This window comes from Bos javanicus, chromosome X, assembly GCF_032452875.1.
Source record: "Bos javanicus breed banteng chromosome X, ARS-OSU_banteng_1.0, whole genome shotgun sequence".
Classification (NCBI taxonomy): Eukaryota; Metazoa; Chordata; class Mammalia; order Artiodactyla; family Bovidae; genus Bos; species Bos javanicus.
The window spans coordinates 58,317,302-58,461,480 of record NC_083897.1 but is presented as its reverse complement, the minus strand read 5'-3'; the positions used below and the strand labels follow the sequence as shown (position 1 = coordinate 58,461,480).

Genomic DNA, 144,179 nt, shown 5'->3' with positions numbered 1-144,179 from the left:
GCCTAGGCCAGTGTTCAATATGCAATACTCAATAAATCCTTATTGTGTTGACTGACAAACAGTATGAAAAGCAAAGATAATTCATTTTATTTATTGACAATGCTAGAAATGATCATGTGCCTGAATACTTGAAATAAACAAGAAGGCCGATCATTTCTGTAGGCCAAGACACTGGTGAAAAGATTGTAATATACTCACTTATTAAGTGTCAGTGTTGGTGGCATGAACGCTGAGGCTCAACCTTCCTATTCAAATCCAAGTAGGTGCTGACACTTCAGAGACACTGACAAGTGACTATGACTGCTTTTCACACTGAATGACATAGCCAGAATGTCCATTTTTTATACATAGGTTGAAGCAATATAATTGACCTTAAATCATTAATTATCCTTTTTGCATATTCTTCTTCTTGAGTGTCATACAAACAGTGAAACAAGTCCATTGGCTCAATCTGTAACCTATAAGGTTTATCTTTTATTTCTTTCTCAGTCCACTTCAGTAACTCTTCTTGAAGTCCTGGAGACACTTTTTTCCCAAAAGTTGTTAGCACAGCCTTTTCCTTTCCTTTATGTAAGAGGCCAAATAAGAACTGTATTGTTAATGATGAAAATCCTTTTTCATACTGTTGGAAGATTTCTTGCCATGTTTTCCCCACTTGATCAAAAAACATCCAGCTGCTGTCATTCTTCAGGGTGTAGAACACAGCAGTCAGGAACTCTTGGAAACTGAAGTGAAGGAAAGTGTAGACACCGACAACTTCAACTTTTTTCAAAAAGTGATTGAGAAAAGTGCAATTGGTATCATATACTCCTATCCCATGTCTTCTGAGGTCACTGACTTCAAATAGAACCTGCTGGTTCTGTAGTGCTTCCACAGCCAAAGAGCAAAGGCCCCACCGGCAAATTTGTCCCTTCCACACCAAGATTCTTGTAAGGGTGTTGAGACAGTTGGAAAAGTAAAACAAGATACGTATCAGTCATGGTCTGACGTGACCTCGTAAGAGTCCTGCCTCCATCTTCCTGTGACTCATCCAGGAGGTGATGGGAAGAGAAGACGTAATGTCAAGGCCTTCATTTTCTCGCAGATCATAAAGGACTCTCATTGCTACATTAGCACCTGAAAACTGACTCAAGAAATATGCTCTTTTTTCAACATCTGTAAACCACAGGATCTCTGGATAGGTTGCTTTAACAGAGAGTGAAGCTTCTTCATGGTCATAGGCTGGGCAGTTATCAGGAGGGAGGATTCAAGAAACAGTTTTGTCTTCATGAAACTGTGTAACAGAGTCTCTACTGGCTTTCTTTCCAGGGGATTGGTACTAAGATCCTCTTCCTGGTCACTGACAGAGTACTGAAGCTCAGGAAATCCATCAAGAATGAACAGAAGCTTCTCTGGATATACAAGAATAATGTCCATGATTGGTCCACCTGTATCTTGAAAAGTGTTATTGATCAGGTCAGCACCACTAAGGTTAGCAAAACGGCCATCTCTCTGCAGTTGATATAAATGACATAGTCAAATCTGCCTGGAGTAACCACTCCTGCTGCCCAGTCAAACATGAACTTATGTACCACAGCTGTTTTCCCAATCCCAGCACATCCCTGAAGCACCACAGTTTGGGATGAGATAGAACCCTCTTCATCAGGATCAAACACATGTTCCATCTCAATAAACTTATCTTGTTGAGGAATTCCGCATGGTGGCTTTTCTGATATACAGTGTTCTTTTTTACAACAAGCAGTCCTGTCTCTATGTTTACCACAATGATACCATCTATTGACTCTTATTTTTAGGTATTTTTCCTTTAGATGTTTTCTAAATACTTCCCAGTATCTAATAAGGTGACACCAAGAGTTAGTAATCACAGAATCCTAGACAACAGTACAAATAACTATAACGAATACTACCATCACCTCCATCTCTACTCAGATGTTTCAAAGGCTCCTCAAACTTCATGCATCTGAGCTCTTGATTTCTATTCCACTTCCCACTACCCTCTCCCCAGAAAAAAAAAAAAAAAAAAAACCCTCCTCAGACATCTCATCTTGGTTAAATGGTGCCACCCAGTTTCTCACAAAAATGTCAGGAGTCATTATTTCTTTTTCCCCCTTGAATCCTCCATATCCAATAAGCAAGGCTTAGCATTCATATCTCCAAAACAAGCCTCCAACCCATTATTTATCACCACATCCTCAAATACCACCCAAGTACAAGGCACTATATCAACTCTTTTCTAAACTGGTGAAACAGCCTCCTACTCATCTACTCTTGCCATCAAGAGCTCCTCTCCACACAAGCAGCCAACATGATCTAAAAATATCAATCACATCATGTCATTGCCCTGGCCCAAAACTTTTTAAGAGCTTTTCATTGCACTTGACATTAAATCCAAAATCCTTACCTTATACGACAACTTGGGCCCTATCTACTTTGCTCCCGAGCCTTGTTTTATATCACTCTCATTCTCAGTTTCTATACTAAAGCCATACTGGCTTACTTTTGAGTGAAGTGAAGTTGCTCAGTCATGTCCAACTCTTTGCGACCCCATGGACTATAGCCTACCAGGCTCCTCTGTCCATGGAATTTTCCAGGCAAGAATACTTGAGTGGCTTGCCATTTCCTTCTCCAGGGGATCTTCCCAACCCAGGGATAGAACCCGGGTCTCCCTCACTGCAGGCAGATGCTTTACCATCTGAGCCACCAGGGAAGGAAGCCCTGATGGCTCAGAGGGTTAAGCGTCTGTCTACAATGCAGGAGACCCGGGTCTCCTGGCTTACTTTTAGTTTCTCACAAATGCCATGTTCTTTCCCACTTCAGAGCCTTTCTACCAGCTATTCTCTCTGCCTGGAAAATACTTTTTTCTGCTCTTCCCATGGAGATCCTCTTCTCATCCTTCAGATCTTAAACATTACTTGCTAAGAGAGGACTTCTCTGACCACCCAATTTAAAGCAAATCCTCTCTACTATACCCTTTCCCAGGACTCTGTTTTCCCTTTGTAGCACTTATCACAATTTATAATTGTTTTGTTTCCTTTTTTAACTGTCCTTCCCACTAATCTACATGAAAACAGGGATCTTATCTGTCTTCTTCATCAGAGTATCCTAAGTACCTAGCTGGTGCCTGGAACGTGGTAGACACTAAATAAATATTTATCGAAAATGGCTATAAAAAATAAAAAAAAAAAAAAAGAAAATGGCTATAAATGCTTGCTTTTGAATTACAAAACAAGCCGATTATTATGCCTATTCTGTGTCAGATACTATGCTGCTGCTGCTAAGTCGCTTCAGTCATGTCCGACTCTGTGTGACCCCATAGACAGCAGCCTACCAGGCTCCCCATCCCTGGGATTCTCCAGGCAAGAACACTGGAGTGGGTTGCCATTTCCTTCTCCAATGCATGAAAGTGAAAAGTGAAGTCGCTCAGGCGTGTCCGAGTCTTCGCAACCCCATGGACTGCAGACTACTAGGCTCTCCCCATGGGATTTTCCAGGCAAGAGTACTGGAGTGGGGTGCCACTGCCTTCTCCAGTCAGATACTATACTAGGCCCTTTACATATATTTTAAATTTAATTATCATAATAATCCCATGAAGTAGATATTATCCACATTTTACAGTTGAGGAAACTGAAAACTTATAACCAGGGTTATACGTTCATGGGTATGCAGTCTGTGCTTAGGCCTCGTGCTCAGAGGATCCATACTTTCTCTAATGCACTGCTGTTCCTATCTTGAATTTTTTAATAATTTTTGAACAAGGAATCCTGCCTTTTCATTTTGCACCATACCCCACAAATACGTATCCAGTTCTGCTTATAGCACTGGGTAACTTGTCCAAGATTCATAAGCAAGTAAATGGCAGAGACTTAAATTAAGACTCAGGTTTGTCTGAGGCCATGGCCTATGTGCTTAAATATTATACCACATAGCTTTTAACTTTCTGCAACTAAAATAAATAATCCAAGGAGTCAGTTATCAAGCTCTAACTTCTGTTAAGTGAATATCCAAGCTAGAATTTTCCAAATAAGTTTTTCATGGAACATTTGCAAGATATTAATAGGAGAGCTATGAAAAAGTTGTCCTGTGGTCAAATAAGGTAAGGCAAATGCACCTTCTATTCCATTTTTTAGTTTCTCAATGCATATTAGCATATGAAAGGCTCTGAGCAAATCAATGGTTTAAAAAAGTAGGCTGTTTGACTTTTGTTTAATCCATATTTTCTAGACTTAAATGATTAAGGAACCCTTTTTTAAAAGCAAAATTATTAACTTCTGGAGAATAGTGTTCTGTAGAATTCAGGTTGGGGAATGCTGATCTCAAGTGTTCTCAAACTTTTCCTATAAAATTTCATAAATAGATTAGGCTTTTAGGTCTCTGCTGCAATTACAAGCATACCTTGGAGATATTGTGGGTTTAATTCCAGACCACTGCAGTAAAGTACATATTGCAATAAAGCAAGTCACACAAATTTTTTGGTTTCCCAGTGCATATAAAAGTTATACTAACTATACTGTAGTCTACTAGGTGTGCAATAGCATTATATCTAAAAAACAATGTATATACCTTAATTAAAAAATACCTTATTGTAAAAAAATGCTAATCGTCATCTGACAATACAGGGTTGCCACAAATCTTAAATTTGTAAAGAACCATAATATCTGTGAAGTACAAAAAAGTGAAATGCAATAAAACCAAGTATGCCTTTATTCAACTCTGGCATTCTAGTATGAAAGCAGCCATAGACAATATGTAAATGAATGAGCATGGCTGGTTCCAGTAAAACTTTACTTATAAAAACAGGAAGCGAGCTGGATTTGGCCCACTAGTTGTAATTTGTTGACTCTATCTAGATCATTTCAGAAGCAGACTGGTTTATTGTATCCATAAAGTCCCGTATATTTGTTGCTTTGACCATCATCAGAGGTCCTCCTAGGATTTGAATACTTATTCTAAAGGATATAAAAGTCCTATTTGCTATGACAGTTTGGGACTTCATGAACATTATCAAAAAAAAAAAAAAAAACATTGTTTGTTGCCCAGTGAATATGGGGGAAGATATGGGGGAGAAGTTAGGATGAGTAGGGTTCACAGGAGGCACTATTCCCAAAACAGAAAAAAGTAAAACAGAATAGACATCTGCCTGTAAGCTCCTTCCATGAAAATGAAGCCAGAGAACTTGAAGCAGCTGTGGGAGGAAGAGTTGGGGTTAACAGTATCCCAAATACACCTTCATACCAAAACATGAAATACACACAAATTTAGCCACACTGTTATAGCCATTCATGTTTTTCCCAACTAGAAATACAACAAAGAAAGCCACCTCATGTCTATTCTAACTGATTAAAAAGGTATTTTATAGCTAATGTCCAACATAAAGTAAACCTAAGATCTTTCCACACAATTATGAATATACTTAGGGTGTAAACATTACTATTTATATGATAAATAAGGAAATTTTTAGGCGTGAACTTAAAGGGGCATTCATTATTTGAAGTAACTGTTTCTGGTGTTTTGTTTTCCATTGAACATTAACTTATTGCTTCTGTTGGAGCTCTTGTTGAGCTTAACTTAACAAGAAAGAATAAGGCATTGCTGATATTAGTTCAACAGAAATATACAATAACCTACATTCAAATGCATGTACACACACATACACACATGCATACACATCCACATTCCTATAGGCTTTTAGTATTTGCACACCTTTGTAGGTAAGGGTGAGACATAGATGGGAGGTGTGACTAGGTGGGTGGGAGGAAGCAGAGTCTGGAGAGGCAGATATTAGAATGTCACAGAAGTGGGCAGCAGGTGAGTGGTCTGTTGAAGATAACAAGTTTCTATTCCCCATAACTAAACATTTCTTGGAGTTCAGGAATCAGCCACAATGGGAAGGAGTTCAGCAATCTTCACTCTTGCCTCTTTTGTGCTGTCTCCTGTGAAAATCTGTGATTACAGTAAAAGGAGAGACTTAGAGTCTTTTATGATTATAAATGCTTTGGGGACTATGGAAAACAGTATAAACAACAAAACTTTCTGGTTTTTTTTCCCCCTCATTTTGGGAAACACAAAAATTACAGAGAAATTATAATGGGTAAATTCTATATCCATGTAATACCTTAAATACACATACCTCTACACATACAACACAACTTTAAAGATTCAGAAAAATCTCAAAGTCCATGAGAAGAAGTAGGAGGAAGAGAATGAAGATTATACCCTCTCTTACCTCATTCAGTTATTCACCTTTCTGTTCATACAATAAACTCCAGGTGCAAGCAGGTCCCATATCTTTTCATTTCTTTCAATAGTACATCCTGGCAAATCAAGAAAATTGTAACCCAAAACAGAAATGATTACTGTAAGGCCTGGTGGAAGCCCAGAGTACAAAAGCAACTCAAGAAAGACTACTCAAAGCATTGCAGAGCTGGGGAAATGAGAAGGCCTAATAAACAAGTAGAGAGCTAGGGTGGTATTAGGAGATCACAGGAAGACAGACCAAAATTAACAGTCTTCAATTTGAAGACAAAAAAAAACTAAACAGAAGATAGACTGTCTACACACTTTTGAAGAGTACAAATATGAGGAATGTCAAATTGAGCTCTAAAATACATTACCAAGGGAAGGATAGGGTTTAGGGAGTATACCTCTGATGTCTGTAGTCAAGATAAGAATGACTGTGTCCTTCTACAACATAGCCAACTTGGTACCATTGGTAAAGGGAGAATTCTAAGACCACAGATTAGAATACTGTGATATAAGAGAAACACTCTAGAGAGTTAGGAGATCCAAGCCCTAGTTCTACTTCTATAACTATCTACCTCTATGTTCCTTAAGATTCTTCTACTTTCTGAATCTGTTTTATTATTTTCAATACGGTGGAGAGAATGTTAGCCCAGGTTTCTTTCCGGGTTGAACACTGCAAGATCAGTCGTCTAAATCCCAGTTGCACATTAGAATTACCTTCACACCACCTTCCTGAAATTTTTTGTTGCAATGTTACTTACCCATTTCTAATTCACATAATGATTTTCTCATGTATTTGGCTTATTCCCCCTTTAATTGAATTATTGCCCCCAATTCTCAGCCTTTGGCATGAATTTGGCAGGTCCGCACAAAAGAAATGAAACATTTTCCCATCTCTTATCTTTGAGCTCAGCTCTGAAACTTGATTTGGGTAATAGCTTGTACACAGATGTGACTCAAGTAGGGGCTTGGAATATGCTTGCACAGCTATACATGTGATTCTGCCACTGGCATGACACAAGCCATGAGAGAAACAAACCATTGGTCTAAGAATGAGAAATACATGCAGTACAGCCACCCTAGTTTACTCACAGTCCTGCAGCAAGAAAGACAGTTAGCTCAGCCCAAATCAGAGATGCCCAACAGAACTCTGCCTAATCAGCTAAATTCCAGCTGACCTCCAAAACAGTAAGAATAAATGCTTAATAAATTCTTAGCTTTTCATGCCACAGAGATTTTGTGGTTGCTGTTATATATTGCTGTGGCAATAGCTGACTGATATACATCTTGTTAGAAAGTAAATGCCTAGAAACTGTTTGGCATACAGAAGACATCCATTACATGTTTACTGAATAAATGAGTAAAATCTTAAAAAAAAAAAAAAAAACAAGCACACAGGTACTGTGCTTACCTGATCAATTAAATCAGAATCTTTGATGGTGAGGTTTGGCACCAATTTTTTAAGTTCCCAAGGTGATTCTAACACATAGCCAGGGAAGAGAGCCACTGTTTTAAGATTTAGGTATTTTTGATAGAGTGTATTTGTGAAACACATAGGCTTTGGAATCAAATAGATGTGTTCAGGCCCTGACTCTACCACCTACTATGTGACAACCATGGAATTAACATTTCTAAATCCCAGATTCTCAACTATTAAACAGGGATAATGACAGTTTATAACAACAGGTGATCACAACCTTTCTTAAAAGGCTATTATGAGGATTAAATGAAGTTTGTATATGAAGTATTCAGTACACGACATGGTACATAGTAAGGGCTCAATAATCCTAAACTATAGCTAATGATGGTAGTGCGGTATCATTTGATAGTAAAAATGTCTGAACTCTGACAGGCTTTACTTAAATTCCATTTCCATTGCTTTCTAGCAACATGATTTTGAGTAAAATTACTTAAATGCCTGAGACTACAGTAACCTATCTGTAAAATGGTGGTGGTTTAGTTGCTAAGTCATGTCTGACTCTTGTGACCCCATGGACTGTAGCCTGCCAGGCTCCTCTGTCTGTGGGATTTTCCAGGCAAGAATACTGGAGTGGGTTGCCATTTTCTTCTCCCGGGGGATCTTCCCAACCCAGGGATCGAACCCAGGCCTCCTGTGCTGCAGGTGGTCTTCTGCATGTCAGGCAGATTCTTTACTGATTGAGCCACCAGGGAAGCCATCTATAAAACATGGTGATAATAATAACTACTTCATTGTTTTGTTGTGAGAATTAAATAAGGTGACACACATAATATTCTTAGAATAGGACCAAGTGCAACATAAATGATAAATGTTAGAGAAAGGATAACTGACATAAAGAAGTTACACTCTATTAAAATCTCCACATAACTACTTCTTATGAGACAGAATGTTTCCAGCACAGTTACATTCCCACATTCTGGATTCAGTTCCCAGTCACTGGGAATACCATGTCCTCTAAAAAGCAGGAAAAAATTCTCTAGTTAAAATTACTCCAGTAAGCACCCCTGCCCTCAGATAATGGAACTGGAGAGGTACATGGTCACTCACTTTCATTCTAGGCAATCTCTAAGATGCCCATGACTTCAATTATCCTTACAACTCCTAATTTGTTTATCCCAGTCCAGCTTTCTTCTCTCAGATCCAGATTTATTCATCTTTAAAGGCCTAATCAAGCCACTTGGATGTTGACACCTCTCTTTGTCTTATCTCTTTTGGTAACTACTTCTTGGTTTGTCCAGCATTCTTTCACTGACCTTGTTTTTGAAAAGATATCCCATATTTCTTAATGGAATAATCATATTCTCTGTGCCTGAATTTTAAAACCTGAATGGGGACTATACAGATTGAGTTTCCATTACCCAAATGCCCCAAGCTTCCTCAGTTCCTGACACTCCTGAGGCATCATTTTGGAGCACTTCATGTATTTTGAAGCAACTCCAGTATTTTTCCAAAAATCCCTATTTTTGCTCAAGTTAAGTTATTCAGAATCAATTTCTGTTGCCTGCAACTGAAGAACTCTGACATAGAAATTATACCAGAGACATAAACAACAAAAGATCAGAAAGAGAAATTAAGAAAACAATCTCATTCACAGTTGCATCAAAAAGAATAAAATGCCTGGGAATGAGTCTACCTAAGGACAGAAAAGACCTGTACTCAGAAAATTATATACACTAATGAAAGAAACTGAAGATGATACAAAGAGATGGAAAGACACACTGTGCTCACTGATTGGAAGAATTTATATTGTTAAAATGACCATATTATCCAAGGCAATCTACAGATTCAGTGCAATCTCTATCAAAATACCAATGGCATTTTCACAGAAAAAAATTCTAAAATTTGTATGGAAACACAAAAGATCTCAAATAACTAAAATAATCTTGAGGAAGAAGAACAAAACATAAAATATCATGCTCCTTGATCTGAAATTATACTACAAAGCCACAGTAATGGTATAGTACTGGCACAAAAACAGACATATACATCAATGGAACAACATAGAGTACTTAGAAATGAACCCACATTTATATGGGGAATATACAACACAAGGAGGCTGCCAGGAGCCGCATTAGGCATTACTGACAAAATGGAGGCACGGCCCCAACTCCCTCTCTTTGTCCTGCAGGCATGGACCCGGGATGAAGGAGTTAGGCCTTGTGATTCTGACTTGTTTTTTCCTCTCCTTGGCTGAGTTGACTGAAATGAATATTAAGGTGCTTATTGTTCTTGAGAGAAGCATGAGAAAGCATAGAGCCTTCTGCATTTGTGCCCAGAAAATAATCTATAAAGTAACCATTGACATTTGTTCAAGGATCTTTACAAAGAATGTTACGGAATGAGCATGTAGGCTGCAGCTTGAGGCCATGGGAAAGATTGTTATCTGAAACCTATTTGTAAGAGAAATGTTTATGGCAAAGAGGTTTGCTGAACTTAGGGCTTAGGAATAATTAAAAATAGTCAGAAGTTAAAGATTTAAAGAATGTTGTAATGTTGCTGCTGCTGCTAAGTCACTTCAGTCGTGTCCAACTCTGTGCAACCCCAGATGGCAGCCCACCGGGCTCCCTCATCCCTGGGATTCTCCAGGAAAGAACACTGGAGTGGGTTGCCATTTCCTTCTCCAATGCATGAAAGTGAAAAGTGAAGGTGAAGTCGCTCAGTTGTGTCTGACTCCTAGCGACCCCATGGACTGCAGCCTACCAGGCTCCTCCGTCCACGGGATTTTCCAGGCAAGAGTACTGGAGTGGGTTGCCATTGCCTTCTCTGGTATAATGTTACCATATTTTACTATAATGTTACCATATTTTACTATAGCTTATAGAAATTAAGAACTTTAGAGATATTAATAGCTAGAAGCCTTTTTAAGAGAAAGTGAGCTCAGGACACTAAGAGCAAACAGGATTTAGAGAGATAAGAAATAAACTGAGCAATGTGGTATGCAGCCCAGACATTAGCATAAGTTATAACATATTCACAAGGACACATGAGAAGAAGTAGATAAGAGAATCACTGAGGCAGGAACTCCTTTTGAGGGGCAACAATGATTTATGGAGACAACAAATCTGGGTCAGGGGGAACTGAAAATGTCAAACCTCTGACCTAATGCTTTTGTAAAAGTATAAAAGAGAATCTTAAGCTTGAATAAATATGCAGTCCAAAAAAGTAAATGAGAAGCTGCATCGTTACTCGCCGACACCGCCCATCCCTTTGGGTTGATTCCCCAGCTGCTGGAGCTGGACTCCGGCAGGAGGCAAGAATATACAATGGGGCAAAGATAGCCTCTTTGATAAATGGTGTTGGGAAAACTGGACAATTAATGCAAAAGAATAAAACTGGACTATTTCCTCATATTATATTAAAAAATGACTCAAAATGGATTGAAGACTTAAATGTAAGACCTGAAGCCATAAAATTTCTAGAAGAACACATAAGCAGTACACTCTTTGACACCAGTCTTAGCAATATTTTTTTGGATATGTCTAGTAAGGCAAAAGAAATAACAGCAAGAATAAACAAATGGGACTACATCAAACTAAAAAGCTTTTGCACAGCAAAGGAAGCTATCAAGAAAAAGAAAAGGCCACCTGATGAATGGGAGAATCTATCTGCAAATGGTATATCTTATAGGGGGTTAATATTCAAAATATACAAAGAACTCATACAATTCAACATCAAAAAACAAACAACCCAGTTAAAAAATTGGCAGAAGACCTGAATATACATTTTTCCAAAGAAGACATATGGATGGCCACTAGGAACATGAAAAGATGATCAGAATTGCTAATCATCAGAGAAATGCAAATAAAAGCCACAATGAGATACCACCTCACACCTGTCAGAATGGTTATTATCAAAAAGAGGAACAAGTGTTGGCAAGAATATGGAGAAAAGGGAAATGTATAGAAACATCAAATCATTCTGTTGTATACAAGGAATTGACATAGTGCCGTAGGTTAATTATATTTCAAAAACAAACAAACTCCTAGAAAAGAGATCAGATTTATGACCAGATTTGTGGGGAGAGGGTATTAGATGAAGGCAGTCAAAATGTACAAACTCCCAGTTATAAATTAAGTACTAGGGATGTAATACACAGCATGGTGAAGATAATTAATACTGCTGTATAAAAGTTGTTAAGAGTAAATCATAAGAGTTCTCATTACCAAGAAAAAAAAATTTTTCTATTTCTTTTATGTTGTACTGATATGAGACAATGTATTCATTTCATGATGTATGTAAGTCAAATCACTATGATATGTCAATTATATTGCAATGAAACTGGAAAAAACAAAATTGAAAAAAGAGAAATTATACCAGAGAGTGAGTTACAGTCAACAGTCCTGTAGGGAACTATGGGGGTGTTTTATAACTGGTTATTAGATTCAGTTAGAGTAAAAGACTGTGAGATGGCCCAAATTCCATGATCAGTGGAACAGAATGGAAAGTAGTATCCATTGCACTAGGGGCTCCACAAGAATATATGGAATCTTTATTCCAAGTACCAAAAGCTGCCCTCTTCAAGAAGAGAAATCAAAGTAAGATGTCTCCTTCAGGCAACTGAATTACAAAATGGGAAAATGGTGCTGCTTTCTTTGAGCTGGAGGAGCACCAAGCTAGGGAACAAAAGTTAGATAGCAGGGTATGGACTAATTTCAGTCCCCCACCACACCCTTGGCTGTGTGCCTTTCCAGTCAACAAACTAAAGCTTTTCATGGTGATTTGACATGTTATGCATGCTGCCAAAAAATAGGGGAAAGAAATGCTACAAATTTAAATCTCACCTCCAGGCCTAAAATGAGTCTCTGTGGTTTTCTTTTATTGAGATAGAATTCATATAGCATAAAATTCACCCTTTTAAAGTATACAATTCAATGCTTTGCAGTATATTCATAAAGTTTTATAACCACCACCACTATCCAATTCCAGAAAATTTTCATGTACCCATTAAGCAGACACTTCCCATTCTCCCTTCTCCCTGGCAACCACAATTCTATTTTATGTCTCTAAGGATTTGCCTATGATGGACATCTCATATAAATGGAATCATACAATACATGACCTTTTGTGTCTGGGTTCTTTTACTTAGCATAATGTTTTCAAGGTTCATCCATGTTGCAACATGTATCAGTCCTTCATTCCTTTTTTTATGACTTAATCTATTTCACATCCACTGGAATGGCTATACTTTAAAAAAAATGAAAAATGGCAAGGATGTGGAAAAAATTAGAACCCTCTTACATCACCAGTGGGAATATAAAATGGTGCAGCCACTATGGAAAAGTTAAGCAGTTCCTCAATAAGTTAAAGATAGCATTACCATGTGACCCAGCAATTCTACTCCTGTGTGTGCTAAGTTGCTTCAGTCATGTCTGAGTCTTTGCAGTCCTACAGACTGCAGCCTGCCAGGCTTCTCTGTCCATGGGATTCTCCAGGCAAGAATACTGGAACAGGTTGCCATGCCCACCTCCAGGGGATCTTCCTGACCCAGGGATCGAACCCACATCTCTTATGTCTCCTGCATTGGCAGGCAGATTCTTTAGTACTAGCACCACCTGGGAATTAATACATAACCAAAACAACTGAAAACAGGTATTTAAACAAAAAGTTCTACAAGAATATTCACAACACCACCATACGTAATAGCAAAAAGATGGAAGCAACACCAGTGCCCATCAACTGATTAACTGAATGAACAAAATGTGATACAATGGAATACTATCTAGTCATAAAAAGGAACAAAGTACTGATATGTGCTACAACATGGATGAGTTTTGAAAACATCATGCTATGTGAAGGAAGTCAGACACAAAATGCCACATATTTCATGACACCATTTATAAGAAATGTACGTAATAGGCAAATTCACAGAGACAAATTAGTGGTTGCCAAGGGTTCAGGGAAAAGAGGAAGCAGTAAGGGTTAGGAATTTCTGTCTGAGGTGTTGGAAACATTCTGCAATTAGATAGTGGTGATGGTTACAGAGCTTTGTGAGTATACCAAAAATAACTAAATTGTACACTTTAAAAGAGTGGATTTTACGATATGTGGATAAAATCAATATCAATTTAATAAAATCAATAAACTAAACATGTGGTAATCATTTTTTAATACAGCCATTATGTTGTACACCTAAAACTAAAAGTGTTATATTAAAATAGAAAAAAACAAATATAAAAGTAGGAAAAGTTATTTAAAAATGCAATTATAGAAGAAAAATGAGAAAGTAGAAAAACACAAATGTCCATCAAAGGATGAGTGGATAAACAAAATGTGAAATATATATACAACAGATTATTCAGCCTTTAAAGGGAAGGAAATTCTGAAACATGCTACATGCATAAAACCTGAATACATTATGCAAAGTGAAATAAGCCACACACAAAAGAGAAAATATTGTATGATTCTATTTATATGAAGCACATAAAACAGTCAAATTCATAGAGTCAGAAAGTATAATAGTGGTGACCGGGGTCTGGGGGGAGAGGGAATGGGGAGTTATTATTTAATGGGTATAGAGTTTCAGTTTAGGAAGATGAAAAAATTTTGAAGATGGCTAGTGGTGATGGTTGGATAACAATGTAATGTACTTAATACCACTGAATTGCACTTAAAAGTGACTAAAGTGACAAATTCTATGTTATGTATACTTTACCACAATAAAAAAAAGAAAATGGGCAAAATATTTAACAGAGCTTTCACAAAGGAAGATATACAAATGATCAATAGCACATGAAAAGATGCTCAATATCATTAGTCATTAAGGAAATACAAATAAAAACTACAATGAGGTACCGCTTCATACTCACCATAATGGTTAGTATTTAAAAAAACTGACACTACCAAATGCTACTGAGGATGTTGGTAGGAGAGGAAAATGGTAAAAACAAATGGCAGTTTCACATAAAACAAAACATATCCCTATTTTCAGTCATAAAAAAACATGAAATCTTGCCACTTGTGGCAACACACATGGACCTGGAGGGCATTATGTTAACTGAAATGTCAGACAGAGAAAGACAAATACCATATGACTCATTTATACACGGAGTCTTAAAAAAGAAAACCAACTCAAAGACACAGAGAACAGATGGGTGGTTTCCAGAGGCTGGAGGTGGGGAGTGGGCAAAGTGGGTGAAGAGAGTGAAAAGATACATACTGCTAGTTATAAAACAGCTAAGTCACTGGAATCATGGGAAGGTACTAACAGCATGGTGACTATAGTTAGTATTAAATGTTTAAAAGTTGCCAAGAGAGTAGATCTTAAAAGTTCTCATCACAAGAAAAAACATTCTGTAACCATGTAGGGTGACGGATATTAACTACACTTATTGTGATAATCAATTAACAATATACACAAATATCAAACAGTTGCTTTGTATGTCTGAAATTAATATAATATTGTATATCAGTTATACTGCAATTTAAAAATCAATAATTATTGAAACAGAAAGCAAATAATAACAATAGAGTAGATCAATAAAAGGAAATGATAGTTCTTTGAAAAAAACAAGAGTGAACAAATTTTTAGCAAGTGTGATTTCAAAAATAAAGCCATTATAAATTAACATAAAAAATGAAAGAGAACCAAACTACAGAAACAAAAGATTAAAAAATTATCCAAAAAGTACTATGTATAATCTTTATAGCAATTCTAAAAATCTAGGTTAAATGGATAATTTACAGGAAAATAAACAACCAAAATTGGCCTAAGAAATAGAAAACTTAGAAAGGCCAATCGATCATGGAAGAACATGAAATGATGATACTATACCTCAAAAGTCACTGGCTCCAACAAGTTTTGTGAGAGAGTTTGACCACACCAGCCTGGAATAGATTTATCACAGTTTATACAAAATTTTCCATAGCAAAGTAAAAGAAGGGAAATGACACCATGCAGCTATCAATTCAGTTCAGTGGCTCAGTCGTGTCAGACTCTTTGTGACCCCATGAATTGCAGCATGCAATTCATATCCTCCCTGTCCATCACCAACTCCCAGAGTTCACTCAGACTCACGTCCATCGAGTTGGTGATGTCATCCAGACATCTCAACCTCTGTCGTCCCCTTCTCCTCCTGCCCCCAATCCCTCCCAGCATCAGTCTTTTCCAATGAGTCAACTCTTCGCATGAGGTGGCCAAAGTATTGGAGTTTCACCTTTAGCATCAGTCCTTCCAGTGAACACCCAGGACTGACCTCCTTTAGAATGGACTGGTTGGATCTCCTTGCAGTCCAAGGGACTCTCAAGAGTCTTCTCCAACACCACAGTTCAAAAGCATCAATTTTTCGGCGTTCAGCTTTCTTCACAGTCCAACTCTCACATCCATACAGGACTACTGGAAAAACCATAGCCTTGACTAGGTGGACCTTTGTTGGCAAAGTAATGTCTCTGCTTTTCAATATGCTATCTAGGTTGGTCATAACTTTCCTTCCAAGGAGTAAGTCTTTTAATTTCATGGCTGCAATCACCATCTGCAGTGATTTTGGAGCCCCCCAAAATAAAGTCTGACACTGTTTCCCCTGTTTCCCCATCTATTTCCCATGAAGTGATGGGACCACATGCCATGATCCTCGTTTTCTTAATGTTGAGTTTTAAGCCAACTATTTCACTCTCCTCTTTCACTTTTTTTTTTTAATTTAAATTTATTTCTTTTAATTAGAGGCTAATTACAATATTGTATTGGTTTTGCCATACATCAACATGAATCTGCCATGGGTGTACACATGTTCGCAATCCTGAACCCCCCTCCCACCTCCCTCCCCATACCATCCCCCTGGGTTATCCCAGTGCACCAGCCCCAAGCTTCCTATATCCTGCACTGAAACTAGACTGGCGATTCGTTTCTTATATATTATGCATGTTTCAATGCCATTCTCCTAAATCATCCCCCCTCCCTCTCCCACAGAGTCCAAAAGACTGTCCTATACATCTGTGTCTCTTTTGCTGTCTCACATACAGGGTTATCGTTACCATCTTTCTAAATTCCATATATATGCATTAGTATACTGTATTGGTGTTTTTCTTTCTGGCTTACTTCACTCTGTATAATCAGCTCCAGTTTCTTTCACATTCATCAAGAGGCTTTTTAGTTCCTCTTCACTTTCTGCCATAAGGGTGGCATATCTCAGGATACTGATATTTCTCCCGGAAATCTTGATTCCAGCTTGTGCTTCTTCCAGCCCAGCATTTCTCATGATGTACTCTGCATAGAAGTTAAATAAGCAGGGTGACAATATGGAGCCTTGACTTACTCCTTTTCCTATTTGGAACCAGTCTGTAGTTCCATGTCCAGTTCTAACTGTTGCTTCCTGAACTGCATATAGGTTTCTTAAGAGGCAGGTCAGGTGGTCTGGTATTCCCATCTCCTTCAGAATTTTCCACAGTTTATTGTGATCCACACGGTCAAAGGCTTTGGCATAGTCAATAAAGCAGAAGTAGATGTTTTTCTGGAACTCTCTTCCTTTTTCCCTGATCCAGAAGATGTTGGCAATTTGATCTCTGGTTCCTCTGCCTTTTCTAAAACCAGCTTAAACATCTGGAAGTTCACAGTTCACGTATTGCTGAAGCCTGGCTTAGAGAATTTTGAGCATTACTTCACTAGCGTGTGAGATGAGTGCAATTGTGCAGTAGTTTGAGCATTCTTTGGCATTGCCTTTCTTTGGGATTGGAATGAAAATTGACTTTTTCCAATCCTGTGGCCACTGCTGAGTTTTCCAAATTTGCTGGCATATTGAGTGCAGCACTTTCACAGCATCATCTTTTGGATTTGAAATAGCTCAATTGGAATTCCATCACCTCCACTAGCTTTGTAGTGATACTTTCTATGGCCCACTTGACTTCACATTCCAGGATGTCTGGCTCTAGGTGAGTGATCACACCATCGTGATTATCTTGGTCATGAAGATCTTTTTTGTACAGTTCTTCTGTGTATTCTTGCCACCTCTTCTTAATATCTTCTTCTTCTGTTAGGTCCATATTGACAGCCTTTATTGAGCCCATCTTTGCATGAAATGTTCCCTTGGTATCTCTAATTTTCTTGAGGAGATCTCTAGTTTTTCCTATTCTGTTGTTTTCCTCTATTTCTTTGCATTGATCGCTGAGGAAGGCTTTCTTATCTCTTCTTGCTGTTCTTTGGAACTCTGCATTCAGATGCTTATATCTTTCTTTTTCTCCTTTGCTTGTCGCGTCTTTTCTTTTCACAGCTATTTGTAAGGCCTCCCCAGAAAGCCATTTTTGCCTTTTTCCATTTCTTTTCCATGGGGATGGTCTTGATCCCTGTCTCCTGTACAATGTCAGGAACCTCCGTCCATAGTTCATCAGGCACTCTATCAGATCTAGGCCCTTAAATCTATTTCTCACTTCCACTGTATAATCATAAGGGATTTGATTTAGGTCATACCTGAATGGCCTAGTGGCTTTCCCTACTTTCTTCAATTTAAGTCTGAATTTGGCAATAAGAATTCATGATCTGAGCCACAGTCAGCTTCTGGTCTTGTTTTTGCTGACTGTATAGAGCTTCTCCATCTTTGGCTGCAAAAATATAATCAATCTGATTTCGGTTTGACCATCTGGTGATGTCCATGTGTAGAGTCTTCTCTTGTGCTGTTGGAAGAGGATGTTTACTATGACCAGTGCATTCTTTTGGCAAAACTCTATTAGCCTTTGCCCTGCTTCATTTCATACTCCAAGGCCAAATTTGCCTGTTACTCCAGGTGTTTCTTGACTTCCTACTTTTGCATTCCAGTCCCCTATAAGGAAAAGGACATATTTTTTGGGTGTTAGTTCTAAAAGTTCTGTAGGTCTTCATAGAACCGTTCAACTTCAGCTTCTTGAGCATTACTGGTTGGGGCATAGACTTGGATTACTGTGATATTGAATGGTTTGCCTTGGAAACGAACAGAGATCATTCTGTCATTTTTGAGATTGCATCTAAGTACTGCATTTTGGACTCTTTTGTTGACCATGATGGCTACTCCATTTCTTCGAAGGGATTCCTGCCCACAGTAGTGGATATAATGATCATCTGACTTAAATTCACCCATTCCAGTCCATTTTACTTCGCTGATTCCTAGAAAGTCGACGTTCACTCTTGCCATTTCCTGTTTGACCACTTCCAATTTGCCTGGATTCATGGACCTGACATTACAGGTTCCTATGCAATATTGCTCTTTACAGCATCAAACCTTGCTTCTATCACCAGTCACATCCACAACTGGGTGTTGTTTTTGCTTTGGCTCCATCCCTTCATTCTTTCTGGAGTTCTTTCTCCACTGATCTCCAGTAGCATATTGGGCACCTACCGACCTGGGGAGTTCCTCTTTCAGTATCCTATCATTTTGCCTTTTCATAATGTTCATGGGGTTCTCAAGGCAAGAATACTGAAGTGGTTTGCCATTCCCTTCTCCAGTGGACCACATTCTGTCAGACCTGTCCACCATGACCCGCCCATCTTGGGTGGCCCTACAGGGCATGGCTTAGTTTCACTGAGTTAGACAAGGCTGTGTGGTCCGTGTGATTAGATTGACTAGTTTTCTGTAATTATGGTTTCAGTGTGTCTGCCCTCTGGCAACACCTACCATCTTACTTGGGTTTCTCTTACCTTGGACGTGGGGTATCTCTTGACGGCTGCTACAGCAAAGTGCAGCCGCTGCTCCTTACCTTTGAGAGGGGTATCTCATCACTGCCATCCCTCCTGACCTTGATCGTGGAGTAGCTCCTCTCCGCCCTCCTGCGCCCACACAGCCACCACTCCTTGGACGTGCGGTAGTTCCTCCCAGCCGCCCCTGACCTCCGGCGTTGGGTAGCTCCTCCTGGCCGCTGCCCCAGACTTTGGGCGTTGGGTAGCTCCTCCCCGTCTCGGCCCCTGACCTCGGGTATAGGGTAGCTCCTCCTGGCTGCAGCCCCTGGCCTCCGGCGGGGGATAGCTCCTCCAGGCCGCTGCCCCTGGCCTCAGGCGTGGGGGTAGCTCCTCCTGGCCTCTGCCCCTGGCCTGGGACGTGGGGTAGATCCTTCCGGCTGCCCCTGGCCTCGGGCGTGGGTTAGCTCTTCTCAGCTGCAGCCCTTGACCTCGGGTGTGGGTTACCTCCTCCCGGCCACCGCCCCTGACCTCGGACATGGGGTAGCTCCTCCCGGCCGCTGCCCCTGGCCTCGGGCCGGGGGAGCTCCTCCCAGCTGCCGCCCCGACCTCGAGCGGGAGGTAGCTCCTCCCGGCCACCCTTGACTTCCGGCGTGGGGTAACTCCTCCCAGCCGATCTTCACTTACGGTGTGGGTTGGCTCCTCCCGGCCACCGCCCCTGGCCTCAGGCATGGTTCAGCTCCTCCCAGCTGCCGCCTCTGACCTTGGGCGTGGGGGAGCTCCTCCTGGCCTCCGCCCCTGACCTCGAGCGTAATTTAGCTCCTCCTGGCCGCCACCCCTGACCTCCGGCGTGGGGTAGCTCCTCCCGGCCGCCACCCCTGACCTCCGGCGTGGTGTAGCTCCTCCCGGCCGCTGCCCCTGACCTTGAGCGAGGGGTAGCTCCTCTCGGCCATGCTTCTGCGCCGTCCATCACAGCCGCCCATACGGCTATAGGCTAATATAATCTTGACACCAAAAACTGACAAAGGTAAGGGAAAGAAATAACAAGGTAAGGGAAAGAAATTATAGGCCCATCTCACTTATGAACCTAAATATAAAAATGCATAACCTTAATACTATAATCAAACAGTAAAACTACAGGTCATTATTTTTCACAGAGATACTGATGGCATTTTTGGTAGAACAGTTCTTCATTTAGTATCCCTGATCCCTATTGACTAAATGCCAGCAGGACTCCTCACACACACACATTAAAGTGAAAGTGCAATCACTCAGTCATGTCGGACTCTTTGCGACCCCATGGACTGTAGCCTACCAGGCTCCTCCGTCCATGGGATTTTCCACGAAATAGTACTGGAGTGCATTGCCATTTCCTTCTCCAACTGCTGCTGCTACTGCTAAGTCGCTTCATTCGTGTCCGACTCTGTGCGACCCCATAGACCACAGCCCACCAGGCTCCCCCGTCCCTGGGATTCTCCAGGCAAGAACACTGGAGTGGGTTGCCATTTCCTTCTCCAATGCATGAAAGTGAAAAGGGAAAGTGAAGTCACTCAGTTGTGTCTGACTCTTGGCGACCCCATGGACTGCAGCCCACCAGGCTCCTCCGTCCATGGATCTTCCAGGAAAGAGTACTGGAGTGGGGTGCCATTGCCTTCTCTGCCTTCTCCAACACACACATTAACAAACTGTAAAAACCAGAAGCACTTATAGATATTTCCAAATGTACCCTAGAGCAGTGGTTCAGCTTCAGGCTGAGGATCAATACTATAGGCAATCTCACTTATGAACACAGATACAAAACCACTAATAAAAGATTAGTCCCTCAAACCCCACAGTACATTAAAAAGAAAAAAAACACACATCATGCTCTCATCTGATAAGTTAATATTAGGAAACCAGGAAGTTTAACCTTTATAGATCTGTCACTGTGGAACAGGACACCAACTCCTTACTTGGAAAATTGGCAATTACAGGGAGAATTAAGCATTTATCTTGTCTTTCATATAGGAACTGTATTTTAGGCTCACCAAATAGCCCCAGTAGAGAAGGGATAGTTCTTCTTACAGAGGTATACTAGCTAATACATTCAGAAAGAATAATAGAAATAGAAAATCATTATTATGAAATCTTTAACAAAATAATTGACTTTGATAGCAGTTATCACATGGATGGTAAAACCATTAGGTAAAAGGATGGTGGAGAACTTTACAATGACAGGATCATATTAACACCACTTCAATTTACCGTCCGAGTTATCTTATATACCCTTAATTAGCTCAACAGTAAAGAATCCGCCTGCAATGCAAGAGACCCAGGTTCAATCCCTGGATTGGGCAGATCCCCTGGAGGAGGGCATGACAACCCACTCCAGTATTCTTGCCTTGAGAATTCCCTGGACAGAGGAGCCTATTGGGCTATAGTCCATAGGGTTGCACAGAGTCGGACACAACTGAAGAGACTTAGCACAGCACACATACCCTTAATTACAAAATGAAAGAAGAAAATTCTATTAATAGTAGTAACAAAAGCTATAAAGTATCTAGAAATAGCACAAACAAGATATGTTCCAGACATTTATGGAGAAAATGATGTTATTAAAGAATTTAAAAATCTGAATAAACAGAGAGCCATGCCATATTTATTCATATCTCATTAATGTAAAGATGCCAATTCTCCCCAGCTAAAGCTGGAAATTCAATAAATGCCAATAAAATTCTTTATGGGAATGATAATCTGACTCTAAAACTCATATTAAAATGTAAATATGCAAGAATAACACAAAATTGGAGAACAAAGATGACTTTCCATGTCAGACGTCAAACATTATAAAACTACAGAAATTTAAACTGTGACATGAACGCAAGTATAAATAAATGGATCAGCAGAATCAAATAAAGAATCCTGAAAGAAACCTAAATATGCATAACAATCTAGTATTGATTAAAGGTAGCATTTAAAAGTAAGTAGAGAAAGAAGAGGGAGGCAGGTGGAAGGATACAGACTGCAGCACATTTTGTATTAGCACAAAACTTGGAAATAACCATGTCAATGGGGAAATGGCTACAGGAATTATAGCATATCTATTCTGTAGAATACTCTGCAACTGTAAAAAAGAACAAGTTAGATTTACATGTACTAAAATGAAAAGTTCTCGCACATAATGGTGGGTGAAAAGTAGCAAGTAGCAGAACAATACATATAAGCATGATGTAATTTATATTTTTAAATAATAACACTAAATAATATTATGTATTCTGTGTGTGTGTGTGTGTGTGTGGCAGAGAGACAGAAAAAGAGGTCTGGAAGAAGTTAAGTCAAACAGTAAATAGGGAGAGGGAGAATCAGGGAGGAAATCAAAGATGACCAAAGAAGGCTTTAGCCTTCCCTATAACATTCTAATCCGCTAATAGAAAAAATGTGTTTGTGTGTTGTGTAATTAAGTCAATAAATAAGAGATTTAAAAGCTATATATATGATATCAATGAATTATATATGGTATAAGGACTTATTTATTCATATGATTGCATAGAAAGGTGATTGTAAGGATACTCACCAAACTGTTGACAGTTTTTTCTTTGTTTCATTTTTTATGGGGGGGGGGGATGACAGCTATAAAGGGAGCAGAAAAAGCAAGTTTCAAGATTTACTATCTCTATACTTGTGTACTGTTTTAATCTTTTACCTTGAAAATAAATATTGAATAATTAAAAACTAAAGACGTGGAAAAAATTAAAGATACACTCTTAAGTGGGAAAAGCTAATTGCTATATTATATATATATATATATATAATTTTATATATGGAATAATGTATACTTCTATTGTATTATATATGTACACATGTATGCTAAGTCAATTCAGTCACGTCCAACTCTTTGCAACCCTATGAACTGTAGCCCACGAGACTCCCCTGCCGTGGGATTCTCCAGGCAAGAATACTGGATTGGGTTGCCATGCCCTCTTCCAGGGGATCTTCCTGTTCTAGGGATCAAATCCATATCTCTTATGTCTCCTGCATTGGAAAGTGGGTTCTTTACCTTTACACCACCTGGCAAGCCCATAAATGTGTACCTATATATTCTAATGCACAAAAACAAAAATACAAATTGCACTTTTAAAATTTATATAATTATGCTGTTTATTTTATTACAATGAGCATATGGTTATGCATTATTTAAGAAATACTATGGTAATCATTTCTCAAAATATGCATATATCAAATTAATATGTTGTACATCTTAAACTGTACAATGTTACATATTAATTATATCTCAGTAAAACTGAAGGGTGAAAGAAACAGAAATATAGATAAATCTAACCATGCCATTAACCTAATCAAAACTCTTTAAGTAGGAGTATTCCCACTGTTCCTAGGATAAAGCTCAAAGTAATTAAGGGAGCCTGTCATTCAGCCTCAGTTCCCAGTACTCTCCCCCTTGCTTAATATGCTCTAATCACAGGAGACACCATTCAGTACTTCAAGTCCCTTGTACACGTTCTAGTTTCAGGTCTCTGCACATGTTGTTTCTTCTACATGGAACACTTCCTCCATTCATCCCTCCTCTATCTCCTTCTACTTTGTCTGATCCTTTAGTTCTCATCACTTCTTCAGGAGAACCTTCTCTGACATTCAAGTCAGAGTTAGGTCCTCCTGTTATAATTATTTATAGATCCCTTACTTTTCCTTCCCAGCTCTTATCTTAATTTGCAGTTTTCTATTTATAGATGAGATTATTAATGTCCGTTATCACTACTAGACTGAAGCTCCATGATAGCAGGACTCTTGTCTGTCTTGTTGTATCTTGACATTTAGTAAGAGCTCAGTAAATATTTGTGAAATAAATGACTCTTCCCTGTTAATCAAGGTGGACTTTAGCTTGGTATTAGTTCCATTTTCCTCTCCATTCCAAAGTAAGTCATCAGATAAGCAACTTCAGTGACTATAGATGACTCACCCAACACCCTGGCCTCACTGTCCATCAATCTTCTCTACTTCTGCAACCTCTGACCACATGCCACTTCACCTGACATTTCTAGCCATTACTGTCTTGCTGCTGCTACTGCTGCTAAGTCGCTTCAGTCGTGTCCAACTCTGTGTGACCCCTGAGACGGCAGCCCACCCGGCTCCCCCGTCCTTGGGATTCTCCAGGCAAGAACACTGGAGTGGGTTGCCATTTCCTTCTCCAACGCATAAAAGTGAAAAGTGAAATCGAAGTCGTTCAGTCGTGTCCGACTCCTAGCCACCCCATGGACTGCAGCCTACCAGGCTCCTCCATCCATGGGATTTTCCAGGCAAGAGTACTGGAGTGGGGTGCCATTGCCTTTTCCATTACTGCCTTAGACCACCTAAAAAACATGGAGCTGCCCCACTTCAGAATTCCTGAACTCCACTAACCCAATCTCTAGCTACAAACCCTTACCCCTATTACTTCTTGGTTCTCAAAATATTTAATCCTCATTCTCATCAAGATCTCCCATCCTTTGATTTCTCCTGTTCTTCAGCCCATTTCCACCTCATTGCTTAACTCCCTATCCAAACTAGATGCCATGGTACATCACTTTAAACACTCTTCTTAGCAGCCTTACTGCTCTAATCTTTTAATCTGCCATTTCCCAAGCTACTGAGTTACTAAGGGCCACTCTACATACATTACTTCTGGAACTTCTCAAAACATCAGTATGAGGTAGAGACCACAATTACCAGTGTATCCTCGTCGCACCCCTAGCGGTCTCCACAGCCTAGGTGTCCTGTGGGGAGTATGACTCTAAGGTTGGCCCTTGGTTGGGTAAGTGACTAGGAGAGCAGCAGATTTGGGTTCTGATTCCATGTTTGAAAGTGAAAGTCGCTCAGTCCTGTCAAACTCTTTGTGACCCCCACAGTCGATACAGTCCTGGAATTCTCCAGGCCAGAATACTGGAGTGGGTAGCCTTTCCCTTCTCCAGGGGATCTTCCCAACCCAGGGATCCAATCCAGGTCTCCTGCATTGCAGGCGGATTCTTTACCAGTGGAGCTACCAGGGAAGCTGTGAATCAATTTCTCTAATCTTTTTGTGCCTTGCTTTCCTCATTAGTAAAATGGGAGAGTGGCTCACACCGTGGTTGGAAGTATAAATAATACTGTAACAAATTCCCAGCATTTAAGGTATGATGCCATTCATTAAATGCTTCCGTGTGCTGAGAATTTATTATAGTAGTCTTATTTACACTTCTAACCACAGTGTGAGCTACTCTCCCATTTTGCAAATACGGAAAGTGAGGCACAGAAAGATTACAGAAATTGACTCACAGCCCAGTTAGTTGATGGTAAAGAAGGAATTATAACCCATATCCGCTGCCCTCCTTGTCACTTACCCAACCAAGGGCCAGCCTTAGAATTGCACTCCCCAGGCCGTGGAGACCGCTGGGAGTGCGAGGATGCGACAAGGACGCACTGCTAAGCCCCATGTTCTGACCTGAGCAAGACCAGGGAGCTGACCAGCATGTCAGCGGCCGGAGCCTGGATCTGGGCTCTCCTGGGGCTGGTTGCGAGGCAGCGTAAGCCAGCTGGATAGTGAACACCATGGGCCCCGGAGCGGCCGTACCCCAGGGAGCGACCTCCGTCTCATAAACTTACTCTGAGGGTGCCACATCCCAGAGGCACAGTGATCTGGTCTCGAAGCCACCCAGCCTAGGACTGGCCCACAGAGAAAGGAGGCAACAGCTCGGTCACCTATTCCATTGCTAAGCCACACAATCACAAGCCCCAGTGGTGAATACCTAAGTCACCTATTTGGATTTTCTTCCAGCTTTCAGCTATAGTGTGGGGTCCAGGGTCCGTAGGCCCAGGAAGCACCACGTGCTTTTGTTTGTTTTCGTTACTTTTTTCCTTTTGAGGAGAGGGTCAATAATTTTCCTCAGATTTCCAAACAGGTCATGTCCACCCTCCCCGCCCCGCCAAACCCAACTCACTTCAAAAAACAAAAAAGAATGCTGGTTGGAAGCTGCCAGCCAGAGCTCCTCTGCTATCTTTAACCTCAGTCCCGCATGCTGGAGGTGTGGATTTCCATCCCCTGCGTCCCTCCACACTCCTTTTCTTTCTGCCCGCCTCCCCACACACGCCTACATTCACGCACCCCACACGCACGCACCTCCGCAACCCAGGCCCCCCCCATGCACTCACCCCCCTACACGTGCCTCCTCACACACGCACCGCATGCACGCGTTACAGTTCTCCAAACACACCCCTCCAAAAATTGCCACATGCACGCGTTTCCCCCCGAGTCCCTCCGCACACAGGCGCATTCCACTCCTGCGCCTCAGAACCTCGTCTCCACACACACCGCCTAGGGAGCCTCTCCCCTCTCTCCTTTCTAGGGCAGGCCTGGAGAGACTGGCGGCCCGACCCTCCCCGCTCCTCAGCTTCTCCGGCAGCGAGGTCCCTCCCAGGCGCGCTGAGCTCACCCCGCCTGAGCACGTGGCCGGCCAGTCCGACTGGGCTGTTGCATCTCTGCTCACATTCCAGGAAACACCGGGCGGGGTGTGGCACCTCCCAAGCTCTGCCACGGGAGCCTTCGGACAGCGGAGAAAGCGGCCGCTCGGTCGAAGGGAACCCCCTCGATTTCCCGTCCTTCCGAACGGAGTGGGCGGCAGAGGGTACTGGGTGCGGCCGGAGGCGTTGCCCGTCCCCACTGAGAAAAATGCTCACCTAGTTCCCAAAGCTAGTTTGCGCTTCTCGTTCAAGGGCAAGGTCTTTGGGTCGGAGAGGGAGAAATGACTCAGAGAGGAGGCGGCTCAGAGGGTGGGGCCGGTCTGGGAAAAGGGGAGCATTGGGGAGCCGGAGGGAAAGGGGAGGGGAAAAAAAAGGATGGAAAACTGTGGTAATGGGCGGTGTTTATGGGGTCTAGCGCAGTCCTGAGAATCCTGCCTGGTCAACCCTGAATCCAGGAGCTACTCGGCTGGATCTTTTCCTATGTGCTAACTCCTTTACCCTGCGCCAAAGGCATCCAGAGCCAAGACCCTTGCTAGCAACTACCGGGCTCCACGGAATCTGCTGTGGGTCTGGGCAAGGGCAGAGGTATTAATTCTTCGTGTCCTTCAGAGCCGGTACTAGTCTTTAGCTCATAGTGTTACTGGGAGAATGTAAATGAGTTACTACATCTCAAGTGCTTAGAATATTGTCAGGGACACTGTAAGCAATCAGTGATGGCTCCTGTTATTAACAAAGGTGTTCATTTGTTGGTGGTTTGTCTCACCTTTATATTGTAAGCCTCATTAGGGCAAAAAACCGTATTTTCTTCATCACTGAACTCCAGCATCTGACACAAAGAAGCTATCAATAAATTATTTCTTGAGTTAATAAAAGAGTGATTGAATGATAACTTGGACTAGTGAGTATGCCAAGACCCTCTTCCTGCCATGTCAGAGGTACATAGTGGAAGTTTGAGGAAGAAGGGTTATGATTGGGAAAGGTGGCACATAGAACCCCTGTTGGTTACTCTATCAAGTGACCTGCTCTGCCCTTGGAAATGGAACTGTCTTTGGCAGTTTCCTACATGGACAACTGAATGACTGTCAGAAAGCTGACCTGAAATTTGAAACAGAGCTGTGCCTTGCTAGAGCAGTATTCGCAACTTGTACAGTTAGTAAAGAAGGAAGGGGGAGAGGGCCGACATGGAAAGCTCAAAAATAATGGTGGTAAATGTTAAGTGAGGGAGTTTGGCAGGGGAGCGCTGAATGAAGTGACAGAGACCCCCCCCCCCATACTCTATACAGAGTTCAGAGCAGATGGTGGTCCTAAAGGAACAGTAATGTTATCCACCTTTCTGTTCTAGTCATAGGGTTCCTGATGATCTGACCTCATGTCCCAATATTTTGGGGGGTATGCCATGAACTTCCTGATATTCAAGCTGGTTTTAGAAAAAGCAGAGGAACCAGAGATCAAATTGCCAACATCCGCTGGATCATAGAAAAAGCAAGAGAGTTCCAGAAAAACATCTATTTCTGCTTTATTGACTATGCCAAAGTCTTTGACTGTGTGGATCACAATAAACTGTGGAAAATTCTGAAAGAGATGGGAATACCAGACCACCTGATCTGCCTCTTGAGAAATTTGTATGCAGGTCAGGAAGCAACAGTTAGAACTGGACATGGAACAACAGACTGGTTCCAAATAGGAAAAGGAGTTTGTCAAGGCTGTATATTGTCACCCTGCTTATTTAACTTCTATGCAGAGTACATCATGAGAAATGCTGGACTGGAAGAAACACAAACTGGAATCAAGATTGCCGGGAGAAATATCAATAACCTCAGATATGCAGATGACACCACCCTTATGGCAGAAAGTTAAGAGGAACTAAAAAGCCTCTTGATGAAAGTGAAAGTGGAGAGTGAAAAAGTTGGCTTAAAGCTCAACATTCAGAAAACGAAGATCATGGCATCCGGTCCCACCACTTCATGGCAAATAGATGGGGAAACAGTGGAAACAGTGTCAGACTTTATTTTTTGGGGCTCCAAAATCACTACAGATGGTGACTGCAGCCATGAAATTAAAAGACGCTTACTCCTTGGAAGGAAAGTTATGACCAACCTAGATAGCATATTCAAAAGCAGAGACATTATTTTGCCAACAAAGTTTTGTCTAGTCAAGGCTATGGTTTTTCCTGTGGTCATGTATGGATGTGAGAGTTGGACTGTGAAGAAGGCTGAGCACTGAAGAATTGATGCTTTTGAACTGTGGTGTTGGAGAAGACTCTTGAGAGTCCCTTGGACTGCAAGGAGATCCAACCAGTCCATTCTGAAGGAGATCAGCCCTGGGATTACTTTGGAAGGAATGATGCTGAAGCTGAAACTCCAGTACTTTGGCCACCTCATGCGAAGAGTTGACTCATTGGAAAAGACTCTGATGCTGGGAGGGATTGGGTGCAGGAGGAGAAGGGGACGACAGATGATGAGATGGCTGGATGGCATCACTGACTCAATGGACGTGAGTCTGAGTGAACTCCGGGAGTTGGTGATGGACAGGGAGGCCTGGCGTGCTGCGATTCATGGGGTCACAAAGAGTCGGACACGACTGAGCGACTGATCTGATCTGATGCAGATTAGGCTCCTCCACTGCATTCATTAAACTTGCATTTATGGAAATTAATCCTGTTAAAACTAGTGTGCATGTGTGAAGGGACCTTAGACATTACTCATACATTTAACAGTTGAAAAACTAAGAGCCAGAAATAGATAGCAAAGGACTTGGGCTTTGGGATTCTCTGGCCTTGGTACTGAATCTTTCAGGGCCTGAATTTGCTGTGTATCCCATTATTCCTTTAACTCCTCCCCCCATGCCATCCCAAATCCCAAAGAGACTGAATGAAAGGACATAAATTGGAGGTCAGCAGAAAGGAGGGATAAAGGAAGCTTATCAACAGACTCTGAATTTACTTCCTTTTGTTCCCACCGGGGAAGGTACCTGAACCTTCAGCCAACTACTGTAGAACAGCTCCACCCTGGAAACTGTTATCCACATAAACCCAGCAAGCAAAGGTTTGAACCATAGCTAATCTGAGTCTTGGCAAAATGCCTGTGATCCTTCCAGAGCATTGGAAGCTTGCAGGAAGATGCTTCAGGGCCATCTACCACTCACCTCTGTATCTCTTCTCTTCCCTGGAATGATAAGAGACAGTTTTTCATCACCTACCACCTGCTGGAAAAACCATAGCCTTGAGTAGATGGACCTTTGTTGGCAAAGTAATATCTCTGCTTTTGAATATGCTATCTAGGTTGGTCATAACTTTGCTTCCAAGGAGTAAGTGTCTTTTAATTTCATGGCTGCAGTCACCATCTGTAGTGATTTTGGAGCCCCAAAAATAAAGTCTGACACTGTTTCCACTGTTTCCCCATCTATTTCCCATGAAGTGTTGGGCCAGATGCCATGATCTTAGTTTTCTGAATGTTGAGGTTTTTTTTTTTAATTTTTTTATTTTATTTTTAAACTTTACAATATTGTATTAGTTTTGCCAAATATCGAAATGAATCCGCCACAGGTATACATGTGTTCCCCATCCTGAACCCTCCTCCCTGAATGTTGAGTTTTAAGCCAACTTTTTCACTCTCCTCTTTCACTTTCATCAAGAGGCCTTTTAGTTCCTCTTCACTTTCTGCCATAAGGGTGGTGTCATCTGCATATCTGAGGTTACTGATATTTCTCCCGGCAATCTTGATTCCAGCTTGTGCTTCTTCCAGCCCAGCGTTTCTCATGATGTACTCTGCATAGAAGTTAAATAAGCAGGGTGACAATATACAGCCTTGACATACTCCTTTTCCTATTTGGAACCAGTCTGTTGTTCCATGTCCAGTTCTAACCGTTGCTTCCTGACCTGCATATAGGTTTCATAAGAGGCAGGTCAGGTGGTCTGGTATTCCCATCTCTTTCAGAATTTTCCACAGTTTTTTGTGATCCACACAGTCAAAGGCTTTGGCATAGTCAATAAAGCAGAAATAGATGTTTTTCTGGAACTCTCTTGCTTTGAAGAAAGCTAAGCGCCAAAGAATTGATGCTTTTGAACTGTGGTGTAGGGGAAGACTCTTGCGAGTCCCTTGGACTGCAAGGAGATCCAACCAGTCCATCCTAAATGGGACCAGTCCTGGGTGTTCATTGGAAGGACTGATGCTGAGTCTGAAACTCCAATATTTTGGCTGCCTCATGCAAAGAGTTGACTCATTGGAAAAGACCTTGATGCTGGGAAGGATTGGGGGCAGGAGGAGAAGGGGATGACAGAGGATGAGATGGCTGGATCTCGGCATCACCGACTCAATGCACATGAGTTTGGGTGAACTCCGGGAGTTGGTGATGGACAAGGAGGCCTAGCGTGCTGTGATTCATGGGGTTGCAAAGAGTCAGACACGACTGAGTGACAACTGAACTGAACCACCTGCTGAGATCTGATGAAATGAATCTGTCTGACTCATCTCTCTCAGATGAGAGCTACAGACTATAAAGCAAGTTAGTTGCAGTCTAGAATTGGCTTCCTAGCAAGAGGATATCCAACAGCTACCCGTTGCAGTCCTCTGGCCCCTTTTGTTTCATTGTCTTTTTGCTGTGTGGGATAAGGGCCACTAAGAGCAGGAGTCTTTGACTACTTTTTCTTTCACTAGCAAGGTAAAAAACAGAGTTTAAACATGATTTATTGTAATGGAGTTTAAACGTGATTCATTGTAATGGAGTTTAAACATGATTCATTGTAATTTTATCTGCTAAGTGCCTCAGGTCTTGGACTCCCTTTGTGTACTTGCTACTTGCTGTGTTCTGGTATATTACAGCACGCTCCCTTATCACCAAGGAAGTTGAGCTGAACAAAAAGATACATACATCCTAAAGGCTTTTTCCCACCACTGCATGCAGAAAATCAGCCCAAGTTCCCTTTTTCTGCATCTTCCAATCTGGTGGGAGTAGTCACAGATCCTTTTTGCCTTCTGTATGCAAAAAGAGTGGGCATTTGTATTCTGTTATTTAAGACTCCCCTTGGCTCAAATTATGTTTCCAACAGGCTTGCCAGAGTATTATTGGCTGATCCTTTCCAAACCCGAAAATCTGAAGCTTGCCCCACCCAACTTACCTCAGGTTAGACAACAAAACATTGCCTCTAGAAGATCCTCATTAACATTTTCTTGTTTTCTGAGCAGGAAGGAAGAGGTAGAGTGAGAAGCTGGTAGAGATGTGGGATTTTGCCCATACCCTTCCATTCACACGTTACTGATGGCTAATATTTTAAATCTCATTGTTCCCTCTGAAAGAGACTGGCCATAAAGAACAATAGCCTGTTAACCAAGAGGCAGTTGTCCTAGACCAGAGATAGATGTCTGAGAGGTGGTATGGTGTTCACCTAAAACAAAATTCACAATATAGGAGGTGGCGCATTTGTCACTCTGCTTATCAGGTTCTAATTCTATTCAACCAGCACTTACTAAGTATCTCCTATGTATAAGTCTGGTAAGAGCTTCCACTCTCATACCTGTGTCTCCAGGAAAGGCTTCCTTTTACAGCTACCACTGCTGCTAAGTCACTTTAGTCGTGTCTGACTCTGTGCGACCCCATAGACCGCAGCCCACCAGGCTCCCCCGTCCCTGGGATTCTCCAGGCAAGAACACCGGAGTGGGTTGCCATTTCCTTCTCCAATGCATGAAAGTGAAAAGTGAAAGTGAAGTCGCTCAGTCGTGTCCGACTCTTAGCGACCCCATGGACTGCAGCCTACCAGACTCCTCCATCCATGGGATTTTCCAGGCAAGAGTACTGGAGTGGGTTGTCATTGCCTTCTCCAACAGCTACCACTAGTAACTCTAATTCATAGATCAATCATTATTTAGGAAGAATTATTGAGTTGGATGGGCTTCCCAGGTGGTGCTAGTGGTAAAGAACCCGCTTGCCATTGCAGGAGACATGAGAAACACGGATTCAACCCCCAGGTCAGGAAGATCCCCCCCGAGGTGGGCATGGCAACCCACTCCAATATTCTTGCCTGGAGAATCCCAGGGACACAGGAGCCTAGTGGGCTACAGTCCATAGGGTAGCAAAGAGTCAGACACGACTGAAGCAAGTTAGTGCATGTGCACACACATGCACACCACACATGCTACCCCAGCTCTGGGAGATCTCCTAACTCTCCCAGGCTCCTCCTACAGGCCAGGTGTTTAACAGCAAGTTGACTCACATCTGGCTCTATCCTGACCTTAACCACTAGGTTCTAGTCCTGGAGAAGGGAAAGGCTACCCACTCCAGTACTCTGGCCTGGAAAATTACATGGATACAGTCCATGGGGTCGCAAAGAATCGGACACGACTGAGCGACTTTCACTTTCCAGCACTGGGGTTTTCTTTGTTCCCTAATTCCCAGCTTCTGGCCCAATCACTGAAACATGAACGTGCCATGTTTATATTGGGCCTTATACCTTCATTTCTTTAGTCTTTCTGACTGTATCCTGCTCCTGAAACCAAAGTCTTCATGATTGGATCTCAATATCCAGATGTTCCAGATCCTCCCTGCCTGAATCTTTACCTATTAATACGGTAATCAATCCCCCCTGTCATTTCAGTAACTCTGGACCTTCTTCCTTTCAATCTTCCCCCAATTCAAACTTCAGCGAGAGACAATCAAGAACTCATGAATACATATATATTTATTTAATTCATAATATAGCATTTTTGGATGGGCTGGGATATTTTAGAGGGATGAGGCTGTGTAATCCGCAGATGCTCAGGTTTTTGTCACTAGGAGAGACACTATTGGTCCAAAGCTCCCAGGGCAAACAAGCCTGGGATAAAATATTTGATAAAAAATAGTCCAACAATAGTCCAATAAATATTCTAGCCAACAACAACGACATAGCATATGTCTGAAGCTGGCAGATCAGACTGTAGAAGGCAGTTTCACCTGACCTGATGGCAGTCAACCTGGCCAACCTGAAATACACAGCCAAGTATAGCCCAATGGCTGTGAGGCTGCAGTTGGCTTCAGGAATTGAAATAAGTGTGGGAGAGGTTCTCATCTGTCAGCCTCACATTCTCCATTCTGTAGAAGAAATGGTATCAAATATTTGCGCTTATCAAAAAGTCCATTCGTGGATTGCTCCATCCAGGTAGTCATATATAAATATGTAAACCATGGAAGCTTAGAAAATTCACCTAGTGTATTTTAGCTGAGAAGAACATGGACATGATTTTGCTGCAATTTGAAAGTCACTGCATCCAGAGTTTACACAACAGAATCACATGATAAAAACACATACAGATGCAGTTACTCTTACATACAAGTAGCCAGAACTCCAATGTGGCATTAAAATTTCTTTCATATGTCAAAACATGTTTAACTTTATTGTTATTTTTGTGCTTTTTTCAATAAGACAATATAAAAAGTAAAAATAAGCATAAATTGCAGACAAAAGAATAATTTGCTAGGAGAAAGCATTGTAGGAGAACAGACTGAGGAGAGCAACAATGAAAACTTATGCAGTCACCTTCCATGAAGATGTTAAATAAAGGTCTTACTTCCTTTGTCCAACTGGGTTTAGCTAGAGGTAGTCAATGACTTCTCCTAAGGTACCTGGAATTGCCAGAATTCTATGAAAGTCCTTAAGTTTACTAAAGTATCTGGGATTCACCACATCCCCACCATTTTTTTTTTTTTTTTGGAACGTACTTTTCATTATTTGGCTCAGAAACTTCATTGCTTACCCCAAACCCAGTTTAATTTCCTACTTTATTCAGTAGGCTTAGCTCTGAGTGATTTTTGGCAATAATCAAAACATAAATCCACATTCAAAGAACAGAGTTTGAAGAGACTGAAAAATTATTGAAAACAATTGTGCCACATGCTCCAAACAATTCCAAACAATTCCCCAAGAGCTTTTGAGGAAGACAATACTCATTTATATGTATGAGTTCTAGGACATTTGCAAAATAATATCAGTACAGCTCAAATGGAGTAGCCAAGCTTTTCTGCCCAGAAAACACCAATATGGATACCAGAGTACAACAGGGAAACTTTGATTATTCATTCATTCATACATTCACGCAATTAACATTAGCCAGGCAACTACTCTGTTCCACACACTATGTCAGGTGTTAAGAATACCACCACAACAAAAAAGACACAACCCCTGCCCTCAAGGTATTCACAGTCTAGGAAGGAGGATGATTCTTAAATATCAAACCTTGGTATGCATCAGAATTACCTGGGGGAGCTTGTTAAAAATGCTAAATTCCACTTATGTGCCCAGACATTTTAATTAAGTAGATCTAGGTTGGAGGTCTACTTTAAAAATCAACTGTTTTAACAAACACCAAAAATAGTTCTAACAGGTGGTCTGAGGCTCACACTTTGAAAAACACTGTTATACAATGTGATTATTGCTGAGAAGGGGGCATGATCATGGTGCCATGGGAGCTCCCAAGAGGAGAACATAACCCAACCTAGGGGTTCAGGAATTAAATCTATTGTGGGGCAGAAGTAGGGAAAGGTAGCCCAGGCTAGAGTCAAAAGTAGGGTGGAGACAATGAAGCTTTGTCCTGGGGCACTACAATATAAAGGCACAAAAAATGAATGGCATCGGAGACCCGAGGTTAAGTTAAAGAAAATTGGAACTGGAATGGAGGTGGAGTGTTCTGCATTGACAGCATTTTCACACTATTCCCTTAATTTAAGAACAATTCTTGCTGTTTACTCTAGACATCAAAAAAGTTACTAATGTCTCTATTCCAGGCCCAGAGAACAACTTGTGTAAATAGTTAAGCTTGGCTAGAACGATCAATGTGAGGGGGAAGGTGGCAAAAGATGAAGCTGTGAAAGCAAATAGGGACTTGAAAAGCCAAACTGTAAGTAAGTAACTGGGACTTTCTATTGAATGCCAGTGAAATGTTTTATGAAGGGGTTGAAATCATCTGTTTTGTTTAAGAATTTGGGCATAGGCCCTAGAGGAGAGAGAGACCCAGAGTTAACTTGGAAATGAAAGACATCCATTTAAAAGCACTGCTACACTGTATTGGGGCTGAGGCTGAGCAAAGGAGAGTAATATTTGTTGCATACTTAGCAAAATGCCATGCTTCATAGTTAAGTATGCCATACTAATGCCATCCTTAACTAAATGCCAGGTGCTGTGCTAAGCAGTTTACATGTGCTATCTTTTTTCATCTTTGCAAACAGCCTTGTGAGGTAGGTATTACTGTACAGAAGAGGAAACAGCGGCTCAAAGAAGTGAAGTACTTGCCCTGGGTCACACAGCTAGTAAATGGCAGAGGAAATAGATTATTTTAATTCAAAGGCTATGATGAGCTTTCCCACACAGCAAACTATTTCCCAGCACTGCTGAATCTTACTGAGGTTGCTTGTTTCCTGATTAGCACTAAGTATGTAGGGTTTTTAAAACCCCAAATACTGACTTTGCCACTAGATAGGTAAGTTTGAGCCTGCCATCTGTATCTGAATCAGTCTTGCTTTCCGTGTTGGGTGTAAAAACAGTACAAAACTGTAATTTAGGGGATTTTTATAGATATTTTGTCTCTCCTGCAGAATACGAAGTCATTTGACAGCAGGAACTGTGGATTATCAATATGTCAGCTCTAGTGTGGTACCTGGCATCTAATAACTTGTTGAATGAATGAAGGAATGAACACCCACCAAGGTGGTGGAAAGGAAGAAGGGGAGAAGTTTTGGCATTGTTTCAAGGTTCCAATCTGGGGGCTTGTTACAACTACCATGTTGTATGACAGTAATATTTTCACAACTCCCAAGAAGTAGACTCTTTGAAGCCGACTTAGCTCCTGAAAGGAGAAAGCTCTGGTGCTGACACTCCAAATTACAGAAGAGGAACTGACAGAAGCATCAACCATAAAGCTTAATTCCCTTCAATGATTGCAATAAGGACTGGGTTGAAGTTTACATCTGCATTTGCCATGAAGGGTTGGCTAAGCAAATGAATAGTGTAAACAAGATCAGGAGAAGAATGATTATTCAACCTGTTTAAGAAAACAGACTATTCTCAGGCATTCTTAAGCACTTCAGAAGTGTTTTATCTGAAAATATAAGTCCATTTATATGGAAATAGTTGTTGCATCTACAACACTCCATTCTTATTAAGTAAAGAAAGCCGGTTCCTAAAGAACCTCCATTATGCAACTCTTGTTTTTTTAAGCCTAATTCTAGCAACTGTATGCTACTTGAGACTAGTAAAACTGTCTTTGAAATATTCTGTGACAGAATTTTTAACAGTTCAGACAAACTTTCTCCATTAGGTAGCACCAATGAAAGTGTGCTACACATAACACAACTACCTGGATCAATTTTCTACCCAGCAAGAGCGTCTCTTGTGCAGTCTTGTCTCCCCAAGTCTCCTAATCCAGTCTAGAGCTCTTCCCACCATCTGTGTCACTATTGCATGTGCATGTGTGTGTGAGCAGAGGGACGAATGGAGGGATGAATGGGGGAGGGGAGAAATGATTTTGATGTTCCCTTTAGGGGACAAAAATGGATGGTATAATTTATTTTCCCTTCCAATATATTTCTCACTCAAATGAGTAAATTAAAAAGCTCATTATGTATATATAATTATAAAATGAATATATAATATATATTATTTATTCATTTTATATATATATATATTATATATACACATACATGTTTTCTTTATAATAAATCCTTGATTGTAGGTTTTCATAAAAAGCTACATATAATATGGGATCATTTGACATTTCAAAATTCTACTTGACCAAATCAGCCAGTACTAGAAAGGCTGACACATCCCTGCTTTCTGGCTGGCTAGCCCCTTGTTCAGAGCATCTTTATACATTATTTACCTAGAATTCCTTCCAATATCATTTATACTCCTAAATCACTGGGAATTTTGAATTCTTCAATGACAAGAGAAGAATTCTCCAAATTTGTTCTCCAGTGGCTTGAACCCAGACTACTCATAATTTGTTCTGAGAAACTCAATACATTAATTCAAATATAAGCTTTAATGCACAAAAATTAAATCTATAATATCTAGTTCTTTTGGATGCTTCAAATGAACTTCATTTTTGTATCGTGTATATTGGACACTAACTGAGGTTTAGGAGGGGAAGCACTGCTGAACTGGAGAGCCAGTGAATTATTACATGCTCTCTTGAAACTTAATGGCAAGCTTTCATCCCAGAAACATAAGGGGATTCTTGAGGCCTGCAGTTGCATTCCTGCCGCTCAGGGTAATCAATAAAATCTGGGGCAGGCAAGCCAGACAGGATCATTAGGGATTTGCTCCAAATTGTGAATGTTGGACAAACGGGAAGAATGAAGGTCACATCAAAAGTATGAAGATGGAGAGAGTTAGCTGGGTCATAGAAAGACAGCATGTTGTTGTCATAATCCAGAAGGACACCCAGGCGCTTCAACTGTGGAGGCACGTCCACCAGCATTTCCTTGTTGTTATGTCTCACTACGAAGTTACTATTGCATCGCGAGAAGACCCACGAGGAGGCGTTCTTGCCAATCCATTCATTCTTGGGAGCTGATTTATAGGCAACGCCAACTGCATACCTGTGAGACAATGGAAAGGAGATTACATCTATTCATGATCTGAGTTATGCTAGACACCATTGGGCTTCCCTGTGGCCCAGATGGTAAAGAATCTGCCTGCAATGCAGGAGACCTGGGTTTGATCCCTAAGTTGGGAAGATCCCCTGGAGGAGGAAATGGGAACCTATCCCAGTATTCTTGCCTGGAGAAGCCCATGGACAGAAGAGCCTGGCAGGCTACAGTACATGGGTTCGCAAAGAGTTGGACATGACTGAGCGACTAAGCACAGCACAGCACAGACATCATACAGGACATCTAAGCAATAGAAGACACGTTTCTTCCTTAAATAGTTTATATTTAGATCCATAACAATGATAGCACTAGAGCTTTAAAAAAAATTAGCAATTAGAGTGCTGTAATTTTCAACTCCTAGCTCAGTATATTTTCCATGATTTGATTTTTTTTATTTTTACCAGTATTACTTTATTTATTATTATTATTTTTTTTTACTTTACAATATTGTATTGGTTTTGCCATACATCAACATGAATCCACCACAGGCGTACATGTGTTCCCCAATCCTGAACCCCCCTCCCACCTCCCTCCCCATACCATCCCTCTGGGTCATCCTAGTGCACCAGCCCCAAGCTTCCTGTATCCTGCATCGAACCTGGACTGGGGATTCATGGGATGATTTGGGAGAATGGCATACATGATTTGATTTTTTAAAAACTGGAACGTTTTTCTAAGAGTGGTTTCCATCACTTGCCTTTTAACCTTGACTTACTGGTATTATACTTATACTATCAAACTGAATCTCCCAGGAACCTAACAACAGGGGGAAAGAAAAGTTGGATCCACTCACCATGTGGAGGACCCCATGACCACCTCCCAGTAGTGGCAACCACTGTCAATGAATATATTTCCTGCTGCCCCATAGCACCCAGTGCCACTAAATCTCTCTGGAGTATGGCTCTTCTTCAGAGAGCTTTCTTCCTTCTCCATCTGCAATCCATCATTGGAAATCTTCAACTTCTTGTGAGTCATTTTGGGATCCAGTTTAAAGGGTTGGCCTGAAACATAAAGTAGAAAAAAAAAAAAGAAAATGCATGAGAAAGTATGTAAGAATTCTCTCCTGTTTCTGCAGGACCATCACTATCAGAGGAACCTCGACATAATGATCATTCTTGAGTCAGTGAAAGCTGACTGGTGTTTGGATTATATGAAAGAAGCAGGACAGAAGCCACTGTTTTCTACAAAATAAAAATAAGCTGTCCCCCCTTCATAGACTATCAAGTTAAAAGGGGCTCTCAAGGTCTCCTATTCTCAAATAACTTTTGTACTTTGCTTTATTTCAGTGGATGGTTTGGGATTTGAACAGATTTTAGGGGAAGGAGTATTTCAGGTAAGGCAAAGTGAGGGGATAGATGAGATAATTGCTGCTTGGTGGCAGAACAAAACACCTGAGAATAACTCAACTACAGGACAAATTGTTTTGCCCTGTAATTACTGGGATGTAAATAACATCTAATAGCTCACTTTGTTAGAGTGATTGTTGCATCATCAATAATTAGAGAAAATATCTGTTGTGTAGGATCATTCCCAACAAAGAATTCCTTAAAGTCATATGACAAAAGTAGTTAGTTACTAGGAGCCAACAGCTGGGTATGGCAAGAGCTGTATAATACAAAACACATCTGACAGACACCGTTGGTCAATGTAACACCCACCCACTACTTTTTTTTCTCTTACCTGCTTTTACTGTAGAGGCAAGAAAAGCTAAATACTCAAGCTCCTAGCCTCCCTTGCTGCTAGGGGTGACTAAGAAGATAGAAGCAGAAGTCAGATGGGGTGGAGGAAACTTCTGGGAAAATGCCTACATTCTTGGTAAAAGGGATAGTCATTGAATGTACCAGTGTTTTCCCCCTTATTTCTATCTTGAAAAGAAATGTCATTTGGAGGTTGCAGTGGGGAGGTTGGGACCATGTAGCAATAAGCCAACACATAAAAGGAGGCGGGGTCTTGGTCTTTTATGACATGCACCAGCCCTGAACTGCCTACCTTTGAGCTTCTTGCTATATGAAAGAGAGAAAAAAACACTATTTGTTTAAGCTGCTCACAAATAATATTTGACAAGCTAAATTAGATGGATTTTCCTGTCAAAAAGCATTCCTAACAGGTTTGGCTTCTCTGAAGGAGAATTTTACCAGAATATTACAAACAGTACTCTTTTACTCAGTTGCACCCCAAGTATGAAGGCAGAATGCAGAGAAAAATCTTCACTGGACTTTCCTGGTGGGCCAGTGATTAAGAATCTGCCTGCCAAGGCAGGGGACATGGGTTCGATCCCTGGTCTGGGAAGATTCCACATACCGTGGGGCAGCTAAGCCTGCGAGCCACAACTACTGAGCCTGCATGTTGCAACCAGTGAAGCCCACACGCCTAGAGCCTGTACTCTGCAACTAGAGAAGCCACTACGACGAGAAGCCCGTGCATGGCAACTAGAGAGTAGCCCCAGCTTGCCACAACTAGAGAAAGCCCACATGCAGCAATGAACACCCAGCACAGTCAAAAATAAACAGACAAAAAAAACTCTTCACTAATATCCTCCCAAGCCATCAGCTGTTTTCTGTATATCTCTGTGTCCACATACCTCCCAGGGGCACAAACAACCCCCCTGGCCCAAAGCACAGACTCCAACAGCAAAGCTTCTCTACTTGGTGCCTCTGCCCTCTTACACTGCTGTAGGAGGTGCCAGCGTCAGGCTAAGAGTACTCGCTGCTTAGGAGGGCAAAGCTACTGTCTCCTTTTGCGATCACCACAACGTACTGTTTGTTTTGAGTCGGGTAGGTTCACTGTTCCGGCTGCCTGCTTGGTTTATGGCTTTAACAATGAAGATGTAGCGTGTTCCACTCTGCAGTCCGTGGACTGTGTAATGGTTCTGTTTGATGTTGGGCACGATCATCCAGCTATCCACAGAATTATACAGGCCTGTAATGTGGGGAAAGCAAGGATGTTAATGTAAAAAAGGCAGGATGAGAAGCATACTGAGTATTCATCACAAGCCCCCCAAAGCGAATTTCATTTTGTTTTGAGTCGTGGAAGACATAGGGAGATGAATCCCCTCTGCTTCTTTTCTCCCACAGAGCTAAGCTTATGCCAGGCTTCTTGCCTCTGGTAATTGAATGTAACCACTAGTGAAAAGTTACTTCAATTTTCTGCCAAAGAATACAGGGGAAACTTCTACACAAAATCACAGAATCACATCTTTCATAGCATCTCTAGATCTTCACCCCAAAGGTTCAATCCTCTGAGATCTGAGTCTGACCCTTGAATGGGTAGAGCAGAACAGAATAACAAGGAATCTCAGAGCCAAAAGGCCAACTAGACACCATATTTCCCTCATTGTACAAATAGGAAACTAAGAGAGAAGGAAAGTGACTTGCCCAAGGCCACAGAGAGCTGAGAGTGGCACTGAGAGTAGAACCCTGGTCTCTTTAACCTAGTCCAGTGTTCTCTCCACTACACTGCTCCACAATTCATGGAGCAAACAATGTTCCTTTGTCACTGCAAGGCAGCAAATCTTTCAAGGCTTATGATTCAGCTCTCCCACACCATTCTCACCCTTGCTTCTAATCTTGGTGGGCTCCAAGGTGTCATAGGGAAGCCAAGGAGATGACATGATAGTCAAAGTAAAATAGCATCTCCTTACTTCACAGTACTTGTTTTACCCCTCCCTGTTTCTGATTCCAATACTCTTTTGAGGTTGGGCAGTCCAGGAACAAATTTGTTTTCTGGAACCTTCTTCCCTCCCAAGTAGGGAAAGGGACCAGAGATCTAGGTTTCTGCTTTTGAAACTCTTTAGACCATAAACATTGACTTAAACAGAGAAAAATATACATAATTAAAAACATGTATTTAGCTAAATTTTGATAAAAGAGGGATCGACATTCCAGTCTGTGAATTTACACTTATCTCTTCTGTTATCTGCTTTTCACTTTAACACTTTTTAACCATAATTCTACCAGAGGATGGAAAAGAAAGGGCAGAGAAAATGGCTGGTGGATTTAGTTATTTCTATGCAGCTTTAGTAAAGATTAAAAATGAAATAATGATAATCGATTTGAGAAAGATATGATCAGGAAGGTTTTGTAATTAACTTTGGGGGAAGTAGAAGTCTAAATTAAAACTAGAAAAAGAAGCATAATGGAGTACAAACAGATATGCTATAGAAAGAAGAATAATTGGTGGCAATGTTCATTGATTCTCATGAAATGCCAATAAGGATGAGGGCCAGAAAGAAAATGTTGGAGGGCTTGACTGCCAGTGTATCAATGCACAGTATGAGTCATAAAATACATATTAAATTTTAACAGTAGGAGGGAAATATATGATCTTTCAGGTATACTTATACCAATACAAAACAAGAAATCAAAAGAGAAAACAATCTTCACAATGAAGTATCATGCAGCTATGAAGCAAGAAGGTGGGAGATTTCTATGAACTGATAATGGAATGATTTCCAAGATATACTGCTAATTTTAAAAATAAAATTACAAAAGAGTATAAGTAGTATGCTACCTTTTTCATGCAAGAAAGAAAGGCAAATTAGAAAACCTACATCATTTGCTTAGATTTACAAAGCAATAATAACAACAGGAAAGAAAAATCAGAAAATAATGAAGCTGGTTACGTACAAGGGATGGGGGTAGGGGAAGAGGATTAAAAGAATGCAAGAGAGAATGACACTTCTCTGAGTATACCTTTTTTTTTTTTTTCATACCTTTCCCTTTCAGAAATAATGTTTTAGAAATTTAAAACATTTAAATGACACCAATATGAATGGTAAGAGCGGGGTCTAAAACTGAAAGCAAACAAACCAAATGAAGCCACCTGCATTTCAAATGTCAACAATCACAGAAAAGGGCAAGAAGAGAACTGTCAACAGATGCTCCAGTATTGTTTGTTTTTGTAGCGGTATGGGCAACACCATTCTGAAACTATTTCAGATATGCTATGGGATTGAGTAAATGAGTATATGTGTTGATGCTATTGGGAGCCAGGGTTCTCACTGTGGAAGTAGGAACATCCAAGTGTGAAATGGGGGGGCGGCAAGAAAGAACCTGTGGGGATGGGCTGGAGATATTGGTATGAACTTGTTATTTCTAAAATGTGTATGAGTATGTGCATACACGTGTATGCATACACGTGTATGCACATACACAGGTGGGTACATGTGTATGTGGGTACGTATATTATGTGTGAATATGTATATGTACATGGGTGTATTGTGTGTGTATTTTCTAGTACCCAGGTCTTGGTCTCTAATAACATCCTGGGATGTAAATGGACCAGGGTTCCTTGGAAAAATGGCTGATTTCAAGGCTGGAGCAGGGTATGGTCTAAAATGAGCCAATAACCTTTTGTTATGTTGCAAAGTAAGGAAGTGCTCAAGAAAATGATGGGAGAATATAAGGACTCAGGAGTCAGCTTAAAAAGCTCCAACTGGCTAAATTTGGGCGATCTGAGCACCAAAATAAGTAAGGGCAATAAAGAATTATAAACGAATGAAAAAATAGAATTCATGAGTCCATACTGAGAAGTAAAAATATAAACAAATGAAGGATGAGACTTTGCTTACAGTAAAATGCAGAGTGGCAACTTGTAAATGTGGGATGGGATGCTCACTTGGAAAAATCATTATTTTGCCATCATCAGAGTAAAGTTTGGATCAGGCGAGAATTATTGATTGATGCTAAAAGAGGGATGGAAGTAGGATGGATTTGATGAGGAAGCAGGATATTTTTATGGCCTTAAAGTATCACTGCACAGATTGATTATTAGTTGCAAAGGGAAAACTAGTAACTATGCAGAGAAGAAATCAGATAACACCTTTGATCAGGTGATCAAAATCAGCATCACCAGTGAAGGGCATGTACACATTGTCTCCTGATGTGATATCCTAAGGAGAACACATCACTTACGTGATGGAAGCCAAAAATGCATAATCTGAATACAATCATGAGGAAACATCAGATACACTCAAGGAACAGCATAATAAACAAACAAAAGGGAACTTTAAAAAAGAATAACAATGTCATTAAAGACAAAGAAAGGCCGAAGAAATGCTCCAAGTTAAAGGATGCTACAAATATGACAATTAAGTCCAGTACCTGATTCTAGACTATATAGGACAATATCGGGTTCTATATGTCATAAAATATATTATTGGGTCAATGGTCAAGACTGGAATATGAATGGTGGATTAGTTAAAAGCACTGCATCAACATCATATCTGTTAAAGTTAATAACTGTACTGTGGATACATAAGAGAATTTCTTTATTCTTAGGAAACACATACTGAAGAATTTAGGAGTGAAAAGCTATGATGTATGTAATTTACTCTTAAATGGTTCAGAAAAAAACATAGTAATAGAGAATGTTAGCAAATGATAAAGGAAATGGGATAAAGTATTAACAATAGGTGAATCTGGGTGAAGAGTGTATGGGTGTTCTTTGTGCTAGTCTTGCACACTTTTCAGTAATTTTGAAATCATTTCTAACTTTTAAAAAGGTAAATATATTATCCTCTGGGTATCACTGAGACTTAGTGAGATGGGATTTATCACTTATTTATGGTAATGGAAGTATACACCTTGTTCAAAAGGAAAAGACCACAATATGGAAATCCATGAACCTGTGTGTAAATGGGCATAGAGAGCATTTACATGAGAACAAGACTGAGGGGATATAGAAGTTAATCTTTGTGACTGTATGTTACAGACTGCCTGGCAGCCAGAAGCTTTAGCCAGTTGCTTTTATAATACAAAATGCAAAATTGAAACAGAGGAAAGAAATACAGTAATGGGGAAGACTATTATCCAAACATCTGTTGGAATTTTCATTCAGCCAACAGTATCATCTGAAACACTATTGGCCTATGTCCATTTCAAATCTTACATAAAGTGGGAAGAAAGTTCAAAATAAAGGAGAAAAGCTGAAAAAAATAAAGAGAACTATTTCTCCAGACAAAATTCTAACCAACAAGGAAGAAATTTCTGGTTAAAGAAAATGTGGAGTTTTACTATTTTAAGATTCTTCATATAAATGGTATCATGTAGTATTTGTCCTTCTGTGTCTGGCTTATTTCACTTAGCACAATGCCCTCCAGGTTCATCCATGGACCTGCATGTGGCAGGATTTCCTTCTTTTTAAAGGCTTAATAATATTCCATTTTATGTATATACCACATTTTCTTTATCCATTCATCTGTTGATGGACAACTTTTTATATGTCAATCACACCTTAATAAAGTGGTTTTTAAAAGAGAAAATGTAGGAAAACCTCAAGGGAAAGTGGCTCTCACAAATAGAGTTCAGTCAACAGTGGCAGGCCAGACCAGCATGTAGGACTGGAATCTTCATGAATATTTATTCTGAGTAAAATAGTTTCAACTTATCTGCCCATTGCCATCCAAAATTTTGCTTCAGGGTTCTGCCTTTGTCCCTGTCTTATTCCACTTTTCTATCAATGATCAAAGGAGGAAGATATAGAAGGCAGGCTGGGAGGGAAGGTAAATATATTGGGAGGCAGGAACTCCCCCCAAAAAATTTAGCTGGCTGGGTAAGGAGTCAGAACTAATCAGATAAAAATGTCCCTAGGAATAAATTCAAGATGTTGTATTTCAGTGTAAACACTCAGTTGTATAGGAATGGGATTTTGAGTGCCTAGGGATTTCAGCTTACTATATGTTGAGTCAACACAATAGTCAGTGTGGCTACTAGAAAAAAGGTATAGGGTAAGGGGATATCAGCTAATACACAAAAGCAATAATTCAGCTATCCTCTGTGGACTAGGACTAATTGGTAGCTAGTTTAATTCAAGGGGCATTAAGCTTGAAGTCCGAAAAGCTTGGGTTCAAATCATGATTCCCTCAGTTTGTAGCTCTGTGATCTTGGACAACCCATTCAACTTGAGCCTCGATTTCTATGTCTATAATTTTATAATTATAAAATAATTAATATCATCTATTTCATAAGGCTAAGGGAGAAGTCATGAGGACCAAATGAGATAACATATATGGGAGTGTCTGTAAATGGAAACACATACATATGTAAATTACTATTATTATTATTCACTAGGAGGAAGTCTTGGGCCTTTTATAAGGAAGCACTGACAATTATTTATAGCTGCACAACTGAATGGGCTATTTTGCTAGAATTTGGCTATCCATTACTGGAAATGTTTGAGCAGAGACAGAACAACCACCTACAAGGTATCTGGTATAAGGGAAGAAGATTTGACTAGATGACTTCTTAGGTCCCTTCTAATTCTAAAATGCTATGATCTTATCACTATTAAGAATTATCCTTTAAGCTTTTCTTTACAAAGGACTATCTATCCTTGAAAATAGAGGTAACAGCGTTTTGGTCTTTGTCACTTCTTAGACTTTTTCTCAACTCCCAGGAGACCACTGCTCTCCCCATATCAGGAAAGAAAGAAAAGCACAGTTACTGGCTTTAAGACTTTCCAGAGCAGGAGAAGCCACTGTAAATGTGTGTTGGGGAGGCCTTAGCGTTTTGCAGCTTCACAACCTGAACAAACACCCAGGAATGCAGCTACCAGGGCCAAGTGGCTTAGGTTGGAGCTGCACGAGGCAAGTGTTTTTTTTAGAGTTGGACCCCAAATGTCCTCTCACCTCCCCACCCCGCCATGTGGCCCTAAATTGTCACAAGATGGGAAAAGGAAGCCTTTCAGGAGGGTTTCATCAGAAAAAAACTCCTTCACACAGGTCTGTGAAGTCAGACACAGAAGCACAAACACAAGATAAAAAGAAAATACTAATTTGCAGCTATGCAGATGCAACCTTAGTGTGTAAGTTGGTTCCAATCTTGAATTCAGCTTTAATTTTGCTTTCACTTCCATTTTCTCCAGCAGGTTGAGGGGAACTTGCAGCTTGAGTTAAGGTCCTATGTCTTGTTCCAATTCATCAGAAGATAAAACCATAACATGTGAGCTAAATGACTGCTTTCAGAACATCTTTCATTTGGTGGCTCACTGATGCATTTTTATATTTGGTGTAATTTTTGGAGGAAACGGAGAAGGGATAGAGGGAAGAGTGACAGAGGCAGGAGGCTTGTCACTTATTCAGTGATAAAAATGGGTACAGTAAAGGAAGCAGTAGTCTTTGAATGTAATGTTTTTTACCATGATAATGAAGTGGAAGAACAGTCAAGAAGAGAGATGTTCACACACATAGAATCAGCAATGATTGTGACTTAACTACTCAGGAACGAATTCTGAGCTGTGTTCTGATTTCAGAGAGTGGAGTGACATGGATTAACTCAAGAAAGGCTAAGGATTACATAAACAAATGGGAGTGGCCCCAGTGACTGCATAGCAAGGAAATACACAACTTGCTTGTTACCCATCAGTAAGGTCTTTGCAATGTGCTGGGGGAGATTGCACTGTCTACACAACACTATACTACACAACCTAGCATGTCTTACAAACACTTGCCTCGTGGCGCCCCGGCCAATCTTGAGCAGCTTACTGCTTCCTTACATTTCCTTATCTCTGGCCACAGGCCCCAACTACACCATGACTTACTGATGAAGTTAGCCTGGCCAGTGAATATGGTGTACTGAAGCTCATAGGAGCTGATGCTGAACTCATCATCCGAGATCCAGTGGACCGTAATGGTGTCATGGGAGGCAGTACAGAGTTCCTCTCGGATAGATGGTGGGTTGGGGGCTGTAACGAAAGGTGGAAAAGAAGGTAAGGAAAACATACTCTCTGTTCTAGCATTTTAAAATTGTTACTCTTGCTAACCAATCCAACATCTCCTGGAAAGGAGGTTTTCTTAAAAAGAAGCTTTAGATTGCACATACCACACAACCTGAAGTCAAGTGCTGAGACCTCAAGTTCCCCTAACCACTTTTGTTTTAATGATATAGGGATATTAGGCAAAGATCTAAGCCTAAGTTACTCAGTAGACCCACTGGCTACTCGGCCTGCACTAACACATACGTAGCTATTAGAGCAACGTAGTCATGTGTTTCCTTATTATGTGGCCTTCAATCTATTTCTTTTTATTTCAAAATAAGTTGTATTATATATTGGCAGTATTAATAGGGATTTTGTGCAAATTAATATGAGTTTCCTCTTCTGTAAAATGATGATAATTAATGATAATTACCTCACAGATTCCTTGTAAGGAACATGATGTAAAATTAATATATAGTGTCTGGCTTAAAGGAGATGCTCCATCAATGACACCTATTTTAATATAGAAACAGATAACTACAAACACAAAGCTATTGTGTGTGTACATTTCCTCATGAAATGATCATTCAAACATCCTGAAGGCAGTCAGTATTTTTAACAGACAGGTTGTTGCCCTCATTTTCTAAAATTCTCTCTGCAAGTCAGATATTTCTTACATTTTTCTTTCTATTCTGCTAATTCTTAAATTTTCTTACAAGCATTTGGGTTGTACCTGTACCCATGTGAGAAATTCTCTAATATTCTTTAATTACTACCCAAGTTCTACCCCTATAACAGGCGACGTTATATTACTGACAGGCTCGTAAGGAGAAAACCATCAGCAACTTTTTGTTTTTTACCTTTAAGTAGGGATGATGTGTATACTTATTCTGTCCTTGGAAATATTTGACAAATAATTTCTATTTTATGTTACATGAATTAAAATATATTCTATCTAAAAAGATATATGTATCATTTTAAAGATTATAAAGGCATTTTTATAATATTGTCCTTTTCAGATTATTTTAAAGTAAAAGCCTACCAAAAGAAAAGGACTAAAATGGAAGGGAAAGCACAGTATTTTCACACCTGTTAAATAATCTAGCCCCTCCAGCAGTTTCTTTTCTCTGGAAAAATCTAAAGCAAAGTTTTCAAAGGCATCATTAAAATTGATGTCTGGAATCAGAACTTGAGAAGATGCAGTTGCCATAGCGACCCTGAAAGAGAGAAAAGTGCGTCAATATATATCAAAATAGATTTGTAACCTTTATCCAATGTTTGACTTCTGGTTTAACAAGGTGAAGATAAATGACTGGTAGGATTTGATTAAAATGAAAAATATCATATCTGTCCTTTTCCAATGGAAAGCATTTAAATTTTAATAATCAGGAACCAATTAAGGGTTATACCATATTTATTCACATATGTTCACTCCTCAAACACACTCCCCCATCCTGTCTTAATTTGAAGAAGTAAATACAGGATTTTTTTCCCTCTGCATCATTTTCCATCTGGCAGGCAGCATCAAAACTAGACCTCTGAAAGCTTGGTTACAGCAGTTTGAGAGATTTTTTTTCTCCCCCTCTATTTTTTTTCAATGTTAATCAACAACCCAGCATGCTAGGGCTTGGTTAAAATCTTCCCCTAAATACTATATTTTGTTTGATCTTTTATAACATTTACATTTAATTTTATTGCTCTCTAGTTATATAATGCTATGCTAGTTTTATCTCCCTAACTAATTGTAAGAGTCTCAAAAGCAGGATCCGCATTTTATACCATGGTCCCTAACACAGTGTTGGACACATAGTGAATAAGTAATTGTTGAATGACTAACAACACCACCACAAATGGTAACTTTCACTGGGCATTCAGTATGTATAAGACACCATGCATGCACTTTACACACATTATCTAAGTTACTCCTTACCATAACCCTGTGTAGCAAATGTTATTTCTATTTTGTAAATGAGACATAGTAAGGTTAAGGAACTTGCTCAAGGTCACACAACGGTCAGAAAAAAAGAAATATAACTGAACCCATGTTCATTGGATTCTAAACTCTATACTTAACCATGTAGACAGTTACTTTTAAAAAAAAAATTAAGGTATATTTTTACATACCTCAGCAATTCTCAAAAATTTTTCCACATCAGAATTATCTCTGAGCTTTGATTGAAACATACATATTTAGGCCCTGTGCCTGACCTGAATCAGAGCCAGTGAGAATTCTTGAGCATGCAAATAACAGTATGGAAAGAAACATTAACTTGGCAACAATATGCACCTTAGAGTGGAGAGAAGAGACACTGAATGTAGGACGACCAGAGAGGAAACTTGTATGGTGAACTAGTTTTAAGGGGATGAGGAGTTAAACAAATACATCTCCTCATGCACGGATACCCTGTTACACATCTACGACAATAGCTTTTGGCTGTTTCTGAAAATAGAGATGTTGCGGGAATAAATTTCAGGCCAGGATAAACAAGTGAAAGACTAATGTAATGAGAGCCCCTGAAGCATTTTAGGCAGAGGAGTGATGAGTGCAAATTTATATTTCAAGAACAATACTCCAGCTGCAGTGGATGGGCTGGAGGGGGTCAAAACCAGAGGCAGATCAGGTTTTTCTTTTTTTTTTTTTTTTTTTGTGTTGGCAATATCAATCTTAAAATAATGTTGAAAAGTTAACTCTTTCCAAATATGGGTATTTTGGGTTATGGTGAAATAGCAGTAGCTTTAAAACAGTATAGTAGCTAGATCCTACCTATCTTTTCCTGGAATGCCCACTTCAACACCAAGCTGTCAGATACATTCCTGAACTTTTGAAGACATTATAATGATGGTAATGTCAGGCCAGGATAAAGAAAAACAGAAATGATCAGAAGACTGAGATGGAAAAAGACATGAGATGGAAAAAAAAAAAATAGTTCGTATTGTCGACACCATCCAGTCTAGCAATTTTTACAGATGCTTTCTGTTTGCTCGAGACAGTTTATTGCTTATGTTATTTCTTCTGTTCCTTTTTTTTTTTTTTAATTTTTCAGCACTTTATTTATTTATTTATTTTTATTTGATAAATTTAACGCCTTTTATTGCCATACCTCATTTTACTGTGCTTTGCTTTAGTGAACTTGTTAGATACATGTTTTTTTTTTTTTCCTTGTTAATTTTCTGTTTAGTTGATCTATCCATAAGTGTGAGTGGGGTATTAAAGTCTCCCACTATTATTGTGTTATTGTTAATTTCTCCTTTCATACTTGTTAGAATTTGTCTTACATACTGCAGGTTTTTCAGTTGTCTGGGAATGAGCAGAAAGTAAAGTGGTGACAGAAGAAGTATAGACAAATAAAACAGAAAGTTAATTCATAAACATGAAAATGAATAGCCAACAAATATATTTAAAATCCCAACTACATGAGAAATCAAAGAAATGTAAAGTAAAATGAGATAGCATTTATAATTATAAATAAATGCATCATAGCAGCTTTTCATGTCTCTATTAAATAAGCCTACATATTTTTATTAGGACTGAAAATGATTCAGATTTTGGAGGCCAAATTTAGCATTACATGTGAAAATAGGTTCAAATGTAAATATTCTTTGATATTACAGTTCTAATTCATAAAAAATTTTTCAGTCTATGAGTTTGGTTTTAATTCTTAAGCCTTATGATCACATAATTTACAAAGTTTGTGCTGCTGGTATATCTCCTCTAATTTAATCCTTCTAACTGAATTGGCTAAAGCACCATTACTAATCACACATATACAGCAGTTCTACAGTTGTATGTTGTTTTTGGATAGCTGTTTAAAAGACAATTCTGAATTACAACTTGGTCTGACTTAGTAAAGCAAAGTTTGCTACTGTATCTTGTCACGCTGAATTTTAAAAACAACTGACCTTATAGATTATCTATAAAAATGGATAATCTATAAAGAGCTTAAATATTCTTTATTTAGCATTATATATAAACCACACTAAAATGCCTTTCATTAACTAAAGGGCAACATTTTAGATACACAGAATTTTAATTAAATTGGCATGTACTGTGCTTAGTCACTCAGTCGTGTCCAACTCTTTGCGACCCCATAAACTGGAGCCTGCCAGGCTTCTCTGTTCATGGGATTCTCCAGGCAAGAATACTGGAGAGGTTTGCCATGTCCTCCTCCAGGGGATCTTCCTAGCCCAGGGATAGAACCCAGGTCTCCCACATTGCAGGCAGATTCTTTACCATCTGAGCCACCAGGGAAGCCCAAGAATACTGGAGTGGGTAGCCTATCCCTTCTCCAGGGGAATCTTCCTGACCCAGGAATCAACCTGAGGTTTCCTGCATTGCAGGCAGATTCTTTACCAACTGAGCTGTCAGTCATTAGTAAGGGGGAAGGAAAAGCTCTCTCAGTTAAAATTTTATTTTAACTGAAGTCCTGGTTCTTAATACATAACAATGATTAATTGTGAGGAAGAATTTCAGACCCTGTGAGAGAGACCAGTGAGAAAGATATTTAGGTTATGTAGATTATTCTCAAGCCATACCAGAGTTAGCTATCTATTCCACCTACCACAGAGGCTATACTTGAGCCCATGAAAATAAGATTTAGATATAGAGAGCTAGGAATCATCAACAGCTAGATGGTAACCAAAACCCTAGGAACTACAAGTCTGCAACAGGGAGAATATGCAATAAGAAAAGAAAACAGCTTAAGACAGAAACACAAAGAACAACAGCATTAAGGGGATAGGTCAAGGAAGAGTTGCTCACAAAGGCAAATGAAACCAGATATGTAGAGGGAAACCCAGGAGTGTTCTCAAGCTAAGGGCAGAGAAATTTCAAATAAAAATGGTCAGTAGGGACAAATGCTAAGAGACCAAGCAAGATGAAACAGTAAGATAAAACAAAGAAATGTCTATTACAATTCAGCAACAAGTTATTCATCAGGTGACCCTGAAAAGAATACTTTCAATAGTGTGGTAGTGGCAGAAGACATTTCAGGGAGTTGAAGACTGAGTGGGCATGATAACATATAGTGGTCTCAATATGTTTTATCTCTGCTCTCATGAAATTCCACTTAAATGACAGTCAAAGGGGAAAAAAAAAAAAAAAAAAACACCGTGAACCCACAAAGACAAAGGGAATGGAAAAAGAGATGCAAGTAAGATATTGTCAACAAATGTTTGGAAACTAGAAAGGGAATGGATGAGTGGTAACCAACAACAGAGCAGAGAAAGCTGGATCAAGAAGGCAACAAGATGAAGCTGATTTAATGTCACAGACAGTTGAAGGTTTGCATGAGAAACAGCTACACTGTCAGATCCACTCAACCAGAGACTATGCCTCTCTCATCCTGATGCCAAACTAAAAGCAGTCTTAAAACCCTTTCCCTGTTGGGCTCCTGGAATAGTGGCAGTCAGACTTGTACCCTTCATTGCTCCCCTCACTCCCAGAAGCAGGAGATTGGTGGGTTCCTTCCAGGGCTAACTAAGCCAAGAGAAAACACCTACAGAACTAACACATACGGGGTCCACTCAATAAAAATCTAACATCCCGCCTTAAAATCCTATAGCAAAGCTCACCAAGCAACAAAATGTTCTCATTCTCTCAGATATTCCAATCACCTTTTAGTGCTTAAATTCAAAAAGGCAGCGAAAAGCTCCCCAAACATTTAGGGAAAGACAGAAACTGACAGAGAAATGGAACATGGAGGAAACCAAGACAATGCAGTTTAGAAGACATTTTTAATGATCATTAATATCATCAGGAAGATAATACAGTAAGTCCCCTATACAAACCTTCAAGTTGCGAACTTTCAAACATGTGAATGTAAGTTCCATCAGCGTCAGGTGTGAGTGAAACTGTAGCTTGCCCTCCATCTCTATTGCTGACAATCCTTCAGCCCTAACATCTCCCACCTCCTCTCCCTCTTCCAGTCAGTAACTCTTACCTGTTCACTTGATGCCAGCCCCTGTATGCCAGCTGTTGTACTGTTCTACTGTACTTCTCAAGGTACTGTACTGTAAGATTAAAAATTCTTTGTTTTTTGTTTGTTTCTATGTATTATTTATGTGGAAAGTATCACAAACCTACTACAGTATAGTACTGTGTAGCCAATTATGTCGGAGAAGGCAATGGCACCCCACTCCAATACTCTTGCCTGGAAAATCCCATGGACGGAAGAGCCTGGTAGGCTGCAGTCTATGGATTCGCTCAGAGTCGGACACGACTGGGCAACTTCACTTTCACTTTTCACTTTCATGCATTGGAGAAGGAAATGGCAACCCACTCCAGTGTTCTTGCCTGGAGAATCCCAGGGACAGGGGAGCCTGGTGGGCTGCCGTCTCAGGGGTCGCACAGAGTCGGATACGACTGAAGTGACTTAGCAGCAGCAGCAGCAACAGCCAATTATGTTAGTTGGGTACCTAGGCTAACTTTGTTGGATGTACAATTTGGACTTATGAACATGCTCTCAGATTGGAACTCATTCGTATGTAGAGGACTTATTGAAGTTTGTATACATAAAGCAAGGACAGAATGCTAAAAAAGAAGCAAGGATCAAGAAAGAGGTCTTATTAATAAAAATATGAATCCTTAAATTAAAAATGTAATAGAAGCATTGAATGAAAAATAAAGGAAACATCTTAGACCTAGAAGATAAAGTCATGGAAAGTAGTGAAGAACAAAAGTTAAAATTTTACATAACCTCCTGCTCATTCTGCCTCTGTAACTCAGCTTGCTCCTTGCAAAGTCTGGATCACTTAGGTCATGTAGTCTCAGAAAGTGGGGAACTGGAGCTTATCTCACTCACCCTTGTCCAGATCTTTGCAATTGCTCAGCCCCTGAAAACCTGCTTAATCATGCCTGTCTGTGGAAAGGTCAGGCATCCCCCTCCCCATCTTGACTCCTGTTCCCAGGCACAGGAAACCCCTTAGTTTAAACCAGCCTATTAGCAGCTAGTGTTGCCCACTAGTCTGTCTATAAAAACTCTGGAACCCATTTGTTCAGGGCTCAGAGCTTGGCAATGGCAACCCACTCCAGTGTTCTTGCCTGGAGAATCCCAGGGACAGAGGAGCCTAGTGGGCTGCCGTCTGTGGGGTCGCACAGAGTCAGACACGACTGAAGTGACTTAGCAGCAGCAGCAGCAGCAGAGCTTGGACTGTTAACTCCTCTGGGCCCGCTGATGTAATAAACCTGAATTCTCCAGCTCTCTGAGTGTGGTGCTTGGTTTCTTGATTACTGGTTTCTGCCACATTTCTGGAGGCCCCAGTGAGATTCCAACCACACCAGCTGCCAGACTGGTGGCTTGGTCGGGCTGGAGTGAAGGAAGCCACTTCAAGTGGAATTGAGTGGAGAGACAAACAAGGAGGTGCACCACCTGACGGTATTTTGGGTTCTCTTTTGCACAGGCGTTCTGACTCTCCAGATGGCCAAGCCCTGACTGGACTCATTGGCGGGACAGACCAACACACCAGGAATGGCCATAGGATCAGGTAAGGCCCTGGGGCCAGTCCCCATGCAGGTACTACCCCAACAGGTAGAAGAGGAGACTGATCACCTCCTTGGAGCTCCCAGGAAGGGAGCATCAGATAGGGAACTCAGGAGAAGAGAGGCATTGTGATAGCCTCTGGATGATTGCGAGTGCATGATTGCTGATTAAATGGAGTGAGAGAAATTTTTCATTTTGGAAACTGCAAAACCAATTCTTTTTGCATATGTAATTAAAAACAACTAGCTTGTTAAAAGGCCTGCCTAGGAAAAAACTTAAAGTTAACACTTTCCATGTCCTTGAAATACACAGCCCACTCACTTTGCCTGAGATCTCAGCCTTGGGCAAACTAGAACTTCAAGCAAAGAAAAAAAAAGGGGGGGTCAAAGAGATATTTTAAATCTCAAACAGAAAACTATAAGATCTCTGTCAGTCTGTCTGTCTGGATTTATGTATGTCTCAGTGTATGTCTTTGTTTTCTTCTGATATTGCTGAAGTTGTAAATGAGTTCTAATTTAATTGGCCTAAAGAAAAGTAAGTGCTTACAAATCAAACAATTATAAATACAAGAAAAATTAACCTAGATAAATGTCAGATTCATGAAAACCGGGAAATATTCAATATTAAATATCTAGTATTAAGTCTGTTTGCTAATCTAATAAGGAAGATGTATGTTTTTAATAAAGAAGATATAAAAAATAAAATTACATTTTATAAAGGAAAAAGAAAGTAGATCTGACTTACAGGTGGCTGTTACAGAAAGTTTGTGGAAAGTGGACCCTGAAAAAAAGTTTTGTGCAAGTTTAAAATAAATTTAATTAAGTTTACCTAAATGAGTTTAAAGTAAGCTGGTGCAAAAACTTGAATTTTGCCTTTCTCTCTGATAAGAGGACATACTTTCTTCAGATGGTAAACTGCTTTTAATGATAGATTTATGTTTCTTTACCTCTTAATTGATCTGTTTTACATTTACCTTTGAAATCTTTTGTTAACTTTGGCTAAGTGAATAACCATTATTTCACAGTAACTTATATGATCCTACCTGACTGAGTGTTATAAACCCTTTTGACATTTATTGACAAAACTTCCTAAATAACTTGACTTCTAGCTAACTTTGGGATGCTTCAGAGGGCCCCTGAGACATCCCAAAGAGCTACTAAGCTACCTTGGTTTACTGGACATGTTAAATTACATGGGAAGTACTTTAAAGGGATGAGAAATCTTTTCAGGTTAAAATGTATGGTTGATGTTACAAATATCGATATCCTAAAATTGTGTAAAATTCATATAGATCTGATATGCCCTGATAAAATATGGTCAATTATAATTCTAGTTATCATATTAAAGTGTTACATATCACAACAATGACCAGGTTTCTTGGTCAATTGCAATTGGTCAGATTTAAAACATGCCTTCTATGGTTTTACTCTCATGCCTTTAGAAGAATACTGCTAGTTCTTCAAAATTTATGGAAAAGACTTTCTAAGATTAAGCAGATAAACAAATTTTGTTATTAACAGTAAGCTGGTACCAGACTAGAATTTGGTCTTCTCTCTGTTTAGAGAAGTTTTCTTAGAATGCAGCTTTTGATAACAGATTATGATTGTCTTTGCCTTTAAGTGATTTATATTTGTTCTTAAAATCTTTTTGTTACTTTGGTGAAGTAAAAAAACATTATTTACGATTATGGTACATGTAGACAAAGTTCATTCTGCTTCTACAAAAAAGTAACCCCTCACAGTTAGACTTTTGCTATCTTGATGTCCTTAAAACATGGCAATAGTCTGCTCCTAAATCAGGGAATTAAAAATGGATAAACAACAGCTAAAAATCCAAGAGCCAGGGCTATGGGAAAACCAAGATGGCCACTTGGCTTTTCCCGGCTCCCTGACAGACCTCATTTTTATTTGATGGGCTAAAGCCTTCCCTGGCTACAGTGTTATGTCCTCACAATGAGTTCTCCAAAAAAAAATATGTTTCACTGAATATTAAGTTCTAGTTTTGTTAATTAAGGTCTGTGCTTACTAAGACTCACTTCTGAGATAGTTCCTTGTTATGTTATAGTGCTATGTTATATTGTTAATATGTTATATGTTAATGTTTTATATGATAATGTTATATGTTAATATATTATATATAGTATATATATGTAATATGTTATATTGTTATGTTATGTAATGTTATATAAAGATGATGCTGTGAAGGTGCTGCACTCAATATGCCAGCAAATTTGGAAAACTCAGCAGTGGCCACAGGACTGGAAAAGGTCAGTTTTCATTCCAATCCCTAAGAAAGGCGATGCCAAAGAATGCTCAAACTACCGCACAATTGCACTTATCTCACACACTAGCAAAGTAATGTTCAAAATTCTCTAAGCCAGGCTTCAACAATACGTGAACCATTAATTTCCAGATGCTCAATCTGGTTTTAGAAAAGGCAGAGGAACCAGAAATCAAATTGCCAACATCTGCTGGATCATCAAAAAAGCAAGAGAGTTCCAGAAAACATCTATTTCTGCTTTAATGACTATCCCAAAGCCTTTGACTGTGTGGATCACAATAAACTGTGGAAAATTCTTAAAGAGATGGGAATACCAGACCACCTGACCTGCCTCTTGAGAAATCTGTGTGCAGGTCAAGAAGCAACAGTCAGAACTGGACATGGAACAACAGACTGGTTCCAAATAGGAAAATATGTCAAGGCTGAATATTGTCCCCCTGTTTATTTAACTTATATGCAGAGTACATCATGAGAAATGCTAGGCTGGATGAAGCACAAGCTGGAATCAAGATTGCTGGAATATCAATAACCTCAGATATGCAGATGACACCACCCTTAAGGCAGAAAGTGAAGAACTAAAGAGCCTCTTCCAAGTATAAGAGGAGAGTGAAAAAGTTGGCTTAAAGCTCAACATTCAGAAAACAAAGATCATGGCATCTGGTCCCATCACTTCATGGCAAATAGATGGAGAAACAGTGGCTGATTTTATTTTGGGGGCTCCAAAATCACTGCAGATGGTGATTGCAGCCATGAAATTAAAAGATGCTTACTCCTTGGAAGGAAAGTTATGACCAACCTAGACAACATATTAAAAAGCAGAGATATTACTTTGCCAACAAAGGTCTGTCTAGTCAAGGCTATGGTTTTTCCAGTGGTCATGTATGGATGTGAGAGTTGGACTGTGAAGAAAGCTGAGCGCCAAAGAATTGATGCTTTTGAACTGTGGTGTTGGAGAAGACTCTTGAGAGTCCCTTGGACTGCAAGGAGATCCAACCAGTCCATTCTAAAGGAGATCAGTCCTGGGTGTTCATTGGAAGGAATGATGCTGAAGCTGAAACTCCAATACTTTGGCCACCTCATGCAAAGAGTTGACTCATTTGAAAAGACCCTGATGCTGGGAAAGATTCAGGGCAGGAGGAGAAGGGGACGACAGAGGATGAGATGGTTGGATGGCATCACTGACTCAGTGAGCACGAGTTTGAGTGAACTCTGGGAGTTGGTGATGGACAGGGAGTTGGTGATGGACAGGGAGTTGATGATGGACAGGGAGTTGGCGATGGACAGGGAGTTGGTGATGGACAGGGAGGTGATGGACTGCATGCTGCAGTCCATGGAGTCCCAAAGAGTTGGACACAACTGAGCGACTGAACTGAACTGATGTTATATTGCTAAAAGGTTTAATTAAGTTATTTAAAAAGATACTCTAAGATTGTTTCTAAAGCTTATCTCAGTAACCAATCTTTGGATAAAGGTCAGATGCTCCATGATGTACAACCAGGAGATGAACACTTGGCTATAATCATTTAACTGACTCAGATGACCTGGGATATACCGGGCTATACCCAATGAAAGTTCTTGACTTAAATTCTTGTTTGCAACCTTACTAATAACCGCTAGCTATATTATTTTCTATGTAGCCTGCTTCAGAAGATTATTTCTTACATTACCAAATGTATGACTGAGCCTGTGATAAAATGCTGATATGCAGTTCCATATGAGATCAAGAATTGTAATAGTAATAGTGTAATTGTAATTGTAATAGTGTAACTCTAGATATGGGAAGAAGCAACAAGAGGAAATATTTTCCTGGACCAAGAGGCTAGTAAGACAGGTATGGTCCAGAGACTTTCACTACTTACAAGGCCTGGATAGTGACAACACACATTGAGTGGCCTCTCAATGGAATCCTTGTTAGACCTGGGAATGAGCCCTCCCAGCACCGTGGGACACAATGACCATGAAATGCCCCCAAAACATGGTCAAATATATGGCTATGAAGGGGCCCTGCTGACTGAAAGTTGGCCCGTGCCAGCTGCCTCTACAAAGATTAAATCATGACCACTCTAAGATGTTGACCTTCAACACCACCTTAAAAGGAGTTCAGGGTGGAGACAAAAAATAAGACACTCTGTGCTCTGGGAAAAACAAAAACAAAACAAAACAAAACAGGCCTTCAGATAGTCAGATGTTTTCAGTAAAGATTTTTATGAGTCCAAATTCTTGCATCTTCTCATACTTAGAGAAACACTAATGTCACGAATCAATGCCTGGACCTGGTTCTCCTGGCTAGCCCCCCAGCAGCTTTTCTACATCTATTAATCTTTGGGCCATATATCTTTAATTTTCTTGTTAGGTTTGTTTCTCCAAGTAGTAGTACAACAAGAATATCCCCTGGCCAACACCCAGACAGTGCTAGAATGCTGCCTTATCATTCTGTGGACTCTCATCTCCCTCTGTAAATGCACCCTGAGGTCCTCAGGCTATTCTCCCTTTGAGATCTTATATGGGAGACCACCCCCAGTGATAAAAATAAAAGCTCAAGGGAGACCACCAACAACTAGCTGACCTGGAGATGTCCTGACACCTTTCAGCCCTGGAAAAGTCTTCTGCCATATTGCCCGAGAAACCTTAGAAAGGACACCCATTCCTTTGGGCAAGTGGGTTCATCCCTATCAGCCAGGAGATGATGTATGGGTTAAAGATTAGATTAAAAAAAAAAAAAAAAACACTTCAGCCAGTTTGGACAGGCCCTCACACAGTTATCCTGGCAACTCCTACTGCTGTTAGTTATACGTGTCATCCCTTGGATCCACCACACCAGAGTCAAGAAGGCAGCTACTTCCTGTGATGAGAACACCTGCAAAGCAGTTTAGGACCCCAAAAACCTCCTCAAGGTCCAGTTCCAAAGACAACGGCCCTCACCCATGAAGGACACTGAGCCCTGCTCTAGTTACTCTGGAAGCTGACTAGCCAACACACAGCAGAAGTATGGCAAAACCAATACAATATTGTAAAGGAAAAAAAAAAAAGAAGCTTGAAGATTCTTCATCCTTGCTCCAGCCACACTCCAGCAGCTGACTGGTCAACGCACGGCAGAAGCTTGAGGATTCGGCTATCAAAATATCGATGGATTTTCATTGTCAATGCTGGCCTCTATCCCTAATTGGTATTATTGCTGTGCTCTTTGCTACAGGACCTACTAGTTACAGGACCAACTAGACTCCTTGGCTGAGGTGGTTTTACAGAATAGGAGAGGGCTAGACCTACTGACAGCTGAAAAGGGAGGACTCTTCCTCTTCTTGAATGAAGAATGCTGCTTTTATGTAAACCAATCAGAAATAGTCAGGGACATGGCCCAACAGCTAAGGGAACAAATCATGAAAAGGAGAGAGAAACTAGCTAATTCCTGGGATGATTGAAACAATATCTGGATGTCACGAGCTGGGCATCGTGGTTTCTCCCTTTAATAGGTCCTCTCTTCATGCTCTTTGCAGTGCTCTTGTTTGGCCCTTGTATTCCCAATGCAATTACCCAGTTCATAACCTCATGGATTGAATCCATAATGTTATAAGTGGTAATAGCTCAATATAGCTCCCTAAATGATAGGGAGCTCTGAATGTCTTACCAAAACATGAGATGATGCTTTCTACAAGTGATAGAAGCATTGAGAGGGGAGAATGAAGAGGAAAAGTTAAAATTTTACATAACCTGCTTGTTCTGCCTATGTAACTCAGCTTGCTCCTTGCAAAGTCTGGATCACTTAGGTCACGTAGTCTCAGAAAGTGGGGACTTATAATACTAGGAACTGGAGCTTATCTTGCTCACCCTTGTCCTGCTCTTTGCAATTGCCCTGCCCCCGCAAGCCTGCTTAATTATGCCTGTATGTGTAAAGGTCAGGCATCCCCCTCCCCATCTTGACTCCTGTTCCCACACACATGAAACCCCCTTAGTTTAAACCAGCCTATTAGCAGCTAGTGTTGCCCACTAATCTGTCTATAAAAACTCTAGAACCCCTTTGTTCGGGGCTCAGAGGTTAGAGTGTTAACTCCTCTGGGCCCGCCAGTGTAATAAACCTGAATTCTCCAACTCTCCGAGTGTGGTGCTTGGTTTCTCAATTACTGGTTTCTGCAACTGTAGAAGAAAAGATTTCTTAAAATTAGAGGGAAAATCTAGGGTGTCCGAAATCTGGCTCATAAGAGTCCCAGAAAGAGAAAAGGGAGAAGAGGAGGAAGCCATTGGCAAATAATAAAAGACAAATTCCTAGAACTAGAAGTCAATAGTCTTCAAATTGGAAAGACTCACTTAGTGCCCAACAAAAATGAATAATAAAAGACTCACACCAAGACATACATTGGTGAAATTTCAGGAAAAGTGGCTTAAAGATAAGACCTTCAAAGCTTCAGATATTAAAATATATGTCACATTCAAAAGATCCGAAATCAAAAAACTAGTGGACTTCTCAACACAACGTGGAAGCTAGGAGACAATAGAGCCATGGCTTTCAAAAATAAGGAAATGTTTTTCCGATCTTTCAATTTAGAAAATAAATTTAAAATATTCTTTAAACAATAAATTCTCAAAAATGTATTTCCCTTGTACTCTTTCTTAGGAAGCTAAGGGAAAATTTGTTCCAGAAAAATTAAGGTAATACAATGGTACATGAAGGGGCAATCAGGTGGTATCTGATGGAGTCCCTAAGTAAGAACACAGCTGAGAAATCAAGGAGACTAAGCTGGTTGAAGTTCTCAGGGCATATGACTAGAGAGGACAATGCACAGAGAGAATTCTGAGAACTGGAAAGGGCTTTTGCCCCTAGTATTCAACAAAATAGTGATCAACACATGCATGTGGGGGAAAGTGTCCAATGCCAGAGAAAGAGCCATCCAAAAGAATTAGAGGGGACGAATACTAATGCTTACACAGGCCCAGGAATAGTGTATGTTCCCACTGGCCAGACCAGGAAATCTCATGATTCATGGGGCGCTTGTTAAAGTACTCAGAAGGGTCTTGCCTCAGTAGTGGGGAAAAACTTCCCCTGACTAAATACTGCTTTGATCACACCCAACAAATTTTCAAAGCAAGACATGAAAGGAACAAGCTATTTTCAAGTAATTTAACTGTGTCCCAGAACAAAGTTTAGGAATATTTATAGGAATACAAAAATATACAGCATCCAATAAGATAAAATTCACAATGTTTAGCATCCAATAGAAAATAACCAGACATACAATGGACAGAGGATCCTGGTGGGCTATATGTAGTCCATGGGGTCGCAAAGAGTCGGACACAAGAGACTGAGCACCGGCACACAAAGAGGCAAGAAAATTAAACCCATAATGAGGAGAAAAAAGTAAGTAGTTGAAACTCACCCAGATATTAGAATTAGACATTAAAGCAATTATTATAACTGTATTCCATATGTTCAGAAAGCTAGAGAACCCTGCTAACTTCCTGCTCATGCTCAGCAAATGACTTTGCCTCCTATTTTACAGAGAGAGGAGTAGATATGAAATGATAAATTCTTTAATTTCTCATACCAAACTGCTGGGCACACCAACATCCACATCCATTACTTGGCTACATACCTTCTTTTTTCCATACCTTCAGTTTTGCCCATCTCTAGCTGACCTCACATCCACTTTTAAACTCATTCATGTCTCTCCTATCTAAAAAAAAAAAAATTTACAACCTTCCTTTATCTCATACTCTTTCTAGTTATCACCATATTTTCTCTTTCCCTTTACAGGAAACTTCCTGAAAGAATTTTCCTTTCTTCACCTCTAATTTACTCTTCTTAAACACTTAAAAGTTATTTATATTAAGATAACATGTATGTGTGCTCACTCAGTCGTGTCTGACTCCTTGCGACCCTATGGAGGAGCCTGCCAAGCTCTTCTATCCATGGGATTTTTCAGGCAAGAATACTGGAGTGGGTTGCCATTTTCTCCTCCAGGGAATCTTCCCAACTCAGGAATCAAACCCACATTTCCTGCGTCTCTCACGTTGTCAAGCTGATTCTTTACCACTGAGCCACCTGGGAAGCCCCAATTAAACAGTCAAATATTGCTAATAGTAATACTGCAAGAAGTGGCAATCTCCTCTCATCCGCAATTTCTGTTCTCCAATAATAAGAATACTGAGTATTTATTTTGTACTGGGAATTATTTTTTAATTAATTATTTTTGGCTGCACTGAGTCTTTGTTGCCACACGCAGGCTTTCTCTAGTTGTGGTGAGCAGGGGCTACTCTCTAATTGCGGTGGCTTCTCTCATGGAAGCCCCCTCGTGGCTCAGACGATAGAGTCTGCCTGCAATGCGGGAGACCTTGGTTTGATCCCTGGTTCAGGAAGACCCCCTGGAGAAGGAAATGGCAACCCACTCCAGTATTCTTACCTGGAAAATCCCATGGACGGAGGAGCCTGGAGGGTTACAGTCCATGGGGACGCAAACAGTTGGACACGACTGAGAGACTAATGCTGCTCTTGTTGTGGGGCATGGGCTCTAGGGTGCTCAGTCTTCAGCAGTTGCCCCAAGGCATGTAGAATCTTCCTGGAACAGGGATTGAATCCATGACGCCCCCATTGGCAGGCAGATTCTTAACCACTGGACCAGCAGGAAAGTCCACATGCTGGGCATTATTCTAAACCTTTATGAATATTAACTCATTTTACCCTCACAAAAACTTTATGAGATAGGTACTATTATTATTTGCAAATAAGAGAATGAGAATGAGACTCAGAGAGGTTGTGTGACTCCCCTACGACCAACCAACTAGTTTAAGGTCAGAGGCAAGATTCAAACCCAGGGAGTCTAGTGCTATGGTCTAGACTTAGGTAGGGCATGCATCTATGTATGTGGCCAAAAGTTTCTCTGCCCCTAAACCAACACCAACATAGAAAGCTCCAGGCCTGACCAGGTAGCACAGAGCTGTGGCATCGCTAGGGTGCATGGTTGGCTGTGTATTAGAAGAACTGGGAACATACCATATAGCACAGGGAACTTTGCTCAATGTTATGTGGCTCTGAATGGAGGGGAGCAGTTTGGGGGAGAATGGATACATGCATATGTATGGCTGAGTCACTTTGATGTTCACCTGAAACTATCACAACACTGTTAACTGGCTATACTCCAATACAAAATAAAAAGTTTTTAAAAAATCACTTTGGAAAAAACAGAATAAAACTGGAATTCTTCAACATTTAAAAAAAAAAAAAGAAGAAGAAGAAGAACTGGGAGGTGGCAGAGAGAGAAAGGGGCGTCAGAAATCCACAGGGCTACCTACCACACTGAGGCTTAGTAAGTAGCCAGCTGGCAAAATCTTCAGGTGGCAGTGGCTACAAACATGCCCGAACTGAATTAAGTGACTTTAAGCTGGTCCCTTTTCCTAAGAGGAGGCATGTTGAAAGACCATAAGGAACTCACCTCTCAGCGATATTTTTTGCAGACTGGAGAAACCGTGCCTGGTCATTTTCTTTCAGGATATGCTCAGCTTGGTTGATGAGGACTGTTGACCGTTCAAGACACTGGCGGCAATTAGCAACCTGCTGTGCCAATTTTCTCAGTTTCATAACCTTAAAGAATTAGCAAAAGAAAAACAAGATAAACATATCCAGTGCTTAATTAAAAATGATAAAACAACATGAAGGAGATCTGCTGCAGTGATTCTAAAAATAAGACTTTTGAACATCCCATGGTCCCTGAACTGACCACTCTCCTTCTCCCCCTACTCTCCATGTCTATTTTGCCAACTCCTCCCTCCACCCGCTTACTGACCCTGCAACACACTCAATCATACACTCTAAGTTACCTACCTCTTCTTTTATTGATCATATTAATTATTTTGATTATAGAAGCAATGCATGGTCATTATAGAAAATTTAGAAAATAAAAAGTATAAAAAGAAACTCTACCACCTGGAGATCACCTCTGTTGACATTTTATTGTCAATATATTGTCATGTATATGTTTAATAAAAAACACCTCCTTTTTCTTTAAGAGTATCCACATTCATATGTATATATTTCTCTCTCTAGGCATTCATGCGTACCTGTGTGCTCACAGATCTGTGTTCTCAGAAACTTCAATATCTGTGTTAGTAAGGAACCACCCAGCATGGCACAAAGTAATGGTTATCACTCCAGGCTCTCAGAGCTTCTCCCATTGTACACATAGCATGAGCTCATCATCACTATACTAACCAGCAGACCAATAAGCATAAAATCAGATAGCTGCATGAAGGCCCACACCTCACCTTCTTGATCACGATTCTTCAGTTCCCATGTTAAAAGCCTGGAAGTCTTCTCTCTCTCTCCTTCATCCTTTTTATATATATAATCGGTTGACGATTCCCGTCAATTCCTTTCTAGCGATGCCTGTTATGTTCTTCCCTTCTATTTGTGCTGCCACTTTCCTGGGTTAGGCCTTCAACAACTTATACCAAGAATCATTCAGTAAGCCTCATAACTTGATTCCCTGACTTTAGTATCATCATATTCTGATCTACTCTGAATACTTCTGCTATATTTTTCAGTCTTTTCCCATCATAAGAAACTGAATAGAATGGTTTCCTTATGCCTTTCAGATTAAGCCCTAAGTCCTTACAATGGCAATCATGATCCTTCCATTGTTCTGGTCCACAGTTCTTTTTGTATTGACTTGGAGTAAAGCACCAAATCTGAAGTGTACAACTCAATGATATTTGCATATACATATACCCATGTAACTACCAACCAAGTCACAATATGAAATGATTCCATCACCGCAAAACTGCCATCATCTTTTCTGAATTCAGAGCCATAGGCCAAAGATTGCTTCTTCTTTGTCTCTCTCCCTAAACCCCCATATCTTCTTGCTTTCATGATCCAAGTTTAAACTGGAATCATTGGAATGAAACTTGGACTTTTGTAAAGTCAACTTGGCCTTGGTCTCACTAAAGTGCTCTGTTTTACCTTTGTCTCTTTGATTTTGACAGCAATCATTTGCTTCCTCTGCTGGATGATCTCTACCAATTCGTCACATTCTTCCATAAGTTTTGCCTCATGCATAGCGGTATTCACCTGCCAAGAAAGTCCAGAGTGTTACATAGTGATTTCTGCCCTTGTCCCTTGCAGGTTCTCAAAGGTTTGGACTAACAGCTAAGCATGCACAACTTCTTCAGTACCTCCCTCATAAGATCCACTCCTAGAAGAAGGGTAGAGATGATGATATTAATGATGCAAGGGCATTGAAGCACCATAGACAGGAAGGTCTCTGGCCTCTGGTATATCATGATGGTTAATGGAAGGCTGGGCAGAAGGACAGATGAGATGGGGGCATATTATTCCCACTGTTCAATTCCCTTTAATCTAGCACCCTGTCCTCCTGTTGTTCTTTTGCAAAGAGAGTACAAAGATATAAGTATGTCAGGGAAAGAGGATCCCTCTCCATAGGCACAAGAATACTAAGGTTAACCTTAAAACAACATATTTCTACCATCCTAATAAAAATGTTTTCAGTTTTCCTTGTTCCTTTCTAATTTTAAAATATATGAATGTTTAGCTCTATCTTCATATTAAGTATATGATTGTGTAGATGTATTTTCACACAGTTGTCATCATGTCTTAATAGATATCTCTTACTCTGGGTTGTCCAGTATCTGAATACCTTTCCTATTTGTGGATACTGACTACATCAAAATATCCTTACTGCAAAGTCAGGATGGGAGGGTGAAAAAAAAAAAGCCACCATTCTTCATCGTCTTCCCATGTACTGCCTTCTCCTGCCCATCTCTACTACTGTAGACATTAGATAATATGAAGTCCCTAGCTGGGCTAAAATGAGCACAGAGGATCTTTGGGCTGCCTAAATGTAAAGGGAAAGAAAAAGGAACCAAACTTATGTCTTTTAAGCACTCAATGTATCAAGTACTTTATAGATAAATTATTTCATATAATTATCATAACCACTTTATAATATAGGAGCTATTTTTATTTCCATTTCACAAATGGGAAAACCGAGGCTAAGAGAATTTTAGTGACTTGGTCGAGACTGCCCAGGTGGGAAGTAGTGAGAACAGAATTCAAACAAGATGTGTCAAGGGAAACTCCTGGGCTGGCAAGGTGGGCAGATAAGGTTCAGTTCCATTTCAGCAGCCATCACAGAGGGAAGCTCAATCATTCCAAGAGTCTATTCAAGGATCATTTGAGTAGAGCTCTAAAAAGCTGAGGCATAGACAATGGATTTCTTGAGCAGCAAAACTGAAGTCGTTAGATGTGCTTCATTAGCAAGGTAGGGCTGCATTTTCACCTGCTAGCCCTCTTTAGCAGAGAAGGCAATGGCACCCCACTCCAGTACTCTTGCCTGGAAAATCCCATGGATGGAGGAGCCTGGAAGGCTGCAGTCCATGGGGTCGCTAAGAGTCGGACACAACTGAGCGACTTCACTTTCACTTTGCACTTTCATGCATTGGAGAAGGAAATGGCAACCCACTCCAGTGTTCTTGCCTGGAGAATCCCAGGGATGGGAGAGCCTGGTAGGCTGCTGTCTATGGGGTTGCACAGAGTCGGACACGACTGAAGTGACTTAGCAATAGCCCTCTTTAGAGGGCTCCTTTATGTACTCCAAGCCCAGCAAGATACCTGTCACTAGGCCCCACTGTCTCCTCTCTTACCCTCTAAGGTCCCTGCTGGTCAATTTTCTGTTTCCTATTAAACTGAAATTAAATACGCTTGCTGAATTTCAACCTTCTTTTGGTTTATTTTCACTTGCCAGAAGGGAAATGCCACAGTGAGAGCTTCCATTTATTCTGAATGAACAGTCCCACTCTGGCCATCCTAATTTTTTTCTCAGACTGCTCACCTCTCCCTAAATTGGCTCTTCCTTTCCAAGGCAGATAATATCACCCTCTCAAAGAATTCCCACTCATGTGGGAATCAGAGATTCATCTAGTGCTCCCTGGATCTCTGCAGAGACTCTTTGGAGACATAAGACAGTTCCTATTTATAGCCGCTGATGGTATAGTACACAGTGGTGTGGTGCCTTATTTCTTTTATTTCAGCCCTTGGAGTAACCTTGACCTAACACTCACTGTATGCCAGGCACTGTCCTGAATAGTTTATATACTAGGTCTCTCAAACATCAAAACAACCCTATGGATCTTTTAATTAAAATACCAGCAGAAGCTTTCTAAGGCAGTGCTTCATCTCTCTAAAAGGATCTATTTAAATGGATGCCATATTATTTGAAAGTGAAAATGAAGGTCACTCAGTCATGTCATGAAGTTTGGGGCTTCCCTGGTGGCTCAGTTGGTAAAGAATCCACCTACAATGCAGGAGACCTGGGTTTGATTCCTGGGTTGGGAAGATCCCCTGGGAAAGGTAACAGCTACCCACTCCAGTATTGTGGCCTGGAGAATTCCACGGACAGAGGAGCCTGGCAGGTTACAGTCCATGGGGTTACAAAGAGGTGGACATGACTGGGTGACTTTCACTTTCATATTATTTGGGACTATTTTGATTACTTTTAATAAAACCAATTCTAGCTTCACCTGAAAAAAAAAAAAAAAAAAAAAACAACCCTATGAAGGAGGTACCATTAGGCCCATTTTACAGATAAGGAAACCTGAGCACAGAGAAACTGACTTGCTCAAGGCCCCACCCCTAGTAAGTGGCAGAGATGGAATTTGAGCCCAGAGCATCCATCTCTAGGAGTTCACACCTTTAACTATCATACTAAACTGTCTCTCCAGTCTAGTGTAGCAGAATCCTGTCTTCAGCTCCTGAGAATCGTTACCTCTTCTGCACTATCCATCTTTATTTTGTCATTGTATTCTCTTTAGTGTTTTCAGACTATCTATGTTCCCCCAGAAGGCCATGTACATCCATGTCTTGTGCCTTTGCTCAAGACTGTACTTTCACTTAGAAACTCATTTCACTATTTATTTGTTCAACAAAGTTCTACTTATCGTCCCAAACCCAGGTCAAAGATTGTCACTTCTGAAACTTTCTCTCACCTGCTTGGATACAATTGATTCCCTATTTATATTCCCATAGCACTTTATATCGGAGAAGGCAATGGCACCCCACTCCAGTACTCTTGCCTGGAAAATCCCATGGATGGAGGAGCCTGGTGGGCTACAGTCCATGGGGTCGCTAAGAGTCGGACACAACTGAGCGACTTCACTTTCACTTTGCACTTTCATGCATTGGAGAAGGAAATGGCAACCCACTCCAGTGTTCTTGCCTGGAGAATCCCAGGGACCGGGGAGCCTGATGGGCTGCCGTCTGTGGGGTCGCAAAGAGGCAGACACGACTGAAGCGGCTAAGCATGCACACACAATACTTTATATATAATTCTATCATATCATTTACTACCTTATAGGAATTTATTAATTTGACTTTCCTGAGCAAACATGAGCTCCGGAGGCCAGGGGCTGTGTATTATTTGACTATATCTCCAGCACAGTGACTGGCATATGGTTGGTGTTCAGTAAATATTTGTTGCATTGAATTGAATGGAGAGCAGTATCTTACTGCTTGTCAGACATGTTCACTTAGTTACTCAAGTTATCATAACTCAGTATGTCTAAAAACAAACTCATCATCTTCCCTCTAAACCCAGCTTCCATCTCTGATTTCCTCTTTTAAGTTAATGCTATCATTATTGCACTTGTTCAGGTTCAGTTATCTAATTCTTCCTCATCCCCACATAAAATCACAGCAGTCCCAAAGTCCTCCCCTCCTTTCTTTTCAATCTCACTAAAGTCCTTCTGGTAATACAATGAGGCTCTGAACCAAGGAAACAATAAATTGAAGCCCTCATCACCTTTTATTGAATATTATTATAAAAGCCTCATTAATTCATCTCCCTACCTGCAGAATCTTTGCTTTGCTTTCTTTCATAATCCATCCTATCCCCTGAAACCAGGAAAAATCATCACCATCTTTATCATCAACCAGGCATTAATCATCTCTTGTATGCAATGCATTATGCTCAGGACCTACCCTTAATAAATGTACAATCCAAAAGGGTGATAAGGCTTCAACTTTTTGGCTCCTTGGCCAATTTTATGGGAAAAAACACCTACATATAAAAGAAATCAAGGTAATATAAGTGAAATGTCAATGAGTGATGTAGGCTATAATGTATACAAATTGAAGGGAAAGATCAGTCTCAGTGGGGAATTGGAGAAAAGATGCCTGAATGAAGCGGGACTTGAAAATGGATAGGACTCAGATTTAAAAGGTGATAAGGGGGAAATTTTGAGCCAAGATAATGAGATTGAACCTTACTTCAGTGAGATTGAACCTTATCAAAAAATATATAGTATCTTTGAAAATTTTGCAGGGGAAGAAAGAAGGTAAGATGGTGGGAGAATAACTATAATAAAATTTCTTAAGAAGATGAACTTGGGTTAATTTAATTGGGGGTAATAGCAAGCATGGGCTTCCCAGGTGGAGCTGTGGTAAAGAATCTGTCTGCCAATGCAAGAGGCATAAGAGTCATGGGTTCAATTCCTGGGTCAGGAAGATCCCCTGGAGTAGGAAATGGCAACCCACTCCAGTATACTTGCCTAGAAAATTCAATGGACAGAGAAGCCTGGTGGGTTACAGTCCCTGGTATTGCAAAGAGCTGGACACAACTGAGCACATACATACATATACACGCAGCAGCACCAAGCATGGGGACAATTTAGGAGGCTCCTGTGATGTGAACAGGGCCTAGCCAAGGAGGGTAACAGGAATTGAAAGGAAAGGTCAAAAACGAGAAGCATCCCTTTGCTTAATAATCTTCAATTAGACAACAAGCTCCTTGAGGAAAGTTTTTATGCCATTTTGTTTCTCCCACTGCAATAGGCACAATGCCTAAACACAACAAACATGAAACATTTGCTGATGGATTTAGCAAAGTGAAAAATCAAAACAGGAATGGAAAACATTAAAAAATATACTACAGTAAATGCATTTTGTAGAGAAAATGCAGGATGAAATGAGAGAGTTTGAGTGTGGTTTGGACAGTTACATCAGGCAAAATGAAACAGCTAGATGCAACTAGTAGAGCAGACAGTTGGCTGAAGAGGCAAAATCCCAAACTCAAGGTAAAGCAGTGACATTAACATTTTTCCATGTCAAGAAGCAGCCCAAAAGAGCAGGGTCCTTAAGTGTTTTCTGAACAGGAAATACTCCAGGGAAAATCTGTCTTTATGATGTAAATAAAACATCTCAAATTGCTTGGAAGGCACTTGAAACCCCTGATATTTTCCTTGTCTGCAGTTTTCTTTGAAAATCCACTGAGGTATTCCACTCGCTTATTAACCCTCAGATGAAAACAACAGGGGTTACTTTTTTCCAACTGGGGTTACCTTGATAAGCATTCTTGGTTGGTTCATTGGTCAGTTGGTTGGTGGTTTGTGGAAGACCCCAGATTTTTATTTGAACCTTGTTCTTTGGTTTAGATTAGCGTGTTTGACTAAATGGCTTTATGTGTGTGGAAAAATCTATCCTCCCTGAAAATCCAACTAGGGGTATATTGTCACCCTGCTTATTTAACTTATATGCAGAGTACATCATGAGAAACACTGGGCTGGATGAAGCACAAGCTGGAATCAAGATTGCTAGGAGAAATATCAATAACCTCAGATATGCAGATGACACCACCCTTATGGCAGAAAGTGAAAAAGAACTAAAGAGCCTCTTGATGAAAGTGAAAGAGGGGAGGGAAAAAGTTGGCTTAAAACTCAACATTCAGAAAACCAAGATCATGGCATCGGTTCCGATCACTTCATGGGAAATATATGGGGAAACAGTGGGAACAGTGGCTGACTTTATTTTCTTGGGCTCCAAAATCACTGCAGATGGTGATTGTAGCCATGAAACTAAAAGATGCTTACTCCTTGGAAGGAAAGTTATGACCAACCTAGACAACATATTAAAAAGCAGAGATATTACTTTGCCAACAAAGGTCCATCTAGTCAAGGCTATGGTTTTCCAGTAGTCATGTATGGATATGGGAGTTGGACTACAAAGAAAGCTGACTGCCAAAGAATTGATGCTTTTGAACTGTGGTGTTGGAGAAGACTCTTGAGAGTCCCTTGGACTGCAAGGAGATCCAACCAGTCCATCCTAAAGGAAATCAGTCCTGGGTGTTCATTGGAAGGACTGATGTTGAAGCTGAAACTCTAAATACTTTGGCCACCTGACGCAGAGAGCTGACTCATTTGAAAAGACCCTGATGCTGGGAAAGATTGAGGGCAGGAGGAGAAGGGGACGACAGAGGATGAGATGGTTGGATGGTATCACCGACTCAATGGACATGAGTTTGAGTAAACTCCGGGAGTTGGTGATGTACAGAGAGGCCTGGCGTGCTGCAGCCCATGGGGTTGCAAAGAATCGGACATGACTGAGTGACTGAACTGAACTGTGTAAAGAAAGGGGAGTTTCTGATGTTTTAGACTGAGTCTCAGTGCCAGTCTTATAAGGCCTAAGTATTAGGACACACAGCCCTTCCTGTTAAGCCTCCAGATCTGTTCTGCTCTGTGCTCTCTTTTTTCTTCCCAAAGGCAGCAAGAATTTGACTGGCAAGTTTCTTTCCCATTGCCCACCCCACTCTATTTCCTGTAGTTCTTTTCCTACCTCTTAGTTGAAAGATTAAACCCAGAGTCAGACCTTGTCTTCCCCAATTTCCACCCTTCCCTGACACAAACACACAGATTCTCTGAAGGATTTACAAGGAAATCAATATGTAGGGGTTCACAAAAGCCACCGAGGTTTAAGAGGATGCAAAAATTTGTTTTGGTTAATTGTTTCTATTCCCTATTGAAATGTAAATGGACTAACCTTTTTACCCCTCCCTTCTTTTACAGAGCTTGTTTGAGAGTTTTTTGGGAGAACTCCCATATACTCATTCTTTTGGTCCTTTATCCCTGGGTTTAAAGTTCATCATCTTTCCCTCCAACTCACCCCCAGGAGAAACTTCTCCACTTACACCCTCTCCTTAGCTCAGTTGCATCCATCAGTCCTACAGAGCACCACAATGCAGTTCAGGAGGAACTGATAATTTATGTTCACGTAGAATAATATGTATGAAGTAGTGGATGAGCCCTCTATCTGCAATGAGCATTTGCAAACTCAAATGCAATTTATTTACACGGTAAGAGAACTCCTTGTTGACATCTCCATCTCACTGTAGTCTGCTCTAAAAGGTCAATGCCAGCCTCTTTTATTTTCTGAAATCTTCTGTTCAAATAGGTCTTCCCCTTCCACCTCAAAGATTTTGAAATGCCAGCATTAAAGATCACTTGGGGGACTTCTCTGGCAGTCCAGTGGTTAAGAATCCAACTTCCAATGCAGAGGACATGGGTTCAACCCCTAGTTGGGGAACTGAGATCCCACATGTTGTGGGGCAACTAGGCCCACACACCACAACTAGAGAGAAGCCACAACTAGAGAAGCCTGCTTGCCGCAGTGAAGATCCCATGTGCCCCAACTAAGACCCAACACAGTCAAATAAATATTTAAAAAATCATTTGGGGAAGTTTTCATTTCAGCACTTACTGAGTGCCTGGGCTTCCCTGGTGGCTCAGAAATGGTAAAGAATCTTTCTGCAATGCAGGAGATCTGGGTTCGATCCTTGGGTTGGGAAGATGCCCTGGAGAAGGGAATGGCTACCCACTACAGTATCCTGGCCTGGAGAATTCCATGGACAGGGAGCCTAATGGGCTACAGTCTATGGGGTCACAAAGAGTCAGACACAACTGAGTGACTAACACTTTCACTTTCCACTTTTATCGAGTGTCTACATCACACACATGGCACTAGGTGGCTTCCTGAGTGAGACCAAAATGATGAAAAAGACTCAGCTTCTGGCCTTCAAGTCACTTATAGTCTAGCGCAAAATACGACTATGAATTCAATTAATTACAATTTAATAAATAGCAGCAGAAGAAATATAATAGGATACAAACAAAGCTGTAGGAGAGCATAGAGAAGGGAAAGTAATTTGGCCTGTGGAAAAGGACAGTCAGGAGATTAGGGAAGGTTTCATGTAGCTGAGCTGGTTTTGAAGGACAAACAAGACATGGGCAGGCAGAAATGAGGTTTAAGGCAAGAGAATTGCAGGCAGAGAGAATAATATGAATAGCATAAGCAAAAACAGAGGCAGAAAAGCAGAGAACGTGTTTGGGTAAAGCAGATCAGCCTGAGAGATGCAAGGGAGGGAAATAAGGCTAGAAATGAAGACTGCAGATGTATTCTAGAAAGCTGCACTGTGATTTGGAGTCTCTAAACTTAGCCGGATAAAATGTCAGGATCTTAGCACCATGTTGTTGTTGTTTAGTCACTCAGTCGTGTCCGAGTCTTTGCGACCCATGGACTATAGCCCATGAGGCTCCTCTGTCCATGGAATTCTCCAGGCAAGGATACTGGAGTGGGTTGCCATTTCTTTCTCCAGGGGATCATCCCAACCCAGGGATTGAACCCGCATCTCCTGCATTGGCAGGTAGATTCTTTAGAGCTGTGCCACCAGGGAAGCTTGTGTTTAGGCATACATGTTCACATTTGTGGGGTAAATACACAAGGGTGAGATCTAGAGAGTTTTGTATCTTCAGAGAGGGTTATAAGCAAAGCACTGTGCTTCATAAAACAAGCAGTAGAGTGGCAAGAATACTGGATGGGGAGTCAGAAGACCCTGTCATTGATCAGTAATATGATATTGGGCAAGCCCTTCTCTCTAGGCCTCATATTTCCATCTTTAAAGTGAGGGGCTAGGAACTGATGATTTCTTCAGTCTTTTGATGATCCAGCAATTCTGTGGTTCTGAAGAGACAGAAAGGAGGTTTTTGCCTCATTTCACGTAGGATTTATAGCTCTCTATATAGAATCCCAGGTGCAAGCCTAGATTATACTTCTCCCACTTCTTGCATGTTCTAAACAGCTGCCTTGTGTGGAAAGAGAATATATGGCAGAAAGTAACTAACCCTAAGGCTACCAAGGCTTAGAGTTCTGATCCCTGAGGAGAAAGGATTCTAAAACCAACACAGACACGCAACATGGCACAGGGTCATTCCTAAGGCATGTATATGGAACAAATTGCCCCCCCCCCCCCCCGCTCTCTCTGTTGCCAAGATTTTTGTTAGTTACTCAGGTAAAATAAACATAGAATACATGTGTTGATACATGTGTGTACACTGTATAAATGCTACATTACATGCATTTTTATACTATACAATTTTTTTTCCAAATCAGGAAGGAATTACCCAAAATGTTTGTAACATTTAACTCTATGGAATGTGATTATCTTGAGAGGCAACTGAGAGGAAAAGAAGTATGTGAGCACGTGCTCTCTCTCTATCACACACACACACACACACACACACCCTGGTTAAATCATGGACAAGAGCCAGCCTGCTGGAGTGTAAATCCTGGCTGTGTCATTTACTTGTTATATGTATGACCTTGGGCAAATTATATAAACTCTATTTCTCAGTTTCTTTTGTAAAATGGCAGTGATAATAATAGTGCCAACTTCATAGGGTAAGTGGGAGAAGTGAATGAGTTAAAATACACGGAGCAATGAGAACAGTACCTAGCACATCATAAGCACCCACAGCCTGACAGGAAACATGTCTTCAGTTGATGTCCCTGTCTGTCAGAAGGCCTTCCACATCCTGGTTCCCTGAGTCCAATATACTAGGATTCTTACACTTCTAGATGCCCTGGCTGCCGCCTCCCCATCCACACTACTTTTCTAGCTTCAGCACTCCCATCCCCCACCTACCTTTATCCACAACCCCTCACCCACACCTCTGCCACAAAATTAAACTTAAGCACTAAAGGCAGTAGATTGCTTAACTCTGCTTCAGGAATTTTTTTTTTTTTTTTGTCTCCTAAGCTACAGCTACTCCAGTACACGGGACTCAAAATCCTATTAATAGTTTTACATGTCTCCCAGTCCTGAAGGCAGTGACCCCCTGCCTTAAAGTGAACAGATAAAATCCATTAAAAAGCCCTGCTTCATTTAATTATTTTTATCTAAAGGTGATGGAATCATCTTTGAAATGTTGCCCTGTTTTCCTTTAGGAAAAAAAAAAAAAAAACAAGGTAGTCTCATCTTCCTTTTCCTTTTATACATTTGAACCTTCCTGACACAAAGGACTGTGGAGGTGGTATGTGTGATGCAGTGCTTTAAAAAAGCAGTCCCCAACCATTTTGGCACCAGGGACTGGTTTTGTGGAAGACAATTTTTCCAAGGAACAGTGGTGGGGGAATGGTTTCGGGATAATCCAAGCCCATTACATTTATTATGCTTAATGGCACCCCACTCCAGTACTCTTGCCTGGAAAATTCCATGGACGGAGGAGCCTGGTTGGCTGCAGTCCATGGGGTCGCTAGGAGTCGGACACGACTGAGCAACTTCACTTTCACTTTTCACTTTCATGCACTGGAGAAGGAAATGGCAACCCACTCCAGTGTTCTTGCCTGGACAATCCCAGGGACGGGGAGCCTGGTGGGCTGCCGTTTATGGGGTCGCACAGAGTTGGACACGACTGAAGTGACTTATCATAGCATAGCATTTCTATTATTATTACATCAGCTTCACCTCAGATCTTCAGGCATTAGATTCTGGAGGCTGGGGACCCCTGCTTTAAAGTGTGATCTGGATTAACACCTTAGCTTAGATACTGCCACAGTAGGTGTAACATCTGCATCATAAACATTGTGGTTTCTTAATTTTTCCAGCTTTATTGAGATATGATTGACATACAACATTGTGTAAATTTAAGGTGTACAATATGATGATTTGATATGCTAATATATCACAATAGAATTATCACAATAATTAAGGTGAAGTTAACATGTACTTCACCTCACATTGTTACATATATGTGTGTATCTGTGTGTGTGTATGTCTGTGAGAACATCTAAGATGCACTCTGTTAGCAACTTTCAAGTACACATACAGTCTTGTTAAGTATAATAAAAAAAATCTCTAAAAAAACCAAACTCATAGAAAGAGACCATTGCCTTTTCTTGACTGGATTGTTATGACAGTAATAAATTTTTTGCTGCTCAGCAAGTTGAGAGGTTTTCATTACAGTTTCTTGATAATTAGTCAGATGTCCAATTTACTTCTCTTTCTCATCTCCTTTGCACAAAAAGTGGCTGCATGTTAAACAAAGCCCTTGGCCTCTTTTATCTGACATTTTGGAGTCTGAGAAGGTGGGGAAGTGGTCACTTGGGTGCTCCTGGGGTAGAATGGGAAGTGAGAAATTTGTTGTGTCCTTTCACTTTTTTGAGTACCCTGCCTGCTTTTTCTTTTCACCTTGTTCTCAACTAAGGTGTTCATTAATGATGGTTAAAGGTGTTAGTGTGGCATTAAGGGCTTCCTTGGTGGCTCAGCGGTAAAGAATCCGCCTGCAGTGGGGTAGACCTGGGTTCGATCCCTGTGGGGAAGATTCCCCTGGAGAAGGAGATGGCAATCCCCTCCAGTATCCTCACCTGGGAAATCCCATGGACAGAGGAGCCTGGCAGGCTACAGTCCATGGGGTTGCAAAAGAGTCAGACATGACTTCTGCTTCATTGACTACGCTAATGCCTTTGACTGTGTGGATCACAACAAACTGGAAAATTCTTAAACAGATGGAAATACCAGAACTTTTCTGTCCCCTGATAAACCTGTTGCGGGTCAAGACAAGAGTTAGAACTGGATGTGAAATAACTGACTGGTTAAAAATTGGGAAATAAATACGACAAGGCTGTATATTGTCACCTTGCTTATTTAACTTAAATGCAGAGTACATCATGCAAAATACTGGGTTGGATGAAGCACAAACTGGAATCAAGGTTGCCAGGAGAAATATCAACAACCTCAGATATGCAGATGATGCCACCCTTATGGCAGAAAGTGAAAAGGAATTAAAGAGCCTCTTTATGAGGATGAAGGACTTCCTTGGTGGCTTAGCTGGTAAAGAATCCACCTGTAATATTAGGGAGACCTGGTTTCAGTCCCTGGGTTGGGAAGATCCCCTGAAGAAGGGAAAGGCTACTCACTCCAGTATTCTGGCCTAGAGAATTCTGTGGACTGTATAGTCCATGGGGTTGCAAAGAGTTGGACACGACTGAGTGACTTTCACTTTCACTTCACGAGGGCAAAAGAGATCATGGCATTTGCTCTCATCACTTCATGGCAAATAGAAGGGGGAAAGTGGAAACAGTGCCAGATTTTATTCTCTTGGGATCTAAAATCACTGCAGACAGTGACTGCAGCCATGAAATTAAAAGATGCTTGCTCCTTGGAAGAAAAGCTATGACAAGCCTAGACAGCATATTGAAAGACAGAGACATCTCTGCCAACAAAGGTTCATCTAGTCAAAGCTATGGTTTTTCCAGTAGTCATGTATAAATGTGAGAGTTGGACCATACAGAAGGCTGAGCACCAAAGAACTGACTCTTTCAAACTGCGGTGCTGGAGGAGACTCTTTTTGTGTGTGTGTGTGTGTGGGCTTTGAGAGTCCCTTGGACAGCAAAGAGATCAAACCAGTCCATCCTAAAGGAAATCAGTCCTGAATATTCACTGGAAGGACTGATGTTAAAGATGAAGTTCCAATACTTTGGCCACCTGATGCGAGCAGCTGACTCATTGGAAAAGACCCTGATGCAGGGAAAGATTGAAGGCAAAAGGAGAAAGGAGTGGCAGAGGATGAGACGGTTAGATATCCATATCTCTCAATGGATATGAATTGGAGCAAACTCTGGGAGATGGTGAAGGACAGGGAAGCCTGGCATGCTGCAGTCTATAGGGTCACAAAGAGTCAGATACGATTTAATGACTGAATAACAACAAATATGAGCTTAAACTTATTTCAACATTTAAAAGAAAAAAGAAAGAAAATTCTAGAAGTCCCACAATGTTTTAGGCAAGTCTCATGAGCCAATATTTTTGTATTTTTCTGAAATTATAGCCAATATGTCTTTAGGACTTTGCTTAAATGGCATCTCCTCTCATACTCTACTTTGCACCCTAGGTTTATTTTTACCCATAACACGTATAACCCCTAGTAAAAATACGCTTGTTTATCATGTATCTCTCCCAACTAGAATGAAAGCTTCTTAAAGAATCTGTTTTGTGCTGTCTATGGGGTCGCACAGAGTCGGACACGACTGAAGCGACTTAGCAGCAGCAGCAGTATACCCTCAACACCTAGAATAGTGCCTGGCACATTGCAGGTACTCAACAAATATCTGTTGAATTAATGAATGAATGTGAGTATGCTGGCCCTGAAATAAAGGTAAAATGCAAAATTATATACAAGGTTACATTTCATTACATGAGAGAAATTTCCCTTATATTTTCTTTCCACACAATTACTCAAAATGACAATCGTGTTCTGTCATTTATGTATTGTTTGCTGATTATGAAAGATTTGGAAAAATTTGTAATAACAACCTAGGTGCTAGGTAACCACATATTCTGAAATAGTTTTCCACTCAATGTTAAAAGAAAGGAAAAGTTACCTCTCTTGGGTAATCAGCTATGCTTTACTCACCCTTTTGCGTGAGGGCTTCCCTGATAGCTCAGTTGGTAAAGGATCTGCCTGCAATGCAGTAGACCCTGGTTCAATTCCTGGGTTGGGAAAATCCCCTGGAGAAGGGATAGGCTACCTACTCCAGTATTCTTGGGCTTTCCTGGTGGCTCAGCTGGTAAAGAATCTGCCTGCAATGTTGGAGACCTGGGTTCAATCTCTGGGTTGGAAAGATCCCCTGGAGAAAGGAAAGGCTACCCACTCCAGTATTTTGGCCTGCAGAATTCCATGGACTGTATAGACCATGGGGTCACAAAGATTCAGACAGGACTGATCAGCTTTCACTTTCACTTTCATGATGTGTGAAAGATTACACTTACAACAACAAGCCACCAGAGGGTACTGTTTATTCAATTATCCTTTCTCAATATCTATTGCGTACCAAGCCATGTGCTGGGTATAAAAAAGTGGAGAGCACACAGTATGCATTCTCAGAGTTTACAGTCTAGTGGAGAGACAGATCAATACATAGAATTTCTAAGACAGAAGTACGCATAGGGTGCTTCAGGTACACAGGGGAAGGAGAGAGAGAGAGAGAGTACAGAGCATGCGTGATGGGTTCCTGGAGGAGGGGATGCCTGAGCTGAGTCTTAAGAGACAAGCAGTAGTCAGCCAGGAGAAGAGGGGAGGAGTGGAAGTTCTATGAGGGCAGGGGCCATCTTCACACTGTATTTCCAATGCCTAGCCCAAGGCAGAAATATGCCTAAATATCTGTGGAATTAATGAAAAAAGTAAAAAGTGCAGATAGTAAAGAGCACATGCTAGAGGTAGGTAGGGTCCAGACTATGATAGATCTTATAAACCTTTATCTTAATCATGGTGGAGAACCACTGAATTGTTTGTGGTAGGGGAATGACATATGGGCTTCGCATTTTTTAAAGTTCATTCCCACAACAATGTGGAAAGTGGATTAGAGAAGGGGACAGCATGACTCAGATAGCCCAGTTAGGAACTGTGGTTTCCAAAATGAATATGTCATGGCCACTGCCTTTAAGAAGCTTATAGTCCACAGAAGGAAATGAGATGGAATCTGGTCATTCTAATACAGCCAAGCAGGCAGTGTACCAGAGGTGATGCACTGGCTGCTCTGCCCAAGGTCTTGCAGCTGGTGGGTGGCAGAGCCAGTAACAGAAACCAGGTTTCCTGATTCCGAGTCTAGGGCTCTTCCCCAAGCTCTCCTTTTAACTGCCTTTCACAACCACAGAATTATGTAAGGGAAAGAGAGCAGGGCGAGCCAATGAAAAATTATGCTTTCTTTAGCCTCAGACTAGACTGTGGGGAGCATTTACCCTCCCCAAGACCTTTGTTTCTGGGTGATGGCTGCAGTATTCTGGTACTTCCTATAAACATATGGAGCAAGAGAGCCCAGGAAATTCACATTCTGACAGTTAAGGTTAGAGAAACCACCATTCTGAGAAAGAAGTCATTCTTTATGAGGCAGGGGACTTCAGATGACAAAAGGGAAAAAAAATGGTTCCATGTTCAAAAAAAGAAGATGGTCACTAGAAAGAACAAGGGCCCAAGTGGAAGAGTGAAAATAGCTGCTATGTGCGTGCTTAGCTGTGTCTGACTCTCTGCAACATAATAGACTGTAGCTGGCCAGGCTCCTCTGTCCATGGCAAGAATACTGGAGTGGGTTGCCATTTCCTTTTCCAGGGGATCTTCCCAACCCAGGGATTGAACCCATGTCTCCTGCATTGGCAGGCAGATTCTTTACCAATGCCCCACCTGGGAAGCCCTGAAAATAGCTGAAGAAGGGGCTATATTGTTTATAAGCTGTGGAGGGACCTGAAGAATTCTGTATAAGAGCATCAGTGAAAAAGGAGACCCCAGAAAAATGTCCAATTCCATAAGCAGGTAACAAAGATGCCTGGACAACGTATTTTCAGGAGTCCCAACTACCTCATGAGCCAGGACAGGGACCAGAGCTAAGGGGTTTCTATATGGGAAAGTCCAAGGAAATAAAGGGGTCCTGAGGAGAGCCCTTGGTCAGGCTATCTTGGTGGGGATGGGGTTGGGGATGGACAGAGACAGAGAGAGTGAGAGCATGTACAAGCACATGCATCCATGTGAACACTCTGTGGGAAGGATTCCTGGGTGTCCTGGGGTAAGGGTTTATCTTTACTAAACCAAAAATCAAATTGAAAGTAGTTAAAAGAATGGGCTTTGAAGTTAGACAGCCTCAGGTTAGCCTCCCAGCTCTGCTGCTTACCAATGACCTGTCTGGTCTTGGGCAAGCAGCCTAAGTTTCCTCTTTTGCAAATGAGGATGAGACTAGTATCCAGCCTTGTAAGGGTTTGTACACGTTTATTAGATTAAGCAACAGAAATAAAGCACCAAATGCATTTTCTGATATATAATAGGTAGTCAGATAGTTGTTTTTTCTTTTGTTTTGATTTTCCTACTACTGCTCTGATGATGATGATGACTGTAGCTACTCTTGCTACTCTTCTGGGGTTGTCTGCAGAACAAATGAGCAAGCGCTCTTTTATCATCTGGGTTATTTTTATTCAGTTTCTATATCTGTTTTTCTTTCTGGAACATCCTGGGTCATGATTGCTTTTCTCTGAGAGTACCGTATCCCTTTTCTTATACTTCTTCCCACACCTAAGCATCAAGATCTCATGCCCAAAGGTAGTTACTTCCATAACTGTGGGACAGGGTTTGTCTTGCCTCTGAAGATAAGATGGTCTCTCTTCCTACCAGGAGCCAGACCATCACCTTCTCCCTCCATTTAGAGTAGAAGGCTGGTGCCAAAATGGAGATTAACTGCTGATTTCTGACAAAACACTGATTACATTTCACATCTTTGGCTGGGAAGGAATGTGGCTGGCTCAAGCATGTTATTCTCTGCTTTTCTGCTCTGGGCTCTCCCCATAATTATCACAATTCCCTAGGCTCAGAGCCCAAAAGATATTAGGCTGAATCTCGAAGAAATAGGTGTGTAAGCAAGAAAGCTAACACATTCCCTTACTTATAAAAAATATAATAGTGTAATTACATTCTGTTTCAGTTTCCTCTGCAATGCTCCCTAATGGAGAGGACCCCATCTGTCCTGTACTATAAGCTCCAAGCAGCATAAAGCAGTATACCTTGGAGGCTCATTAAAATACTTGTTAATGCATTGATGAATATGCACCTTCCCACATACAACCCCTGCTCTGTAGCTCAGGGATTCACTGGTTAGCCTGCCTGTGGTATTGATGAGGAAAGATGAGAGGCAGTTGTCAAACATATGAACAGAAAGTATGGTATTATGCAAGTATTACTGGAATCACTGATGACCCTAGGTTATATCTAGGACTCTGTCCTGATGGGCATTGCTTTATGGTGATGAGCCCTGAGGCCCACATATATGTGAGTGTTTGCATGTGTATTTGTGTGTATATAATGCCTGAAATTCATAATCTCTCTCCACCTTTATTAGGACAAAGCAGGTAGGTCTGTGTCCCCCCAATCTCACACTTGCTCAGACAAAATGACACCTTTTGGGAGCTTACTTTCGCTTATAAGTCTGCCCTTGATCTTGACCTTAAGCTGATTCACGCTTGTGTGTGTGCTAAGTGGCTTCAGTCTTGTCTGACTCTTTGAGACCCTATGGACTGTAGCCCACTAGGCTCCTCTGTCCATGGGTTTCTCAGGCAAGAATACCAGAGTGGGTTGTCATGCCCTCCTCCAAGGGGATCTTCCCAACCCAGGGATCGAACCCACATCTCCTGTGGCTCCTGCATTGCAGGCAGATTCTTTACTGCTGAGCCACCAGGGAAGCCCTAACCTGATTCACCTATACATAAACAGTGGTGGTATAGTGGGGCATAGAATGTGATTTACTTTGGGTCCTTACTTTCTGCCTAGGGCTCAGGGTTCAGTTTCTCACTTTGAGAAGTTCACTACCTCCTAGAGAAAACACAAAGCAAAGGAGAAGGCATCTTAACTTGCTGGGAAATTCCAAAGAGCTGATCATCTTAATATAATGTAACTCTAACCAAGGAAATCATTGATTACAGTTGTGTAGTTATAGCTGTGTAGTGGTTATGGTTTAGACTAGAGAGTGCTTTCAGATATATTTGATGTCTATATTTGATCTTCACAACCTTATGAGGTTGCTAGAACAGGCATTACTGTCTGTGTTTTATGGATGAGAAAACTGAGACCCAGAAGGTAAAATGAGTTATCAAAGTCATATAAACTATGGAGTGGTGGAGCTACAACCCAAATTAGGTTTTCTAATTTCAAAGCCAGGGCTCCTTCAGATTTCCCATCATTCATTCTAACCATCAAAGTAATCCTGCTCTTTGATCACTCTCTTTGTAGCTATAACTATTTTGGGGGTAGAAAAAGCACTCTTCTTTTTTTTCTTCTTTTTGAGCATTTTTATGCACTAAGTTGCCATTTCTTCTCAGCATTTTTTTCTCCCAGGAGGCAACAAAGTAGACTGCAAAAAGCTCTGGATTTGAAGTCAAGCAGGTCTTATCTAGCTTTAATACTTATAAGCTGAGTGACCTCAGACAAGTTATTTAACATCTCTGAGCCCATCTTTCTGCCAAGTAAAACAGAAGCACTGCAATCTATCTTGCAGATTGTTCTAAAAACCAAATGAGAAAATAGAAATAACAGCCTTAGCACAGAACCCGGAACCTAATAGGAGTTAAATAAATATCGACGACCTAGAGGGTTGGGATGCAAGGATGGGAGGGAGGCTCAAGAGTGAGGGAATATGTGTTCATTATGGCTGATTTGCATTGTTATATGGCAGAAACCAACACAAGATTGTAAAGCAATTTTCCTCCAAATTAAAAGTAGGTTAAAAAAATATTGATGATCTTTCCCACTCCTCTCACACCCCTACTTGCTACTCTAGACTGGAAATATGCAGTACTTCTTTCCCAGAAAGTGAAAATTCAGTGTTTGATATATGTCTATACTTATTCATCTTACTGCAAAAAAAATAGGATGACTTGCATTTCAACTCTTAATGGTTTATCATTTTCAACTTATATTTCTGTAATCTTTTGTTGGTTAATGGAGATAGTTTTAGAATTTAAAACGTGTAGGTGTGTATATGTGCACATAAGAATGTGTTTCCAAATCATTTAAAGGCTTCAATTATTACTCAGGAGTTCCTTTCATTTTCTTCTTAATCTCATCTAGAACTTAAAGGGCTGGGTTGGCCTTATTTGAATAATGAGCTAACTTATTCAGTGACTTTGGTATGAACATATTGTGGAAATTCAGCTCTAAGATCTCTTACGAGTTCAAATCTCACATCTCCAGTACCAGATTCCAAATGCATTTTCTAAGGAAGGATACATCTACATATGGCCAATTTCTGTGGGCTGCCTTTAGACAGTATTGTGGTTTAGTTTTTGTACCTGGATCTTTCCCTGTTCTCACATTCACCTCACTGAGGAGCTTCAAACAATGTGACCCCCAAAAAAGGAGGGTAAATTGGGCATGGGAGAAAACTGGGCTAGTCCTGAGAGTGGGGAAATAGGACTTTGTGACAGAAATGGATTTGGCAGACAAAAAGGAAGCTAGACTATGATTCTGACTGGAGAGGGGGGTAGGGAAAATGAAAATGTTTTCCTCACACTGATATATTGCAGCCCTGATGTACTGGTTGCAGTGAATGTACATTACTATTACCATTTTAAACATTTTTATTATGAAATTTTCTAAGCATATTTAAAACTAGACATCCTCTAGATAAAACTTCATATATCCATCCCCCAGCTTCAAAAGTCATCAACATTTTGCTCTATGTGTTTGATTTATTTCCATTTTTTGCTGGAGTATTTTAAAGCAAATCTCATCTATTATTTTATCCCCTAAATACTTCAGTTTGAATCTCATAAATAACAGGATATTTTATTGCATGATCACAATGATTAAAATAATTCCTTAATAGTATTCATCTAGCACTTGTTCCATATTTAAATTTTGCAATTATGTAAAAAATGTGCTTTTACAGTTGATTTGTTTGAATCAGATACTTTACGAAGAGGAATTTAATACTGATTTTTCAAAGGACATCTATATTTCTAGGGAAAGGGAAAAGGAAGTCACTCAGTCGTGTCCGACTCTTAGCGACCCCATGGACTACAGCCTACCAGGCTCCTCCATCCATGGGATTTTCCAGGCAAGAGTACTGGAGTGGGGTGCCATTGCCTTCTCCATTCTTCTTCTTCTCTATATTTCTAAGGAATAATTAAATACTACTGTTTTGTAGTGAAAAAGAAAATGGAAGACCCCATCAGTACTATGCACTCTTCCACTCTAATTATTGACCCTTAAAATTCTACTTTCAGAAATGTATGTCTTTTTAATGGCTGAGTAATACTCCACTGTGTATATGTACCACAGCTTTCTCATCCATTCATCTGCGATGACCCAGAGGGATGGTACGGGGAGGGAGATAGGAGGGGGGTTCAGGATGGGGAACACGCGTACACCCGTGGCGGATTCATGTTGATGTATGGCAAAACCAATACAATATTGTAAAGTAATTAGCCTCCAATTAAAATAAATAAATTTAAATTAAAAAAAAAGAAATGCATGTCTTTTTTGAAAATACAGATCTCTGTATAGCAGTTTTCATTCACTAAAAAAGCATTGTGGGGCTTCTTTGGTGGTCCAGTGGTAAGAATCTGCCTGCCAATGCAAGAGACATGGATTTGATCCCCGATCTGGGAATATCCAACAACTAAGCCCATGCATCACAACTATTGAGCCTGTGCTCTAGAGCCTGGGAGCCATGACAAGAGAAGCCACTGCAATGAGAAGCCTGAGCACCACAACTAGAGGGTAGCCCTTGCTTGCCATAACAGGAGGAAAGCCCACATGGCAACAAAGACCCAGCACAGCCAAAATTAAATTAAATAAGTGAATAAATAAAAATTTCTTAAAAAAGAAAGCATGGTGAATTTCAGTGTCCCAGAAGATAGATTCTGAAAGATACTTGAGAGGAGAAAAAGTCATCTCTAGAAAGAACAAAGAGTAAGAAAGCCAGGAGATGCAAGGGTGGCAGGAATTGTGAATAAAACTACTTAAGGACCAACATGGGGATATTTAATTGCTTACTCAAAACTGCTTCTGATTTCTCTGACCTTGTTCTCTATGGAAACAACCCAAACCATAGAGACTTGGCTGTCTTCCCTGTAACAGAGGAGTTAGGATGCCCACTGGATGACATCAGTTTTCTAAACCCTAACTCTAATCAAGTGGGAGCTCCTGCTTTTAGCATCCAAGGATATTTCTCTTAGAGAGGAGAGCAAAAAGGCTAGGTGGAATTGACTGAATTCAGCAGCATTTTGTAACAGTATGGCAGAGGAAAACACAGGAAAGCCCCATCTGCTCCCTTGTACATTTCTGGTGGGAGTGTAAATTGCCTTGGTGAACAGAGAATGTTGACAGTATGTATTAATTTTAAAGATGAGCCTTTTCTTTAAGCTATCAGTTGCACTTCTAGGAAACAAATATTCTTAAAAATAGGAGAAATGACAAGGGGAAAAGATATAGTTACAGTGCGAAGCAGACAGATGAAATAGGTAGGTTTCAGACTGAAAAATAAGCAAGGACATACAGGATATGGGGAAAAATATTGATAAAACAATGTAATAGTTACATGTAGAACTTTGCATCCTGTAGAAAATATATATTCTATTTGTGAAACAGACAATTCATCATGTACTTCAGCACAAAGAATGATGAAATACAGATACATTTAAAAAGATATAGCCTACCTTCTCTAATTATAATCCTGTAAAATAAGAAGAAAATAACAAGAATATGAACCCCTAAATCCTTAAATATTTGGAGATTAAGAAACATATGCCTAAATAAATTTTGGAATCAAAGAGGAAATTAAAATTGAAATTCGTAATTTTATAGAAAATAATGAAAAGGCATACCTTATTAACAGGATCTACAGGATAGACTCAAAGCTCTACTCAGGAAACTGCATATGATTAAAAATAAATGAATTAAATTTTCAATTTAAGAAACTGGAAAAGGACAATAAAATAAACTAAAAGGAAATGGAAGGATCTCATTTTATAAAAACTGAAATTGATTAAATCAAAACAAAACTATCATACAAAGTATAATTAAAATCAAAAGTGGGTTCTTTGAAAATCCTGATTAAGTAAAAAGAGAGAAAACAAAACAAAACAAACAAGAAAAACACAATGAAAAAGGAGATACACTCATAGATACAGACAATAGTATGCTAGTAAACATTTAACAATCGGCTCTCAAAAAAAGCCTCTATTTGCAGTGTTTGCTAATTTTCATGGTATAAAACTCCTAACATGGTGGATTTTAAGCTACCAGTGTGAAGTCACTAAACCCAGAAATGTACACAACTGGCTAGCCAACTCCAGCATACCACTAGATGGACATAAAAGTAATTACAAGGAAATATTATGTGCAACCTACAGGACACAGATGAAAATCTATCAGCTGTGAAAATACTACCTAATTTTACCCAAGAAGAAGCAACAAAACCTTGAGAGACTGAAAACTTTAGGCCAGACTGGAAAGCTGATTTAAGATGTATAATTTTTTTTTAAAAGATGGTTTCAGAACTGGGTTCCATAAACTCTTTAGAGAACAGATCATTCCTATGCTGTTTAAACTATGAAGACCACAGAGAAAGACAAAAATAAATCCCAACTGAATTTAGTAAATCTAATATAACCATAATACCAGAAACCTAAAAACAGTATCAGAAATAATAAGACTATATAGATTGATTTCACTTCTGAATACATATAGAAAAATTCTACATCAAATAGAAAATGAAATCTAAAAGGGTAACAACAGAATGGATGGGTGCTAAGTCGCTTCAGTTGTGTCCAACTCTGTGTGATGCTATGAACTTGTACTCCACCAGGTTCCTCTGTCCATGGGATTCTCCAGGCAAGAATACTGGAGTGGGTTGCCATGCCCTCCTCTAGGGGATCTTCCTGACCCAGGAATTGAATTTGCCTCTCTTATGTCCCCTGCACTGGCAGGCAGGTTCTTTACCATTAGTGCCAACAGAATAAAACAGTATAATCAAACAGAGTTTATTCTGGAAATAAAAGAATGATTCAACATTATAAATATCTATCAACACACAGGATTGTATTAATATATTCTAAAAGATTTTTAAACACAATTCAGCAGGCAATCCAAATAAAAACTCTACATAAAGGACAACTTTTAAATATGATAAAGGAAATAAATAGCAAACATGATATTCAATGGTGAAAATTCCAAGGTCCTTCCTAGAACATGAACAAGGCAAAACTATTATTCAGCAATGTTTTTAATGTTTTAGCTGAGACAAAAGAATATTAGAAAATTAAATAATTGATATAAAAGATAATTATTTGGTAAGATTATTAGAGACAAGAAAATACATAAAATCAAGAGTCTTTTCCACATGCTATTTTAAATGGAAATAGAAAAGCCACTCACAACATGGACAAGACCATAAGATACCTATGGATCAATTTAACGAGAATGGTACTGTACCTATTTGAAGAATACAATAAAATATTAAAGAGAAGTTCCCAAAAATTAAACCTGAAAAACTGCAGAGACATAGCATGATTCTATTTGGGACAATTCAACATCATTTCTTCCCAATGTAATACAATGACAATCACAATCAAAATTAAGTATATTTGGTAACTAGATAAAATTATTTTAACGTTCACATGTAGAACAAAATATCCAAGAATAGCAAGAAAATTATGATAAAGAAATATCAGATATTACTAAATATTAAAAGTTACCATAAAACCACTATGATCAGAGTAGTAAGGTATTGGCATAAGAATAGAAAGTTAAAGCATTAGAACAGAGTAGAGTCTAGAATAGGTCCAACTACATATGGAAACCCAAGATGTGGCAATGGGAAAAGGACTGTTGTGTGAATAAATGGTCTTGGCACAAGAGCTCTTTATCTGGAAGAAAACAAAACTACATATCCTAAAATAAATTTGAAAACCACGTATCCTAAAATAAAGTGAAAGTGAAGTTGCTCAGTCATGTCCGACTCTTTGCGACCCCGTGGACTGTAGCCCACCAGGCTCCTCCATCCATGGGATTTTCCAGGCAAGAATACTGGAGTGGGTTGCCATTTCCTTCTCCAGGGAATCTTCCCGACCCAGGGATTGAACCTGGGTCTCCCGCATTGCAGGCAGACGCTTTAACCTCTGAGCCACCAGGGAAGCCCATCCTAAAATAAATTCCAGGTATATTAAAGGCTTAAAATACGAAAAAGAAAACCACTGAAAACATGTAAAGAACATTTAAGGAGGGGAGACCTTCCTCCCACAAGCCAGGGACACTAAAAGACATATAGGAAAATAAAGATAAATGACAAATGGGGGGTGGGGGCGGGAATCACAACATGGACAGATAAAAGGCTAACATCACTAACATAATAATAAAATATTGGATATCTCCAATATTAGTGACAGTAACCTTTTTATCTGTAGTATATATATATGCCTCCATCCTCTTCACAGTCTCTGGTGGCTCAGTGGTTAAGTATCCACCTGGCAAGCAGGAGACGCAGGTTTGACCCCTGGATTAGGAAGATCCCTTGGAGAAGGAAATGGCAACCCACTTCAGTATGCTTGCCTGGGAAATCCCATGGACAAAGGAGCCTGGTGGGCTACTGTTCATGGGGTTGCAAAAGAGTCGGACAAAACTTGGCAACTCAACAACAACAACATCCTTTTTCTCACCTAACCCATATATTGATTTTTGTGGTTTTAAGTATGACCTACCCCTTTACATTCATGGTGTACAGCTTCCAGCAGGCTCTCAATGTTTCCTACTCATCTTATATTAGTAGAATTCTCTTAACAGCTGTTTCCATCTTTCTTTACAGTAGTAATTCAAATCTCCACAGTCCTCAAAGCTCCAAGGTCACCACCTCCCTTCTCATTCACAATAAAAGCACAGCAAATGTTTTACTTCCATCTTCATGAAGAAAACAGAACCCATGTCACAGAATTCCTTCACATTCTCAAAACAAACCAATAAACAAACATACCTGCACCTTCAACCATCCTGCCCTCAGCTGGCATTATTTTTTTAAAATGGTGTCTCTCTTCCTCTAGAAAGTTTATCACTCTACCTGTGCTCTGCACCCCATCCTCTCCCACCCTCTTGGAATCCTCACTTAATCAGTCTTCCTTTCTCTCTCCTTCATTCAACCTCTCCCTCTCAACTGGCTCCTTCCCATCAACATTCAGGCCGTAGCTCAGCAGTTCCTTCAACTACAAACCAATTAAATAACCCTCTCCAGGGTTTGAGACCTGCAGGCACTCTCCAGTGGGGGCTTCCCAGGTGACACAGTGGTAAAGAATATGCAGGTTTGACCCCTGGATCAGGAAGAAGATCCTCTGGAGAAGGAAATGACCACCCACTCCAGGATTCTTGCCTGGAAAATTCCATGGACAGAGGAGCCTGGAAGGCTACAGTTCATGGGGTCACAAAGAGTTGGAGTGAGCATACACAGATGAGGATGATCAAGTCTCCCATAGTTTTAAAAAAATCATCCATTTCCTTCTGGAAACACTCTCTTCCCTTGGTTCCCATGACACCGATTCTCCTAGTTTTCCTTCTGATCACTCCAGCTCCTCTGCCTGAACCATAAATGCCAGTATTCCAAGAATTAGATTACCCTTAGTCTTATGCAATCTCATGCATCTAAGGCCTCAGTACCACCTATATGCCAGTGCCCTGCTTATCTTTTTGTAAAAAGAGCTTTATATAAGGACTTCCTTGGTGGTCCAGAGGTTAAGACTCAGCACTTTCAATGCAGGGGGTTTGGGTCTGATTCCTGGTCAAGGAACTAAAATTTCATAGGCCTCACGGCACAGCCAAAAAAAAAAAGAGCTTTATTGAGATATAATTTACATACCATAAAATTAATCTAAGTGGGGGATTCAATGACTTTTCAGTTTTATATATATATATAAATTATATATATATATATATTTCAGATTATTTTCCATTGTAGGTTATTACAAGATATTAAAATACTGTTCCCTGTTATATAGTAATCCTTGTTTTGGTCTATTTTATATAGAGTAGTGTGCTTCGTGGAGAAGGCAATGGCACCCCACTCCAGTGCTCTTGCCTGGAAAATCTCATGGATGGAGGAGCCTGGTAGGCTGCAGTCTATGGGGTCGCTAAGAGTCGGACACAACTGAGCAACTTCACTTTCACTTTTCACTTTCACGCATTGGAGAAGGAAATGGCAGCCCACTCCAGTGTTCTTGCCTGGAGAATCCCAGGGACGGGGAGCCTGGTGGGCTGCCGTCTATGGGGTTGCACAGAGTCAGACACGACTGAAGCGACTTAGCAGCAGCAGCAGCAGCAGCAGTGTGCTTCGCTAATCCCATACTCCTAATTTATTCCTCCACCTCCCCTTTCCCTTTTGGTAGCCATAAGTCTGTTTTCTATGTCTGTGAGTCCATTTCTATTTGGTATAAACATTTATTCTTTTTTTTTTAGATTCCACATGTAAGTGGCATCATGTAATTTGTCTTTCTCTGTCTATCTGACTTATTTCACTTAGCATGATCATCTCTATGTCCATCCATGTTGCTGCAAAGAGTATTATTTCATTCTTTTTTATGGACAAGTAATATTCATTGTATATATGTACCAAATCTTCTAGCCACAGGACTGGAAAAGGTCAGTTTTCATTTCAATCCCAAAGAAGGACAATGACAAAGAATGTTCAAACTATGGCACAATTGCAATCATCTCACATGCTAGCAAAGTAATGCTCAAAATCCTTCAAGCTAGGCTTAAACAGTATGTGAACTGAGAACCTTCAGATGTACAAGCTGCATTTAGAAAAGGCAGAGGAACCAGAGATCAAATTGCCAAAATCTGTTGGATCATTAAAAAAGCTACAGAATTCCAGAAAAATATCTACTTCTGCTTCACTGACTACACTAAAGCCTTTGACTGTGTAGAATACAACAAACTGGAAAATTCTTAAAGAGATGGGAATACCAGACCAGCTTACCTGCCTCCTGTGAAACACATATGCAGGTCAAGAAGCAACAGTTAGAACTGGACTTGGAACAGTGTGAAGTTTCTCAGTAGTGTCTGATTCTTTGCAACCCCATGGACTGTAGACTACCAGGCTCCTCTGTCCATGGGATTTTCCAGGCAAGTGTACTGGAGTGGGTTGCCATTTCCTTCTCCAGGGGATCTTCCCAACCCAGGGATTGAACTCAGGTCTCCCACATTGCAGGCAGACAGTTTACCATCTGAACCACCAGGGAAGCCCATGGAACAATAGACTAGTTTAAACTTGGCAAAAGGTTGTATATTGTCACCCTGCTTATTTAACTTATATGCAGAGTACATCATGCAAAATGCCAGGCTGGATGAAGCACAAGCTGGAATCAAGATTGCCAGGAGAAATATCAATAACCTCAGATATAGATGATACCACTCTATGAGCAGAAAGCAAAGAGGAACTAAGGAGCCTCTTGATGAAGGTGAAAAAGGAGAGTGAAAAAGCTAGCTTAAAATTCAACATTCAAAAAACTAAAATCAAGGCATCTGGTCCCATCACTTCATAGCAAATAGATGGGGAAACAATGGAAACAGTGACGGACTTTATTTTCTTGGGCTTCAAAATCACTGCAGATGGTGACTGCAACCATCCTTGGAAGAAACGCTTTGACAAACCTAGACAGCGTACTTACTAAAAAGCAGAGACTTGACTTTGCCTACAAAGGTCCATATAATCAAAGCTATGGTTTTTCCAGTAGTCATGTACAGATATGAGTGCTAGACAATAAAAAAGGTTGAGCTCCGAAGAACTGATGCTTTTGAACTGTGGTGTTGGACAAGACTCTTGAGAGTCCCTTGGAAAGCAAGGAGATCCAACCAATCAATCCTAAAAGAAATCAGTCCTGAATATTCATTGGAAGGACTGATGCTGAAGCTGAAACTCCAATACTTTGATTACCTGATGTGAAGAGCAGACTCATTGGGAAAGACCCCAATGCTGGGAAAGACTGAAGGCAGGAGGAGAAGGGGACAGAAATTATTCCAAAGACAGAGGATGAGATCTTTGGATGGCATCACTGATTCAATGGACATGAGTTTGAGAAAACTTTGAGAGATGGAGGAGGACAGGGAAGCCTGGCATGCTGCAGTCCATGGGGTTGCAAAGAGTAGGACATGACTGAGTGACTGAACAGCAACAACAAAATGTACCACATCTTCTTTATCCATTCATCTGTTGATGGACACTTAGGTTGCTTCCATGTCTTGGCTATTGTAAACAGTGCTGTTAGAGAATGCAATAATTTTTTAAAATTAATTTGTAGAACTGTGCAACCATTACCACAATCCAAGTTTAGAATAATTCTACTTATCTCACTTATCTCTCTTTCCATCCTAAATCTCTCTCTTGAAATTTAGATCCATATGTCTAACTGCTTACTGAACATTTTAATCTGTATAACCACAGGCATCACAAAATCAGTTTCCAAAACTAAACTCATCTCCTTTCCTCACCCTTTTCCATTAAATCTGATTCTTCTCTAATACTTCCTAAATGAATACCACTGGGCCCTAGGAAATCCTGGGCATTGTTCTTAATTTCCCTTCCTCATCCCCCATATTCAATTAATCATTAAATCCCTAATTTTACCTCCTAAATATAATTCAAATCTATCCCTTTCTATCATTTATTATTATGTCACAGTTCTGTCCCCTAGAATCTCTCTATCTATCCATTCATCCAACAAATAGACACTGAGTGCTTACTATGTATGTACCAGGCACCACAATACAATAGTCATCTAACTGGTCTCTCTGTCTCTGGTCTTGTATCTTCCCAATCCAAACTGTGTTCTTAATACAGCAGCCAAGCAGCATAATCTTTTTAAAAAAACACACTCCTCTCAATGATTAATACAGTTTCATTGTAATTTTCAACTGGCTTCCCTCTGACCTTGAAACAGATTACAAACTTCTTAAGGGCCTTTGTGATCAGGTCCCTCCTTGCCTCTCTAAGTCTCATGTCTCATCACTCCCCTGGGATACATTACTTAGTTATCTGAGTTTCTTCCTTTTGGGGGGATAATAATAATGCCTATCTCAGAGGTAGCTTGGGTGGATTAAATGAGATATGTGTAAAGCACTTAACAAATACCTGACACATATGAAGTGTTAATAAATGTTAGCTATTGAGAAAAGCCCTTAGCAAGCATCACTACAAACAAAGCTAGTGGAGGTGATGGAATTCCAGTTGAGCTACTTCAAATCCTAAAAAATGATGCTGTGAAAGTGCTGCACTCAATATGCCAGCAAATTTGGAAAACTCAGTAGTGGCCACAGGACTGGAAAAGGTCAGTTTTCATTCCAATCCCAAAGAAAGGCAATGCCAAAGAATGTTCAAACTACTACACAATTGCACTCATCTCACAAGCTAGCGAAGTAATGCTCAAAATTTTCCAAGTCAGGCTTCAACAGTATATGAACCATGAACTTCCAAATGTTCAAGCTGGATTTAGAAAAGGCAGAGGAACCAGAGATCAAATTGCCAACATCTGCTGGATCATGGAAAAAGCAAGAGAATTCCAGAAAAATATCTACTTCTGTTTTATTGACTATGTCAAAGCCTTTGACTGTGTGGATCACAAAAAACTGTGGAAAATTCTTAAAGAGATGGGAATACCAGACCACCTGACCTGCTTCTTGAGAAACCTGTATGCAAGTCAAGAAGCAACAGTTAGAACTAGACATGGAACAACAGACTGGTTCCAAACAGGAAAAGGAGTACATCAAGGCTGTATATTGTCACCCTGCTTATTCAACTTATATGCAGAGTACATCATGAGAAATGCCAGGCTAGATGAAGCACAAGCTGGAATCAAGATTGCCGGGAGAAATATCAATAACCTCAGATATGCAGATAACACCACCCTTATGGCAGAAAGCGAAGAAGAACTAAAGAGCCTCTTGATGAGAGTGAAAGAGGAGAGTGGAAAAGTTGGCTTAAAACTCAACATTCAGAAAACGAAGATCATGGCATCTGGTCCCACCACTTCATGGGAAATAGATGGGGAAACAGTGGAAACAGTGTCAGACTTTATTTTTCTGGGCTCCAAAATCACTGCAGATGGTGACTGCAGCCATGAAATTAAAAGACGCTTACTCCTTGGAAGAAAAGTTATGACCAACCTAGATAGCATATTCAAAAGCAGAGACATTACTTTGCCAACAAAGGTCCGTCTAGTCAAGGCTATGGTTTTTCCAGTGGTCATGTATGGATGTGAGAGTTGGACTGTGAAGAAAGCTGAGCGCCGAAGAATTGATGCTTTTGAACTGTGGTGTTGGAGAAGACTCTTGAGAGTCCCTTGGACTGCAAGGAGATCCAGCCAATCCATCCTAAAAGAGATCAGTCCTGGGTGTTCACTGGAAGGACTGATGCTAAAGCTGAAACTCCAGTACTTTGGCCACCTCATGCAAAGAGTTGACTCATTGGAAAAGACTGTGATGCTGGGAGGGATTGGGGGCAGGAGGAGAAGGGGACGACAGAGGATGAGATGGCTGGATGGCATCACCGACTCAATGGACGTGAGTTTGAGTGAACTCCGGGAGTTGGTGATGGACAGGGAGGCCTGGCATGCTGCGATTCATGGGGTCGCAGAGTCGGACACGACTGAGCAACTGAACTGAACTGACCTGAAACATTCACATAGGGAAAGTGACAAGTTTTACTGACTCTCTATAAGGGTAGTTATTTTTTAAAAGGAGACCGTAGATAGTAAACACCAGTATCCTGGGAATACCATTTGCTTTCACCTCCTGGGCTAATGATGTGTTAGCAGCTGTCTAGCAGGTTAGAATTAAGCATGGGGCTTGGCAGGACTCACTGTAGTTCAGTGGGTTTTTTTTCCAGGTGGTTTGCTGCCAATATCCTGTTTTTGACAGAAATGGAGTGTGAAAGCATAAAGATGTTTAATTCCACTCCCTGGTCTGCAGACCACTGTGCAATTTGCTTACTCATCTGTAAGAGTAGATTCTTGCTTCTTAAATAAAATGTTCTCTCTGCTACCAATATAATACAAATTCCACTTCTTTTGAAAGCCAATGGAATCCTCCTAAAATAGGTTGCATTTCTTGGCTGAAGACTGGATGGCAATTAGAATCCAAGAATAGTCCAAGAAGACTAGAAGAGCTCTTCAGATCCTAGAACACGTCACAAATTTGGCAAGAATTATGTTATGTGCACTATATAGTAAACTGGCATCTTGTGATTATTTTCTTCCTTCCTTTTCACAAACTTGCTCACCAAGTACCACTGTGGTCCTTTCACCCTTCTCTAATCCTCCTCTTGTCCTGTGCTTGCCCCTCCACCTGAGATGTTTCAAAGAAGACATCTTTGTGCACTTACAAGCCTGCTGTTGTGTGCCAGCATGTGACTACCCATGTATAAACTGGGAGTTGAAAAGCAAAAGGCAGAAGTGTCTGGTTCTATGTGACATGGGCTCCCATTGGTACAATGCAGTCTTTTGGCTAAAGTTCTATTGGTTTAGAAATTATTCCAAAGCCAATGACTGTCTTATGCTTTTGATGTTATTAGAAGAAGCTGGAACAGGCCTGGGATATGGAGGAGAAGAGGGCAGAAAAACTGCTCTGAACATGAGAGACAAGGTTTCCAATCAGAGCAAACAAAAGACTACCTCTTCCAGGTGTTTCTCAGTTTTTTTCCCTATATGGGGGAAAATGCCAAGGGTTTGGAAAGAACCCTTTGAGAGGGGGGAAAAAAAAAAAACAAACAGATGTCAAAGCAGTCCTCACGACCCAGTTTAAATAGTTATTCTCTCATTATACATATTCTTCTTTCCACATATATTCTCTTTATAATATACCCACTTCCACACAAACACACACACACGAGATGAACACTCAGGCAGCCATGTTTGAAATAGAGAGATGCATAGCATGTGGAAGGTTGCTAAGATGCATGCTCTATAGAAAGCTTATCACCACAAAGAAGGGCATGCCCAAACACTGATCAGATACACACCATGCCCTTCCCACATAGACACACATTCACATAACACACCAAGACTGATTATACTGACAAACGTCTGTCCTTATCCAGACTGTAGACACAATAATAAGCAACTTGCAAAGCACTGCACATAGAGCCACTAACTGACCTGGTCAGCTCTGCCCTTCACTTTAAATATAGCGTAGTGTTTAAAATCATGAATTCTAGAGTCTAACTGGATACAAATCCTCACTCTGCACTTACTTCCTGTGTGACTTTGTACAAATTAGTTACCTGCCCTGTGCCTCAGGTTCTCTGTCTATAAAATGAGAATAATAATAGTACTCATCTCATAGGGTTATGGAGAAGGAAATGGCAACCCACTCCAGTACTATTGCCTGGAAAATGCCATGGACCGAGGAGCATGGTGGGCTGCAGTCCATGGGGTCGCTAACAGTCAGACACGACTGACTGACTTCACTTTCACTTTTCACTTTCATACATTGGAGAAGGAAATGGCAACCCACTCCAGTGTTCTTGCCTGGAGAATCCCAGGGACGGAGGAGCCTGGTGGGCTGCTGTCTGTGGGGTCGCACAGAGTCAGACACAACTGAAGCGACTTAGCAGCAGCAGCATAGGGTTATTGTTAAGATTAAATGAGTAAATTCATATAAAGCTCTTAGGAGTAATAAGAGTTCCTAGAACTGCCTGAGATGGGGTAAACTTAGATTCTAGATATGATTTAGGTGAGAGGAGAGGGAGTGGGAATGCACTGAGCTGTGGAATTCTTTTTCTGTCCTGAAGTAGTAAATAGTTGATTCCATAGGTGTGCCTGCACTTCTCAATAATCATTCCATTGGAGGACATGGGCCCACCATTAACAGTAATAATGTATCTGGACCACTAACACCATACATAAAAATTAACTCAAAGTGGATTAAATCCTTGAATATAAGACCTAAAACAATAAAACTCCCAGAAGAAAACATAGTCAATAAGAACCTTGTGGAGAAAAGCCTTGTGTACTTCTAGTGAGAATGTAAATTGGTGCACCTGATATGGAAAACAGTATGGAGGTTCCTCAAAAAATTAAATGTATCACTACCATATGATTCAGCAGCTCCACTTCCAAGTCTTTACCCAGAGAAGATGAAAAACTAATTCAAAAATATGTACCCAGGACTTCACTGGTGGTCCAGGGGTTTAGAGTCCACCCTGCAACATAGAGGTTGCGGGTTCAGTCCCTGGTTGGGGAGCTAAGATCCCACATGCCTGGGGCAACTAAGCCCACATGCTGCAAAGAAAGACCCCACATGATGCAATGAGAGCTGCATGCCGATGTTGATGTTTGGCAGAAACCAGCACAATACTGTAGAGCAATTATCCTTCAACTAAATTAAAAAAAAAGATCCACATGCCCAAACTAAGATATGAGGCAGCCAAATAAATAAGCAAATATTTTTTTAAAATATGCACCCCCATGTCCCCACAGCATATTGTAAATAATGCTTCATCTGTTTCATAGCATTATTTACAATAGCTAAGACATGGAAACAATCTAAGTGTTCATCAGTGGATGAACAGATAAAGAAATTGTGATATACCTATATAATGTCATAAAAATGAATGAAATCTTGCCATTTGTGACAGTATGGATGGCCCTTGAGGGTATTATGCTAAGTGAAATAAGACAGAAAAGGATAGATACCATATGATCTCTCTTATTTGTGGAATCTAAACAAAAATTTTAATTAAAAAAATAAGCTCATAGATACAAAAAAATTGGTGGTTGCCAGAGGTGGGGGATAGGGGGATGGGGAAAATGGGTGAGCTGTTTCTAGGGTTTTTTTTAACTTAATTTAATTTTTAAAAATAGTAGCAATGTATGTACTTTTTCTGAGGAAATCTATATATTTACAGTCATTATGATATTATATTTATCAGTTATAGCCTAAGTGTGATAAAATTAAGGACACTTTTTAATTTTAAGATTCTTTTTTTAATTTTTTTTAACACCAAAAACATTTTGTACTGGGGTGTAGCTGATGAACAATGCTGTGATAGTTTCAGGTGAACAGTGAAGGGACTCAGCCATACATATACATGTATCCATTTTCCCCCCAAACCCCACTCCCATCCAGGCTGGCACATAACACTGAGCAGACTTCCATGTGCTTTATAGTAGGTTTTTGTTGGTTATCCATTTTAAATTTAACAGTGTGTACATGACCTTCTCAAAGTCCTTAACTATCTTTCCCCTCTGCCATCCCCTGCAACCATGAGTTCATTTTCTAAGTCTGTGAGTCTCTCCCTATTTTGTAACTTCATTTGTATCATTTCTTTTTAGATTCCACATATAAGGGATGTCATATGATATTTCTCCTTCTCTGTATGACTTACTTCACTCAGTGTGACACTCTCTAGGTCCATCCATGTTGCTGTAAATGGACTTATTTCATTCTTTTTAATGGCTGAGTAATATTCCATTATATATATATATATATCACATCTTTACCCATTCCTCTGATGATGGACATTTTTTTCCATGTCTTGGATATTGTAAACAGTGTTGCAATGAACACTGGGGTGCATGTATCTTTGGGAAACATGTTTTTCTCTGGGTATATGCTCAGGACAGGGATTACAGAGTCATATGGTCATTTTTACTTTTTAGTTTTAGTTTTTTAAGGAACCTTCATACAGTTCTCCATAGTAGCCGTACCAATTTACATTCCCACCAACAGTGCAGGAGGGTTCCCTTCTCTCCACACCATCTCCAGCATTTGCTGTTTGTGGATTTTTTGATGATAAGACATTTTGACTGGTGAGAGGTGATACCTCATTGTAATTTTGATTTGCATTTTTCTAATAACATCTTGAACATCTTTTCATGTCCCTATTGGCCATGTTTATACTCTTTAGGGAAATGTCTAGTCAGGTCTTCTGCCCATTTTTTGAGTGCTTTGTTTGTTTTGATGCTGCTGCTGCTGCAAAGTCACTTCAGTCGTGTCCAACTCTGTGTGACCCCATAGACGGCAGCCCACCAGGCTCCCCCGTCTCTGGGATTCTCCAGGCAAGAACACTGGAGTGGGTTGCCATTTCCTTCTCCAATGGATGAAAGTGAAAAGTGAAAGGTAAGTCGCTCAGTCGTGTCCGACTCTCAGCGACCCCATGGACTGCAGCCTACCAGGTTCCTCAGTCCACGGGATTTTCCAGGCAAGAGTACTGGAGTGGGGTGCCATTGCCTTCTTCATGTTTTGATGCTATTAAGTGTCATAAGCTGTTTGTTGATTTTGGAGACTAATCCCTTATCAGTCACATCATTTGCAAATATTTTCTCCCAATCTGTGGGTTGTCTTTTTGTTTTATTGTTTCCTTTACTGTGCAAAAGTTTTTGAGTTTAAGTAGGTCCCACTTGTGTATTTTTGCTTTTATTTCCATTATTCTGGGAGATGGATTAAAAAAGATGTTGCTGTGATTTATGTCCAAAAGTGTTCTGCCTATGTTTTCCTATAAGAGTTTTATACTGTCCAGTCTAATATTTAGGTCTTTAATCCATTTTGAGCATATTTTTGTGTATGGAGTTAAGGAATGATCTAATTCCTTTTTTTTTTCAACATGTGGCTGTCCAGTTTCCCCAGCACCATTTGTTGAAGAGACTGTCTTTCCAACATTGTGTAGTCTTGCCTCCTTTTTCATAGATTAATTGGCTAAAGGTCCATGAGCTTATTTCTGGGTCTTCTATCCTGTTCCATTGATCTACATTTCTATTTTTGTGCCAGTATCATACTGTTTTTATGACTGTAGCTTTTTAGTATAGTCTGATGTCAGGGGGCCTGATTCCTCCAGCTCCATTTTTCTTTTTCAAGATTGCTTTGGTTGTTCAGGGTCTTCTGTGTCTCCATGCAAACTTTGAGATATTTTTTGTTCTAGTTCTGTGAAAAATGCCATTGGTGATTTGATAGGAATTACATTGAATCTGTAAATTGGCTGAGAGTAAATCTTTACTGCCAAACTCTTTTGTAATGGTTAAGAAAACCTGTCTCACATGTCTCACATGAAGACAACATTTACCCAGGAGCAGAGTCATGGCCCAGGAGGCCCAACAAGGCAGTCTCAGGGAAGAAGTGTGGGTCCCACAGTAAACTGACTGTATGGCCAGGGTCAGTAACAATACCTGGAGCTGACCACCCCTGACCTGGGTCTCATGGCACAAAAATAATCGAAGCAAGTAAGTGCCTTAACAGTGGGCATTACTGCTTCCTTCTGCCGGCTCGAGCAGCCATTTTCCCTCTGCTTCCTAACTCCACGAAGGGTTTTTATGGCAGAGAGTTACTCTGGGCTATCAAATATAGGTACATAAGAGACTTCCCATTGAGTCAGGAATGCCAAGGCCCCAAACAGATAATCTACTCTTCTGGAGTTATTTAATGAAGGGAGGAAAATCAGTGGGCATCCTAAGCTGTCTCCTCTGTTTGCTGATTAGTGGCTTAAGTCGTGTCTGACTCCTTGTGACCCCATGGACTGTGGCCCATCAGGCTCCTCTGTCCATGGGATTTTCCAGGTAAGAATACTAGAGTGGGCTGCCATTTCCTTCTCCAACAGTAATAAATCCGTGGCAGGTAGACAGTGTCTTCAGTCAGCTGCATAGCACAGCAGAAAGAACTTGGATTTCAAAGCCAGAGAGATGCAAGACTGAACCTGAGCTAACTCTATGTTTGACCTTGAATAAGTCATCAAATTTCTCTCATTCTCAGGTTCCTCATTTGTAAAATGGGGATATCACCAACATTATCACAGGATTGTCATAAACACTGAGATTAGAAACAAGAATGCCTCTAGCACAAAGCCCAGGACATAAGATTCAAATATGATTCTCTCCCACTCCTAGTCTCTGCTGACCCTATCACACAGCTGGACTATTCCCGACAAGCAGAGACAGAAAGGGCATTTCAACAGCTGTGTGCATGTCTGTTATAGTGGTGGATGTTGTTTTCATTTTAGGGTTTTTTTTTTTTTTTTTTTTTGTTTGGTGTTTCAGTTGGGTTGATGGCAAGAAAGGTTGGAGATACAGGTGGAACTGGAAACATTTAAAGGTTATAGGGTAGGCTTGATATGGCTATAACTGGAATTATCAGAATTCCACCAACTTTTCAAGAGCACATTGGAAATTGGAAACTTGGATGGGTTGTGCGAAGAGTGGAGCAAGCAGAAGAATCCAAAATTAGGCAAGTGTTCTGGTCATTTAGTGAATAACCTGGAATTTGAACACTGAGAAACAGGAACTGGAGGAAGAAGACAGCAGAAGGGGAATGGAGCTATAAAGTGAACTTCACTGCACTCCCCACTCCAAAGGCACAACAACAGAACAAGAGTACATGCCTATATGAACTGTTTTGACTATGAAAACATGGCCACACTGGAAAGCTTCTATGCCCTATAGATGTGGGGGAGGAGGGGAGGGAAAACAATGTTAATCCTAACTCATTTTATCCTTACAGCCTGTCACGTGTCCACACCCTCCAAATGTTTCAAATGCAGCCTTTAATGTCCTCAAAATTTTATTTCACTGGAATATATCAAGAATTGTCACAAAAGAATGAAACACATTAGGTGCCTGAGAAATTATAAAGCATTTTCTTTTCTAGTATAAAAATAGGCTATGCCCACACTTCAGATTGCACAGTTGATTTAGGTTTTTCATCTATATTAACTATCAATTGCCATATATTTATTAAGATTAACTATAATCCTCTGAATTAGTCATTTCAGTAGTATAAATGAATAGACTGACTATGTCACTCTGTACTTATTTCCCATTGTTCATGAAAACCATTTTCTTCACCTATTATTCCACATTGGCTTCAAAACAGCTATTTCATTCTCATGAGGCACTGGGAGGCCAAATCCTCCTCAGGAGCTTAACATTAAGTCTGTTCCTCCTGCTCTTCCATCTTCCACAAAAATACTCACAGAACATTCTGGCTAATAAACATTTTAGAATCCTCAATAAATATTGAACCACTGTGCTGTGCATCTGGAACTAACAAAGAGTTATATGTCAATTACACTTAAATTAAGAAAAATCCCTCAAAGTCACTGTTTTAAAAACCACTAGAGATGAAAGCATCTGTCCCTCCCCAAAACATTTCTTTGCCTTTGCTTAGGGGCAGTAATCAAGGGGAATTTGGGCAGGATAATAGGCAAGTTTACTTAAGCATCAACTTAAAGAATCCCCTAGATATTCATGCAGAAGGGCAGTGAACTTTTCCATAGTAAATAAAATTAGTTTAATTCAGTAACTGAAAACCGGCAGCTTATTGAGCATAATAACCCTTTTTGGTGTACCACCTTTGCACAGTTGTGGGTGGGTGATTAAATAGGGCCATGTGGCTGAGATTTCCAACATTTTTAGTGCTGCAATTTCATCACCACTCCTCTTTCCCAAGGCAAGTTCTAGTTCATGTGTTAAATTTGAGATTGATTGTGATTACTGTCTTCCCCACCCTCAGAAATATTGATCCTCTAGAAGTTCTGAAGTTGGAATCTAGGAATCTCTGGCAAAGGTGAGGTGCCCAGAAATACTGCTGGTACTATTAATACCAGGCTTCCCAGGTGGTGCTAGTGATGAAAAACCCACCTGCCAATGCAAGAGCCACAGAAGATGGGGGTTCGATCTCTGAGTTGGGAAGATCCCCAGGTGGAAAGCATGGCAACCGCCTCCTGGAGAATCCCATGGACAGAGGAGCCTGGCAGGCTACTGTCCATGGGGTCGCACAAGAGTCGGACACAACCAAAAGCAACTTAGCATGCATATGCACTATTAATACTGGTACTATGAATACTAACAACTGCTCCTATTATCACTCCTGCTGCTGCTGCTGCCACTGGTACTACCATTTATTGAGCCTCCACTATCTGCTTGTTATAGTAGCAAGTGTTTTACATATATTACCTTTCCCTTAAAAATATGATTAGCCTAAGTTTCATAGATAATGAAACTGAGGCTCAGAGAAGTTATGTGTGTGTCCAGGGTTACACAGCTAGCACACCCAACTCCAAAGCTACCATATCACATTGCATCCCGGAAACCACACACTTTCTATGAGGAGTAAGTTGCAGAAACTGAGGAGTGAGCTGTAGAAACTTAGAGCTGGGCAGGAGGGCCCAGGATTGGAAAGAGGGCTGGAAGCCAAATCAGGATGGGAAATGAAGCATGTATAGTCAGTCAGTGGATCTAGTGACTCTTATTGTGAGCTACCAAGTAATAAATAAACAATTAGAATACTATACAGAGTGTGAGTCTGATTGTTTGGCATTTCAAAAGGATAATAACTATCACTCTATTTATCTTTTCACTTTCATGATCAAACTTCTCACAGCATGCATTTCCTTACAACTTACTTTCTCTTGGACCTCTCTGACTCTATCCTCACTTTTCCACTGAACCTCCTCTCAAAGTTCACTAATGATATCTTCCTATATAATGGCGCCACTCCAGTGGACTCTATCAAGACTCCCACACCTTAAAGGCCTCTCTTCCTTTGCCATTCTGAGCCTCGTTTTGTCAGTTTTCCTCCTCCATTCTGTACCTTCTGTTTCTTTTGCTTTCTTTCAGAATTCACACCCATATATCATTCCCCTTACTCCCTACAAGTCATCCTCATGATGGTCAGGGACCACTGGTGATGAACAAGGGACATCCAAGTGATGTATGCCTTGGCCTTGCAAAAGGAAGTATAACAGTGGGGTGTTCAGGGGTGTAGGCTCTGGAGCTAAAGTGTCTGGACTCAAATCCACACTCTGTTACCTACTAGCAGCATGACCTTGGCAAATCACTTCAATCTCTCTGTATCTCAATGTCTCTATCTGTAAAGCAAGAATAAGAATAGTGTTTGCCTTATAGTGTTGTTAGGATTAAATGAGTTAACACATATAAAGTGCTTACCTGTAATGTAGGAAATCATTGTCACTTATTATTGCAGTCTTTACAGAGGTAATATCTAAAATGTTGATTATGCCCACAATTGAAAATTTTCCTTCTGATATTTAATTTTTTAAATACACGCCATCCCTCAGTAACTTTGTAAAAAGCTCCAGTCTTTTCATTTATTTTTGGAAAGTTGGCTTGTTGTTGTATTCTCAGTGACAAACAATTGATTTTGGTGTCCTAGGCTTTCTTCTCATTGTACACATTCTCCATGGCTTTCAGTGCTACTTAGTTGACTCCCCAGTATTTATCCCTTTCCCAGACCTCTCTCCTGACCTCCAGACCCAGACAGCTGTCCACTAGGCGTTTCCTACTTGACTCTCTGACCCATGGCACAACAAACCTCACTTGTCTAAAAAGAATTCCATTTATTTCCTAACCTAGTTAAAAGCAACACATTCATTTAGTTCCCCAAGACAGAAACCTATGGATCATCCTACTATTCTCTCATCTCTCTACCCACTGCATCTAACTACTCTCCAAGAAATATTGATTCTACCTCCTACAAATCTGTTTTGAATTTATCTCCTGCTCCCTAACCATACTGCCACTGCCTTAGGTTGGCCTTCATCTCTCCATGGATCAGTAAAAGCCACCTCACTGGTCTCTTCGCCTTCAGTTTTGACCCTTGACACTTGCTCCATCCTGCACACTACATCCAGAGCAATCCCGAAATGAAGACCGTATCCAGTTACTCACTTTAAATCCTTCCATGGGTCCCCAAAGTCTACAGGATAAAGTCCAAACACCTGTGCATGGTATACAAGGCCCTTCGCTACCCAGGCCCTAGCTACTTCTCTGTACTCACCTCGCACAATGATTCTCCCATCTCACATTCTGGCTGAACTAAACTTCTGGTGCTCCCCTGAACACCTCTATACTGTTTACCCTCCTATGTTCTTGTATGGTGTTCCTTTCACTCTCTTTTCTTATTCTGGGGGGCAAAATTCTACTCTTATTTAAGACAATTTGATTTTTGGTCCCACTCTACAGTCCTTCCTAAGTCCCTCAGACAGACAGGTATTTCTTTCTCTACGCTAGCTTGTCATCCTGCACTTACCTTCATTAGAATAATTACCACTTCACATTGTATTTGACATTTTACCTGTTAAACAAGTTCCTTGAGGTCAGGGACTATTCACTGTTTGTCTCTTTATAGCCAGTGTGTGGCATACCATTTTGCCCATACAATTTGCTCATTTCCACCTCTTTTAATACCTCTGCTCCCTGTCTCAGCAGAAGGGGGAATTTATTGTTCCTCATTCAACATTTGTCTAAAGTGCATTTTCCCCACTAAATTTTCCATAATTATGCTTACATCTCTCTAATGACTCTGTTTTATCATATCCTCAGTGCTTGCAGAAGACTCTTCCAACAAACATATTTGTGCTTTAATGATTTAAGATTCTATTATTTCTTCTAGTTCAACCACTTGAAAACATTTCAGGATCATCTGCTGGAATCACTCAGAACAATGTTTTTTTTTTAACTAATTTCTGTTAAGATACCTATTTTTATGCTTGGAGAAGCAGACATTGATTGTTGCTATTTCCAAACCAAATACCATTTCAGTGAGCAACAGGAGTAGAAAGGGGAGAACACCAAGTCACCTACAGTTTGAACTCTAAGACTTCTGAAAGTTATTGGAGCAAAGACTTGGTGGCAAGATGAAAAGCTGAAATTCTGCAAATTCAGCTCATCTCCTTTCTTTTTTCTTTCTGTTAATCCTAAAGAGCCATGCCACCCAGGTCCTCAAATGGTTTGAGAAGAGCCAGCAAGAAATCAATCTACCCATGGAGCTTCTGGGATGGACAGACCCATTGTCCGGCAACATTTCTGAAGAAGAAAACAGATGGCACACAGAATAGCCAGGAAGTGCTTTAATCCACTCCGCGCCCTAAAATTTAACAATAAGATGAAATAAGTAAACCTGGGAGGGCCATGCTACATTCATCTGTGCTCCCTATACTGCATGCTGTTTCACAAATACTCCTCTTTCTTACTGGGTTATTCCTCACTAGAATAAAAGTTCCTGGAGGTCATCAACAACTTATGTTTTCTTTTTTCGTAGCCCCCAAATGACCTACCACATGGAGTACATCATGTTTGCTCAAGAAATGTGGTTGCCTGACTGATGAGTAAGTATTTTACCATTTTTCTTCCTCTCAGTATTTTCAGGAATGCTTATTTATTCACAAAACCATGCAGACTTGGAAGCCAAGAGGAAATATTCATCTGTTGGTATACATTTTCCCTTGGCTATGCATTAAACAGAGATTTCCTCTGGAAATGTAAACAAAAGATGCCTGATGAGATGGGACAAAGAACTATATATAGAGATCAAGTGGCCAGAGAAGCAAGGTCAGAGCATGCCCTTCCTTAACCAGATTAAAGGAGTCTTGGGCCTGCCTCTCCCTCCTTCCCATGTTCTCAAGCCCCAACAGAAAATATTTTCCAAATGCCTATCCACGGAATTCTGAAAAGCTGGGCAGACTCTAAGAGTCTTGCATTACCAAAGAATTCAGCTAACAAATCTGTGGTGATCCTAATCTCTGTTTCTGTAATAATAGGAAGACTGCAGCTTTGTTTACTTTCTGAGGAGAATAGAGAATGGGGAGAAAGAACCAGGAGGGGGAGGCAGTATTTATGGCTCTTTTATGAAAAGTCAATCTGTGACAAAAATATTTGCAGACAATCAGGAAGGGGAACAGGTCTGGCAGGAAAATAGCCTATTCCAGTTTTCTCAGAAGTGCCTTAGCTGGGATCCTCCACTCCCGCCCGAAGTTAAATGCCTGCTTTACACTGTGAATACAGTCATTTCTGATTGACAAATTTGCATTAGATAAAATGAAAAAAAAAAAATCAAATAACCTCTCATTTTCTGGCTCCCATGACAGACAGTCTCCTTCTATTTATTTCATTTTATAGAGTATTTATAAGCATGTATGAAGTCTCAAATCCATTCTTTAACTGCCTTTCTAATCCTGGGGCTTGTCCTGAAGCCTTTTGGACGCACAGGCTCTGTGCTGAATGAACATAATAAGGACCCTGGATTCACCCTATTATTATGGGGAAGTTAGGGCACATCCCTAACCTTTCAGAAGGGGTGATGTCATAGAGCACAGCCATGGGTGTCCAGACCATCCTGTAGGGCCCCCACCAAAGACAGAATTCTAAACTGAAAAGATGGTGGACTTAACTCCCAAGATACACTCTCACTCTTGGCATTTAATGCACTATCTCAAGATTCTTTCCCAATTCTCAGTTAATATTTTAACTCCACTGTCTGTATTGCTTGCACATGTGTATCTACATTAGGGTAGATTTGTATAATAGTTTTCCCTCTATGGTTTTTCCAGTGGTCATGTATGGATGTGAGAGTTGGACTGTGAAGAAGGCTGAGCGCCGAAGAATTGATGCTTTTGAACTGTGGTGTTGGAGAAGACTCTTGAGAGTCCCTTGGACTGCAAGGAGATCCAACCAGTCCATTCTGAAGGAGATCAGCCCTAGGATTTCTTTGGAAGGAATGATGCTAAAGCTGAAACTCCAGTACTTTGGCCACCTCATGCAAAGAGTTGACTCATTGGAAAAGACCCTGATGCTGGGAGGGATTGGGGGCAGGAGGAGAAGGGGACGACAGAGGATGAGATGGCTGGATGGCATCACTGACTCGATGGACGTGAGTCTGAATGAACTCCTGGAGTTGGTGATGGACAGGGAGGCCTGGCGTGCTGCGATTCATGGGGTCACAAAGAGTTGGACACGACTGAGCAACTGAACTGAACTGAAGCCCTCAGAAGATAAATACTGTGTCTCTTCCATTTTCCTTGCACCTGGTACAGTGCTATGCATAGTTAGTGTTAGTTGCTCAGTCATTTCTGACTCTTTGAAACCCCATGGACTGTAGCCTGCAAGGCTTCTCTGTCCATGGGACTCTCCAGGCAAGAATACTGGAGTGGGTGGCCATGCCCTCCTCTAGGGATCTTCCCAACCCAGGGATCGAACCTGCATTTCCTGCCATTTGCAGGCAGATTCTTCATTGTCTCAACCACCAGGGAAGCCCAGTGCTATGCATAAGTAAGTATCAGTAAAAGGTGACCTTTTGTGTGTGAAAGCAGACAGTGGCCAAGGATTTTATAAGCATCCCTAAGGGAGCCTCTTAAACACCTCCTTTGCTGGTTGCCATGGGGCTGCTCTTCCCAGCTACTCTGCTTACATTTGGCACTAGCGTCATCTCCTGAAGGCTCAAGCAGGAATACTAGCTTCAGAAAGGCACTGTGAAAACATTGCCTATAACCTAGAGGGCCAGAATGAGTCCTTCTTCATTAATACAATGATGTATTGTTTTATGAGGCTAGCTCCTTAATGCTTGAAAACAGTAGGGCCCTGAATTATACAGGTTTGATTGGTGCTATGGGCTGGGAAAGGTTAGAATACGGCTATGTTTGGGTGAGGCTGGCCAGAGCGATAAGCTTCGGGAGGTGGGGGGAGGGGTGTGTAATAAGATGTTAGAGCAGTGCTAAAGTGAATAAGCAATGAAAAGAAACTGCTTACTTTGCTAATTTGACTACAACTTGCTCTCTACTTAAATGACTTTTTGATGAGAATGAGGAAGCAATTATTATAATTTCTAACCATGTTTTATTCACTATGAACTGTAACCCCACCCTCAATCATGCAAATTCTAAACCAAAGGGATTCCTTTTCTTGTCTCCTGCTCACAATACTTCCTTGTCTCTTCACCAGTGTGGATTTCTTATACTGTAATCTAACAGCATAATCAGAAGCTTTGATAGAGTGGAACATAAAGGGATTCTGATTAGCTGAAAACCATTCTAAAATGCCTTCTGTTTTGCTTCTCCCCTCTTGGAAAGGATGAGACTGAAGAGAAAAAGAAAAGAATAAAGTAACTATTCACAGAATCATGCCTTTTGAACAGACAGTGAAGGTCATGTATTCAGTTCAATCCCTCATTTTATAGGTAAGGACACTGAAGTTGAAAGGCTAGATGACTTACTCAAGATCATACTACCAGTTAATGACAGAGTCACGTTTAGAACCCAATTTTCCAACTTACATTCCAGGATTTTTCTTTCCATTCCTTATACTTCTTCCTAAATTCCCCACCCCATTCCACAATTTTGCACCTGAGTTTAACTAGTATCCTATGTACCCTACATTCAGCACCACTCTCTTCCACGAATGGAGCACCCAGCAGTGATTAAATTGCTATGGTATGCTCATCCTACAAGAACAACCTACTTTAAGAAACCCAGTACTTTAAGATATCCAAACAATCAGGAGTGGTTACTCATATAAGATTCTTTGCCTTTCATAAGAAGGCAAAGAACTTGCCTTTCTGATTCTTTCATAAGAAGATTCTTCACATTCTTTTAAATAGGAATCCCCAGGGGGGATTAAGAGATGAGATATTAATAAAGTTATTGTATTGCTTAAAATAAACTTGAACCATTACATTTTCTGTGATATAAGTAAGACTAGAACTAGAGTGCTGGTAGTGGTTTTAGTAGCTAAGTTGTGCCCGCCTCTTCACGACCCATTGACTATAGCTCACCAGGCTCCTCTGTTCATGGGATTTCCCAGGCAAGAATACTGGAGTGGGTTGCCATTTCCTTCTCCAGGGGATCTTCCTGACCCAGGAATCGAACCCAGGTCTCCTGCATTGCAGACAGATTCTTTACCATCTGAGCTACAAGGAAGCCCAACATTTTTACCCAACCACTGCCCACAAGGAGTCCTATAATATTTTACCCAACCCTGTCTACACTTTAAGCTCTACTGGTATCTCATCAAGAAAATCAACACAAAACCAAATGCTATGGCTGAAGTTTCTGGCTCTTGAGAAAAAGAGAGAAAAAGCATCTTTCTTCTATCACGTCCACTTATGAAGAGGTCAACTCCTCTCATAAGCTTTGTTCTGAATTTATATTGTGTAATACATGAAAATTCACAGATAACTTTAACATAGATACCATTTGTTAATGACAAGAAGTGGAAAGGTGATGAGTGAGGACCAGGTAAGGTACATGAAAAAGAAGGGAGAAGAGGCTAAGAAGAAGAGAAGAAATTCTGATTATATTTTTTACAGAAATATTGCATTGAACAAACCTCACTCTACCCTCAAGGACCTCGGGTTCCCAACTTTTCTTATTCTCTAGCAATCTCTTTAAGGAGCTATGATGTCCAGTCTGATGAAGAAAGAAACACACTTCATGTTGGATTCTCATACCACCTGCTAGTGGAAAAGGAGACAGCATTGCCACTTGGGCTGATGTCTTCCCCTCCACTCACCACTACCACTTATTATTATCTTTTAAACAATAGCTATCTGCCACTTTTCTTAGAACATGCATCTTGAAGGAATTAGATTTCTTAGAATTCTCATTCTCAGCCTTTTGGCTAAAAGGCAATGGCACCCCACTCCAGTACTCTTGCCTGGAAAATCTCATGGATGGAGGAGCTTGGTAGGCTACAGTCCATGGGGTCGCTAAGAGTCGGACACAACTGAGCGACTTCACTTTCACTTTCCACTTTCATGCATTGGAGAAGGAAATGGCAACCCACTCCAGTGCTCTTGCCTGGAGAATCCCAGGGACGGGGAAGCCTGGTGGGCTGCCATCTATGGGGTCGCACAGAGTCGGACACAATTGAAGTGACTTAGCAGCAGCAGCAGCAGAATCCTCATTAAGCCTTTCACTCCAAATGACTGAGCCATACTCTGGTAAAACAAATCCCCCCAAAAGGATCACTGGATCCTGGTTCTAAAGAATGACAAATGTTTCTGTTACGTACCTCAACCTGCTGGCAGATCTGTATTAGCTTGGCCATTTGATTTTCTAGTTCACTGTTGCGCTTAACCAGGTTGGTGAGGTTCATCTCCAGAGTTTGCTGCCATTGCCAAATACGAAGCCAGAGGGAAGCAGGGAAGACGGGGGAGAAAGAAGAAATGTTCGATGAGTTTGAGACCCAGTATCATGTGGCTATCAGTCCGTCAACAATTATTTCAAAGATTCATTGCATATGGGCCAAGCACTGTTCTAGGTGCTGATTAATAATGCTGTACCTTTGCTCCAGATTGCCATTTTTGGGGAAAAAATGACATCCATGATTTTGAGGAAGTAGGAATTTAATGACTTTAAAGCAACTGTATGTTCTCCATACTATTTTTAAACTTTTAAAAGTATCTCAGAGTCAATATCTCATTTTGCACTCATAGTAATTCTGTGACATAGGGAAAACAGGTTTTATTCTCTCTTTTTTACAGGTGAGTTGACTAAGAAAACTATACCTTATTGAACAGTTACTACTTGCCAGACACTACTCGGGGCAATTTCATACATATCATTTAATAATTATGTCATCATTTGACAGATGAGAGAAATGAGCTGCAGAGTTGGGTTAAAGTGTTTTGCCCAGTCATAAAACTAGCATATGGCAAAGCTAAGACTGAAACTCAGGTCTCTAGTCGTCAGATACAGTTTTGCCTCAGTATTCCATGATATTTTTTTTTTTTGTCTTTGGTGATAACACTTTATATTTATCAGTAGGTTCTTTCAGAAAAAAAAGATGGTATTTCAAGTGTGAAATTCATCAGAATCTAGCTTTCTATCTCACAGCTTCCCTCTTTTGGCACTAAGCAAGCTTACAGAAATGCCAGACTTCGAACTGCAAAGCCTGGCTGTATCTAGACAGGACATCCATTGCTTACTATCATTTATTGGGACATAGATTCTTTGCAAATCTGTTTATTACAACAGGGTTACAGCACTACTAAGACCTCCTAGCATATTTTCAGTTGAGCATGCTACTCTCTTCCATTCATCCTGTGGGAAAACAAAAACAGAATGTTATTCACTCTAGATTAATAATAGGATTTTTTTTAATTACTCCTCATTTTCAAGTCTTCAGCTCTGGCGGCTGCTTCTCTTCCAGTACCTGCCCCAATAACCATTCCTCTCTCACTCACCATCCCAACAAAGTCTGTTCCAAATGTAATATCCCAACTTCTGGGCCTTTATTCTGCTAGCATAGCATGCCTTCCCTTGGTCGTGCCCATTACTTCATTGCTGTCTTCATTGTTCCTACAGTTCATAGTTGTTCAAAGTTCATGTTTTGGGCAGGGGCAGGGAAGAGGGGGCAAGGAAGAGTGGGGAAAAGGTGAGAGGACTCATGTACTTGGCCCCTTTCTTTTCTGCTAGGTAGCTGTGGTTCCTTAGTATCCTTGACACTGTCCCACGAATCTATCCCAGGAGAGTATTCCCATGGATATATGTATTGCTAGGACAGGTAATCTGATCTCACTTGTCCTCAATCTGGATTACGAGAATTAGCTTAATCCCTGCTTCTTGCCAGATCTCTCTTGGGTTCTCTGGCTTTATTCCCATGGGAGTGAGTTTTCACCATTTGTTCCATTTTTTTTTTTTTTTTTGGCTTGGGCACTGTGTCTCTCCTGGCCTTCCTTAACTCCACCACCATCTCAATCTGTGGTCTTCCCCTTAGCAAGGAAAAAGGAAGAGAGAGAAAGGAAAACACGAAGGCCCACAATTGTTGATTTGGATGTAAATTCTAAGCAAAGAAGATGTCAGGACAAAGGAAAGAGATGGTAGTTCAGAGACTTAATACAAAAGGTATTTCGTTTGTATTTAATACAGAAGGTATTGCGCACCCACTCTATTCAAGGTGCTTTGACTTCAGAGATAAAGAGGAGATGAAATTAAGATGGGTCTTAGAGAAGGAGAAATATTGTATGATATCCTTACACATGAAATCTAAAAAAAATACAAATGAACTCATTTACAAAACAGAGACTCACAGACTTAGAGAATGAAATTATGCTTCCCAAGGGGAAAGGGTAGAGGGAAGGGATACTTAGGGAGTTTGGGATGCACAGGTACACACTTCTATATATTAAATGGATAACCAACAAGGTCCTACTGTATATCACAGGGAACTCTGCTCAATGTCATGTGGCAGCCTGGATGGAAGGGGAATTTGGGGGAGAATGGATACATGTATATGTATGGCTGAGTCACTCTGCTGGACATCTGAAACTATCACAACATTGTTAATTGGCTATACTCTAATATAAAAAAAAAAGCTTTTTTTTTTTTAAAAAGGTGATTAATTTCACCAAGTACTTTAGAGTGTTTTTTTTTTTTTTTTTTTTTACTTTACAATATTGTATTGATTTTGCCATACATCAACATGCATCGGCCACAGGTGTACACGTGTTCCCCATCCTGAACCCCCCTCCCACCTCCCTCCCCATTATAGAAGGGCAATGTTTTCTATGTAAAAAGCATTCTTATGGCCCATATTGGGGGCCTGTTTATTTCCTCTGTCAGCATTGAAGTCTAGGCCCCTAACATCAGAACATAGATCCCCCATAACTGTCCACCCTGAGACTCTTACCCAGACCTGTGGACTCAAATTATTTTCAACTGGATGGTGATGGATTTACTTATTCATGGTACTTATCATAATTTATACTTAGATAGCTGTTGGTGCTTGTTTATTGTCCATCTTCTGCTCTAAAGTATAATTTCATCTCCCTGAAGGGGAGTTATGTCTGATTTGGTCTTAGTTGCAACCCTTCTGCCTGAGGAGCATATTATAGTTCACATATACTGAATAGAGGAATTGAAACAGTGAATCAATGGACATTCATGACAACTAAGTTTTAAATATGGGCCCTAGAACTTACTTTGAAGTAGTTAATATTTTTAAAAGCCTTATAATGGATATTACTAAGTTAAATTTTGGGGGGTTGATTTTTTTATATATTTATTTTTATTTGTTTATTTGGCTGCACCGGGTCTTGCTGCAGCACATGAACTCTTCGCTGCAGGCATGTGGGATCTTAGTTCCCCAACCAGGGATCGAACTCTAGCCTCCTGCATTGGGCTCATGGAGTCTCAGCCACTGGACCACCAGGGAAGCCCCTGATATTTCTTTAATTGGAGGATAATTGCTTTATAATATGTGCTGGTACTAAATTAAAACTGATATGTATTTTAATAGTACTATGAAGGCCATTATATTAGCTATCATAGGATATTCATTAGTGTACATGTTGATTTCTTTGGGTGTCATGTAAATATATAGAGGATATATAATATGTGAATAGAAAAAAATTAAGATGGGTCTTGAAGGATAAGCAGGACTTTAATAGAGATGAAGGAGGGCAGGGCATTCCAGGCACAAGGAACAGCATGAGCAAAATAAAAGGGAATAAAGTATAGGACATATCCAGGGAACAGAGTTGAGTTTGGCTAGAACAGAGGGTACAAAAAAATAGTGGGGCACAAGGCTGGAAATGGAGATTGAGGCCATTATGAAGGTCTTAAATGTCTAGGTGAAGAGTCTGTACTTGTTTTTCAAAGCAGTAGGGGTTTATCAAAGGCTTTTGAGCAAGATAATGACATAATCAGGGCTGCATTTATGAGATCAACCTATGTGGGGCAGACTAAAACACAAAGACCTGGGAGCAGGGGCACTGGTCAGGAGGAGACTTGCAATATGCAAAGCAGTTGGTAATCAGATATGGGCCAAGCTAAGAGGATAATCAAGAGAAACGTGTTTCAAGAAAGGATTTGTCACTCTTAAATATGCAGAGAGGGCAAGAAATATGAGGCCTGATAAAAGGCAGCTGGATTTGGTAATTAGAGGCCACTGGTGGCCTTTGAAAAAGGAGTTTCAGCAGAGTTTTGGAAGCAAGTGCCAAACTGTGCAGGGTTAGTATGTCAATAGTGATGACGTAGAGGCTACAAGTCTGGACTCCTCTTCAAAAATTGAGCCATAAGGTGAATATGATGGAACTGTAGTTTGATGAAAAGGTCCAGTTCAAGTTAGAGAGTAGGCATGGGTAACGGATACAATCAGTTTGTGATTTCCTCAGGCAGAGTGGTCCAGATTCCTAGATCAGTGGACATTCCATGTATCACAAATGACTCTATCGACATATTAGGTAAATATAGTGTAGATTGATGAACTCAGAGCAGATATAATGTTAGAAATCTGTATTTCAACTGTACTGTGTTTTCTTTCAAACATGGGATTCCAAGAGGAGAATGTTTCCTAACAAACGCATGCAACCTGTTGCAACACTTGTCATGAAACTGATATCTTATAAATAATTCATAGTGTAGAGCAGTACTAATCCCTGCCGTGTGTTCCTCATTTATGGCTCACAACTGAGACTCACAGCTTCTGTAAAGCCACTGAAAACAAAAATTAGGGCTGAACATACAATGTGGGGTCTGATTAGACTATAGACCTTGGGTTACCATCACAACATTATAGCAAATGGTTATTTCGCTCTGCCCACCCCCTAGCAATTTGCTGAATGCCAGCACATTTTATCAACCCAGAACTAGAACTGACAAGATGACTCTAATTTCAACCTTACTTCATTAATATGAAAGTGCTTGGAAAAATAAATCTTTGGCTAATGAAAACACCATCTGTTGATGGCTTTTTGCCACTGTTTTCTTACATTACGAGACATAATTCGAGGGAAATACCGAACATTTACTTACTCACTTCCTATTCATTTACTGGGAATTAAAGCCTCCTCTCAAACTGGAACTGATTCTCAATAACGAACATATGCAAAGGGAAGCAGAGAACTGAAGCAATTATGCAGTCCATTTCCTCACCCTTCCTTATCATGCCTAGCCCTAACGAATCATTTGCAACTAGAAATTCTGTGTCACTCTAGTTTTGAATGATTTCATTGATTTGGCCAAGTAATTATCATGGCTATATGCTGCTGCTGCTGCTGCTGCTAAGTCGCTTCAGTCGTGTCGACTCTGTGCGACCCCATAGACGGCAGCCCACCAGGCTCCCCCATCCCTGGGATTCTCCAGGCAAGAACACTGGAGTGGGTTGCCACATATGCTGAGTAAACTAAAAGGATGTGTGTGTGTGTGCGCACATGTGGGTGTGTGCAAAATCTTATGTAAAACATGTCTCTTTGTTGTTGTGTTGCTCTTGTTCTTTTCTCATGCGGTCCACTTAGTGACTGGGCCAGGATCCCTCTGCCTAACCCTGGTTAGTGCAGTTTTCTCTGAACACTTGATCTATGATAATGAGCGGGCCCAAGTGGCAGGGGAGATCGGAATGGAGATATCTGCTGGAGGAAACAGGACAGGAGGTTGGCAGGGAGAGCAGGATGAAGCTCCCATTTCCTGCTGCAGGAGGTTACCTCTGGCCCCTTCTGTGCTTCCCTGAGGCTTAGAGAAGCCATTTAGCTATGAAACTGTGACACAACCTGCCCCCTCCACACTTCCAGGTGACTACATTGTTAGAGCTCTCTCAAAACTGTACATGTGTCTAAATGGCACAAAGTGAGGGGAAGACTTGGCTGATTTGCATAACTGAGATTTTAAAAGGCCCAAGTTAGCTTAATTGGCAGTCTACACTGATTACATTTTTACCCAAGTTCCACCTCATTTGTGTCACATAGACTTGGCCTGTTTGTGTTTTGTTATACCCTTCCCAAAGAGGAAAATGCTTTGCTATTTCTGAGAAAGCCAGGCACAGGCTATTCTTCTTCCAGACAGCTTCCCATAAAAAGAAATGGCTTCACTAACCCTCTCAAATAATTGCTGGGTTTTTTTTTTTCACTTCTTTAGACACAGGTTATTTCAGATAACTTTATCATTGCTTCACTCAAGAAATCTAACCACACATTCAAACGCCAGCTCTTCATTAAAACCAGAGAGTCCCCTTATGGCACACACTTGACCGTGATCTTCATCTGTCATGCTCCAGGAAGGCACATGTAGTCACACATACATGAGCATACCTATATACACTTACCTGACACAGCAAGTCTTGAAGCCTAGAAATGGGCAAAGCCTTTCTCTTTTGTTCTATTGAAACATGTTTTATTGCCACTGAGGTACAAGGCAAACATTATCTAAACCTAGACAAGATCCCCACTGTTTTGACGTGGGAACTGAACCTTGGAGGTTGCAGGGAGAAGTGAATGGAAGAAAGGCCAACCCACCCCAAACCTCAGCCTTCCCAATTGACAGCAGACAACTTCATCTTTAAAAATACTTGGAGCCAGTGACCCCATTGCTATTCTTTGACAAGCTCTTTTTGACATCCTGTCTATTCACTGATGTTCCCAGCTCTTCCAAAAGCCAGTAGCCAAAATCTTAGCACAATTTTGGGGTCACATTCTGCCTTTTTTTAACTGCTTGTCTTAAAATACTTACTTTGCTTTTGCTTCAGTCTGTCACTTTATGTATCAATTACATATGGCCTTTCAACAGCAGAACACACCATCTGGTCCACAAACTGAAGCCCACACCCTTATGCCTGAATTTATTTCTTCCCCAAACATTTATTTGCTGTTGTATAGACACAGGCTTTGTCCCAGAATGAGACGCAGGTGACATACCGGGGGTATGAGATCTGCCCTCCCTGAGGGTTTCTTGGGGAGCCAGCAGACTGGTCTTCAAGCCAGGTGAAATAGGTGGCCAGCCCTCCTCTTCTCAGAAGGTCCTGAAACCATCCAGCAGAGATGCACCCTCTCCCAGTCTCCTTAGCAGAAATTCTACACTAACGACCTACAAGCTACACAGTCTTTTCTTTTTCCTCTCTTCAGGGGTGTATCCTGGTTAAGTCTCTAGCTTAAATGTGTAAATCATGATTTGGACCTTCTAAAAGAAAACCTGTACTAAAAACCTAAATCTAGTGTTTACTTTGATAATACTAACCAAAGGAACTCTACTTTCCCGGAGGCCTCACTACTCTCTTCCACTTGCATGATTCTTTTTTGCTCCTGCCTCTTCATACACATCCTCCCCTTTCTCCTTCATTTGTTGCCCCTCCTCTGTTGTCTTCCTTCTAGACCAGGAGGGTGATTCAGGGCTTGCTCCGCAGCTCTCATTCAGCCCACTACTGCATGCTTCTCCCTCCACGCTAAAGACCCTCAAACCTATGTCTCTGGCCCTGATCTTTCAGCCACCGCAAAGGCACAAATGTCAACTCCTTCTAGAACATTTGCCCTTTCAGTTCTGAGAGTGCTCCATGCTCAACCTCCACCAGATATTTGAACAAACTATTTTCTCTGGACTACAACACTCCTTGCCCCTAACCCAACCTTGTCCCTCAACTGGGGATCCAAAATGCCACCCAAAGTCTCTTTTGTTGCCCCTCCTATGTAGTCTCACACCTTCCCCCCACCGCCCCTCAGAGCCTCCACTATCACTCACCACAGTCTTGTCACTGTGTTCTCACTTGTCTGCCTCCCCACACTAAGCTGAGCACTCCACCAGGGTTGGGGCTGTGTTGTGTTTATCACCAGAACCCCAACACCTCTTCTAGTGCTTGGCACCTAATAGATGTTTGGTAAATGTTTGATGCGTGAGTGAATATTAAGTGATCCACGATCAATCACACAAACTCAAATCTGAAGTCAAGTCAACCCCCAAAACCACTAGCCCCTTTCTAATTTCTCTATTTCTATGTCCAATACCACCATTCTTCAAGACATCTCCTCAAAAATCACTTTTTAATTCTTTCTCTTCATCATCTATAAGTACTGTAATCGTTCTCCAAGTCCTGTCAATTCTTTCTTCAGTTTCTCTCCAATTGGCCCTCTTCTCCAACAAAATCATTTGATTCCTGCTTTTAGCTTAGTGACTTCCTTTCACCGACCTTTCCTCTGTGCTTCAGAGTACCCTGTGCAAACCTCTGTCATGGCACTTATCATACTGAATTCAGAGATGTCCTTATCTATCTCCCTTATTGAGCTCAAAGTTCCTCAGGGCAGGTACTGTGCCTTATTTCCCATGTCTCCAGATCCTACTACAATGACCTAAAGACCCAGGGATCAAACCCGGGTTTCTTGCTCAGACATATTCTTTACTGTCTGAGTCACCAGGGAAGCCCCATCTCATTTATTAAGTGAAGTGAAGTCTCTCAGTCATGTCCAAGACTCTTTCCAACCCCATGGACTGGCTTCCCTGGTGGCTCAGATCATAAAGCATCTGCCTACAATTCGGGAGACCCAGGTTCAATCTTTGGGTTGGGAAGATCCCCTGGAAAAGGGAATGGCAACCCACTCCAGTGTTCTTGCCTGGAGAATTCCATGGACAGGGGAGCCTGGTGGGCTCCAGTCCATGGGGTCGCAAAGAGTCAGACAAGACTGAGAGACTAACACTTTCATTTTAAATAAACAAAATGCATGCTCATTAATTGCTTTTTAAGTGAATGAATGAGCCCCAGAGCTAAATCCCTGGGGCTACAGTTTAAGTTCTTGTCTGATCCATCTTCAGGGGAGATAAAGAACAAGACATTACCTCATATATCAACGCTTCATGAACTTGAATGTCATTATTACATTTTCCCCTTTAAACCTCACTTCTTTGGGTTTAATAATTCTTGTTTCTTTAATCTTTCCTTGTTTATATTATATTTCTGTAATATGTTCTTTTGCCCAATAATAACAGACAGGAGTTTCATCCACCCAAGAACAATCTTGGAGTTAATGTTTTGTAAGCTGTTCTCAGACTGATGATTGTTAGCTCTTTCAGATGTTGATGAAGAGGAGACTTGGGACAAAAGAAATAAAAGAAAAACAGAAAGATAAGAGCACAGATAGGGCTTCCCTTGTGGCTCAGCTGGTAAAGAATCCACCCGCAATGCAGGAGACCTGGGTTTGATCCCTGGGTTGGGAAGATCCCCTGGAGAAGGGAAAAGTACCCACTCCAGTATTCTGGCCTGGAGAATTCCATGGACTGTATAGGTCTCAAAGAGTCGGACACTACTGAGCGACTTTCACTCACTCACTCAAGAGCACAGATAGTTGGAATACCCACTTGCTAAACTTACTCTCAAATCTGAGAAACAACAGAAAACATCATCCAACACAGGGGCCTGTTACTACTACTAATAGAGTCAGGGAATCAATATAATTATTGGAGGCAGATAAAGGTGATTCAAATGAGTCTTAGCACACAGTTCAAGTAGAAATGGAAAAAAATGCATTTTTTTACCCTCCCACACACATACAGAACATGTAAAGATTTATACATATTCTAAGTAGTCAGGGGCAAGTCTTAGACAATTAACAGACTACAGATCTACAAGCAAGAATGATTTTAAGTTTGTGAGATGAAGGCTGGTTTAGCTGGAAAACCCCATGACAAATATTACAGCTCAGACAGTAAAGAATCTGCCTGCAATATGGGAGACCTGGGTTCGATCCCTGGGTTGGGAAGTTTCCCTGAAAAAGAAATGGCAACCCACTTCAGTATTCTGGCCTGGGAAATCCCATGGACAGAGGAGCCTGGTGCAGTATAGTCCATAGAGTCACAAAAAGTTGGACATGATTGAGTGACTAATACTTTCATACACACACGTCTACCACCGTACCTTAGAGGGTGCAAATCTAGACACAAATGTTCTGCTCTTATAATATCAATATTTAGCTAGTGTGATTCAGTACCTAAGTGGGTGAAAGTGAGAAACAATTCTTTCTGTTCCTTCGGCTATGGTAACCCACCCTGTCCTCTTAAAGATTTGTCTCATCATGAAGCTCATTTATTGGCGATCCCTTGTCTCAGGATGGGGTCTACTGAAGCCCTAATTCTCCTTAGGGTGACCACAGAAAACCTGCCCTACACTCATGACCCCTTCATACCCCAGTTATCCACAGATTAGCCCACAGAAGATGAACACAGGCACTCTCTCCTCTTCACACAGAATCACACACATTTATAGATACACAGACACGCACACAGATTAAATTCTCAGCCACCCACCCACGCAGAGATACACATACTTGTGTATAGTGACATATACAGATGTATGCAAATATGCCCTCTCTCAACCCAGTCTCTCATAAAGATATTTCTCCTTATTTCTCTGATATTCATACTGGTTCAGAAACAAACATCCATTGGTAGATAAGCTGTGAGGGTATCTGTTTTGGCAGACAGAAGTGGGTGTCAAGTGGGTGAGTAGACAACCGACTGGGAGAAGGTGGTGGCTGAGTGAGAATGGGTGGGTAGATGACAGAGTGACTGAGTAGGAAGAAGGACAAGTAACCCACTATGATAAGATTCTAGAATATCATATTTTCCAACCTTTTAACTCTCACTGTGGTTTTCTTTTGAACATTCTCCAAGTCTCATATCTCCCTTCTCTTTGTCTGGCAATCTTTAGCTCTCTCTGTCTCAGTCTTTGTTTGTATGCGTGTGTGTGTTGAAGGGGGAGTGCGGGGGATGAACTTTTACTTTCTATAGCAAAAATCTTACTCTAGTGCCAGGTAATATTTTATAACAACAAGATCCCTGATAGGTAAATGTAACTGCATTTAAGAATTATTTGTAGTAATGAATTTGTGGAAATGTAATAAGAAAAAGAAAATGTACTTGTTTATTCCCTTCAGGAAATTCCTCTATTCCCCCTGGTTTTCATCAGCTATATTTTTGGCAGGCTGTGGGCATGGAAATGTGAAGACATCACTCTCAAAGAGAATTATAATAATCACATCTGATTTATACAGATGTCACCTTAGGGTTAGGCAGTTAGAAAATCCAGCAGTCAAAATGGATAGGTACCTGGAATTGAGGACATGTCACACTTTTGCTAACACTTTGGTTTTTATCATTATCAGTAGTTCACAGGAGATTTTTTTCCCCTAGACTTATTAACTGTTAAAGATGGCAAGACAGCTTTATATCTTATGAGTATGGAAACAAGCTATAGATTCTGGTATACTTCCTGCAAATCCATTACAAAGATTTAATTCATTTGGATTTCTTGAGCCTATACTATGGGTGCTAGACACAAAGGAAGGCTTTGGAGAAATGAAAGCCACTGTGCATGTGTGCTCAGTCACTTTAGTCATGTCCACCTCCTATGGACTGTAGCCCACCAGGCTCTTCTGTCCATGGGATTCTCCAGGCAAGAATGCTGGAGTGGGCTGTCACTGTGTGCTCCAAAAAGACATTGTGCCTGGCCTCAAAGAATTTATGGTATCATTGGGGTGTGTTGGAGTGGCCTTACAGGATTTCAATAGAGCACTAAACAGTAGGTAGGACTCCTAAGCAGGCCAAAAGAACAGTATGAGTGAGTGTTAAGAGTCAGAAAAGAGAGTGGCATGTTTAGCTGATAGTCAGGAGGCTTTACTGGGTGGTGAAGGTAACATGCTTGAGAGTGGCAGGAGGAAAAGATAGGTGAGTAAGCATGAGAACCAAGTTGTACAGGACTTGGAATATCCAGTTGAGATCTGTCCCCAGCAGACAGTCACCCAAATTTGACCTCTTTTATAAAGCCAACATTTATTAATGCAATAATATCAATTTTTCTAAGGGGCAGAACTCATGTGACAATGAAAACTCTAGAATATGAAGCATTTTTATAGAAATGCAACATATATCATAAGCTTATATATATACGGAATAGTAGATGAAAAGAGAATAGAGAAAATAGTTACTCTGATAGGCCTTAAACTGTAATGACTGTCATGAACACAATTACTCTGTCAAATCAAAGAATTAATTAAACCACTGGTAGCCTTCTGAAGGATATTTAGATAGACTGGACAATTAGATAAAGATAATAAACAATACTAAGTATCCCAAATCCTCTAACCCATTTTGAGTACATGTTAAGAAGACAGGCTAGCCTCTGGTTCTTCTGACCTTTCATCTAAAATGTCATGATCTGTTTATTCTTTATTGAACAAATAAATATTTAAGACCACTAATCCTAATCAGGGAGGTTAGTGCAAAAAGAGTAGTTAGAAATGCCACCAATGAATCTCCAGAAGAAAAGTACAAATAAACACTGCGTCAGTCACTGACCAGTAAGTAAAACCTTTTCCCTCCTCGGGTATGACTCCTGTGCTCCTCTGAGGGCCAGGGGAGTCCACTCAAGGCCATCTACCCTGTAGCTTCTGACAGCTACCTTTCTCCTTTCTCCTTCAGGAAGAATCAAGCAGATTAAGGGGATAATCCTAAATGCTTTTCTAAATTAAAATTAACTCAAAGAAGTGAGGATATGTGACCCTAAACGTCAGACTTCCTCTTTGCTTAATGTGGAGAATTAATATCCTTTTATTCTTGGCACCAAACCCAAGTGACCCCTACCCCACCCATCCCCCTCTCACACAAGCAGGACTTCTCTCTCCCTCCTCAAAGTCCAAGTTGTTCCAGACAACATAACAAACCACACAGTTGGGAATGATTCATATGTTTCCACTCTCTGTCCAAAAATGAGCAAAATAGTTTCCACTTAATTTATAATCTGAATTTTCTGCACATTTCCTAAAAATTTAAAGGGGAACAATTCAAAATGTGGTCTTTCCTAACTCCCCAAATTACTGATTAGTTACAGAGTAAAGTATCTTTTGGTAAAATACTTTTATTTTACACCTATCCCTTGGAGACAAGGACTATAGCTGCATGATGCCAAATATCTAATCAATCATCCAATGTTTTCATGTTTTCGGATGTTTTCAAAAAGCTGGTGTTCTGTAGATACAGGCTTGGTCTACCCAGTCTTTTGTTATCTCAATGGTACATATGGATACAGATTTTTCTGTTTGGAATATTTCTCAAGGCCAATGCCTTATTATAGTTCCAACACCTGCAAATATTTGGCAGAGATTGTTCTCTCCTCTCCATATCCCCTGGTCTTCCTGCAACCCCGCTTCCATCTCTTGCTATTAAAAAGCTATAAGTTTATACAATATGCTTTTTCCTTGATGCTATTAACTGTTTATCTGTGACCCATGAAATGTGCAGTTGCTGGAGCATAAATTTAAGTTTCAAATCACATTTCATAGGAAAAATTTGGGTCCAAAACAAGGTGACAGCAGGCTACAATAGAAAGGATATTTAACTCAACTTAGCTCTAGAAGCTGAGTTCCAGTTCCAGTTCTGTGACTTTGACCAAATGGCTTAACCGCACAAAGCCTCCATTTATACCAATTTAAAACACAGGGCTTCAACTGGACCAAGTCCAAGGCCAACCATCTTAGGATTCTAAGAATCGAAGCCAATGAGATTATTGCCCTCTGCAGTCTTGATATGAATGAGAATATCAACTTGAGTGAAATCAACAGATAAACATTAAACTTTGTACAAATTTATAAATATTAAATGTAAATAAAATCAAAAGGCACAAACTGGACTTCCTTGGTGGCTCAGTGGTAAAGAATCTGCCTGCCAATGCAGGGGAAAAGGTTCGATCCCTGATCCAGGAAGAATGCACGTGCCACAGAGCAACTAAACCCATGTACCACTACTGAGCCTGTGCTCTAGATCCAGGGAGCTGCAATTCCGAACCCATATGCCACAGTTACTGGAGCCCACTTGCCCTAGAGCCCATCCTATGCAGCAACAGAAGCCACCACAATGAGAAGCCCACACAGTGCAACAAAGAGTAGCCCCCACTTGCTGCAACTAGAGAAAGCTTACACAGCAAGGAAAACCTGGCACAGCCAAAAAAAATTTCTTTAAAAAAAAGCTAATTTCAACAAATTCCAAAAATTTAAAAAAAATTAAAAAGGGACAAACCATGGTCAGTGTGACTCTCAATATTGTTTTCAATAAATTACAGAATGGAAAGTATATCCTATTCTGAGTATTACTACCCTCACCAACATCATAATTTTTACATAAGCTACAATGACTTTTCCATAGCATGGCAAGAGGGAAATCTCCATTCCCTTATCGCCCTTCTTCCATGCTATCTGGGTGTTCCTTCTAGCTTCGCTTATATATCCAGGTTCTATTTTGGGATAGAAATCTTATTATTTGTTTAAACATTTTATTTTTCTGGAATTTTTGTTAAGTAGTTTCTTAAGAGAAATTGAGCCCCATAGCAGACAGGCAATGGTAATAAAATAATTTGCTGGATCTGACATTTGTTAACATCAACGTGAGGTAGTAGTGCTCTAAAATAGACAGGCACTTAGACTTGCACAAAAATATTATATGGCACAACAACTTCAGAAAACTCTGTCCACTGAACAGGAACTTCCCAGGAAGGGACTGCAGACAAGCACTTTGGTCTGTACCCCACAAAAATGAACACTGGCACAAAATGTGATCCTGGATTAAATATTTTTTGCCTTCAGTTTAAATGTTTACTTCAGTATTTGATGATCCCTCCTGACTTCATAGTACACTGAAGTCCCGTTTTTGTCTATTTGCTTTGTTTTTTAAGGCAGATTTAGAATTAGCTGCCTTGTTAAGGGCTTGGTAGCAATTTGTAGTGGTCAATGCCAAAGCTTTATTTCTCTAGTGTATAACACATACAGTACTGTTCTCCATGAAAACCTCTCACCTACGTAGATACACTCAGACACCTCCACCCACATCTACACAGAGACACACCCAACCTTCCATTGCTATATGCACAATTATGCAAATCAGCACATATGCTAATTGTAATACACCTACACAGGTGCTCACATACTTAAAAGAAGACGTGGAAAGATCATGGCAGAGATATATAGGGTATAATATGTCATCGTCAGAGGAGACAGGGTGCTGTTTCCCTGGGCAGACTATTAGTGTGGGCCATGGGCTAAATGCCCCAGAACTGGCCAGAGGTGAATGAATGCAAGCAGGTTTGTGCAAAAGATGAAACAGGCTACAGTGAGAGCTTGCAGGTTATAAGGCTATTTCTTATGAGAAGAACTTGGAGTTAATTCATTTTTGTCATATAGGAAAAGTGACCGATTTTATTAGGGAACTTGCTGACTGTATATAAAGACTATGTGTAAAGAGATAAAGTTGTATAAGGTGTGTCCTCCAGATCCCTTACCTTGAGCTTCTCAAACCGATCATTCAGGGATGCGACCTGATGGTCTCGGTGACGCCCCACCAGTTTGCATAAGGCACAGATCAATTGGTCATCAGAAACACAGTACATATTCACTTTCTCATTTTCATGGTCCAGGCAGGTGATCCCTCGAAGATGCGTGTCCGGCACTGGTTCCACCAGGCGGTGGCTGGTGAAAGGTTTCTTGTTGGGGTGTGTAGCCCGCAGGCAACGGTCACAGTAAGAGACCTCACAAGTGATGCACGTTTTCACTGCATCCCTTGGCGGGTCCTGCTCACAGAATTGGCACGCAATTCGCTCACTAGACATGGCGCTGCTGGGCCTGTAAGTCCTCTCTCGGCGGCTCTCACTTGGGGAGTTAGGTCCACTGACGGAAGCCTTCTGGAAGCGGTCAATAATGTTCTGCAGAGTCACATTTCTCTTGAGGCCATCCAGGCCCCGGTGGTTCAGTGAGATAACATACCTGCACGTAGGACACTGGAAAGCAGTAATGGGTTCAATGGATTCACCGGAGCTGCAGCTCGAGACCAAGATGCGATGGGCACAGCTGAAGCAGAGGCTGTGAGCACAAGGGAGCAGAAGGGGGTCTTCAAACAACTCTAGGCAGATTGGACAGGTCAATTCAGACTCCAGTGTTTCCATCTTTAGTGAAAATAATCCTGCTGAGGCATTAAGAACCGCAGAGGCTGGGCTTTCACCTGCAAGGAACACAAAGAAGAAATCGTTAAGCATTTCCAAAGGAAATGTGGATGTAACATAATTACACACTAACCCATGGAGGCTTTACAGGCTGGATTCCCCAGGGATGCTGGCCCACTAGGAAAGCGAGTTGGGAATTAATCAGAAAGCTATTCTCCCCCCTTGAAACCTTGTTTTTGACAAATGCCTGGGCTTATTTTCCTGCACTAATAAATAGAAGCTAGTGCCACCTCTGAATCCTGGTTTACTAACTCACATTCCTATTCACAGACCCTCTCCACTGACATCTCTTGTCCCGGACTATGATGCGTCTGAGGCCCTGCCAAATTCTCAATCTCCATTCTCCAGTAGTGTTCTCTATTTTACTTCCAAGCTGCTCCTATTTCACATCTAGTGGAAGGAAAACAAGGCCATATTTCAACCTAACTCTCTGGTTCTTGAAATGATACCATTCTAAGAGGCTGCATAAAAAAAAAGAAGAGCTTTCGAAAAATGTAGTTCTCAGTGCAGGATAATTATTTCTTCAGATAGGTGACCTTGAATTATTTCCTATTACCACACATGGAAATTTCTATTCCATACCATTTTTAGCAAACTGAGTTACTAGAGACAAAGAGGAAAAATATTAAGGTATAAAAATTGGCACACACCGCCTCCGGAACCAACGCACGCGGAAGGCGGGGCCGGGGGCGCGGGGTCGGGTCCGGACCGCGGCCCGGAAGTTTAAAAAAAAAAAAATAAATAAAGTATAAAAATTATGGAATTTTGTTGGCTTAAAGTGGGAATCCAATTTATGAAAAGAGAAAGGCATTTTTGATTCTGAATAACTTTTGTTCATCATCTCACTATTACTGGAGAGTCTCATCAGGGCTTGAAGGTTTGATTCTGCCATTGGTATTTGTTTAGATTTTGTCATCTGTCAGAGATATCTGCATAGCCCTCTCACAGAACACTTAACTATTGAGTACAACTATATGTTGTCCCCAAGTACAATAGATGTATCCCTAAAAGCTATTTCTAAATCAAATGTTTTAAATGCACTTAACTAACCAGCTATTTAATGGAAATCTATGGGAAACTGGACTGTAAAAGTGAAGAATCTTATTGTAAAACATTCTCAGTTGGTTTAGGAAGTTTAGATGTTTGCATAACCACCTGTTTAAAAAGAGATGTGTGCTATTCTTATTTTATAATTCACAAGTATTTAAAAGTTGTTGGCTAGTATTTTGTAGCTTATAACATCTATCCACATTCACTGATAGAGATGAAAAAGTAAAGCAATTAAAATGTATATATATCACAGAATTTTAGAATTGGAAGAGACTTTAGAGATGATAGATCCCAACTTTCACTCAAGGCAGGAATATTGCCTTTAGTATTTCCATTGCTCAAATTCAACATGTCCATAAATGAACTTGATATTCTCCCCAGCCCCACAACACAAAACACCTGCTCGTCTTCCAATTTTCCCTATCTGTTGAATATCATCATCCAAGCCTAGAAACCCAGGAGTTCTCTCATTTACATGTTTATCACTCTGTTTTATTTAATACATGTATCTGTGTCTCCAGCTAACTCTCCTTGCAGGCATCAACTATGTCATATTTTTATTCATAGCACAGTGCCTCGCACACACTGGTTATTCAAAAATTGTTAAATGAAAGATTCCTTAAAGTAGAGGAAGTTAAAGAAGGGACCTAGTGTTTACTAAGCACCTCCTGTATTCTAAGTAGCTTGTTAGGAACTTTACACACAGTATTTCATTAAATTCTATCAAGAAGGCTGTACAGAAGGTACTAATGCTATACACATATTATGGTTAGGAAACTGGGGCTCAGCATTGTTAAGTAAATGAACCAGGAACCTACATACCCAGATCACTGGGGCAGTCTAATGCCAATGTCTGTGCTCTTTCCCCTACACCTTTATTTTAATCATCTCACCTCCTTCACTTGACAAATATCTTGACTATTTACAAGAGGGTTTCTAGACAGCATGTTTCCACTGCTATTTGAGTCTATGTCCCTCTGAGTTTCTCTGAATCTGCCTCTCACTCCTAGTCTCTTTCAGAATCACATCTCTTCCTTCTAGGCCCATCTCCACCTCACTCTGAATTTCTATTGTGTTCTCTTCCAGAACTGCAGGTCTGCATTCCTCAGTCTGTGTTGGAATCTCCTTGGGAGAATGGAGTAAGGCCTCCCACCAAAATGATAGGGGATCAAGAGCATTGCTGATACGCCTGTCTCTGTGTTGAAACCTTTACAAAAACAACTGGTGTACCACAACTTTTCTAAATCTTAGGAACATGCCATATAAATTCCTCAGTACAGAGGAAAAACGCTGAATTTTCCTGCAATCCAAAAAGTTGTTCCTGACTAAATGTGACATTTGGAGTGTCACTATGAAATTAAGCTTAGGAAAGCATGCTATGGAATCAGGATTGCCTTGGATAAGGTCAAAATAGGATTCTTGACCAGGGATTTCTGAACCTTCTAGAAATGTTTAAAGAATGCTGTGTGTATATCACATATCCACTTTCATGGGGAGCAGATTGTCCATAGCATTTGAATTGTTCTCAAAAGAGTCTTTGACAGAAGGGACTTCCCTGGTAGTCCAGGGGTTAAGACCCCTGCACTCTAATGTAGGGGTACAGCACAGGTTTGATCCCCGGTTGGGGAACTAAGCTCCCACCTGTGGCATGGTGCAGCCAAAAAAAAAAAAAAAAAAAAAGTCCTTGACAAAAAAGCCAAACATCAGTGCTCTAAAATAACTACCTGAACTGATTGCAGGTCTATACAGAATAATATAAAATGGTTACAGTCTGTTGCTTATGGTAAGTAACTTTTTCTATTAAACTGTTTCTACTCTGTTTTATTACAATTTGGGAGAATTGAGTATTTTTTCAACTTTTTCAAATATCTGTTCATCTCATCTCTCATTTATGAGAGACCTTGTTCTGGTCTTTCCTAGTATTTCAGCATCCTTTCAACCTATCTCCCATTTTCCCTACCTACCTGACTACCCAAGCACCTTTCCCCTTAAAAGCCATTATGAATTTGCCACATTTGAGGCAGTAAATAATACCCTTTATAGGCATTATCTCATTTAATTTTCACAACAGCCCTCTAAAAGGTAGGTATTATTATTAAAACAACAGAAAAGGTAACTTGTCCAGGGTCACACTTGTTTGCAAGTAGCAAGGTGGAGATTCAAACCCAGAATAAAACTGAGAGTCCAGAAATAAACGCATATATTTATGGTCAACTGACTTTTGATAAGGGTTCCAAAACCATTCAACAGGGAAACAATAATTTTTTCAAGCAAGTGGCTTTAGGAAAACCAGTTGCCCACATGCCAAAGGAAGAAGTTAGAGATCTACCTCACACTATACACAAAAATTTACTCAAAATAGATCAACGATCTAAATGTAAGCACAGAAACTATAAAACTCTTGGAAGGAAACATAGGTGTAAATCTTCATGAACGTAGGTTAAGCAAGGGATTCTTAAATGACACCAAATATGCAACTGAAGAACAAAACAGATAAATTGGACCTCATCAAAATTTAAAACTTTCTGTAGTACAAATGACATCACCAAAAAAGTGACAACTCACAGAATGGGAAAATATTTGCGGATCAAATATGTAATACAGGTCTAGTATCTAGAAATATACAGAATGGCAAAGGATCTGAATAGACATTTCTCCAAAGAAGATATGCAAATGATCAGTTGGTATATGAAAAGGTATTCAACATCATTAGCCATTCAGTTCAGTTCATTCGCTCATTCGTGTTCGACTCTTTGCGACCCCATGAACTGCAGCACGCCAGGCCTCCCTGTCCATCACCAACTCCCAGAGTCCACCCAAACCCATGTCCATTGTGTCGGTGATGCCATCCAACCATCTCATCCTCTGTCGTCCCCTTCTCCTCCTGCCCTCGATCTTTCCCAGCATCAGCGTCTTTTCCAATGAGTGAACTCTTCGCATGAGGTCGCCAGAGTATTGGAGTTTCAGCTTTAGCATCAGTCCTTCCAAAGAACACCCAGGGCTGATCTTTAGGATGGACTGATTGGATCTCCTTGCAGTCCAAGGGACTCTCAAGAGTCTTCTCCAACACCACAGTTCAAAAGCATCTTCTGCGCTCAGCTTTCTTTATAGTCCAACTCTCACATCCATACATGACCACTGGAAAAACCATAGCCTTGACTAGACAGACCTCTGTTGGCAAAGTAATGTCTCTGCTTTTTAATATGCTGTCTAGGTTAGTCATAACTTTCCTTCCAAGCAGCAAGTGTCTTTTAATTTCATGGCTGCAATCACCATCCACAGTGATTTTGAAGCCCAGAAAAATAAAGTCAGCCACTTTATTTTTTCCACTGTTTCCCCATCTATTTGCCATGAAATGATGGGACTGGATACCATGATCTTCGTTTTCTGAATGTTGAGTTTTAAGCCAACTTTTTCACTCTCTTCTTTCAGTTTTATCAAGAGGCTCTTTAGTTCTTCTTCGCTTTCTGCCATGAGGGTGATGTCATCTGCATATCTGAGATTATTGATATTTATCCTGGCAATCTTGATTCCAGCTTGTGCTTCCTCCAGCCCAGCGTTTCCATGACATACTCTGCATATAAGTTAAATAAGAGTGACAATATACAGCCTTGACGTACTCCTTTTCCTATTTGGAACCAGTCTGTTGTTCCATGTCCAGTTCTAACTGTTGCTTCCTGACATGTACACAGGTTTCTCAAGAGGCAGGGAAATACAAATCAAAACCACACTGAGATACCACCTCACACTCACTAGAACAGCTATAATATTACTTCAAACACACTAAAATGACCAGAATAAAAAAAAGTAGCAAATTTCAGCCAGGACATGAAGAAACTGGGACCCTCATACATTGCTGGTGGGAATGTAAATTATGCAGCAAAAACAGTTTGACAGTTCCCCAAAATGCTAAATGAATTACCATACAATCCAGGAGAACTGAAGACATGCTCACCTAAAAACTTGTACACAAATGTTCATACCAGTATTAATCACAATAATGGTGGGAACAACCCAGATGTCCCTCAAATGATGAACAGATAAACAAAAGTGGTATATCCATACAATGGAATATAATTCAGCAAGACAAGGAATGAAGTACTGATACATGTGGGGCTTCCCTTGCAGCTCAGTCAGTGAAGAACCTGCCTGCAATGCAGGAGACCAGGGTTCGATTCCTGGGTTGGGAAGATCCCCTGGAGGAGGGCATGGCAACCCACTCCTGGAGAATCCCATGGACAGAGGAGCCTGGTGGGCGACAGCCCATGGGGTTGCAAGAGTCAGACACAACTTAGCAACTAAACCACCACCACTGATACATGCTACAACATGGATGATCTTTGAAAACATTATGCTTAAGTGAAAGAAGTTAGTTACAGAAGGTCATAGATTATATGATTCCCTTTATAGGAAATGCCCAGAACTGGCAAACTCATAAGAACAGAAAGCAAATGAGCATTTCTCAAGGGTCTGGGTGGGAGGTGGAGGAAATGGAATGTGACTGTTAATGTATATGGGTTTCCCTTTGGGGATGATGAAAATGTTTAGGAATTAGTGGTGGCGATTGCACAGCTTTGTGAATATACTAAAAACCACTAAATTGAACAGTTCAAAGTAGTGAAACTAAGGTATGTGAATGTTATCTTAATTTTTAAAAAAGATTCAAACCCACAATCCAGAGTGTGAACCACAGTTCACTATTCCACACTGCCAACTGTGTAATTCAGTAGTGTTTCTAAATTCTACTGAAGTGCTTACTCCTCTCAATTGCTTTTCTAGGTTGGTGATTGCCTGTCTAGGTTTTACAATACCTGGGATATCTCTAATGATCAATGGGTATCAGGAAATGATCAGCTCCCAATTTTTTATTCATTTAAAAATTGTAAGACTCCTAAAAACTGTTTGACTCCTAGGTCACAAAATACCTTTAAGAAGTACAGGAGGAAGTGGTACAACAAAAACAAAACAATGGCAGTGTTGCAACTTCAAAAAGTTTCCAGAATTAGAGAATATACTAAGGATAAAGACAGGATGTAAACCTGATAGAGTGTCACTGAATGACAGGTAATCACAAAGTTTTTTTTGCCAGAAAACGCAATAGTTTGTCATAAAAATGCACTGATGAAATGCTTGGGCAGGCAGGTCAATTGTCATGTTAAGAAACAAATGCCCACATCCACATCCACTGATTTGCTCCCTTCCGTATCATTTAGTTACTGCCGTGTAGTCAAATAAGAATGTTTATGGATTTGCCCTTGTTCTAGTATAAAATTGTTTCTGTACGGCTGACTGTCAGCCTGCACTCCCCCTTCAGGCTGAGACTCCTGAAAAAAAAAGTTGATGAGAATAAACTATAAGAAGGTATCATAAGGCTGTGTGAGTAGGCATGAATACAAAGGAGGAGTTTCAATGCAGGCAATTAGGATAAAAATAATACATTCTATAGTTACAAAATGAAAAATTGACTTCAGCATTGCCCTTCAAATCCAGCATTCAGTTAACTCTGATCAGAGAAGCCGTGATCAGCACTTGGCAGAATGCTATTATTTCAAATGTTATTTGAACATAATTAAATGTCCATTTATTTCAACAGTTTATATTCCATCTAGTTTTCATCTTCCAGTTCTGTGGAGCATGGCTCTGGGCTCTCATTACCTCCCTGAGGAGCCACAGTCTCCTTTTCTTCACAGAAAAACCAGGAGTGTAAAACCCAGCCTGACCCCTGGGCTGTAGAATGAGAATTGAGGCGAGTAGTAGGCTTTATATTCTGCAGGATATTAACATTAATATCCCATGAGCTGAGGTTCTCCTTAAAACACTAGAAACTGTCTCTCTGCCTGAGAGGATGAGCAAATGAGCCCTGGCTTAGTCTGATGTTTCCTTAACTGTAAAATGTCGTGCAAGTTGCACTAGAATCACCAGACGATCTCTTTAAGATGTTTTCCAGCTCTGACATCCTATTATAACAGAGTTCTTACTATATGTTACCACATAGGAAAGACAGCTGGGATTAATGACAACCAGTTCCTCAAAACACAAATCTTATTTATTGGTGTGACGTGAAAGGCTGACAAGCGATGGGCATCATCATGAAAGAAACTGGAAATAAATAAACAAAATGCATTACTTACCCTTGGCTAAGCCAAGGTGCTCAAGGACAGTGGCTGGTTTTGCCTGTTGTACCTCCAAGAAGACATAATGGGTGTTCTGGGGGACAACTAAAGCGGGAAGGGCATCCCATGGGAGTACAAGCTAATGAAAACACCTTTTGGAAGAAAAGGAAGACACCAAATTCTAGAATACTATTTAGTAGGAAAGGACCCCTCTACAGCACAAAAATGATTATTTGGGAGTGTAAAAGGCACCCAATGCATAGAATTCTCATCCTAAAAAAATGGAAGACAGAAACCCAGAAAAAAGAGACTATGTGGTCAGTAAGTATAATTAACAGTCACTTTATATTTGAGTACCAATTTTATACTTTTCAAATGGCTCCAAAGCTATCATCTCATTTGATCCTCTCAGCAAAGCCTGATTGTAGCCCTGGCTTTAAGCTGAATTTGCTGAGTGATCCCAGGTAAGACATTTAAATCTTTGGGGCCACAGCCTCCTCATCTGTTGAATGAAAAATACCTGTGTTATCCAATATCACAGGCTTTTGGGAGGATCAGATGAGAATAACATTATTAACTTGCTTTATAAATACAGATATTCTCAACACACATTCACAGATGACAGATACAGAGCAAGTTATTAAGGAAATAGTGAATGTTTGGAAATAGACCCAAAATGCATAATGGTTGACATAATAGAGGACAATTACACTCCCCCACAAGTTTTCTGGAGGACATGCATCTGACTGTGGTATTTAACATTCCCAAATGTATCCCCTGTTAGACTGGAGTTCCCCCAAAGGGAAAAACTATCTCTCTTCTTTTTTCTTAAGCTTTTATCATGCACAGGGAGAGCTCAGGACTGGAGGTTGATTACTGACTGACAGCACCAGAGCCAGCTCCTGTCTAATAGGTTATTAAAGCCTACTTAATATTTTATAGTACATAGATTTAATGATCATTACAATAATGAGCTCCTAAATCCAACCATTGGCTATTTGATACAATATAGTCATCATAAACATTAAAATGAATATCACAATAGCAGAACTAGAAGTCCTAGATCTGCTACAAGCACAAAAGATTAATCTAAGTAACCAAGAAACGGATTTGCCAAGGTAACACCTGATAATTGTCAAAAATCATAAGTAAATTCATAACACCTTTATCTTAATGCCAATTACACCAGCAGTTTTGGGGTTGGAGAACAAACAATTTACCTACTGCTAAGAGGATAGCTTTCCATCTATTCTAGGACTGCTTTTCCCGATCACTGCTACCCAATGAAATATTTGTAAATTTTTAAATGTTCAGGGGCACACCTGCATGGACAGCCATCTCTAACCTCTACAGAATAAAACTGGCAATATATGTATGTAGGGCATGCTGTTAGGTGTTAGGCTGAGAGGACCCCAAGTTCAGGTCAGAAACAAGGGGCAGAGAACAGAAGTGTGTTTAAAATCAAGCTTCTACTCCCCTGGGAGCCACATGGATCCTAGCAACACTGAACAAAGGGCTATAGACAAAAGCGATCAAGGATTCTGGACCATAAACCATTTTTCTACCTCTGGGCTGTATACATTCAGACATTCACAGTCCTGCATTAGCATTATCTCCCACGCCCACGAGTTATATCCCTAACTGTTCAAACTGCAACTACTGGGATTTTCTGTTTCAAGAGGATTTTAGGTTATATAATGAATTTGTTATCAGATCTTTTGGTTTCTGTAAGAGGAAGATCCAGAGACTGGGGCTACTGTTCATCAACTAGAGGAGTCTGACCTGCAGGAAAGAGGCCGAGAGAAAGCCCAAGGTCAGGCAGTCGGAGCTCTGCATGGAGAAAAGATCCCAAGTAGGATAAGTCTTACTAAGGATACTTTGCTAACCCACTTAGGCAGAACCGATATCCTTATTACGAATTCAAGTGAACCCCACATGAAGAAGGGAGTGGTGGGATGTTGGCACATTGCTCAAAATCCCTCTGTCACCCATATTAACCACCTAGTAGTTTGAGCAGCTTACACAGATTTCTAAGGGCAACGCAGGAGCAGGGGGATTGTCAAAAAGAGTGTGTCTGTGGTTACGGAAGAGGGGAAGATGGAAAAAGAAAAACTGTAGAAAGAGCCACAAGCCTCCAGTGCCCACAGAAGACTCTTAACAGTTTTAATTCATGAAAATGGAGAAACATATATTGATCCCTGGAAGAGAGGGGAAATAAAAAGAGGACTAGCAGCCTGCACAGGGGGATCATTGGAGTCGGAATTTCTTGTTGCAACACCACCCATCTGGTCTTCTCACTTGTTAGAATGATCTAACACACTGGTTGAGAAACACTTTTCCAGTCTATTTTTTACACTGCTCAGCAATGAACACAAGGTTTGTTGAGAGACCTGAGATATAGATATTATTAGCACACCACCACCTTGGTACCCAAATTTCACTCATCAAAAAGTGAACAATTGTGAACTGTTGTATATCCATTATCAACGTATTACACATCCTATTTTGATGATGCAATGCTCTAAGTTAACATACTCTGCCTAAGTAAGGAGGTGCTTCACACAGTGCCAATTTCCCACTTTCGTACGGAAGAAAAGAACAAAACTTAATGCTAACTGGAAATGGAACACCCCCTGGCCTCCACCAGCAGCTGAGGCCAATGGCCTAAAAGCTAGGGAGTTACCAAGATCCACAAAGACTGAATGATACACACGAGCAGACACCTCTGAGAACAGCCATTTGAGACACATTCTATGCCTTTGCCCTATCTTCCCTTCCTTTTAGAGATTTCTGTCCCCGTTGGGGGAAGAGAGAACCTGAGAGAGTGAAGGCAGGACATTCTCTCCTCTTCATCAAGCAGCAAAGGCAATTCCTTGGGCAGTTTCCTTCTCAACTGTCATGGTGTCAGCAGATTTTATGGGAGAAGAGATGAGGGAATGGACAGGTTCACTACTCAGAGCAATTTTTGGATGCAATTATGAGACTCCTTTGGCACTGTTTTAGGACCTACAAGTTGGAGCAAGTTGCCCTGCACTTAGAGGAGGGATTAACTAAACCAATTTCACCTAAATCAATTTGCACTGTTCAGATGATATGTTCATAAAGCAACCAAGCCATTCTGATTTGCAGCAGTACTTCCCAGGGATGGCCTTGCAAGGTGCAACATGCTAGATTAGGAGTCTAGTACTCCTGAAAGTAAATGGGAGGGAAATACTCGCTCCTTCAAGTCTCTAGACTTTACCCCTGCCCTGCACAGCCCCTCCCTGTCCTAATCCAAGAACTGCAAGTACAGAGGTATGCCTTAAACAAACAGGAGGCCAAAATGTAAGGCCCAGTCAGCAGAGGACTCTGCACACTGTAGGTGCTTTTAAGAAACATTGTTGACTCACCACTGCAAGATACTAATCCTGCTTAGACAGCCATGCCTAAAAGTATTTAAGCCACTCTTCAATAGAAAGTAACTACCTGCCCCCATATGGGCTAAAAATGAGTGAGGTTATGTTTTCAAATGAGTCTGATTCAGATTGTTAGGTTGGAGTACATTAGATGTGATTCAAGCCTTAGTTTAAAATAATCATCATTACTCTGTATACCTTGTTTTATGTACGTTTTCATTCAGTTGCATGTGCACTAAGGGGAAAAAAAAGAAACAGACCTAGGACCACAGTAGGGTAATAGATTTAGCTCCCAAAAGGGTTAATAATGGCAAGTTAGGGTTCCCAGTAAACCAGGGTTCCTACTTACACCCAAACTATTACCTCAATAAAAGGTAAATGAAGTACTTTCTTTGCAAAGTATAATGCTAAGGGTTTATAGAATCCTTTCATCTTCAAAGGACCAAGCCAAGACTCACAATAGCCAGTACACAATATGATGTCTTTCATACAAGTGCATCAACTATGAAAGAAAGGTCACAGGAATGTCCTAAGGCCACAAAGCCAATGCAACAGATTTGAAATGAACTCTCTGATCTCCTTGGCTCCTAGACTTGTATTTCAACCACATAAATCAAGCTGTGTGGAACCATTAGGGGAAATCTAATTCACATTGTATATCTGCATTAATTGATTGGGCAGGAAAATATTAAAACAGCAAAGACTCTTTCCCTCTCAAGGCAGTGATGAGTGGAGTGAAAAGGGGGATGTGAGCATTAGGGGTAACCAGCTGGGGTAAAATGAGAAGTAGGGGAGGGACTCTCCCTATTCAGGGTTCCCCTTCCATTGGAACATTGCCAGAGAACTGATTGGAGTGCTGGAAGGGGACAGAATGGAGGTAAAGGCAGCCCTTATGGCCCACCTTAAGAATCAGAAGAATCAACCCACACACAGTACTTGTCTATTTACATAGCCTCTAATACACTCCTTTATAAGGGCTTCTCTTCAGACACAAACAACCATAACCATCCACCCTCCCCACACTCAGAAATCCTCAAAAAGGCAAAGCTGGTTCAGAAGCCAGAGGCTGCTTGACAGGGAGCCTGGGAGTGCACAGGACTCCAGGAGACGTGTGGTTCTGGTTGGGAGATTACGGTGGGCAAGTAGGGGTGTGATCACCACGTAGGAAGAAGGCGAGTGAGCGTGAAGGCGGGTAGGGGAATGTGGAAGAGAAAAAGTGAAGAACCCAACGACCCCAGGATCCCAGTGTCCTGCTCTTGAGAAGAAACGCCTCTAAGAAATGTGCTGCACGCGTTATGCTAAGTAACCGAAACCTTATCATCACCAAAAATGTTTCTGTCAATCTACTCCGCTGTTATTTACTTAATTCTTATGAGCCAGGAATGGAAAAACCCCACCTTTCCCGGGTTCCATCGCAGTCTGTCCGGGGGACCTATAAGTTTTCCCTCTCCCCCACTGAGCTGGTTTCACAGCTAGGCCAAAAATAAGGAACCACCCAGACGGAGACTCCAGGATCATTCCCTGGCAGCAAAGGGATTAAGTTTCGCCCGGCCTCCCCGCGGGCAGGGTGTCCTCAGCATCTCTGGCTGCCGCAGCCGCCACAGCCAGGCGGCCGAGGGGCGCCGCCCGGGCCAAGGAGGTGGCCGGCCGCGGGAGCGTGGGAAGGCGGCGGTGCCCTTTCCCAGACTAGCGCCCAGGCTCTCGGAGAGCCGCTCGGGGAGGGGCCCGCGCCCGACCCGGCGGGACTGCGCGGGAGGCCTAGGACCCGCCCCCGCCCTGGACCCCGGAGTGCAAACTCGGTCCCTGGAGGGCAGCGACGGGTGCCCGGGCCCCAGCGGCGCATCGGGGAGCCAGGGCCGGGCCGGGGCGCCCTCCGCCGCCGCCGCCACCTCGAGCCTCGCAGGGCCCCGTCACCCCGCCCCGCCGAGCCCCGGAGCAGCCCTCGGCCCCCGCCGGGCCCCGGCCGCACCTGAGACGCGCGGCCGAGCCCGGGGCCGAGCCCTGCGCCGGTGGTGGCGGTCGGCCCCCGGGGCCGCGGCGAGGGGGCGCGTTTTACCCAGAGCCTTCCCGGCTGCCGGCCATGTCCTCGGCGCGCCCGAGGGCGCCGGGTGCTCGCCTGCCTCCCGCGCAAGCTGGCTCAGGCTCCGGCGCGAGCTCCCCGGCTGCCACTGCTGCCGCCGTTGCCGCCGCCGCTCTAGGCCGCCGCCCGCCTTCGCAGCCGCCGCCGCCGCCGCCGACGCGCAGCAGCCAGGATCCGCCCGCCCGCGCGCCCCGCTGGGGACAGCTCGGCGGCCGCCACGCTACTGCGGCTGGGTCTCCCGAGCCAAACTTAAGAGTTTTCGCTCCTCAGTCCAGGGCAGCACCATGACACCGCGGCAGCACCACACTGTCATTTCCGCCGTCGCAGGGCGTGGGGGGCGGGGGGGGTGGGAGAGAAGGCAATCCCGACGAAAAGGGGGATGGGGTGGGGGCGAAGCGGGCTGGGGCTGCTCCCCCGAGGGAGCGCTGGGAAGGGCCCGGCAGCCGGGGCGCTCGGCCACCTTCCCCGGCTCACCTTCTGCCGCCCCCGCCGCTCCCAGCTCCCCCTGCCCCTCCTCTGGAGGCGCGTTTACATGTTTTCTCCCCTGGCAGGAGTGACCGGAGAAACCTGAGCGAGCAAAGGCAGCGGGTGGGTGGGGTTCGGGTTACTACTGTACCTACCAGCTGATTCCAGCAGCCTTTTCTCCAGCGCCCTGTCATCTTGAAGGAAGACACACGGAGAGGGGCCGGAGCGGGTGTGTGTGTGTGTGTGTGTGTGTGTGTGTAAGAGAGCGAGAGCGCCAGCAGAATGTGTGTGAAATGCAGAAGGAAGACTCTGGCCAAACTCTTCTCCCAGCCGCCAAACCCCTGGCCCCCACAAACCCCTAGGTTAGAACAACGAAAGGGCCGTTGCCACCAGCAATGAGCAGAGAGTGCCTAGGTCCAGCGCACAGGTCCTCGGACGAAGCTGCTCAATGTAAAGTTAACTACAGAGTAAAACAAAAATAGTGGAGGAGACAGAAAAGGGCAGACAATTGAAGGAAACCCAACCCCTCTTTCTTTTTACAAAGGGAGAATGGCTGTGTTTTATTGGCCTTGGGCAGAAGTTGTGGAGATGGATTAAAGCCACCAAAATTAAAAAACAAAACCAAAAAAAGGCGGGGGGGAGAGTGTAGGGCCTCATTTACACATTCAAATCCTTGATGGGCCAAACCAGAGGGTCTTTAATAAGAGGACAATGGGACAGATGTTAGCTATATACAGGTATTCAATGTCCCTAATAAGCTAATTGGTCCGGCTGGAACCCAGAAGCGTTCATTGGTCTGGAGTCCGCCCGTGGGCTGACCTGTCATTGGCTCAGAGACCACCGCCCCACTCCCCGAGGACGGTGGGAGAGGGAAGGAGGAGGAGGCCCCAGAGGAAATTCTGTATCTCACATAGGGAAATGACGGGGATTTTTTAAAAAGGCAAGATGAAGGGGAAAGGAGTTTTAAAATGGGAGGAAAGAACCCCCTCTCTCATAGGTCTTCCATTACCTTCGGTGGGAACGAGTCCAGAAAAATTAAGGTAATTCTGGGTGTATCCCATCAGGGAACCAATAGTAATTAGCCAACACCCCTGTTAAACAATGTGCAAGAGAGCACTGAGGTGGAAAGGAAGGCAAAAATCACAACCAAGCTATCCTGATGAAAGTCTGGCCCTAAGAGAAGTAAAAGTTAATGAGTCACAGCAAAAACACAAGCAAAAATAAAGCTAAACTAGACAAGAGGGACTACATTGAACTTAAAAACTTATGTGCAGCAGTGAAAAGGCAAAAATAGAAAATATTTGCAAACCACGTATCTGGTAAGAGATTAATAGGTAAAGAACTCCTACAATCCAATAACAAAGTAAATATCACGATTAAAAAATGGGCAAAGGACTCAAATAGACATTTCTCCAAAGAAGATAAACAAATGGCCAATAAGCATATGAAAAGATGCTCAGCATCGCTAATCATCAGGGAAATGCAAACCAAAACCACAATATTATCTCACACTCATTAGGCTGACAAGTATTTAAAATAAAACAGAAAATAGTAATTGTTGGTAAGGATGTGGAGAAATTGGAACACTGTTCGCAGTTGGTAGGAATGTAAAGTGGTGCAACTGCTATGGAAAACAGTGAGGAGGTTCCTCAAAAAATTAAAAATAGAACTACCATGTGATTCAGCAATTCCACTTCTGGAAATATATCTGAAAGAATTGAAAGCAGACTCTCAAAGAGATATTTGCACCCCCACGTTTATTGCAGCATTATTCACCATAGCAAGAAGTGAAAGCAACGTAAATATCCATGGAGAGATGAATGGATAAAGAAAATGTGGCATATACACTCAGGGTATGTATACTGAATATGGCATATACAAAAAAAGAGGGAAATCAGCCTTAAAAAAGAGAGAAATCCTGCCATAGACTATGACATGGATGAACCTTGAAGATAATATTCTAAGTGAAATAAGCCAGTCACAAAAGGAGAAACACTGTATGATGCCACTTACAGGAGGTACCTAAAGTAGTCAGACTCATAGAAACAGAAAGTAGAATCATGCACTCCAGGGGCTAGGGGGAAGGGGAGGAGAATTGTTTTGTGGATGTGGAGTTTCAAT

At 40.9% G+C, this 144,179-nt stretch overlaps 1 protein-coding gene across 4 annotated transcripts; it reads right to left on the bottom strand.

Moving 5' to 3' along the window:
* Positions 1-33,414: 33,414 nt before the first annotated feature.
* MID2 (midline 2) lies at positions 33,415-142,398 on the bottom strand. 4 transcript variants are annotated; one of them, XM_061409389.1, is made up of 10 exons: positions 142,214-142,398; positions 128,239-128,954; positions 113,230-113,325; positions 66,774-66,881; positions 65,248-65,396; positions 49,158-49,285; positions 47,913-48,056; positions 41,133-41,294; positions 39,169-39,376; positions 33,415-38,324 (listed from the first exon to the last, which is right to left on the bottom strand). In XM_061409389.1, exons 2-10 carry the CDS (start codon positions 128,896-128,898, stop codon positions 37,922-37,924), a joined length of 2,058 nt encoding a protein of 685 aa, XP_061265373.1. In that variant the 5' UTR covers positions 128,899-128,954; positions 142,214-142,398; the 3' UTR covers positions 33,415-37,921. The 4 variants fall into 4 exon arrangements, with proteins under 4 accessions (XP_061265373.1, XP_061265372.1, XP_061265374.1 ...); XM_061409388.1 differs by lacking the exon at positions 142,214-142,398 and adding an exon at positions 141,570-141,758; XM_061409390.1 differs by lacking the exon at positions 142,214-142,398 and adding an exon at positions 136,137-136,233.
* Between the last annotated feature and the right edge of the window lie 1,781 nt (positions 142,399-144,179).

Excerpts from the sequence above, each read along its gene's own strand:
- MID2 (XM_061409389.1), bottom strand. The coding sequence starts at position 128,898 with ATGGAAACACTGGAGTCTGAATTGACCTGTCCAATCTGCCTAGAGTTG. Across the intron at positions 39,377-41,132 it reads TACCCGACTCAAAACAAACA|GCCAACCCTTTAAACTGGAT; the intron begins GTACGTTGTGGT and ends TTTATGTTTCAG. Across the intron at positions 38,325-39,168 it reads GTCATGGGGTCCTCCACATG|GTATGCAGTTGGCGTTGCCT; the intron begins GTGAGTGGATCC and ends ATTGTCTCACAG.